The sequence below is a fragment of the Arvicanthis niloticus genome, chromosome 7 (genome assembly GCF_011762505.2).
Source record: "Arvicanthis niloticus isolate mArvNil1 chromosome 7, mArvNil1.pat.X, whole genome shotgun sequence".
Classification (NCBI taxonomy): Eukaryota; Metazoa; Chordata; class Mammalia; order Rodentia; family Muridae; genus Arvicanthis; species Arvicanthis niloticus.
This window is the reverse complement of record NC_047664.1, coordinates 25043288-25153766: the sequence shown is the minus strand read 5'-3', so window position 1 is coordinate 25153766 and position 110479 is coordinate 25043288. Positions and strand designations below refer to the sequence as shown.

At 40.7% G+C, this 110479-nt stretch overlaps 3 protein-coding genes across 3 annotated transcripts; 2 read left to right on the top strand and 1 right to left on the bottom strand.

Annotated features, from left to right (window-relative positions):
- The first annotated feature begins 35903 nt into the window (after window positions 1–35903).
- Window positions 35904–77588, top strand: Ppp3r1 (protein phosphatase 3 regulatory subunit B, alpha). The gene is made up of 6 exons (XM_034508598.2): window positions 35904–36131; window positions 58567–58606; window positions 70353–70529; window positions 71589–71648; window positions 72007–72191; window positions 75490–77588. The coding sequence occupies exons 1-6, from the start codon at window positions 36129–36131 to the stop codon at window positions 75535–75537; spliced, it is 513 nt and encodes a 170-aa protein (XP_034364489.1). The 5' UTR covers window positions 35904–36128; the 3' UTR covers window positions 75538–77588.
- A 2857-nt stretch (window positions 77589–80445) lies between these two features.
- On the bottom strand, window positions 80446–86765 carry Pno1 (partner of NOB1 homolog). Its single transcript, XM_034508597.2, has 7 exons — window positions 86498–86765; window positions 86165–86314; window positions 84298–84381; window positions 84052–84112; window positions 83771–83888; window positions 81557–81627; window positions 80446–81053 (listed from the first exon to the last, which is right to left on the bottom strand). The coding sequence occupies exons 1-7, from the start codon at window positions 86699–86701 to the stop codon at window positions 80986–80988; spliced, it is 756 nt and encodes a 251-aa protein (XP_034364488.1). The 5' UTR covers window positions 86702–86765; the 3' UTR covers window positions 80446–80985.
- Window positions 86766–87058: 293 nt separating this feature from the next.
- On the top strand, window positions 87059–107786 carry Dnaaf10 (dynein axonemal assembly factor 10). Its single transcript, XM_034509075.2, has 8 exons — window positions 87059–87332; window positions 92643–92743; window positions 94484–94614; window positions 96584–96685; window positions 99387–99502; window positions 100327–100461; window positions 102074–102171; window positions 106444–107786. The coding sequence occupies exons 1-8, from the start codon at window positions 87150–87152 to the stop codon at window positions 106649–106651; spliced, it is 1074 nt and encodes a 357-aa protein (XP_034364966.1). The 5' UTR covers window positions 87059–87149; the 3' UTR covers window positions 106652–107786.
- Window positions 107787–110479: the final 2693 nt, after the last annotated feature.

The following is a 110479-nucleotide window of genomic DNA, read 5'->3' as shown; positions in this document are numbered from 1 at the left end:
CTCATTGAGATGAAAAGAAGCAGCCTATGGTTTTAAGATGTTTATTGTCATGGTGGAAAGTAGATGATAAACCGTATCCCAGTTGAACAAAATGAAACTGCAGCTAACAAAGAGGAAAACAGAAATGAAGGAAAGAAAATGTACCTGAAAACAGCAAGCAGCTACAGAGTGCCCCTGCCACATTAGATTTTCAAAGAGAGCGGTATATGATTCTGTCTTTGAAGCCCAATAAAATAAAGCACTGTTTGCCTTTTTTAGACTTGAGGCACCACCCTATTCAAAGGAAACTTAAGCCCGGGCAAAGCTACAGGCATGGATGTTGGGTAGCCCTCCTTCAACAACCTGAAAAAAATGAGTTTCCGTTGCTTTTATAAACTAGAAAAATTACCTTAGCTTCAAAAGAAATAGGCTTCATGTTGAAGTCATAAATTAGCCGGTGTTCCCACATGCAAACAATCAAACTGAATACACAGCTAAAATTTGAACATGACGGAGAGAAAGATGAGAAATGAAGTTCACACTTTAGGTAGACATCATAGAATAACATTGTTACCTGATATGACATTTTATGTACTTTAAGGATCTCACCAAAAACATACTCTCATTTCTTGATATTACTGTGTAGCTTGAGGATATGTGAGGTTCAGAATTAAAGAATTAAAAGAGGAGAAAAGGATAGTTTTAACCCAAAATTTCCTCATTAACTTTAGTGAACATGAATATATATACCTTACTGATGTCACTGTTATTGAAATGCTTTTGCAGGTTATGTTTATGATATGTTACATATTATCACCTCCTATGGTGATTTTGACAATGCCATTCTTTTGTAGAAGAAACTTGTATGTCTTGTTCCACAAGTTTTTTGAGCTTCTAAATATAATCTCTCATTGCTCATTCAGTGATCAAAATAGTTGACTTCCCACAAGAAAAGCATTAAATGCATTCCACTGACAGATTCCTCATCTAACTATGCAATTATGACATAGTTATGTTTGCAACTCGCTTGCCACAGTGGAATATGGATGTGTAAGTCATGGAAATAAAATGCAACTGAGTTTAAAGTGGTCCTTTCTTGCAAAAAGTAGAGGCTTTTAATTCGCCATCTCCAGGGTACCAAGTGCTCAAGAAATGTTTTTCCTGGCTATTTGCTAAAGAAATCTTTGTGGGTCCTCCCACACCTCTTTGATACTGCCAGTGATCATTGTTAGTTCCAAATCAGGCCCCCAAATGGCAGTGCTGCCAACAATTTCCTATGCAGCAGGACTCTGACTAAGTAAGCAGAGAGCTGATACTGGGAAAATGGAAGCCTAAACTGAGCCTTCCTCAGATGGGTTTCTGTTTACCAGGAAAACCACCACCTCACATATCCACCCCAAACGGTCAGCTACCTCAGGCAAGGGCATCTAGTTCCTCATTCATCAAACAGCCTGCATCAGCTCAAAGACTCCCATCCTGCTGACTGTCATATAAAACCTGCTTGCTTTACTGCCAAACTGCTGTACCTCTTTTCTTGAGACAGACCTGCAATTTGCTTGCCCAGTAAATTTTTCTTTTTAACCCATGGAGAAGTCCAGGTTTTTAATTCAGTAGTTTCACTCTGCCCTCACTTACAATCATTAAGGCTACCCTCTCTTGATAATCTGACCTTTTTGTTTCTAGTCAGGCATAATGTGTGAACACAATATGGAATGAATCATCACTGTGCCTTGATTTCATCAGAAAGAACAGGTATCAACCAAAACCGATAACTTTTGAAATGAAATATTTTGAAGACAAAAAACATGACCCACAACACTCAATTAGAAGGAATTCTTTACTGTATTCTTGTCCCATATTACTTTATTTCTTAAAACAAATACATTTTACACTAAACAACTTCATCATATCTGGTGGTTTCAAGACTGTACTCTGAAAATCCAACCTACAATGGAGCCATGGCTTGTTAGTTGGTATTCAGCTTGATGTGCTTTTAGAACAGTCTCCTTCCAAATTCACTATGGTTTTGAAAGATCATATTATACCAGTGAGTCCTAAAGTTATTTTCAACACCAAAGCCACAAATCCAGGTTAGCCTGAGTTGAGCTCCACAGACGTCTAGGGGAATTCTGCAAGTGACTAAAGATTAAAGCATATAACTGTAGAGGTTCACCCCCATCCCCCGACCCCCCACCCAGCTGCAGATTTCCATTTATTCTCCTGGCCCTCTGGCTCTCCTGTCTCTCCTCACACCTGATCCTGATCCCCCCATTCTTCTCCCCCTCCTACCCAACTCCCTCCCTCCCTCTGTCTCCTATGACTATTTTATTCCCACTTCTAAGTAAGATTCAAGAATCCTCACTTGGCCCTTCCTTCTTGTTTAGTTTCTTTGGGTCTGTGGGATGTATCATGGGCATCTTTAACTTCATCCACTTGTGAGTACATACCATGCATGTCCTTTTGGGTCTGGGTTACCTCACTCAGGATGATATTTTCTAGTTCTATCCATTTGTCTGCAGAGATCTGGGATGATGGAGCCTCCCAGGAGTCGATGCAGGTGACCTTAGGCGAGATGCCTAACTGTAGAAATATGAAACCTGAAGAGGCCACCTCCGGTAGATAGGCAAGAACCCTGGTGAAAGAATAAAGACACCCAACCACCCACAAAACTTTTGACCCAAAATCTGTCCTGTCTAAAAGAAATACAGGAACAAAGATGGAGCAGAAACTGAAGGAATGGCTAACCAATAACCGGCCCAGCTTGAGACCATCCAATAGGCAAACACCAATCCCTGACACTACTAATGATACTTTGTTATGAATGCAGATGGGAGCCTAGAATAACTGCCCTCTGAGAGTCTCTACACAGCAGCTGAGCGAAACAGATGCAGATACCCTCAGCCAAGCATTGGATAGAGGCTGGGGACTCTTGTAGAAGAGCTGGGGGAAGGATTGACAGCCCTGAAGGTAAAGGGAACACCACAGGAAGATCAACGGTCAACTCACCTGGACCCTGGGAGCTCTCAGAGACTGAGCCACCAACCAAAGACCATACACTGGCTGGAACAAGGTCCCCTGCACATATGTAGCAGACATGCAGCTCAGTCTCTATATGAGTCCCCAAACAACCGGAGCAGGGACTGTCCCTAAGGCTGTTCCCAGACTGTGGAATCTGTTCACCAACAGGGCTGCCTTGACTGGCTGGCTTCAGTGGGAAAGAATGCAAACCTGAAGAGACTTGATGTGTGTGTGTGTGGGGGGGGGGGCATACGTAATGGAGCTTTGTTTCCGGAAATTCCCTCACTATTAACATTGGAAGGCAGGGGGGCATGTTGAAATCCACCTTAAAGCACTAATTGTAAGTTTGTCTTTCATTTACCTGGTCTGTCCTTACTTTACCTGTTGCCTTAAATTCCTTTGCTTCTGTTTTTCTCTCCAGAGATCCACATAGTGTTTAGGAAGTGCCACTGACACTGAAGATTTAAATAAAAGACAAAAAAAAAAAAAAAAAAAAAAAAAAAAAACCTTCTAGTCCCTTCAATAAAGGCTTCCTAGATTGGATGAAACTTTATTGACTACATTAGGAAGACTGAAGCTTTGTCATCCAATATTTTAAGCTGCCTCAAATTTCTCATGAAATATGTGAGACAAAGCCAAGACACAATGGGAGAGCTGCTCTCCCAAAGCAGTCCATTCTGGATCCAAAATACCTTAGCAATGGCAGCTTCCCACCCTAAAAACTTCAAGTTGCTCTCTGCTCCTTCCCAACACTTCGTGTCTCCTCTGCTTTCTGTAGAGCTAATAGCTTAGACAGGAAAGTTTCATGGACTTTCCTCCTCAAAGTTCATAGCTTGAAAGAAAAAAACTCTGATAACATTTTCCTCAGCACTGTATTGATAGCTAGCCATGAGATACCAATCCCTTCGTATATAGATTCTCACTATGTGTATGAGTGTTCTGACTACATGCCAGTGCCTGTGAAGGCCAGAAGAAGGTTTCAGATCAACTGTAACTGGTGATACAGATGATGTTGAGTCATCATGTGGGTGCTGGTAATCCGTGTGCTCTGCAAGGTCAGCAAGTGTTCTAAACCACTAAGCCATCTCTCTAGTCCCCATCTAGAAAATATGTTTGAAGACACCCCAGTATGTATATAGTATATTTCCATCTATGTTTTTACAAACTATGGAGAGAGAGAGAGAGAGAGAGAGACCGAGAGAGAGAGACCGAGAGAGAGAAGGAGATTGAGAGATTGGGTAGAGGAAAAGTATTAGTTAATAAGGAAGAACAGGGCTGTGAGACAAGAGAACTGAAGAACATTTTACAGTAGACCCTAATTTCTTATACCTTTTTGGTTGTTGCTAGTAGTAAATTTTCATATAATTTGTAACTTTTTAAAATACATTTTAAAAAATGCTTACACATCTTGGCTACCACTAGGTGGTACTAGTGGTAGAACAGAATGGATGGATTTTAAGCCTCCTATGTTCACCCATGATACCTAGATATGGGTCTGGTTTCAGATACATGCACATAGGTCCAAGATTCTAATGTTACAGGGTGAAACAAATGCCCTTGCCAGTTACTACTGGTGCGCATCTTTAAAGCTTGCAGTGGAGCACTGCAGGACATCACATTACTCTCCTACAGATATGAGATGCAGGATTTTAGTATACTTTCTACTTTAATTGACATAGCTCCATTGCATATGTCAAGACGAAGCCCTTCACCTACAAAGATATTCCTATGCCAATTAAATATATGCACAAGAGCAACTGATAGCACCTGTGAGGACTATTCCCAGTTGTCAACTTGACTATATCTTGAATGAACTACAATCCAAAATGGAGGGTGTACCTGAGATTCGGGTCTTGAGGCAAACTGGGCATAAAAAGCTTAGGCTCAGGCAAGGTGGTACACACCTTACACCCAAGGAGACTGAGGTCAGATCTCTGAGTTCAAGACCAATGTGGTGGTTTGAATTCGCTTGGCACAGGGAGTAGCACTATTAGAAGGTGTGGCCTTGTTAGAGTAGGTGTGGCTTTGTTAGAAGAAGTGTGTCATTGTGGGGGTGGGCTTTGAGATCTTTGTCCTAGCTTCCTGTAAGTCAGTCTTCTCCTAGCTGCCTTGGGAACAAGAGCTAGAACTCTCAGCTCCTCCAGCACCATGCTTGCCTGGACACTGGCATGCTTCCCATCATAATAATAATGGACTGAACCTCTGAACCTGTAAGCAAGCCCCAACTAAATGCCATTTATAAGAGTTGACATGGTCATGGTGTCTCTTCACAGCAATGAAACCCTAACTAAGACAGACAGTCTGGGACAGAGCAAGTTCCAAGTAAAGAATAGCTTGGGTCCAGGCATGGTGGTGCACACCTTTAATCTGAGCCATACTTTCTGCTGGAGACCCATATGAAGACAATGGAAGAAGGAAGGCTCACTCTTCTCTGTTTGCTTGCAGTTACTTGCCGGCACATCTCTTGGAACCTACTTCTTCAAGATTCTACTTTATGCAGAAGACCAGCTAAAACATCCAGCCTCATGAGCCTGAGAAACTACTAGACTCTTAGACTTCCATTCACAGCTGCCCATTGTTGGGTTAGTTAGACTGCAGACTGTAAGTCATTCCAATAATTTCTTTTAATGTAGAGAGATAGTCCATGAGTTCTCTGGCCCTAGAGAACCCTGAATAATACAGCACCCTTCACTTGACTCTCCAACTATGACCAGTACATCTTTCATCACCTCGTACAGGTATCCCATCTTTTTGCTTTCTGAATGTACCTATTATCAGGTTGCATGGATGATTTTTCTCCCTAAGCAGAGCCTACTTTCAAATATCAGTTGAGTCGTTTGTTCGGATCAAACCAAAGAAGAGATGACCAGTCTCTTAGAGAGTAGTAATTACATATCCACATGGCCAAGTAAGCCACCAGTAATCTCAGAAAAAAGCCAGGAGCATTCCATCGAAAGAATATTCAATTTTAGATGGACAACTGCTATCTATAGTTGATAACAATGAAGCTACTGTTTATTCAAATTCTTGAAAATTGACGTGCCGAGTGCTTTGCTTCTTTAACGCTTTTGATCACCCTGTGAAGTAGATTATCACTCTAGCTTTACAGATATGGAAGCACAGAGTTAAAAAGATGAAGGTAAACGGCCAGTGGTGGTGCACGCCTTTAATCCCAGCACTTGGGAGGCAGAGGCAGATGATTTTTGAGTTTGAGGCCAGCCTGGTCTACAGAGTGAGTTCTAGGACAGCCAGGGCTACACATAGAAACCCTGTCTTGGGGAAAAAAAAAAAAAGATGGAGGTACCCAGTGCAGATCCAGTGCAGATTTATCTGCTTCCAGATTTGTCTTCTCAATCTAAAGATGATTAAGGGCTCTGAATCTTCAAAGAACTTTGATATAACACTTAATGAACTACTGAGGACATTAACCCTTTCTCTTCCTTACTCTTCGTTTACCGTTTTCAAGGGGGAAGACAAGGTCAAGGCAAGACACAGAGGTAGGAGGGGATAAACCTGATTTTATTTTTAAAAGTTTCTTTTAACCTTAAAATATATATGTATGGATGTTTTGCCTTAATATAAGTATGCGCTAATGCATGTCTGATACCGATGGAGGTTAGAAAAAGGTTTCAAATCCCTTGGAAATGGAGTTACAGAACCATGAACAGTCATGTGTGTGCTGAGAGATGAACTAGGGTCCTACAGAAGAGCACCTGTGCTCTTGAACCATGGGACCATCCCTCCAGCCCCTATTCAGATATTTTCTACTGAAAGTGAATATAAGCCAGTGTCATTTTCCTCATTTTAAAAAATATTTGCCTCAAGATTAATCTTTTCCTCGCTCATTTTTCTCTAGAAATCAAATGAAAATGAATTGAAATATTAATTTGCTAGTTGAGACTAATTTTACTACATGAATTATATTTTATTATTTCAAGAAAAGCTAATCAGGGGCTGGAGAGATGACTCAGCAGCTGAGAGCATAGGCTGCTCTTCCAGAGGCCCCACAGGGCTGATCTTGGCTCACAACTGCCTGTAATCTCCACTCCAGGGTACCCAGCACCCTCTTCTGACCTTTGTGAGCTCCTGTGTACATATGGTGCACAGACACACACTCAAGTATACACACACACATATAAACATAAAATGAGTACTTCCTATAGATAAAGAAAAGCTGACCAACAGTGGCTGGTTGAAAACAGTAAACAAGAATGAATATATCACAAACGTTCTCTGCTAGAAACTTTGAACAAAGATTCCCTTCAGCATATACTTGGGCATGGAGTTCAGTGACAGTTTAAAGGGCTGACTTACAATATGTACATACACCTTTTTTTGTTTTGTTTTGTTTTGTTTTCAAATATTATTTTTCTCTTCTACCTCTGGATGAGCCTGGCTCTGCTACTCCAAATTCAATGGTGTCAGGTCAGCAGGGACCAAACTCAAGACTATAATTTTCATCATCTATTAGCAAGGGACAGATTTTCATCCCCAAGGTCCAAGTTCAGTTCTAAAGGGCATGTTTTCTTTTGTACACGTGTGGTTATCTCTTATTAACAGTAATGGGCAGTATCCATGAACTTACAGAAAACACTGTACCCCTAAGATTGGCTCAAATATAAATTGCATGAGTCCAAAAGAAATACATTTTTCCCTCATGGTGCCATCCTCCTTTATGTTAGGACAAATACTGCTGCAGAATGAGAATTTTAACCAAAGAAATGCCAACAAGTATTGCTTGTGCTCAAGTCATCAGAAACACCTTTAAAATATGTTTTGTTTTTGTTTTTTTCCATGTCCAGTGCTGGACCTGAGATCCATTACAGCCTTGGGAAGGAGATGAAAAGATATTTCTAAATTTTTTTCTGTGCATATTTCACACAATTTGTGTTAGTACTTATACCATATCCAATCCTCTTGTCCTGATCTGAAAACTATACATATAGACCCTACATCACTGACTGAATCTGGATGTTTAAGTCTTAATCTGCCTTCATTTGATTTCATTTCTATCAGATCCTCTGATCATAAAGTGGAATGACAAACAGGTATGAAAAAAAAATCTCTGAACTGTGAATTATAAGCTGTTCAAGACAAAATAGCTAGTTCTAGAAGGCTGGCTACTGTTGCCCAAGAGGTGTGAGCCAAAGCCAAGTCTGCCAGGGTAAGAGGCAATCTTGTTTATACAGGACTTAATAAACCCCAGAGGGACAAAGGACAGCTTAATGAAACAATATCTTGCCCAATTTTTTAAATTAGGTTCTTAATTGCATGTAACTCCTGGTTTAGAAAGATCTGCAAAACATAATGATTAAAAGGATGCTGCCCCGGTAATACTCTCCAGGTATATTTAATGTCATGCCTTTAGCCCTGTCAGAGAGAGCTAGTGGTAGCAGCAGCAGCCAGCATGTTTCTGTTTTCACTGTAGCTGTCCTGGAACTCACTCCATAGACCAGACTGGCCAGGAAGTCACAGAGATCTGCCTGCCTCTGCTACCAGAGTGTTGGGATTAAAGGCATGCATCACCAACACCTGGAACATTTAGCATGCTTTTAAACATTAATCTTTGTGTGTGATGGACATTACTGGGACTGAAGCTGTAGTGCAGTTGTAAAGTGTACGCTAAGTCTGCCTGGCACCCTTGAGTTCAATCTCAGACACCATCCCCCAAGATTATATATATATATATATATATATATATATATATATATATATATATATATATGTTTTATAATACACACACACACACATACACACATATGTATATAAAAAGTTGGAGTTCAGCCCTACTGGAATGTGCAAATTACTCCCCACAAGGGAATAGAAGTTGGAAATACTTCAAGTGTTGTGGCAGTAACAAGGTCTCTCTAACAGACGCTTGCATTTCCCTCTTCAGTGATTTGAGTATTAAGACAATAAAGTCCAAGAAACTGGAATTTCCCTAGACGTCTCCTACAGAGGAAAAAAAAAAAAAAAAAAAAAAAAAGGATGGCCCAGAAGCATCCTCAACCAAAAAGATTTTACATCATTTTGACAACATTCAGACTACCTAGCATGAGAGCCTGGACCTGAGACAACAGTGTCCAGAACCACACCTTTATCAGGATTGGTTAGCTACACATACCTCTTGTCACCCCTATTAAAACCTAATACGGGGTCAGCATCCTAAAAGTGGACTTGGAGGTGTCACTAGGCAGAAACAATATAGACTAGGGACAGTAGTTAACATTTAGAAACTTAAAGGAAACTCTTACACTTGGAACTTTCAGGTCCATGGTCCCAGTGTCTTAGTTTGGGTTTTATTGCTGTGAAGAAACACTATGACCATGGCTAGTCTTATAAAGAAAAACATTTAACTGGGGCTGGCTGACAGTTTCAGAAGTTCAATTCTTTATCATCATGACAAGAAGCATGGCAGCATGCAGGTAGACATAGTGCTGGAGGAAGCTGAGAGTTCTACGTCTTGATCCACAAGCAGCAAGGAAGAGACTGCATCACACTGGGCATAGCTTGAACATATGAGACTTCAAAGTCCACCTTTACAGTGACACACTTCCTCCAAGGAAGGCCACACCTACTCCAACAAGGCCACATCTCCTAATAGGTCCTTTGACCACCACATGTGTGCCCTGACTTGTGTGTGCCTGCACATATACATCATATACACACCAATAATAGTAAATAAAGATAAAACAATAGAATGGACTCTGTCTTAGGGTTCAGTTGCTGTGAAGAGACACCATGATCAAGGCAACTCTTATAAAAGAAAATATTTAATTGGGGCTGGCTCACAGTTTCAGAGGTTCAGTCCATTATCATCTTCATAGGAAGCATAGTATTGTGCAGGCAGACTTGGTGCTGAACCCCAAGAGTTCTACATCTGATTCAAAGGCTGCAGTAGGAGGCTGTCTTCCCAAGGCAACCAGGAGGAAGGTCTGAATCACACTGGTCAGACCTCAAATAGGAGGTGACCTCAGAGCCCCACCTCCACAGTGACACACTCTAACCAGACTAGACCGCCTCCAGTAAGGCCACACCTCTTAATAGGGTCACTTTTCATGGGCCAAGTATATTTAAACCACCACAGACTTGGAACATATCTTAGTGGTAGAGTACTTGCTCAATATGCATGAAGCCCTAGGTTCAATCACCCAAAAAGTCACCACAAAAAGAGGGGAGGGGTGGCAGAGAGATGGCTCAGGAGTGTGCAGTTCTCTTTACAGAGGTCTTAAATTCAGTTCCCAGCACCCACATTAGGCTGTTCACAACCATCTGTATCTCCAGCCCCAGGCTGACCTGACCCTTTTGGCTTCTGCTCAAACCACATATACACACAAACACTTTTAAAGAGTAAAATGTTAGAGAAGTTGTCTGTGTGGTGAGTGAGTGTGTATGCATGTGTAAAGCCATAAATAGGGAAATGACTTGTCTGCAAAGTGTGGAGGTCCGTTTCATTTTTCCATTTCAACCTCAGTTCTTGTTCTTATGAAATCCCATTTTAAAATCCACATTTAGAAACAATTTGAAGCTTACTGAATAAGTTCAGATCTGAAGGATTGAAGCTTTAAGTCTAAATATGTTTGTGACTCTAGGATCATCAGGTGAGCAGGTGACATTGGGAGAGGACTGAGTATACAGACAGTACATTTTCTCTTCAAATACACCATCTAAAGAAAAGCAGAAAGTTTACACATGAGGAATGAACTCTTCTTCAGATTACACACACACACACACACACACACACACACACACTATTATATAATATATATACACCTATAGGTATACAGTCTGCTTCATGCCCTATCCTGCTGGGTCTCCATTTCTGGCTATGCTATTTCTTCAACACATCCCCACCAAGACTGCTTGCTCTTGTAGACTATTTGCCTGTTGAATGGGGAAGTGGGGGGGGGGGGGGTACCACAGGAGTGTTGGTAAATTAATTAGTATTAATTGTATGTTACAGTAAGAACCTTAAGCGATATATAATTTGGAATTTATATGGAAGCTGACCGTTATTTAAAGTTTTGAAAGCAATCCTCTTTCTTTTTTTTTTTTCAACTTAGGAAGTAAATACATCACCCATTTTGTATTTCAAAATACAATGCTCTTCTTTTCTAGCAACAATTGTCTAGCTGCGGTGAAATATTAACAGGTTACAAAGACTTCCTTAGGTTTAGGCTGTAAATTGAGTAGCTTTAGTTTATACTTTGTAACAGGCAAAGGAAAAAAAAGTCTTATTTAAAAGTAAAAAAAAAAAAAACTGATGATATTTGAAATCTATAATCTAAAGGAAATCTCTTGATACATTTTATAATGTTTAATTTTTAGGTGCTGCTGCTGATGATGATGACCGATGAGGGCACACATGTGTCACTGCACACTGAGGAGGTCAGAGGGCAACCCTCAGGAGTTAATTCTTTCTCTCACAGGTCCTGGGGATGGAACTCAGATAGTCAGGCTTGCTCAATTCCCACTGCACCACCACACCAGCCCTGTTTTACAGTTATTTAATTCTAGCATTTAAATCCAGAAGCTATTTGTTCAGTCTCTTTCACCTGCAACTACTGTACTTTACACCTACTTTTTACAGCGGCACTTTAATTAATTAGTTTATTTATTTGTGTGACTGTGCAAATGTGCACCTGCAGTCAGAAGACAGACAACTTGTGGGAATTGGCTCCTTCCTGCCATTGGGCTCGCACGGACTGAGTTCTGACCATCAAGCTTGACTAGTAAGCACCTTACCCACCTGCTGAGCCATCTGGCAAGCACCCAGAACTCACATTTTACAGGTGAGCTTGAGAAACAGAACAAAGAATTAAACCACAGCTCATACATTCTTTTTATACTACCTCAAATAGGCAGCTCTAAGAAGTAGTTATGCTCAAAGCTGCTCAAGGAGCACACGTAAGAATTTCTTCTGCTTATCACTATGACCTTTGAAAACTTGAAAATTAAAGCAAGAGTTTTTAATGAAACCTCAATTATACTTTTGGAAGCTTTAAGAGATTGCCCAAATAATGAGTTTATAGACATTTTGAGGGACACATACATAAAATATTTTTAATTATTTAACTTTTTATTGATTCTTTGTGAATTTCACATCATGCACTCCAATAGTGCCCACGTCCCTGACCCTTCATACCTGCCCTCTGTCCTTGTAACCTTCCATACCTCAAAAGAAAAAATAAATCTCACTGTGAAAGCTGTAGTGTGTCATAGTGTGTCCCATAGTATACCCTTTTAAAATTAATTTTAAAATACACTTTTGTGTATTTTCTTGGAGAAAAAAAAAAGCACATGTTTCTTGCTAGCAATTGACTTTGTGAGCCAATGAAATAATGAGTGTGTTCGCTCTCAAGTCTGATGATCTGAGTTTGATCCATATAAACCACACGGTTAAAGGAGAAAACTGAGTCTTGCAGGTTGTCCTCTGACATCCACATGGATGCTGTGGTATGCATGGTCCCATATATAACTCACCTTAAATTTTATTATATTAAAAATAGATAATTTTAAAACGAAAAAAAAAGAAATCAAGTTAGTTCACTCAGTTTTAGTGATTTTTCAATTAAGTTAACCTATAAGCTATATTGACAGATTCTAAAACTTCATTCTGAAATAGAATAAAATAAAAATGGAAATGCAATGTAGGAACAGGATGTAGGGCAAAGGAAGGGCGTGGGGAAAGGATTAGGCAAAAATAAAGATGGATGAAAAACTTCAATGAGAAACTAGCTATTTTGTAAGCTAATTTAAAAATATTTAAAGACGTGTTCTAGTTTGCTTCCTGTTACTGTGATAAAACACTAAACAACAGGCACTTGGGGAGGCAAGTGTTTTTTACATTTTGTAACCTCCAGTTCATTGTTCATCACTGAGGGAAGGCAAGGCAAGAATAGCAGGAGCCTGAGGCAGGAACCAAGGTATAGACTGTGGAAGAATGCTGCTTCCTAGCTTGCTCTCAGACTCATGCTCAGCCCTTCCTATAGAGCCCAGGCTCACCCATGCAAGGGTAGCAGTGTCTACAGTGAGCTGGGCCTCCCATACCAATTAGCAACTTTACAAATGTACCCAAAAACAAGGCCAATCTGATGGATTCAATTCCTCAATTGAGGTCCCCTTTCCCCAGGTCTGTCAAGTTGACAACTGAAGCAAACCATGGTGAGGAATTTGAACAGAAAAACAGCACATAGGTAGTCAATGCTGGTCTCCAGAAGCCATAGGCTTTAAACAAACACCCCAATGCTAGACACAGGAGACAACCTTATGAATTGTTGGCTAGCTGTCCTTGAGGCTCCCACAGCAATTCAGGTCATTGCTCTCCATTGCCCAAAAGAATTAGATGGTAAGAACCCATTAATGGATACCCCTACACTTTCATTACAAGATACAGAGAAATCAAGCTGGGACTAAAGCTAGAATCCTTCTCCCTGTTGGCCAGATTCCATGGGGCCAGAAGTGGAGAAAATTCATCAACTGTTTTATCCAGAAGTAGACTCTGAATGTTACAATCCAGGCTTTCCAGGCAGAAAGTGCCCACTAGGGCAACAGTAGCATGACTGTTATGGGGTAACACAACACTGTCTTATGGGGTAGCACAACATTGTCTTATGGAGTAATACTATACTGTCTTATGGAGATTTGTATGCTATTTTATGGGATAATATAATACTGTCTTATGGAGTAATGTTTTTTGTTTTATTTTGTATTTGGTTTTCAAGACAGGGTTTCACTGTATAGCCCTGGCTGTCCTGGAACTCACTCTGTAGACCAGGCTGGCCTCAAACTCAGAAATCCACCTGCCTCTGCCTCCCAAGTGCTGGGATTAAAGGCATGCGCCACCACTGCCCGGCCTTATGGAATAATGCAATACTGTCTTATGGGGTAATACAACACTGTCTTATGGAATAATATAGCAAATTTATGGAATGACATAACACCTCTGATTGTATTGGAGGCCCACACAACAGAGAAGAATTTATACCTGACACTACAAACCTGCTCAATAGTTCATGGCTGGAGAGCCACGGGTCATAGGAGGGCACATACTACTGTTTTTTCACTAGATGCGTATTACATTTTTAATAGATAGGCATTGCTCTATACTAGCAGCCATTTTTTTAAGTGTTAGGAATTGAACCTTAGGCCTGACACATAAACTTTGATGGACCTACACTTCCAACTCATGTTTTGTTTTGTTTTGTTTTTAGTATACAGGGTCTCCTGCATCTGGCCTGCAACTACTTATGATATAGACCTGGCTAGCCTCAAACTTGTGATAAGCCTCTGAAGGAATCTCAGGTCTCAGCCCAAACTTAAAAATTAACTTCTCCAGAGACACGTTCTGGGAGAAGCACATTCCACATACATTCCAGGAGAAGGCCCCAAGATAAGAGAATTGAAAGGTTATCAGGAAGCTGGGCCCTTAGCACAATAAACCTGGATAAACAGGAGCTTTGATAAGATAGACTAAGCTAACACTCATTGTCATAAGATAATGATGCCAAGAAACTGGGCATGGGAGCAGCTGTTTGAGGTCAGCCTTTGTGGTTAACATTGTCTAAGAGGTGATTATAAAACTGCCCTTGTGAACCCTATGAGAACTGTATAAAAACTGCTCTTAGCTTTAGCTCGGGGTTCCTCTAGCCTGTGAGCGGGGGGGGGGGGGGGGAACCCCAGTGCACTGGATCAATAAACCTCTTGCTTTGCATTGTACCCCCTGTCTGTGAGTGTTTCTGGGGGAGTGTGTCTTCCCAGTTTGGATCTTAGGGTCCAACACCTCCTCTCTCTGCCTCCAAGGACTGGAACACACTACCAAGCCTAGAAATTATCACTTTTTAAATAAAGATTCTAATCCACAGTATGGATGTATAAGATTTGGTTCACACAATTAACCATCCCCAAAACTGCTTATTTCTAAAACAGTGTGTCTTTAAAGTACAGAGAGATTCAAGAATTTGAAGATCTGACCCAAGCTGATAGATCTCTTTGTCCTTAATATAGACTCCTGATCTTCTGCTTTTCGTTCACTAACTGTTGAGTGGTGAAGATCATTACCTAGCTCGTGACACCAATGTCAAACCTCCCAACACAGTTAGTTGTACATGGTGTTGTTAGACAAGAAGTACACAATTAACTGAGTTTAGTCTTCATGGGCATAGGGCTTTCACTGTACTTACTCTACCCTATTTTTCTCTCTACAGTGAATTAATTCAGCCCTGTCTTTACCTTAGAAAAAGGATATAAGTCCACAAAACACTCTACTTTTTGACAATAACAGAAAACTAAGCTATTCCTTGTGTGCCTTTCAAGATTAGCTTAAAATGTAATCCCTACTCTCAGGGTTGACTAAGGCACAGCAGGTACAAGAGTGAAACAGCCCTCTGGGACTGTGTCCCAGCTGGGAAGCCACTCCTGGTCTTAAGGATCTAGCACCATTAGCAGAAAACACCCTGTGAAGGCTCCCGAGGGACTGAATTCAGTGCTTTTGTCTGCCGGGTGAAAAACATAATAATTCTCTAACAATTCCCTTTGGATCATTCCCTCAGGAGTATCATACACAACACAAAACCGACCCAATTGAATAGCACATTAACAAAGGTACACACTGTCTCTTGAAGTTGCTGGTCTTTCAGCATCAATTTGGGTTTAGTTTGCTAATTATTACCCCAGACCTGGTGTATTTACTGAGGCAAGCCTATATTCCCTGCTAGTTTAAAGGCTGAGACAGGGAAATTGCAAGTTCATGGCTTGCCTGGCTGACTTACTGAGATCCTGTCTCAAAATAGAAGGTAAAAACAAACAAACAAACAAACAAACAAACAAACAAAAAAACAGGATAGTATGTGCCCCAGTGGTAGAATGATTGCCTAGCATGCACAAGGCCCTGGGTTCAACCCTGAATTCAATACTTAGTACTGAAAAGAAAATGAGGGGAGGGAGGGAAAGAAAGGAAACAGAAAGAGAAAAAGATTTGAACTAGTAAACATGCTTGCTGCCGTGCCTGGTGACTTGAATTTGATCCCTGAGACTTGCTTGGTGGGAAGAGAGAAATGACACCTGTCCTGTGACCTCCTTGAACATGTGCTGTGATGTGCAACTCCCTCCATTAAGAAAGTAATGAAAAAAAATAAAGAAAAATGCATTATTATTTCAGACTTTATTATCATTTATATTTTAGGAAAAATATATTAAGACAATATTAAATATAAGTGCAGATAGTAAAAATATCAGAAAGCATTTAAGAGCTTTGTTGAGTAACTGAAACTTAGTGTAGGTCAAGTAATGAATTAATATCTTATTTTCCAGCTTTTTTCCTTTAGAGTGCACACTTTTTAGACACTTACATTATTTTGTGTGTATGGCTGCTTTGCTTGTATGCATATCTGTATATCACATTCGTGCCTGGTGCCCACAGAAGCCAGAAGAGGATCCCATGGAACTGGAGTTACAGAAAGTTGCAAGCCACTGTGTAAATGCTGGAAATCGAGCACTGGTCCTCTCTAAGAGCAGTAAGTGTTCTAACCACTGAACAATCTTTCCAGCCCCCAGAGTTGAAGTTTTTACACTGTGTCTATCTAAAAATATCTCTGGGCCAGGGAGTAAAGACATTGTTAACTTGACACAAACATGGGCATATCTGGGAAGAAGGAACATTAGCTGAAAAGATTCCTCCATACAATTTGCCTAGCTGGGCAGCTGGTGGTTCACACTTTAATCCCAGCATTTAGGAGGCAGAGGCAGGCAGAGTTTAAGGCCAGCATGGTCTACAAATCGAGTCCAGGACAGCCAGGGCTGTTACACAGAGAAACGTTGTCTTCAAAAATCAAAAACAAAAAGAAAGCAAAGTAAAAGGATGGCCTATAGGTAACTCTGTGAAGGCCCAGCACACTGTGGGTATACCTCTGGCAAGTAGCCCTAAATTGTATAAGAAACAGGCTGAGCAAGGCATGAGAGACAAGGCAGTAGGCAGCATTCTGCCATGGTGTCGGCTTCAGGTACTGCTTCCAGGATCCTGCCTTAAGTTCCTATTCTGAATTCCTTCAGTGATGGACAGTGAACTGAGATGTGTAACATGAAGCAGACCCTTCCCCCCAGATTGCTTTTGGTAATGATGTTTTATCACAGCAACAGCATCTCTACTAAGATAGATACTTGCCTTCTTGGCTTGAGTTCCCTCCCTGGGACCACATAAGAGAACTGACTTTGTCAAGTTGTCCTCTGACCTCCACACAAGCACCTTTGCACATGCACAAAACACACATACACACTCACACAAATACAGAGAGATACACAGACACAAACACACAGAGATACACACACAGACACACAGACACACACACACAAACATACACAGACACACTTATACAAATACACACAGAGAGATACACAGTCCCAAACACACACAGACACACACACTCACACACATTCATACAAACACACACAGATATATATACCTACACACACACTTTCACAAAATGGAATATTTTATTGACATATAGATATTTTAATTTTTTTCATTTTGTAAACACAATATGGTTCCAGAGATTAAAACCTTAAATAAATGACCAATAAAAGAAGACTTTGTGGGATAAATAGTGGAGAAGACTTCTTAGAACTGAACCATTAGTTAACAAAACAAGTTCTTTCCTTGCTAAATCAAAGAAATTATAGGATGGCAGATAAAAAGGCTATCCTATATAAGTGCATGTTAATGGAATAACTCCCATCACAAGAGAGCATTTAAGACATCTATTAATAATAATACAGAATGAGGAATTATTATTTACATGCAAACACTATTTTTTTAAATTTTCTAACATTGTATGTGTGTGTACATGCAAATGTATTCACACATATGAAGGTCAAATCAAAGGACACCTCATAGTAGTCAATTCTCGACTTCCGACATATGGGTCCCTAAGACATAATTCAGGTTGTCAGGCTTGGGAGTAAGTGCCTTTACCTGCTGACTCACGTTACAGAACTAGTTTGCAAACAACAGAATAAACCAAAGACTTATATAAACTTACTGCACAGATGAAACCTCTTGACTAATTTGAAAGCATAGGTTCCCCACCCTGAATAAAGTCACTAGATTTCCTTAATTTGCCTAGTTACATAATTGAATCTGTCACTTATAAACAAACAGCTCTATTGCTTCACAGTTCAGGATCTGTGGGTTTGTACTGTTTCCCTGTGGAGGCTGAAAACTTCATGGTGATTTATTCTTTCCCCCAACCCTCTGCCTTCTTTCCTTATTTTTGCCATTCCTCCGTTTTTTTCTTTTTTTGTAAAAGCAGGTTGAAAAACAATTAAAAAGGAATTAAATGTGAAAAGAAATACAGGTTTTAGGACTTATTGTTGGCTCAGTACCAAATAAAGAGAATAGTACCCTATAAAGAGAACATAAACACAATGGCTTTTAGCATTCTCTGTGCTCCTACCCATATGCTTTCTATGCAAAGTAGCTGATTTCCCACACAGGGAACTCTCCCTGGCCTTAAGCAGAGCTCTGCATGCACAGGACACATGGGGGTGTAGTTCAGGAGGAGAATGGGGTAGTAGGCAGAAAGAACGTGGGTGAGTTAACATTCACATGCAGTGTCGATTTCAAGGCCACCTTCTGCTGGTGTGCTGCAGTAATTACTTTGGCTTCTGGCAAACTAGAAGACTTTGTATATTCGTGTTTATGGGAAACGTGTAAGATGTACTGTCTTTTCTTTCAAGGGTGTTAACCTTTCAAAATGTACAATAGAGGCTTCAATAGCCAGGTGCAATCTGCATCTACTTTCTTGGGTTTGCTGTTTTCAGCAAGAGACTGGACACTCATCCCAGGGACTGTGAAGTCTGGACAGGTTCATTAACTAACGTGTCTATAATCAAAGTATGGCTCAAGAGTGTATCTTGTACTCAAAAGTTGATATTACTCATCAACTGTGCCACTTTGAAGGTTTTTGTTTTGGTTTTTGCAGACAACATAAGAAAGTAATACTGAGACCTGAGCATGCAGAATGAGGGACAGAATCCCCTGTGATTTAGGAATAAAAGCCCAGTGGGACTTCTTTTGATGTGTCTGACTCCCTCCATAATCACACTTAAGACATGGCACCCTTAGACAGAGGCAACTTTGCTCTGAATCACGTGATCATTTTCCTGAGAACCCCCACACTCACTTCTAACAGTGATGAAGCCTAATCAGTTACCCACAATTAAAACACCGGAGAGATGGTTCAACAGCTAAGAGCACTTGTTGCTTTTGAAAAAAACCTAGGGGTTCAGTTCCCAGAACCCACACAGTGGCTCCCAACCACCCAGAACTCCAGTTGCAGGAGACCTGACACGTCTGATGAGCTCCTTTGGTGCCAGGCATTGTCACAGTGCAAGAACTTACATAAAGGCAAAACATTCATACACAGAAATAAAATAAATAATCCTAAAATTTAAAAAAATCATTTAATTTCTTCACAGACATCGGTTCGTTAGGTTACATATTTGATTTCTTAAATTTATTTTTCATGGTGTACCATAAGTAAACAACGACGACAAACCTTTAACTACCTCCAGTAATGACATAATGTTTCAGCATGTTCTCTATCTCTTCCATGCTGCTGGTGATCAAATCTATGCACACACGTGTGTACCACTATATACACACATACCAGATTTTTAGTTTTGAACATCTCCAAGTTCCTCCCATACAACCCTACTTCTCTTAACACTCTGGACATGGTAAATAACTTCGATGCCAAAGGATCTCTTAAAACATCCCAGTTTAATCTACTAATGGCTTTTCCTCTTCTAAAACAAAATGCTGCGGGTAGTAATCTAATGGCTACAACATCAGAGTGGAAATAAGGGTCTTTTGAAACTGAAAAAGGCTTCATTGAATGCAGTCTTTGAAGGCTTTATCTGGAATATAAGTAATCTATGAGTAAGGGATACTGGACAAAGATCTTTCTTATAAAATCATTTTGCTCTTGTAATGTTTTAAAATAAAATATCTATTAGTTGACAATTTCATACATATAAATAATGTAATTTGATCGTGTCCACTCACAAACTCATCCCATTCCGCTCCCCTGAGCACATCCTTCTTCCTACTTTATGTCCTTTTTGTTGTTTTGTTTTCTTTTGCTGTTGTTTGTTTTGTGGTTCTGAGGAACCTACAGAGTCCATTAGCAATGCTTACTGGAATATTGTCTCTGGCAAATAACGTATTTCAGTGGTTTAGTAGGGTATAAATGTTGTTAATGAGAATTTGAATGTAAATAAATGGCTTTAAAATAATACGTACAGCTGGGTATAGAGATATGTGTCTGTATCACAACACTTGGGAGGTAGAAGAAGGAGGATCAAGAGTTCAAGGCCATCCTTGGCTACACAGTGAGTCTGAAGATAGCCTGGGCTACAGGAGACACTGTTTCAAAAGAGAAACAGAAAAATACATTATGCAAAACCACAATCCCTTTGTGGGGTACATTTTTCTCATCTATAAAGTTACAGTCTCAGACTAGGTGAAAGTGAAGCATCATACCTTCCTCTCCACCAGTGCTCCTCAGCTGAGGAGACTCTCCAGGCAGAGTCAAGTCCAGCTCTCATCAGCCTCCTAGCTTCTCTCAGAGACTCTTCTTAACCATTCTACTTCAGAACCTCATCTTAATCAGCTAAGTCACATGGTCCAGTGTCCTGGAAGCTGAATCTTCCTTTTCAAATATATTTTTATGAAAATAAAACTTAAAGAGAAATCTAGGAGACCTGTGGACATTAAAATTTCCCCAGGGCTTGCAAAGTGAGTTCAAGAATATGACTATGATCAACTTGAGTTGACTCCAGAAGCTCAGGGATGGCTGCCTACACCTAAATCGATCAATCTTGTAAGTTATCTCAAAAGACTCAAGGACAGAATCACATGGTCATCTCCATACTTGCAGAAAAAGGATTTAGACAGACTCCAGCATCCTTTCACATCAAAAGTTCTGAAGAACCCCAGAGCAGAAGGAAGATGTCCCAGCATAGAAATGCCATATATGACAAACGTTCAGCTAACACCGTGGTGATGCAGAGTTCTACAGATCCCTCTCATAGTCTTATATTCTTTGAGACTGGAACTTTTGCTTGGCCTCTGGGCCAAAGTTAATAATACATCTCAGAGTGGCTCAAGACTTGAGACTGCTATCCTCCTGTGCATTCAGCCTGTTTGTTTAACTTGCTCTTAAGAGAACAACATTACTTGCCTGTCAACCTTACTTGCCTGGGATTTCCCATGCAATCACCCTTTACAACCTAAGATAATGCACTGCTGTCATCATGCTCTTCCATGCCCTGATCCAGATAACGTATGCTTATCATTTGCTGAAAGCAGCAAATACAGGAGCTGGAAGCAACTTCCTAAAAATCTACCATAAGGGATGAAAGAAACCATTTAAGCATTATTAATCGATAAACACTGATGTTTGCTGTCTGAGTCAGTTGGGATCAGTTGGAGTCGATGGCAATCCCTTGTAAAACTCTGTTAGAGATTTCTGTAAAGTATCTCATTCCTTCCCCCATGTGATATGTTCTATGCTGTTCAATAAAGGAAGGGAAAAAGAAACCAGATACGGAGAATACTAGTTCAATCCTATATTGGTAAATGTTTTAGTTAGGGTTTGCATTGCTGTGAAGAGACACCATGACCAAGGTAATTCTTATAAATGACATTTAATTAGGGCTGGTTTACAAGTTCTGAGGTTCAGTCCTTTATCATCATGGTGAGAAGCATGGCAGCATGCAAACAGGCATGGAGCTGGAGGAGCTGAGAGTTCTACATCTTATTCTGAAGGCAACCAGAAAAGGACTGTCTTCCAGGAAGCTAGGAGGAGAGTCTCCAAGCTCATGCCTACAGTGAGACACTTCCTCCAACAAGGCCATACCTCCTAATATTGCTACTCCCTGGGCCAAACATATTCAAATACAGGAGACTATGGGGCCAAACTTATTCAGACCACTACTGTGACCAGTCTTATATTTGTGAATATATGTTCTCTTTCCAAGAATATAGATATCATTAAATGAAAACCTTAGTGTCAGACATTAGATTCCCCCTCAACCAGTTATTAGTCAAGGAGAAATACAGCCTCTTATGTGCTATTTGGGGCAAGAGTTATGGGACAGTCAACGGGAAGCCATCATAAAATGTGATGACATCATAGGGAAGCTAATCAATTAAACAAAGGAACAAAGGATGTCTCAAAGGATGTCTGTGGTCTCTTCAGATAAGGATGGGATGGAGCCAAGTTCCCAAGAACTGAAACTTTTAACTCCTCATGGCTCTGGCCCCAGCCTCAGACTGGACTTTTCCAAGTCTACCCATGGGCAAGGACACAGAACTCAGTTACTTTGGTACTTTCATCAGGGCCTCTGAGAAAATTCTGGGTTAGCCTGGTTCTCAGGAGGCCTCATATAGCCCAGGCTGGTCTCTAGCTAGATATGTAGCTGAGAATAACATTATGCTAGTGATCAGTCTGCTTCCACCCCCAGGGTGTCAGGACTCTAAGTATGCACTGTCATGTGCCCCGTTTCATGTGATGTTGCGAATGGAACCCAAGACTTCATGCTTACTAGGCAAGCACCTGACCCTGTGAGCTACATTCTTAGCCCCTCTATAACTAATTCTGAGGATTCTTTCCATTGAGTAAACTCCTTATAGTAACTCATGCCAGTAAATATATATTAATATTTATAATTATAAGATATGGTAGGTATATTACATTCTATCCTATAGAATCAGGTTCATTCATCACTCAACTTTAATTACACACCACCCAACGATTATCACAGTCTTAACTGTGTGAGTCTTTTATCCTGGGGTGTGGATGAGGTAGCGTCTCACTGTGTAGTATTAACCAGCCTCAATTTGCCATGTCGACCATGCGACTTTGAATTTGCTGTAATTCTGTGGCCTCTGCTCCCCTCCTCCAAGTGCTGGGATTAACATGTAATTCTAAGGACAATATTGGGGTATTTTATTCAATCTATATATAGGAGGCAGAGCAGCATATGCACAAAATGTCACTTTTGAAGATTGGAGAATTTAAGAAATTTAACTCAATTCAAGAACTCAATTGAAACTCAGGCATTCAAGCAGTAGGGATTTAGCTCAGAGGTAGAGAGTTTACCTTACAAACATGAGTAAGACCCTGGGTTCCACCCTCAGTACCAAAAAAGAAAGAAGGAAAGAAAGAAGGAAAGAAAGAAAGAAAGAAAGAGAAAGAAAGAAAGAAAGAAAGAAATGGTAATTTTGAAACACACAAATCAAAATGACATTACATTTTTTGATATCAAGTCTCTGTGGCCAAAATTTGTTCTCCAGGGCTCATAGCCAGGGCCTTTTATTATGACTTTTAGCCTATGTTTAAATGCAGGCAGATCACTAGCACTTGCTGGCCAGACAGCCTACGTTAATTGATAAGCTTCAAGCCACTAGGAGACTCATTTGGAAAAGCAACATGATGGTACCTAAAAAGAAATGACACCTAAGCTTGTCACCCATCTGCACATACGTGTACACATGTGTGCCCACACACCTGAGCTTGTCACCTGTCTGCACATACGTGCACACACGTGTGCCCACGTATTCCTGCCTCAGATTCTTCTTTATACATCTATGCTTCCCCACTTTGTATTTTAATAACTTAGTTCATATAGATCCAATTCCAGTTGAGCAGGGTACTTCATGCCTATAATCCAGCACTTGAGAAATGAAGCAAGAGGATCATGAATTGAAGGTCACATAGCAGGTTCAAAGCTGACAAGGCCTACATGAGACCCTGTTCAAAAGAAAAAAAAAACCTTCCAAGTATTCAGTATAATCACAAAATGACATTTTGAAGAACTAAATGTTCAAACAATAGAACCATAGCATATCTATAGCTAAAATTGTAAAAGATGGTTTTAAAAATTCACTTTCTAAATCAGACATAGCAACACTGTTTGCTATGCCTGTAATCTCATTACGGGTAAACTGGAGGCAGAAGGATACATAGTTCACGGTCATCTTCAGCTGTATAGTGAGTTTGGGGCAGTCCCAGGATTCTATCTTGTACATGAGACTCTGTCTCAAAACTCAAACAAAAATTTACTTCCCTATACATCTGTGACCGGTGTACCTTAGGCTCATGTAAACAAAACTACAGAGAAATGTCTATGTTACAAACTATACATGGTATAATCTAAGGAAGAGGGATATTAGGTTAGGAAACAACAGAGAAGTATATTTTTGCTATTTATGTATATGGCCCAAAACATTCTAAATGAGAAAATGCTGAGTTTGTGACTGAATCTGTTTCAAAGTATGAATCTGTTTCCTTTATATAAAAAGCTAAGGAAACTGTACTATTTGACCTTACTTTGTTCCCTCTCTTCATTTTTGCTTTCTTCCATTCCTTCACTCCTTCCTCACCTTCATCCTCCTGCACCTGCCCCCTCTTCCTTGTTGTGGAAGGTAGGGAAAGGGCATGGCTTTATTCTGTTCATGGGCAAGATGGCATCTTGGTTAGTGCCAAGGCCTTGAGGCTCCTCAAAGTTCATCCTGTTGAGGCCACAAACACCAGAATGTCCACAGATAACGTGGTGTGAAGCCTACTCCACCTAGACCAAGAAGCCCAAATATCTTGATATCCTCAGGCCCAGGCCACCTCCAGAAGGAGTCCTTGCAGATTTAAATTGCTTTATCCTGTGCTTGAAGCTACACAGTGGATTCTGGATTTTTGTCTTCCTAGCATTTCTACAAGAGGACAACTTCTTGTGCTTCCTGTTAGGGTGTCCCCAGGTCACTAATTGCAGCAGAAACCAGGTAGTCAGGGATGTTAGCCAGGTGCATTGTCACCATAGCAAGCTGCAAGGACCGGTCATGGCAAAACAGATGGATGTTGTTAGGTTGACTCCAAAGTATTCCCTTAGCCTCTGCAGCTCCTCTTTGATTTCCTCCAGTCTTGCCTCCCAAGCGGCCTGTTAATGACTGATTGCCTGTTGCCCCTCAGTAATTGCAGACATCTCCTCCATCTTCTCCATCTGGAGGCAAAGCAATCTAGCCTAATTGGTGATCTCCAGGCTAATAAGAGACTCTGTCTCAATGTAAAAAGTGTTCAAGACTAGCACTCAAGGATATCCTCCAGTGTACACACACACACACACACACACACACACGGGGCGGGGGGAGGCATTACCTTATAATGTGCCCTCTTCTTAATCCCCCAACAGCTCTAATAACCTTATGGATAAGAGGCCTTATTCCACATAGAGATTATCCATTAAACCACCTTCAATATTTACAAATTTAAGTGCAACAAATTCTACTATAAAATGGGTTTCATTTTATGCAATCTCTTTTTATACTATACCATTGAGAATGTCTTATGTTGCCACACTATTTAGAAAATGTCAAAATACGAGACATAGTCACATAGTTGTAGGTTTTCCAGACACACAAAAGTTGTTTCTTCTATAACATCAAGAAAGGTGAACAATAAATAGCAGACTTCAATACATCACGGTGAGAACGAGCAGTAAGTATGCTATGCATTGCTGCTCTATTCAAAAGTGTGCAGAAAGAGAAGCATCCCAGATGCCCATCAGTAGACGGATGGAAATTGCAAAAATTCCACATATATACACAATGGAATTTTACTCAACTGCAAAGAAAAACTGAAAAACTCAGGGAAATGGGTGGATCAGGAAATTGTATTAAGTGAGGTAACCCATGCACAGAAGACAAAGAAAACATACATATGTTTTCTCTCATGTGCATATGCTAGATTGTAAAGCACACACACACACACACACACACACACTCACTCACACACCACAGCTGGGGATGAAATGCAGTTATGGGAATTTGAGTGAGAAATGCTCCCCTCCTCCGTAAGCCTATGTATTTAAGTACTTGGCCCCCCAAGCTGGAGTTACTGTTTGAGTGAGATATAGAATAGAACTTTTAGGAGGTGCAGCTTTGCTGGAAGAAGTATGTCACTGGAGGCAGGCTGCAAAGTTAATAGCCTCACCCCACTTTACTTCCTGTTCCCTCTCTCTCTGCTTCCTGGGTATGGATGACAATATTAAGAGCCAGCTCCCTGATCATGCTGCCACGCCATGCCTTTTCCACCGTGATGGACTTTATCATTCTGGAAATATAAGATAAACTCCTTTCTTAAGTTGATTTTGTCAAGGTATCTTAACACACCAACATAAAAGAAGCAATACAATGGGTAAAGGCTAAAATACTAAAACGGAGACTGACTTAGTTACTTTTGTTCTTGCTAAGATGAAATACCTTGACAAAAGTAACTTAAGGAAACAACTCACTTTGGTCCCCATTTTGAGATGCATAAAGTCCATCATTCAGGGGAAATAAAGGAGGAGCTTGAAGCAACTAGTCATATTGTATCCACGATCAAGCAGAAAGCAGCTGCAGGAGAGAAAATACTATGATCAAAATGTAATGCAAAATTAAAAAAAAAAAAAAAACTTTTAAAGAATCAGAGAGCAATGAATGTGTTTTCCTTACATTCTCTTTTTTATGGAATCTTGGACCCCAGCTTAGGGAATGCTACCACCTCCAGTGGGCAGGTCTTTCAGTTTCAGTCAACCTAAAGGAGAAAATTCTCACAGGCATTATCTGGAGGCACATTTCCTAAGAGATTCCAGATTTCCTTGAGTTCACAAATCCACATGATGATACTCAAACTATCATTTTTTATCATTATTATTTTAATTTTTATAATTTATTTTCTTGCTTTTGAGACAGAGCTACAGGCTGGTCTTGAACTTACAGAGAGAGCCATCTGCTTCTGCCTCCTGAGTACTAGAATATTTTAATTTTTAAATGGTTTTGTGTGTGTACATGCTCATGTGTGTTCCCTCCTTCTACCATGTGTGTTTCAGGGATTAAACTCAGGGTGTCAGTCTTGGCAGTAAACACCTTGAGCTGATGAGTTATATCACCATCCCAAACACATCACTTTAAATCATAGCCTTCCAGCCCTTTCTGCTGCAGTCTTATGCTTATTTCATAATATAAAATATAATGCAACTTCAAAAGTCTCCATAGTTTTTTTTAACAGTTCCAGCAGTATGAAAGTCCAAAAGTCTAATCCTGTCCAAAACTCAAAATAGTTTTTGTGAGCTCCTATAAAATAAAGAACAAGCTATAGACTGCTGACAAAAATGGCACAGAATAGACATTCCTGTTCTAAAATTAAACAACTGAGGTACAGCAAGGAAAAAACAGAGTAAAGAAAGACAAAAAATCAACAGGAGAAACACTGAATTCTGCAGCACTGTGATCAGTGTCTGGAGCTCATGATGGAATGAGTTGTGCTCCGAATGGCTTAGGTAGCCTCGACCCTCTAGCTCTCAGGCTATGACACATGAAGTTTCTTTACCAGGCCATCTCCACTTCATACCCACGGCTTCCATCAGTGAATGCTCCCTGCTCATAGTATCTCTAATGTCCTTGGATCTACATTGCTTCTCAGTACTTCACCTTCACAGCTTCACACAATGGCCTCTGTCCCCGCCACACACCGCTTGCCTCAGTTACTTTCTGAAAGTGTTGCATCCTCCCGGACTACAAAGGTGGTATCACAGGATGACACTGTCATATTGTTTCCAGCTCCAGACATGGTTTCTTTGTATCCCTTGGACCACAGCTGTGTGAGCTTTTATAGGTCAATCCTTTGGAAACACGTCCCTAGGCAGTTGTCTCCTAGAAGCAGTGAATACCTGTAGTGCAGGCTTTTTTCCTTCAAATAAAATTTGATCATCACAAGACAGAGCCTCCAAGAGGCTTTGCCTTAGGATGCCTTTCCTATTTCTCAGTGTGAAGCAAGAGTTTTCCCTTCAGTCTGATTTAACAATTACAGTTGCTTTTTCTGCTACCACAGGCTTCTTCCTGTACAGAGTCCCCACTGCCAACATAGACTGTATCTCTTCAATCTGTGAACCAAGAAGATCCACCTTTCCTTAACTTCTTCATCAATAATTTTTATTATAGTAATTAGAGAAGTAACTATACACTTCTAAATCACAAACAAGATCTTTTCTTGGTATTTACTCTTTTGAGACTGTAAGTAAGGGTACAGTAAAGAAACCACAGAAATGACCACTCCATAGTTAGAAGGAAGGTGTTCACAGTGGGTGAGAGAGACAACAACCGGGATCATCTAGAAGAGTCCAGAGCAGAGAGAAAAAGGAACAGACTGACTATGGCCGAGTCAAATTCATACATGTTATTATTTATTTATTTGAGGCAAGGACTCACTATGGCTGGCTTGGAACTCTCTGTGTAGACTAGGCTGGTCTTGAACTCACAGACATTAACCTGCTTTTGCTTCCTGCGTGGATTAAAGGTGTGGGCCACCATGCCCAGTGAATTCATAGATAGATATTTTAAAAGTATCATTTATACTATCAAGTTTCCATTAGCAAATAAATGGAATGTCAGCCACTGTATAGCTTAAATAGTTTTTTTTTGTTTTTTTTTTTTTTGTTTTGTTTTGTTTTGTTTTTGTTTTTGTTTTTTTTGGAAACCCACTGTCTGTGAGACAGGCTCTGTGCAGTGGTTTCTATGGAACAATGAGTTTTGGGTGGAATTTAGAACCCAGTAGAATCTTTTGCTGCTGAGTACAGAGGGAATGCCCCATTTCCTTTGCCACTTCTGGCACGTGAAACACTTCCTTAACCACCCCATGGAGCAAGGAATGAACTTGCAGTCACAGTTTCTCTTCCCTACCGAAAAGAATTTGGGGAAAAAAGGCAAAGACCACTTCCGGCAAAATAAGTACCCATTCTCGAGGGAACTTTATAACCTGATTTTTGGTGACAGAAAGGTACAAAGGTATTATTAAGTCTGGGGTTCTTGGACTGGGACATATGTTTTATTTAGGAGGAGGAGTTGGTGTTTCCTCTAAACCTGTCAACGATACCTGTACCACAGCCAGACATTCCCTCTAAGTGGTTCTAATTGACTCCTGTTTCTCTATATATTACAAGCATATAAAATCAAACATGATTTCTAGTTCAGTAAAATCATGAACAAAGGTGACTATTGGGAGGAATAATATGCCGGAATATCTTAAAGGACAAGAATGCTTGTTTCTTCGTTAACCCAGATATTCCGTGTAGAGATAAATGTCAGTGATGACCCTTTGGGCACCAGGGAAGTTCCAGGCTATCACGACGATGCACAAAGCACTATGATGTATTGTGAAATTTCTAACTATTTAAAGGTAATCATGGAGACACTGAAGCCTGATGTTGCTTATGGTCAAAGATGGCTATAAATATTCCTCCATTTTTCTTTTAAAATTATTTTGATTATTTTTGAATTATGCATCCATGTATGAAGGGGTGGTGCACACGAATACCAGTGCCTTCAGGGGCTGGAGTTACAGTTGGTGAGAGCCTGCCAGTGTGAGGTTAGCAACCTAACTCAGCTCCTCCATAAGAGTAGCATGTGTCCTTTATTACAGCACCTTCTTTTCCAGTATCCTTCTCCCTGTTATTTAAAGATTTTTTTCCTATAATTTTATTCTTCCCTCAGTACTAATCATATCTCTGGATTCCTTTTTCCATCACTGAACAAGGAATAGAAGTGGATGTTGCAGGTCCGACTTATCCCAAGGTTGATTATAACATCTTTACTCTTTCCTAAAATGACTCCCAGCTTCTACTTGGGAGTTTCCACTAACTAAAACTATGCCTCTTTTTCTTTCCAGTGCTGGAGATTAAACCCAGGAGCTTTAGCACTAAAGGTTTATAGTTTGTACTTGCACTGAATGTCCAGCTCAAAACTTTTAATCTTCCTTTACATTCAAACTCACCTCTCTTCAAAAATAACCAAACTTCTGACGTCTTTCTCTTAATGGCATCAGTAGTTTGGGTTCTCTTTACTTATTTTTTTTTATATGTATGAAAATTTTGTCTGCATGTGTATTTGTGTATCACAATATATATCTGGCGTTCATGGAGCCCTAAAGAGGGTGTCAGTTTCCCTGAGAATCAACTGGGTTGTGAGCCATCATGTAAGCTGTGGGACTTGAAACCCCATTCTCCAGAAGAGTGGCAAGTGTCTTGATTGCTGGGTCATCTCTCCAACTCCTTGGAGCTTTAGGCAGCAGGTCATACTGCATTGGAAGCCAAGAAGCAGAGGGAGACGGTGCTGGTGGCAAGCTAGTTCTTTTCTTTATCTAGCAGAGTGCCTGAGCCTAGGGAATGGTGCCTTCCTCTTTTAGAATACATCTTCAGTTAACCTAATGAAGCAAGCCCTCCCAGACATGGCCAGAGGCTAGCCAAATCTTGTCTGTCCCTCACAGATGTACTCAGAGGCTTATTGTTCAGGTGATTCTAGACCCTGTCTAGTTGGTAATTAACACTAACCATCACAACTAAATATTAAAAATGTTTGCTTTTATCGGGAACATTTGATTTCCCTTTGTACTTAGCATCATACCAAAACTTAATGGAAAGACAACAAGAGAGAATGATACTTAACATAGTTCTTTTGGTTTTAGCCATGGAGAGGTTTTTAAATGTGTATTTTGAATTTATGTCTCAGTGGGTTTCAAAACCATTACTTTTGGTGTCAGAGGTTCTTCTGATTACATGCCTGTATTTTATGCAGCGTACCCAAAGCCAACAGAATATAAATTGTGAATATAGGAACACTAGCAGAGACAATAGGAACCAGTAAGCAGGCTATCTTGAGGACCTGACAGAATTGGAACTGATCCTCCAACCCTGCCACTGCTGATAGGACACAGAAAAAATAGCACATAAAGATAATAAAATCCTCATAACAATAATGTTAACAGACTGCCTTTAAAATGTCATTTTATTAAACTGTCACTGGGGAACACACTGTCCTTTTTCATGTTAGTAGTCTTGTAAATAAAAGGATTTTAAAATGGGGCTGGGAAGGTGGCTCATTAGAGAAAGCACTTGCAACACAAGCCTAAAGACTTGAGGTCAAATCTTACCTGTACTCTCTGATCTATAGTGAGGAGGGGGGCAGAGAGAGGGGAATACTAGGAAATGTGTGGGCTCGCCATCCTGGCCTATGCTAGGGAATCAACAAGACAAAAACCCTGTAGCAAACAAGGACTAGTACCCAAGGTTATCTTCTGACATCTACATGTACCCCATGTTGCTTGTGTGCACTCAAGCACACACACACACACACACACAGAGAGAGAGAGAGAGAGAGAGAGAGAGAGAGAGAGAGAGAGGATAAATACACAGTACATTATACACACATATAAAAAAAGATGACAACCCACTACTGTTTTGAAAAAGAGAGAGAATTTAGAAAGAAACTCAAGGGCAACTTTAACAGAGCTTGAAAGAAACAACAGGGTGGACAAGCTGGAGGTAGAATTATGTATGGGTGGTTGTGAGCTTAGTGTGGTTACTGAGAACTGAACCTAGGTTCCCTGAAGGAGCAGTATGTGTTCCTAACCGCTGCCCACTTCAACAACCCTTCCCTCCCATCCTCTTAGTGATCCTGGAAATTCTGGGGAGCCCCACATTACCAAGGAAATTAGTGGTTCCTTTGGGGGTTGTTACTCTTGTTAATAAAATGTAAGGAAACTTGAAGTTGACTTTTTTGAGTTTTGGAGAAAGTAGCAGGACAGTCAAGCTATACACCCCATCAGCTGCAGGGAAGTGTCTAAGTCAGTGTTCTACTACTGTGAAGAGATACCATAACCACCACAACTCATAAAAGAAAGCTGCTGAATGGGGCCCGCCCTTTCAAGTACTTTTGCATCAGATTTCTGTTCTTAGTTTCCTTCACTGCTTGAGTTTTTCCTCTTTACAAACTGGAAGCTTCACTGGGTGGGGTCTTGCCCTGAGCCCACCACTCCCTTTTTTCCATTCAGCACCAGGCTTTTCTTTAAACTTTTCATCCTTTTGAGCTCAGGACTTAACTCCATTCCACTTCCTGGTGCTTCTTTTCTCCTCACACTGTACATTTTGTAGTTTTCCTTGCTCAGCTTGCTCCTTTTCATGTAGATCTGCATAAGAGTGACCAAACCAGATGACAGAGTCAATACTAAGCTGTCTCAAATCTCTTCTGTGAAAGCCTTTTAGGACACTTACTGATATTCTTCTCCTTTGGACCCTCTTGAGTCAGCAGGACATCATAGTCTACACTGTGCTCAGAATCACTCTCTTCCATGCTTCTACGACCCATTGAACCCTGCTTAAAGCATTCAATTGCTTTACTAGTCCAATATCCTAAAGTGCACATTCTCCCGACAAGCATCATCTTCATCAGACCTATCACAGCAATACCCGACTCCAGGTACTAACTTCCCTCTCTTAGTCAGTGACCATGGAAACTCTTATAAAGGAAAGCATTTAATTGGGGCTGGCTGACAGTTTCAGAGGTTTAGTCTATTATCAGCATGGTAAGAAACATGGCAGTTCACAGGCAGAAGTGTTACCAGAAAAGTAGCTGAGAGTTCTATACCTGCAACCACAGGCAGCAGAGAGAGCTGGCTCCAGCTTCTGAAACCTGCCAAGTCCACACCCACTCCAACAAGGCCACACCCACTCCAACAAGGCCACACCCACTCCAACAAGGCCACACCCACTCCAACAAGGCCATACCTACTCCAACACCCTGACCCTTCTAATCTGTGAGCCTATGGGGGCCATTCTTATTCAAACTTCCACCAGAAGAGGGAGTTAGAGAGGAGGAAGAGAGCCCTGCCTTTTGAGTTAGGAATGGAGGTCAGCAAGCAGTCAAGCGGCAAAAGGAGGGTAGCTTCACAGAAAGAAAAGCCCAAGTGCAAGACAAACCATGTGTAGGCTTTGGCCAGTTTCTATAAGACAGAGGTAGAAAAGAAGAACAAGGAAGTTATTATGTTTTTCTGAATTAGTTCTTAGAAAGGCTTAGAGCTGCATGGGGGCAGCTTCATAAGGGACTCTTTGAGGGCAGGGTTTCTGGCAGGGACAAGTACATGATCTCATTAATGAAGTAACTATTATTTCTAGCTCTTTAGCATGAAGTTAAGTGAGACAGCTTTCTGGAGGGATAGCCTCTGGAGGGATAGCCGCTTGGCCAGGTTTGATCTGCCCAGCTTTCTGGAGGGACAGCCTCTGGAGGGATGGCCTCTTGGCCAGGTTTGATCTGCCCAGATGAATTAACTCTTAAGTGAGGAGATAACACTATGAAATGCCCTAATCTTTAGAGCAGATCAGAATGTCTTGTCTCTTGTCAAGGCCTGAGGTGTTCTGTTCTTTTGGTCAGGCCTTGAGGAGTGATGTTTATCTTCCTGGCGTTACCGGAGAAATAGCCAGGGGATCCAAAGCGTCAAATACCTTCAAGGTTACTGGGTCTGCCCCCTACTGGGCATAATCCAAAAATCATTTAGGAATCAGACCATGGATTTGGAGCCAACCAATACTTCTAATATTTCTGGCCTCTGGGTAGGACGGAACCAAGGACATTTCTGAATCCCAACTTAGAAGAAAATTGTTCATTTTGGGGTCCTCTTACTCTAAACAACCTACCCCATTTCTATTTCCTGTCCTTATGATTAACACATTTTCAGGTGTATCACGTTCCTTAAAGCTTCTGAAGCAGACAGCTTCCCATGAAGCAATTGTATGTCCAAGTAATTGGTTAACCTATTTTAATTAACTCTTAAAGAAGAAGATAATAGCTTGGTTTTGTTCGGTACAAGCAAACCTATGCAAGATAGTAATCCCATGAGTGTTCAGACTCATGTCTCTACCCAGGGTCAGAGGTCAATAATTCAGGTCCTATTCTTTTTACAACAGCAACAACAACAATATAATGATAATAAATTTGAAAATCATGTAACAGTAAACTAAAAAGAACTAAAGAATAAAAACCACAGATCTATAAAATACCTGTGCTTTACCAGGAAGAATCTTTCTTTAATGAACCTTGGCAAAACTCTGCTGCCTCCATTTCCCTTTTCATGTGGTATTTTAAATACTAAGCAGAGGCAACTATGATACATTTATGTTCTTGAAATTAGTGTTGCAAGAGCCACTGTGGATGAGGTCCACGTTGATTTTTACTTCCTTAAGTACCCTCATACCTACTAGTGTCTGGATGCTGTGTCATGAATGTACTATACCAGAAACATAGACTGTCTCTCCACGATGTCTTTATTGAATAAAATCCACAAGACTTTGTGGTTTCAATGGCAGCTATCTGCCTAATATTTCTGAGGCAAACAGGCTTCTACTCAGATCATTCAATAAATATATCTGTATATACAGGAACTACAGATCAGCTGCAAAAAGCAAGTGGATACAACAGAGCCCACAGGGGTTTTGTTGGTATGATAGAAATGGGTTTTTGTTTGTTTGTTTGTTTGTTGAGACAGGGATTCTCTGTGTAACGGAGTCCTGGCTGTCCTGGACTCACTTTGCAGACCTCAAACTCACAGAGATCTGCCTGCCTTTCCTTCCGAAGTGCTGGGATTAAAGGCATGCAACACCACTGCCTGACCATCAAAAATGTCGTTTGTTTTGATGCTAAATAAACGCCCGGGCTTTAAGAAAAATGCCGGAGCAGGCTTTTGGGAGTGTCTTTGGTTTAAATGGGAAAGTACAGAGTTGAGTTCAGCTGAAGAGGCCAAAGAGCCAAACCTAGGCCCAGATGAAGGGAGGGATGGGTGGTACAGCTGGAAGAATAAAAAAAAACAGGCAGTCGACCAAACCTCATCAACAATGGCTTAACTGAGTTGAAGACTCAGGGGCAGTCAAGTGTTCTTTGCCTATCAGGATGGTCAGATGACAGACTGGTAAGGGTTGTTGTCATCATAGTGCTGGATGACTATCTCTTTATGGAGTGTAGGTGAGGATATTGCACCCTTTTCTTGGTATGATGTGCCTACCACGTTCTTTTGCCTGGTTTCCCAAACACAATTTTAACAATCCCATGCGCTGTTACAGTTTACCCTGATAAATGCGCAGGGTGCCACCCTTTCTACTCCAAGCCATAGGCATTTATCAGTCAGTGCTGTGAGTGGAGCTGGACACATGGTACCATAGGTATCCCCTCTGGTACAGGCATCCTCCATCCTCAAAATGGAGTCAAAAGCTCAATGTTTCTCAAAAGCTAAAAAAACCTACTTTTACAGAAGACGAAGCAGGTAGAGCAGGACATATCCTGACCTTAACTTTCTAACATTCAAAAACTGACTAAAATAAACAACTAACATAAATGTTATCTTTATCACATCTCTCCTGCCTCTTTAATATAACTTTTCTGCGTAGATTATCTACTGTAGTCTTACTTCTACGGTAAGGATATGCCACCATAACGGACATACCCTTACTACATGGACAAGGGGGCAGTCTGTCTCTCTTCTACTTGTCTTAAAGGCTTCTGCACCGGCTGAAGGGAACTTGGTCTGGTGTGTGAGAACTTGGTCTGGTGGAGTGGGAAGCAACCCTCCACTCTTGCAGTGGCTCCCAGGGCCTAAGCCGCAGCAAGCTTTGCTTCTCCTATTTTTCCAACTGCGCGCTTGACTTGCCCATGCCTCGCCACAGTGACACGGTGTCCCCAAGAGCGAGGCGATTCTGTGGCAGGTCCTGTCATTGGCCCCATTTCCTCCTCCCAGGAGCCTTCCTTCTGCCGGCCCTCCTTCGGTCACATGACAGGAAGCCCGGCTCCCCGACGTCAAGACGTCTGCCCCCCCCTTTCAATGTCCCCCGGCGCACCGTACGCAAAAAGCGCTGGCAGAGCGCGAGCGATGCTCTGCGAGCAATCCGGTTGGAGAGCGTGTGCACCGCCGGGCGCGGGTTCCCGGATGTCGGCCTCCCGCAAGCTCCGCCCCGCCCCGCCCCGCGCTCGCTCCGCCCTCTGCGCGCCCTGTTCCGTGCCTTGAGGTTGCGGTCAGCGCGAGCCGCTGCAGCGAGTCGGGGCCGCCCGTGAGCGTGAGGCTGCAACCCTCTCCTCCCGCCGACGCATCTCCAACCGGGACTCCGCCCGCCTCGCTCCGGGCCCAGGCCCCGCTGCACCCCGCCCAGCACCGGACAGCAAAGCCGCCGCCGTCGCGTCCCGAGGAACCTACAGCCGCCGCCAGCGCCGCCCGCCGAGCAAGATGGTGAGACCTCGGCTCCCGGGTCGGGCGAGGGAGGGCCCGGGGCGTCCTCCCGGGTAGAAAATTCCAGAGGCCTGGCGGGTGCAGGTGCCGGGTTTCAAGTCCTCGGCCACTTGCTCGCCCCCCGGCCCTGCGCGCTCACGGGCCTCTGCAAGCTGCAAGGCCCTTGCAAACCCCCCCAGCCCCTGCGCGCCTCCTCCGGGCCTCCGCGCGCCCCCCGGCCCCCTGCAAACGCCGGACGTCTCCGCGTCCCCGGCAAGCCGCTGGTCCTCCGCGCGCCCCGAGACTCACCGCCCCCGCCCTCCGCACGACCCTGGGCCTCCAGGCGCCCACAGCGCCCCCGCCCCCGGGTTCTTAAGCCAGTGGGCCTCCGCGCAATCCCGGCCCCGCCGCCTGGGTCGCTCGCTCGGCTCTTTCTGAACCCCTGTCCCGAGGGGCTGCGCCCTCGCTACCCTCCTCCACGAGGAACCCACTTTCCGCCCCCAGATGGGTTTCCAGGTTGGGTTTTTCTGAAATCCGGTGGAAATGATAGTGTGCGGCAAATGGCGCTTTATGTAAGACCCACTTCTCCAGAGTTGTGCTTCCTCCCACTCACTCCGCATTTTCCAGCAGCGAGCCTTGGCAGGGATCCTTCCACTTTCTTGCCTTCGCTCGTTCTCGTATTTATCTCGCTGCTGTTTGCAACCTTAGGGGCATTTTTTTTTTTTTTTTTCGTGGCTGCTTTTCTCTGCTTTGGTGATCATGAAAGGGCCAGCGGGTATACTCGTTAAGACATGGGGTAGCTTGGTCCTGAAGAAATGCTTATATTGGTTTGTTAATGTTTCCTTAATATTTTTATTTTTGTTTTCCCCGTGCTTGTGGTAGTTGTTTTTTGAATGATGGCGATTTAAATTTTCCCTTCCTTACTTTCCTATTAATCCCTAGGTGGAATTCATCTTGTAGTGTTTCTGGCTGACGCTAGGGGTGTGCCTCCTGCCTGTCACCATAGCCAAGAAAATCTATGACGCCTTTAGCTTGTTACCTTACTGGTTCTGTAGCTCCACTTGGCCTGTTTCGTCTTAGCACTCAAGGATTGTGTTCACAGAACAGCGTAGCTGCACTGCGCGTTATATGTCAGTTACTCAAACACGATACTGGATTTTTGACATTTGTTGTAAAAAAATCTTTTCAGTATATATCAAAGAATTTCAGGCAGATTTGGGGTACTTAAATCTTTTAATTGTACAATACCTTGCATGTAAGATTTAAATGCTTCAAACGTGGATTATTTATTGCAATTGAAAACTAATTAGGTGGTTGTTGGTCAAAGAAAGGTTAAAAATATTCAAGTAAGTCAGCTTTTATTTAAAATGTCGGGCTTACTGGCATCGTTAAGACCCATTAAAGGAGCAGCTTCATGATTTGAGAATGTAGAGGAATTTTGTTTTCTTAATTTGGGAAGCTGTTCGGAAGTTTGGCTCCTTGAAGGTTCCAGACCATTAAAGAACACTTAGATCATATCCGTTCATAATACAGTTGTAATACTTTGAAGTTAGGGATTGGACTTAAATTTTGTTTGTTTGTTTTTGAGGCTGTTTTTCTCTGTAGCCCAGGCTTACCCTGGAGCTCCTTGGCTGTCCTGCTTCAGTTTCATCTCTGAGATGTATACCATCACTTTGTACCAGAGTAACTGATGAAAAGGCCTAGTTGTTCCTCTGACCTCACACTCATATTTCAAATGGGTACCTGAGGGCAGTTATGTGGTTTATATTTTGTACCATCTACAGACCTGCATAATTGGGTTAGTTTATAGCAACAGTAACTGAAGCTAAGAAATACAACATAATTTGGGGGTTGACAAGATGGTTCACCCTGTGGCTTTGGGGGCTTAACGGAACTTTGTACATGTTTATTTGAAGATTGGTGTCCACCGCAGTAATTTAAAAAAAAAAAAAAAAACTTAAATTTTTAACTGCGTATATGGGGAAGGGGTATGTTTACAAGAGTGCAGCTGTTTTAGAAGACCAGACGAGGGCTACAGCCTCTGGATTCTGAGTTACCGATAGTTGTGGACTTCACACGGGTGCTGGGGACCAAACCTAGTTTCTGCGAGTGTGGTGTGTGCTCTTAACCCACCGAGCCTGCTCCCGAGTGTGCTTGCTCTAGCGCGCTAGCTCGTGCTCTCTGTCTCTCTCCCAATTTTTATTCTAATTTACACTGTTTGTACTAAAAATTAAGTTTAGGCATCTGTGTTGCATGTTGTTTACCTCAGCTGTTTTTTCAGACCATTAACTTTGTTGTTTATTGAAACATGGTTTCTCTGTGTAGCCCTGTCTGTCCCGGACCGGATTGGCCTTGAACTTACATTCATCCGCTTGCCTTTGCCTCCTGAGTGCTGGGACTGAAGGCATGCACCACCACCATTGGGCATCCCATTGACTCTGGGACTGAAGGCATGCACCACCACCATTGGGCATCCCGTTGACTCTTAAGTTCCTTTTTGCGACTGTTTCCTAGTCATTGACAATATTTTAAGATTTGTTTTATAACATCTAACAGATCATTATTTTCTTGGTGTTTTGGTGTGCATGTGTGTGTTTGGTTTGGTTTCTTTCCTCCAGCTTCCTTTAAAACTTTTCCACTTCACATTTGCCTTGTTCTGTGCCTTCCCAGTTCCTCCCTGACATAGGGACAGTTTTGGTGCGATTCGCACCATATTGTTTTGGAAGTATCAGAACCATGTGCATAACTTGATTTGACCATATGGAACATTGATTAACTGAAAATATGTTGGGCTTCAGAGTGATCTGGGTAATTTTCCAAGCTAAGCCTGCATTTCTGGAAAAAAAAAATCATTACCTTCAGAGAAGCTAATTTTTAGTAGGTGCCACAGAATTGTTAGATTTTCATAAAATTGTCATTTTAACTTATTGTCTGATTAGTTTAAATGGGAAAGTCAACAGGATTAAGTTTCTTACAGGTGTGTGTATGTGTGTGTGTGTGTGTGTGTGTATGAATGATCATTCACGGCTTTGTAGAGGTTGGAGGTGGTGGATGTTGGGTGCCTTCCTCGGTGCTCACCACCTTAGTTTGTGTTTGAGACAGGCTCCCTCACTGAACCTGGAACTTTGGATTGATCTATGCTATCCAGTGAACTCCGGGGGCTCTCCTGCCTCTGCGTCCTCAGCACTGACATTACAGGTGTTTTCTGCTCCATCTGGCTTTTTACATGAATTCGAGGGAGATCAGAACTTGGGCCCTGATGTTTGTGTGCTAAGCAATTTATTGGCTGAGCCAGCCCTGTAAAGGCTCATTCTGACAAGTGTTTTTGTTTGTTGCTTTAAAAGCCGATAAATTGAGGCTGGTATGGTGGCGGACAGCTTTATCCCCAGTGCTTGGGTAAACAGAGGCAGTTTAAGGCCAGACTGGTCGACCTAGCATGTTCCAGGCAGTTGGGCTTTAGTTAACTCCACTGGTTTCATGAGTCAAAGTTTATCCTGCCTTTACCCTATTTTAAAACTGTTAAACATCAAGGATGGTGCGGGTTAGTATATTATAAGATCCGTGTACAGAGCACCTAGGACAGAGCACCTCAGTTAGGTGGTTTGTATCTTAGTTGGATTAGATAATATGGATTTGGGCTGTTGAGACATCCCGGCGTTAGGTAAAGGTGCTTTTCTCCCCAAGCTTGACGACCTGAGTTTGATCTCACACTCACATGGGGTGAGAGAATGGATATCTGAAATCCATCTTTGGATTGGCATGAGCCCCTTCACTCCACCATATGTACAAATGAACAAAAAACGGTACCGTGGGTTTTCTTGTGGAAAACCGTTGGTTTTCTTAACTCTTAAGACAATTTTAAACTTCAAAGAGATTTTAGTTGTTAAAGTTTCCATTTTTATGAACTGCGCCAAACTAATTTCATTTCTAACAGAGTTAAAATTTATACACATTTTAAAGAAACAGTTTCTTCTCCCTTTTTTCCCCATTGTGGATGAGAAACTTAAAATGGACCAGGCTGTGAGATACGGAAGCCAGCTAAGAGTCAGTCAGCCGTGAGAGGGATGGGCTGCATGGAAAGACTAAGTGTCTGCTACCAGCCGTGAAGCAGGATGAGTAAGTCAGGAGAATCAAGTAAACAGGCTGTCTGTGGACTTTAGTCTGGGTAAGGCAGTGGGGATTCATTCATACCAACGAATACTTGCAGACTTTGTCTGTTGGTCACTAATTACTGTTCTCTTTGTTGCAGAAGATACTAAAATTGGTTTTCTTGTCTTCACAGTAGTTGTGAAATAGGATGTGATGGATGTTGTGAATGGTATAGACTGAATCTGCCAAAAATAGAGCAGAGAGGCACCATGGGCTGGAAAGCTTTGAGAGTAAAGAGTTGTGCAGGGTCTAAAACTATTATTAGGGCTGCAGAAGAGAGGTGAGGGCATCCCGGAGATGTTTCATAGCCTGAAGGCAGGAAGAGTGTGTGTATTTAGAGTAGTGATTCTCAAATGTGGGTCTGAAATCAGCAGGGTCACTAATTTGGAAGCTTGGTGTGTCCTACCTTCCTACCTTACACAACCTGGCAGTGAGCCCAGCAGCTCAGTTTTTATAGGTCTTCAGGTGATTGTGTGGTAAAACTTGAGAGCCCCTGCTTAAGACTGTTACTTATCTAAATCGTAATTGGGTCTGATAATCTACTTAGCACTAACAATGTAAACATTGAAGGCATGATTATGATCTCTAAGCAGAGTCAAGGTGAGTAAACAAGACAGTGATTATGGAGTACTGTGCCTGCTTTAGCAAACTAAATGTAGGGTGCTTGTAAAAGCAGGTGCGGTGCAGGCAAGTTTAATTCAGATTGGGGTGGGAGTCACAGCCTCCTGGAAGACTCGGAGCTGTTTTCAAAGGATGAGTGGGCAGTTACAGTCATAGAGGCATGAACATAGAAAACTGTCCAGGGACCAGAAGTGCAGGCCTAACACGGTTTTCTTAGGATTTTTTAATTTTATAGGAGTATGTTCAGTTGATTCCATACTTTTATTAACCATATGTTAAATGTTAACTACTTCTGTTAACGATTGTCTCACTCCAATATAGTGTTCAACAAGTTACACTAGGTATTTACTTTATTATAAAATAGATTTGTGGTAAATGGTTTTTGCTTGGCTGTAGGCAGGCTAGGTTGGATCACAGTGTTCACTAGATTGTTAAATGTATTTTTGAGATTTATTATACTTTTCAACTTATGTACAGTGGGGTTTATCAGTCAGTTAACTCCATTGTTTTAAACATTAGCATCATTTTTAAGTAGTAGAATTGCATTTATTTTTGAGAGAGAGTACTTTGTAGTTTGGTTATTTTAATAAGAGGTAAATCTGTATGTGGGAATTAACTGAGAAATAATTACATTAAAAGTGAAGCAGTCACTTTGCAAGACAACCTGGATGTCCTTAGAAGGTAGCAGTGCACAGAGAGTAATGGTGTGCTGCCTCACGATGCAAGCCTGAAGCCAGAGTTGCATTTGGGTGGAAGGAGGAAGCCAACTCTGCAGCATTGTCCTCTGACCTGCACATGTGCATGGCAGCATGTGTGTATACCACACACACACACACACACACACACACACACACACACACAGAGAGAGAGAGAGAGAGAGAGAGAGAGAGAGAGAACATTTAAAGAAAAGAATTACCATATAATATACACTCAAGAACTCAAGAGTATACGAATAACAGAATTTAAGGCAGCATGCTATAAAGATTAAGTTTCTTTCACCATTGTGAATATGCAGTGGTACTATCCTGTGTGTTCATCAGCAGTTGGATGAGTAACGAAAATGTGGCATGTACATTTCATACACTCACAATGAAGTTTGATTCACCAGTCAAGGAGAAGGGAATCGTTATCTGCAGGGAAGTGGATAGAATTGGGGCTTGTCATGTTATACTAACAGCTAGTTTTAGACAAGTATCTTTCATAGGTGGAACAAAGATTTAAATCAGTGGTTATCAGCGTTCCTGTTGACCCTTTAATGTTGTGATGATCCCAGCCATAAAAATGCTACTTTAGGACTATAATTTTGGTACTGTTATGAATTGTAGTGTAAATACCTGATGTGCATGATATCTGATATTTGACTCCTGTGAAAGGATTATGTGACCCCAAGGGGTCATGACCTAAGAGTTGCGAAACACTGGTTTAAATGACTTCATACAATATGTGCCATGAAAATAGAAGGGAGACAGTTTGGGAGGGGGAGGGGATCAGCAAGAAAGGAAAGAGAATTGGCTAAGATGAGAGAAATACATGAGCAAGTATTACAGGATTCTTCATGCAACCGAAATGAGTAATACATGTAAAGTGACATAAAAGCAATTATAGTAGTACATTTGAGAGTGCCTTTGTTAGGGTCACTACAGTTATGATGGCCACCATGATACTAATTTAGGGAAAGGTTTTATTTTGAGTGTACTTCCACATCACTATATTGTTGAGGGACGTCAAGACAGGAGCTCAAGCAGGGCAGAATCCTGGGGGCAGGAGCTGATGACAGAGGCCATGGAGTCGTGCTGCTTACTGACTTGTTCCTCATGGCTTTGCTACAGCACCCAGGACCTCCTGCCCAGAAGTGGCAGTACTCAAAATGCGCTGTGCCCTCCCACATTTAAATGTCCTACAGTCTTGCTTGCCTACAGCCCCAACTTATGGAGACATTTTTCTCATTTGAGGCGCTCTCCTCTCAGATGACTCCAGCTTGTGTCAAATTGTCATAAAATTAGCCTAGCCAGCATAGGTAAGGACCTGAAGGAATGCACTAACAGTGCAGATGGAGGAGGAGGACTGGATGTGTTTGTGTTTAGGCAGGTGAAAGGGACAGAGTACTTGTTGCAGTGTTGGAGAGGAGTGGATCCTGCTTTGGTGACTGGGTAGGTGTTTGTGTAACTCAGGCACAGGCGGAATATGTTTTTTGTCCTGGTTACTCTGAACTGCTTACAGATGTTCAGGGAGAGATGGAGCTTCATATGGTGTTTGGTTGGTGGTTGTTTGTGTTTTTTGTTTTGTTTTTGTTTTGTTGGTTTTATTTGTTTTGTTTTTGTTTTTTTCTTGCAGCACAATCATTAATAAAGATGAAAAACTGGGCATGTTGACACATACCTTTAATCCCAGTAGTCATGAGGCAGAGGCAGGCAGATGTCTGAATTCAAGGCCAGCTTGATTTACATAGTGCTAGGCCAGAGAGGGCTATGTAGAGACCTTGTCTCAAAAAAGGGGGTATAGTGAAAAATTATTTACAGTGGATGATATGTAAATTTTATGTGTGCATGTAAGTTTTCTTTTATAACAACAGTAGAAATGTATCTCCAGTTCAGAGTGACGTTATCAGACGCTGGTGTACAGTAGCTGGCCACAGCTCTGCCTTTACCACTCTTCTTACTATTCTCTTATCTCATTTTCTTGTTTTTTTCAGTCTACTGCATCTCTGTGAAGTCTAATTCAGAGGTGGTAGCTATAATGTGGCTGAATTCTAGTTAAAATTAGACTCTGATTTGAGCTCAGTAGCACAATGTGTCTAATTTTATGAAGAAAAGCCTGCTACAGTCTTGCTTTTGGTATGATAGAAGGCATCTCAAGCCAGGCAGTGGTGGCGCATGCCTTTAATCCCAGCACTGGGGATGCAGAGGCAGGCGGATTTCTGAGTTCGAGGCCAGCCTGGTCTACAGAGTGAGTTCCAGGACAGCCAGGGCTATGCAGAGAAACCCTGTCTCGAAAAACAAACAAACAAACAAGCAAACAAACAAACAAAAAAAACCAAAAAAACAAAAAAAAAGGCATCTCAAGAGGGAGTAGAGTATGCCGGCTTAGACCTGCTCCTCCTATGAAGTCACCAGCCCCAGTACAGGGTCCTGCTCTCATGACTTCTCACAGGCTATACTTTCAAATCTTATCAGCATACTAATTTGCTGGTTAAGTTTCAACATAAGAACCTTCTCGAGGACATTTGCACCCTAACATCCTGCTCCCCTTCCCTCAGATTACCTTCTGATCCTAGAAGTCTAATTGATTAGCATCAAAGTTCGAGTCTGAGTTTCATTAGAACCAAGTAGAAGTGCAGTTGAGCATGTCAGTTATCCCAAGGCAGGTTCTTGACATTCTGAACTTGGACATTGAGTTACTCTATTCTAAAACAGACATCCCCATTTCAAGCTTTGTGGCTTTGATATTTCTTTCAATTACATTTCAGTTCTGCTCAAATTCTATGAAATCCTAGAACATTTATGTGTTCTTTGTAACACGGGTGACTATTTTCTCTGGTTTCTAGTAACTTTTCATTTGTCTTTCAGACCTCACCAGGATGGTTTTAACTGGGTGCATTTCTTTCTTAAGACTTACATTTTTTATTGTAAGGCCAGAAGACAGCCTCAGCTCTGATGTGATTGCTGGGAACTGAACCTGTGTCTGTCATCAAGCATGCTGAGCCATCTCTCCAGCCTAGCTGCATCTTTCTACCAGCCTTCTGGTTAGGACCACTTAATCACTGAGAAGTGTTAGCTTTCCTTACAGCTCTGAGCCTTCACCTACAGTAATGAGGTTAATCTATTCCGGAAGACAGGCTTCTTATCTAATGTCTTTTTAAGGTCTTTTGTAATACTGCAGTGACAGTTTCAGCCAGGTTAGGGAGGGGAAATCAAAGCATAGGATTGCGTTCTATACTGTAGAAGTTTCTCTTAGGTAGTGCTGGTCTAAAATGTGTTATGCATCTCTGGTGGCAATACTCTTAATTACTAGCATGGGGTGGGAGTTGGAAAAGATGTGAATTTGGATTCTGGCTCTGGCTTTTGAGTGTGTGTGTGTGTGTGTGTGTGTGTGTGTGACACACACACAGAGAGGGGGGAGGGAGGGGGGATCCTGAATAAATGTCATAAGCAGGTTATACTTTATCTAAAATAGGAAGAACTCCACTTCCACTACATTGTCTGGAAATCTAGTAGGCAGTCATTTAATGTATTTGGCTCTTTATTCTCTGTAGTATTGAACCTTGCTGGAAGCTCTTAAGAGTCCTGTCCTCCTGGCTTCTGTGACTGTGCTACCACCCTGACCACCGTCAGTATTTGTTTCTAGATTTTCATCTGTCGTTTGGTCCAGAATTCTTTTGTATCTCTTTGCCATTTTTAAATCCCATATATTATAAAGAGACAAATCTTTAACAAAAAGACTCCAGAATTACTGGTGGTGCTTGTTACTATTATCATTATTAGAGATGATCACTCTTAATGTGAAATGGTCTGGTCAAGGCTTTTTCTCCATGTTATTCTAAGCTATTAGGCAGTCGTGCTGTGCAGTTCATATCGTACTTATGTCTGCGACATAGATTGGCTCAGTAGTGTCTATAGAGAAGGAAATGAATGATATTGTAAGTGTATTAACTTTTTCCCCACCAAGTAATGGCAGCTGAATCCAGGGTACGCCAATACACCTGAAAACAACCAACGACAAGAGAATGTGCTACTGCGTCCAGGACAGAAGAACACAGTGTACTATTTGTTTAGTTTACTTTCTTCCTTGTGACTCGGCTTTTGTGTCAGAAGAATTTATGTCACCATTTTCCCTTAGACATTGTGATCTACTCCATGTTTCCATACGTAGCTCCAGCTTTCCCTCACCCCCTTCAGTTATTTATGTGTGCCTTTACAACGCTGTGCATTGATTTATTATCCAGCACTACTGTAACTGTTAGGATTTGGGTTTTTATTAGTACTTTAGCTATAGAATGCAAGATTTTGAGTGTATACTTTACTCAAGACCAGTCCCCCTACCTCCCCAGGCGCTAGAAACTGAACAAGGTGCTGCTGCTGCACACGCTCAGCAGGGACTCTGAGCTGCGCGTTTTAAGAACATGAAGGCTAGGGCTCTGGGGGTGGGGTGTGGGGTGAGGAGTATATGTTAATAACAAAATCCTATAATTTAGATCTGTTCTTAAATCTTTTATCCACTGTCTCTGTCACAGTTGGACTGTTCTGAAACCAATGCTTAGATTCTTTCTTCACTGTTTATCATGTTGCCACGGTTGTGCTGGAAAAGAGGGCCGATGTCCTTCTACGTTCAATTAAACGTTCCTGCCTCCCTTCCAGATCTAAACTTCAGACTTCTTTCTATTGTATGTATGTTCTGACCCTTAGTTTCTTGACATTCTGATCCTTAACCAAATCAGGATGTTTCTTAAACACCTCATCCCTTTTCACTTTTTGGTGCTTTGCTTGCCCTCTATTTTCCCTGTGTGGTTTGCCTTCCTCTTTGACAGAATCCGTGCCAGTGACATTGTATGAAAGCTACTCAATTCCCCTGGACAATTAATAATCAGCTGTATGTAAGTAACTTTCTCAGTAGCCTGTCATGTTTTACATACAGTATGTTTATCTGCCTTTCCTAAGTTCGGGGTTCTTCTAGGGCAAAGAGCTTTTTTTTTTTTTAATTGGATATTTTATTTACATTTCAGATGTTATCCCCTTACCCCATCTTCCCCCCCAACCCCCTGTTCCATCCCCCTTCTGCTTCTATGAGGATGTGCCCCCCCCCACTCCTACCTCCCCACCCTCGTATTCCCCCCACACTCAGTGTTCAGCCTTCATGGGGCCAAGGATCTCCTCTCCCACCTATGCCGAACAAGGCCATCCTCCCCTACATATACAGCTGGAGCCATGGGTCCCTCCCTATGTGCTCCCAGGCTGGTGGTTTAGACCCTGGGAGCTCTGGTTGGTTGGTATTGTTGCTCTCCTCATGGGGCTGCAAACCCTTTCAGCTCCTTCAGTCTTCTCTCTAACTCCTCCATTGGGAACCCCATGATAGTTAGCTCTGAGCATCCACCTCTGAATATATCAGACTCTGGCAGACCTCTAAGGACACAGCTATATCAGGCTCCTGTCAGCATGCACTTCCTGACATCCACATTAGCGTCTACCTTTGGTGACTGCACATGGGGTGGATAGCAAAGGGCATTTTTATAAATCTAGTCCCATGTAATATTTTCTTCTCATGTAAAGCAGAAATGCAAGGGAGCAGATTACACTTTTGTCTCTGGTTAGGCTGGCTAGTGCAGCTGCTGTATGGAAATGCCCCCATGGCCTTCAGGCTGCTGGTTTGTCACAGAGGGAAGTGCTGTTGATTCTGAAAGTTAAAGAAGTGTTTTGCTTAACGATTATTATGTATTTGAATAGGGAGTTATATATAAAGTGTTATATTTATTTTAAGTATTAAACTTTTCACAGTTTTTAGGAAACTCAAAATATCAGTACTTTTCATTTAAGCTGCTTTTGCATTTTCTACATAGTCTCGGAACAACTGACAAACTAAGTATAATTCTAAATCTTTGATTCCATTAAACAAACATGTAATATTCACCTACAACATAGGGCAAGCATTGCTGAGTACAAAGATGGAAAATAAGAGATGACAATGCTAGAGAATCATAGCACTTAGCAGTCAAAGCATACTAGAAGGAAAGTATTAATAAAGAAAAAAACCACTGCTGCAGCAGATCTATCCTAAGATAGTGTCTCTGCTTACCTAGTTTGAACTTGATATGTTGTAATTTGTGAATTTTGCTACATTGATTCTAGTCACATTACTCATCTAGTGTATAAAGTCAAGTAATCCTTTAAGTGCTGAAAAAACACTTGACTCTGTTACATAGCCTCATTCAGTTTCAAGTGATACTCTGTAATGTACCTATGCTACCAGCCTTGGGCTTGTTTTGCTTTATTTTTCTCCTTCCCTTTATAGCTGTAAAATAACTACTAGGTGATTTAGAGAGGGGTGTTTTGGGCGGGGCCTGAGTGTGTGTGTTGTGTTATCTTGTGTATTTGATAAACTGCAAAACTTTTTACATTTTTCTTAAGAGAACCCAACTACTGAAAAGCAGTATATAACACTGCACTGTCAGGTTTAGTTTCCATAATCTGGTTTTCTGTCTGTATTTGTGTGTCTGTTTGTCTGTCTATCTGTCTGTCTCCCTGTCTCCCTCCCTCCCCCGCCTCTTTACATTTTTTTAACTATCTTTTTTTATTATCAAATCATAATTTTTACTTTTTAACACAGGGGTTATAAACACAAAAATGCAGGATGTGGGGAAAGGGACACGGGAGCATAGGTGTTCAGGGGGAGTACAGATATCTTTCAGAACAGGCTATCAGCTGGGTAAAGGTTCAGGGGACAGGCCACTATGACTCTGCCTATGATTCACTTGTCCTTATCTAAGTTGGTACTATCTGCCAAGGCTGCCTGTTTACAAGGTCTATGACTACTCAGGCTGGTAGATTTCCACAAAAGCTGCCTGTTTACAATAGCTTATAGCCATCTGTTTCAGGGTTTTTCCACAGGGACCCAAGACTTTGTGTTAGCAGGCATGTATGTCAGGCCTATTGCTGATTCTAGGCTTATGGCTGATTTCAGGCCTTCAGTGTATAAGCAGGGCTGCCCCTGACATCTCCTCTCTTCTCCAAGTATAGAAGGGCTGTGGTGATTCTAATCTTGCCAAGGTGGGGATAGAGGCCTGACCTCCAGTAATTAAAGGGGACCTGTAATGGCTCCGGTCCTCCTGTCATTGTCCAGTGAGGCATGAGAGCCATACCCATCCTGATGTCTTTTTCCTGGAGAGGGGATACTTTTGATATCAACCTGTATGCAGTCAGACTTGTCCCTTGGGAACCCAGAAACATATTTTTAACTTTTATTTATATTCCCTTGCAGTGCTTAGCCTCACAGCCTAAGCAAGAATTCAGATAGCCAGTCAGAGGGGGTTCTGGGTGGCCCCTCTCTGCTTGGTCTAGGGGCAGAAGTCCCCTCTTTTAGGTTGGGTGGAGATGGGATTTTTGAACACCCTGGATAGAGTAACAACCTCATCTTGAGTCTCGTGGTCCTCCATAACTAACTTATAATAATGTATCTGAATAGATTTTGCTATCAGATTATCTATCTGTTGTTTCACAAAGTTAGTCAGCCTATTTAAGGCCCAAGGACCAAAGGAAATAAGCAAAAATAACCCACTTAATGGTCCCAAGATGGAAGGAAGTAGGGTTGACAATCATGGAGAGGTTGAAGACCAATTCTTGTACCAGCTCTCATCTTTCTCTTTCTCTCTCTGTCTTTTCTCAAGACCTTCTCTGTCCTTTTTCATGCTCTCTTTAATCATCCCTGTCTCTTTATATTTTTATGTTAACATTTACATGTATCTTAATTACTTTTCCTGTTGCTGATAAAATTCCTCAACAAAAGCATCATAAGAGAGACTGAGTTATTCTTGGCTCACAAGTAGAGTTCATCTTTCTAGAAGTCAAGGCACAGGAGTCTGCTCAGAAGTGATGGTGCTTGAGCACAGCCAACTTTTCCTTTTATCCAACCTGGTACCTAAGCCTAGGAAGTAATGGCCCATACCTTTAAGCCATCTTCCTTACTCAGTCAACGGGTTGTCAGCATTAGCATTTCACAATGTGTGTGCCGGAAGAGCGGACGTCTGGGTATATGTGCACTTCTGGAGGCCAGAGGTTGACATTGAGTTTTTGCCTGGATTGCTCTGCACCTTAGATGTTGGGGCTTGGGGTCTCTCCATTGAACATCGAGCCCTCCCTACTAGGCTAGTCTAGCTAGCCACCTTAATCCAGGGATCTCCTGTCTCTGCCTTAAAAGCAATGAGATTGCATGCTCACTGTTCTGCCCACCAGGTACATGGGCATTAGGAATCTGAACTTCAGTCCTCACTCTGGAGCAGCAAGAGCCTTTACCCACAGAGGCATCTCTTCAGCCTGTATAATCTGATGATCTAAATGGAGCTCACTGATTACTGCTGAGCTTAGAGTGAAAACTGCATCTGCCTTTCATTGTCTTAGTGTTTTATCCTCTTCTGGCATAGCGCTGTCCATCCCCCTATGGCCACCCTCATCGTTAAAATGCTGGATCAGTAAGACCAGCATGACAAGCATATGAAAAATTTGGTGATGAAGTGTAAATGTTACAATTATTATGGAAACAGCTTGTCAGTTGATAAACATACAATCACTATGTGGTCTATGAATTCCAGTTTATATTTATTATTCTTTTGTCTCTCTGCAGCTGGCTTTAACAAAGTATTCTTATGATGTATTGTGTTAAATGAACCAGAATGATAGCTGGGCATGGCTGTAATAATATAAGCATTTCAGAGGCTGGACAGGTTTGTGAATTTGAAGCCAAGTTGGTCAAGACTGTCTCAGAAAACCAAAAAAGAATCAGTATTTTTTTTAAATTGTTGAACAGTTTTGTTACTGGATATGCCACTTTATTTGTTCATTGGTCAGGCCTTTCCTCCTCCTCTCCCTAAGAATAATAAAGAAGAAAATTTGTTCATGAATGTTTGTAATAACATTATTCGGTGTAGGCAAGAAATAGAAACAGTTCAAATGTCTATTTTGATAGATAAGTGGATAAATACAATGTGATATAGCCATATAATGAAATATTAATAAACATTAAAAAGACATATACTGTCTTAGTTAGGGTTTTACTGTTCTGAACAGACACCATGACCAAGGCAACTTTTACAAGGGCAACATTTAATTGGAGCTGGCTTACAGGTTCAGAGGTTCAATTCACTATCATCAAGGCAGGAACATGGCAGTGTTCAGGTAGGCATGGTGCTGGAGGAGCTGAGAGTTCTACATCTTCATCTGAAGGCTGCTAGCTGAATACTGGCTCCCAGGCAGCTAGGATGAGGGTCTTAAAGCCATACTTTCTCCAACAAGGCCACACCTACCCCAAGGCCATATCTCCTAATAGTGCCACTCCTTGGGCCAAGCGTATTCAACCCACTACACATACTGATGGTTTTACTGTATAGCTGAGGCTGGCCTCAGACTGGCAATCCTCCTGACTCAGCTCCCAAATTCTAGGATTACAAGGGTGAGCCACCATGCTTGGATATTGTATTGGTTTCATGTAGCCATTTTGAACTAATCTTGGACATACTATGCTGAGTAAAAGCCAGTTACTTACTGTGTGTTTTCATTTATATGTCATAGTCAGTATGTGTCCAGAGCCAGGAGGTAAATCCGTGCTTCCCAAGGGTGGCATGAATGGCATTTGGAGGACTACTGATGGATAAGCACCTTTCTGATCCTTTGATTTTTCCTGAAAATTTTCGGATTTCTTAATATACTAAATATAAATATACTCATGTATATCACATTTTTATTACCCATTTATCTGTGTAGGATACTTTTAGCCTGGCCCCATTTCCTTGCTATTAAGAATATAGCACCAAAGAGCATGAATTTACAAGCATATCTGTGATAGTTTCAGAAAACCAGGAGTGGTTTTCTGGGTTATCTGATAGTTTTTGAGATGCCTGGTTTCCACCCTACCAGCAGTAGGTGCCTACATTTATTGTTAGACTTCTTGGTGCTAGCCATTCTTAACAAGGTGAGGTAATACTCTCTTGGCATTGTTTTGGCTACTCATGGTTCCATGAGTTCTTGAATTTTATTCCCCTAGTTCTCTGAAGAATGACAGTGGCATTTCGATGGGCATTGCGTTGTGGTTGGATTGCTGTTCTTCCTGTGGCCATTTACAGTATCGATTCTGTCAGTCCAGGAGCAAACAAGTGCATTCTGCTGTCTAGTGTCTCGGGTTTTTTTCTTTTCAGTGTTTTGAAGTTTTCATTGTAGACGTCTTTCACTTCCTTGGTTATGTTTATTTTATGTACTTTATTTTTGGGGGAGAACTATTATGTAATACATCTATTTTCTAACTTCTGTCCTGGTGAGTTCATTGTATATTTGAAGGCCGCTTGCTGACTTTTATATATTGATTTTGTATTCTATAGCTTTACTAAAAAGTGTTTATTCAGAGCTTTTTGTTCGCTCTCTATGGTCTATTAAACAGAATCACGTTGTCTACAAACAACTAGGGTCATTTTGATTTCTTCTGTTATTTTCCCTTTTCTGTCTTTCTCCTTCATGTTGTTATAGTTAAGATTTTGGGCACTAGTAAGAGAGGAGAGGGAACATCTCTGTTCCTGATTTTGGAGGAAATGCTCTTAATTCTTCTCTATTTAATATGGTATTGGTTACTGGCTTGTTCTACAGGTCTTTTATTATTTTGAGGTATGTTCCTTCTATTCTTAATGTGTCTAAGACTTTTACCATGAGAGTTTGTTGAACTCTTGTCAACTGACCTTTTCTGCATCCATTGTGATTTCATGATATCTGTTCTAACTTTATTTGTATAATATATTATATATCAATTTGCATGTGTTGAACCAACCTTGTATTTCAGGGATGAAGTCCACTTGATCATGATATATGATCATCTTAATGTGTCCCTGAGTTCAGTTTGCAAATATCTTGTTGAGGATATTTGCATCTCTGTTCTTCAGGCAAATGGATCTGTGGTTTTCTGGTTTTGTTCTGTTTATTTCAGTGGTTCTCAACCTTCTCAGTATGTTGCAACCTTCTAATACAACTCTTATATTGTGGTGATCCTCTCAACCATAAAATTATTATTGTTTCTACTTCATAACTGTCATTTTGCTACTGTAATGAATTGTAGTATAAATATCAGTGTCTTCTAATGATCTTAGGCAACCTCTATGTAAGGTTTTTCTGACGCCCTAAAGGAGCTGGCAACCCACAGGTTGAGAACAACTCGGTTTTGATGTTATAATGATACTGGTTTTGTGAAATTAATTTGAAAGTGTTCCTTCCTTTTGTATTACTTAAAAGTATTCGTATTGGGGTTTTATTAGCTTCAAAATTAGAGCACATTTTGTCTCTATCATTGGATGCTTGCTGCTTACCCTTGTTACCCCTCCCTGTCTGAAGGATAGCTTGAATAGTAAGTGAGAATACGAGTCTGAGGGCCAGCAGCGTAAACAGCATTTCACTTCTTTCATCTAGTAAGTGTAGTGTTTCCCTTTCCATCCATCATTTTCCTCAAAGATTTCTACATCTATTAGCTCATTGTTTCACTTTTAAAATACCTTCATTTGGTTTTAACTTAAAGGTAATTAATTAATACATCTGGGACATCTGAAGGATCTTAGGACTTGGGTTTTCTTTGAAGAACACCATCATCGTGGGGAGAGCCATCGTGGGGTTGTGTCTCTGTGAACTTTCTTATGTAGAAGCTTTTGCTGCATCTGACAAATTCAACACGTAGCTTATATATTTGGATCCTGTTCTTAAATCCTGACACTTAAAGTCTTGTGTAGCAATTACCTGTAGCATACCAGTTGCTTTGTAAAATACCATTTTGGATATGGTGCCCTTCCCCTTTCATTTTTATTTATAACTTTTCTGAGTTTATTTAGTGTTGAGGCCATGTTTCTGGACAGATTGGTGGTTGGCATGTACAGGAAAGACTGTTTGTGAATGGGCTGTTGGAAGTTCATCCATAGTGGTTTGGTAGTCAACATTTTTCATCAGAATAAAGCTTGACCTCACTTATGAAAGCATGTTTCACTGATAAGAATATTCAAGTGTTTGCTACTCAGGAGCTTGAAGTGTACTAATATAAAATATTCTCTAAGAGGAGGAATCAGAATGATGTCATCTTATTTTGTATAGCTGATAAATAAGGAAGTATGTGAGGGCTGGAAGCGAGATGCTTAGTGGTTAGGGCTCTTACAGCTTTTCCAGAGGACCTAGATATGATTCCTAGCACCCACACTTGGGAGACAGAGGCAGCTTGATCTCTGAGATCAAGGAGAGCCAGGACTACACATGGAGAGAAACTGTCTCAACCCAACCAAAGGAAACCAAACCTGACCAACCAAACAAAGACAATTGACGGGTGGTGGGAAATGTGGGTCATTTCTTGTTGTCTGGCAACATAGTTTACAGTTACTGATCAAAAGCAGTTTGTGCTGGTCTCGTAGTATGTATGAGTCATGGAAAATCCACAATGAGAAGAAATTGGGATTTATCCATATTTTTACTTTTAACCTCTTCCTACTTAAACTTTTTCCTTAATTTGTTTATAATCCTATTATATGAATCCTAGTAGTAGATGATATATTAATAGACTTATATACTTATTCTAAGAAAATATAGAATAATGCAGAGTTGATACCGTATTCAAAACTCTGCCATTGGACCATGTTCAATTGGATTAGGATTTTTTTGTTGTTTTTGTTTGCTTTGATATAGTCTGATATAAGTGGGGCTGGCCTTGATCTCCTGTTCTTCTGGGTTGGCCTCCCACTTGGGTATGCTGGGATTATAGACCTAAACCACAGCCCTTGTCTCCCCACCTCCCTTCTTCTTCCCATTTAGTTGATTGGCAATTGACAAATTTCTTCTCTTTTTCAAATCTTTAAATTTTGTATGTTATTCTTTTTGATTGATGTTTTACTTTAACTTTACTGTAATTGTTTTGAGATAGGGTCCCACTGTGCAGCCCTGGCTGTCCTGACCCTTGGTATGTAGATGAGGCTGGACATAGACTCACAGAGTCTATGTCTACTCACAGCTGCTTCTGCCACGTGGTTGTTGGCATTAAAAGGGTGTGCCACTGTGCTGACTCCTTTTTAGTTTTGAAAAACTCTCAGCCGTGCTTCAAAGGTCAGGTTAAACAACAGGTTCAAGTGATGCTCTTGCCTCAGCCTCGGGAGCACTAAACTACAGGCAGGTTCCCTGCCCACTGTGCCTGGGTTCATGGTAGTGTTTGTTTTAATGAACTCTAGGTGGTAGTAACATATACGTTACTGTGTATATGTTAATAATTTCAATTATCAATGTTGTATCTTTACTGAAAGTCTCCCACACACACAACCCCCCCCCCAAGCCTAGGTTCTATAAGTTCTTAACAGACAGACAAAAAAAAAAAAAAAACAAAAAAACAAAAAAAACATGGCTATCCATAGCCATGTTGGAAACATAGCCATGTTGGAACTAGCTTTCCGAAGAGCTAGTTCCTTGGAGTAAATCATTGATTCCTGGCCCTAGGATAGGAAAATGTAATGTGGTCAACATGTTCTGAATGATGTGTACATATTGGAAGGAAAAGGGAGGGACCAACCCAACAAGAAGGAATAAATGCTGCCCAGATTTGAAGTGGATCAAGCATCAGATTAGATGATATTGCTGAGTTAGTATAACTCAGTGTCCTAAAATCCCTGAGTCTGTGCCAAGCACAGTTTTGCACACCTTGAATCCCAGCACTTGGCAGCAGAGGCAGGAGGCTACTTGAGTTCAAAGCTAACCTGAACTGCTGTATGGGTACCAGACCAGCTAGGACCCTATCTCAAGAAAGGAAAGGAAAGGAAAAAGGAAAGGAAAGGAAAAAACCCTTAATACCAAACAAGTCACATTGGAAGAATCATCAACTTACAAAAGTGAACATTTTTTTAAGTGCTTCTCAGACATTTGAGATTTCTCTGGCTAAGTCTGTACCCCATTTTAAAAATTGGGTTATTTGGGCTGTTGATGGCTAACTTCTTGGGTTCTTTATAAACTTTGGATATTAGCCCTCTGTCAGATGTAGTGTTAATGAAGGTCCTTTCTCAATCTGTAGGGTGTGGTTTTGTCCTATTGGCAGTGGTTTTTTGCCTTACAGAAGCTTTGCTGTTTCATGAGGTCCTGTTTATCAATTGTTGATCTTAGAGCCTGAGCCATTGATACTCTGTTCAAGAACTTTTCCCCTGGACCAATTTGTTCAAGGGTATTTCTCCTCTATGAGATTTAGTGTATCCGATTTTTCTTATGTTGAGCTCCTTGATCGACTTGGACCTGAGTTTTGTGCAGGGTGATAAATATGGATCTATTTTCATTCTTCTACATTTAGACATACAGTTAGACCATCACCATTTATGGAAGATGCGTTCTCTTTTCCATTGTATGGTTTTGGCTTCATTATCAAAAATCAAGTGTACATAGGTGTGTGAGTTTATTTCTGGGTCTTTGATTAGATTTCATTGATTTGTTTCTATACCAATACCAATGAAGTTTTTTTTAATCAATGTGGCTCTGTGGTACAGCTTGAGGTCAGGGATGGTGATTGCTCCAAAGTTCTTTTATTGTTCATGATTGTATTGGCTATTCTGGATTCTTTTTAGTTTTCCATATATAGTTGAAAATTGCCCTTTCAAGGTCTGTCTATAAAAAACTGTATTGGAATTTTGACTGGGATTACATTGAATCTGTAAATTGCTTTTGGTAAAATGGCTATTTTTACTATGTTAATCCTACCTATCCAGGAGCATGGGAGATCTTTCCAGCTTCGATCTTTTACTTGCTTGGTTAAAATTACACCAAGATATTTTATATTATTTGTAGCTATTATGAAGGGTGTGGTTTCTTTAATTCCTTTATGGGCCAGTTTATCGTTTGAATAAAAGAGGGCTACTGATTTCTTGAAGTTAATTTTGTATGACACTTTTTGTATGATGAAGTTTGAGCTACCTTGTCTATCCTCAGTGAGAGAGGATGTGCATAGCCTCCCAGAGACTTGATGTGCCAGGGTGGGTGGATACCCAGGTGGGCCCCCAGGTTGACAAAACCACCAACAACGATAAAACAGGACAGATCCTATTGGGACACCCCTTCCTCCCAAAAAAAGAGTTTTGTGTAATCCAGGCTAGCCTTGACCTCACAGAGTCAATGAAGATTACTCACTTGTTCTTCCTTTATCTCCTGACTCTTGGGTCACAGATATGCACCACTGTGCCTGGTGTATTCTTGTTGAGACATATTTATGATATGTATTATAGGAGAAGAAAGACTATTAAAGGAGAATAGGATACGGATTTACTTTATGAATTTTATTTTTATAAATTAGGTGGTAGGATATAACGGTCTTTTCTGCGCGCCTTTTTTTTAATGTACTCAAATTATAATTCTTTTTTTTTTTCACTGTCAGACGTTGGATTTTGTGCTGTTTTGCTGGATTTTGCTTTGTTCCTTTAGAGTGCTTGCTTGTTTTGTCTTCCCCTCAAATCACTTGGACTTAGCTTACTGAGTTTAAGGTTTTTTTTTCTTTCTTTCTTTTTAATTTTTCTCCAGGGTGAGCTCAGAACGGCCTTTTAATTTAAGCTAATGCAGGCCTTCTGAGGACTGTATCCCAGTGCCTTGTGTATTGAGGTCTGCACACAAAGTTCCCAGCTCTGTAAGCATCAGAGATAGTTTTAGCCCACTTACTAGTTCTACCTTGGCTTTGGGGATGTCCTAATGCTACTGAAGACAGAAGGAGTTCTCTATAGATCCCAGGTTGCTACAGATTTTAGGTCTCTGTATCTTCTTCCTTTTCTAGGGTGCTGTTTCCCACAAATACAACCTTCTCGTACTTCTCAGTTCTCCAGGGACAGACCCTGGGCTCCTTTTTATATCAGTGATTGCAAGTCATTTCTGAAAAGGGCTGCTGCATGCAACTTTCTGATTTACTGTTCTATACTAGTCACACAATTGATGTAACATTACTCCTAATTGGCAGATATTGGGGTTTTTTTGTTTTTTTGTTTTTTTGTTTTTTTGTTTTTTGTTGTGGTTGGTTGGTGGTGCATGTTAGGCAGAGGCAGGCATAGTTTTATGAGTTCAGTGCTTACCTGCTATACATAGTAAGTTCTGTGCCACAGTTGCATAATAAGACTGTCCAACATGATAAATACATAGTTTATCTTGAACACCAAGCAAATGGGCTTATTTGAGGATTTCATCATCAAATGATCTTGTGAATTACTTGGTCATATTGTACAATGCTTGAATTCTGCAGGCTTTCTTATGTTTAAAACCTGTTAGCTTTAGGAAACCTAGGCCTGTATTTTTTCTAGAATACCCTTTCCCTCCTCTAATGGGGAAAATACATGGCAACAGGATGACTTCTTATGAAAAGAAATACTTAGAAGCAAATTTTAAATAGTTGTTTTATATTGAGCTTATTAACGTTCCTGTTAACATCTTACAGGGTTTTCAAAGTTGTGTTTTACTGAATGAGTATAATTGGTAACAAGGAGTTTCTTCTTAACAGTTCATATTGCAGTCTCATTAACCTGTAAGCAGAAATGATCAGAATGTTCTTACTCTGAGCTTTTTACCAAAATAAGTTCTTTAGCCTGGTGTGTTGGCGCAAGCTTATAACCCGGGTCTAAGGCAGGAGATTCAGAAGTTCAAAGTCAGCCTTACCTACACTGGGAGTTTAAGCCAGCCTGGGCTTTGAAACAGTTCTCAAAAAAGAAATAAAGAAAACAGCTTATCCAGCAAGACAAGCGAGTGCACTGGCAGTCTCTAATATGTGGGATTTGTGTTAGCCTGTTTATGGTGTTACAAATACTTGACATGTTTTCTGACTAGTTAAAAAGGAAGTATTGTTTATAATTCTGAACATGAATTGATGTTTACAATTTATGGCTCATTTGCCTGTTTTGTCCGATAAAATAGTTGCTGTTATTCTAAAGGTATTTAGGTGTAACTTGTAACTAATTGATTCTTTCTTCTTTCCCCAGGGAAATGAGGCGAGTTACCCTTTGGAAATGTGCTCACACTGTAAGTTGAATGTAATGGCAACAAGCATTTGTTTTGCTTATGAATCTGTGGGGGGCAGGCATACATCTGTATGATGCATACTTGTTTTTGTATCAAATGTGGCCTACATTTAAAACTGAGAAGGCATGGAACACACACTCTTGAAGTTACTGAAGTAGGGAATGTTTAAAAAGTAGATTTTATTATTAATATATGTACAATGTTGTAGTTTCAGAGTAAACCCCCAAATCTCTGTGAATTAAGAGGGTTCTTTTCTAAATGAATTTGTAATAATGTTTTTTGATCTGTTTTTTCTGTTTGTTGATCCATGGATCTGGACTTCTTTGTCTTGTAATGTTAATAGCTGTACCCAAGAATTCCCCAAATCATTGGGGAAATGGAATTGCAAGACCATGAATGCTGTGTTTCATGGACTATAACTTGTCACATAACCAAGTCAACTGCCACCTGGACTAGAGGGAGGAGAACCAGATATGTGAAATTTGTATTTTGCCATTTGAAAGTTGAGATTTTTGGATCTTGATGGAATGGGGCAGGGAGATTTTCTGAAGACCAGCAGGTTTCTAGAGTGAAAGTCAGTTGCCAAAGACTTCTTCAGCTACTGTTTTTTTTTATAACCTTGGGGATGACTTTTTAAAATTGCATTTTACTTGTCTGTACGCGCGCGTGTGTGTGTGTGTGTGTGTGTGTGTGTGTGTGTGTGTGTGTAATCTGAGTGTTCTACATTCAGATCCCCAGGCAGCAGGAATAGAGAACCTGGCTTAGGTTTCACCCCCAGTAACACACTTCCTTTAACAAAGCCATGCCTACTAATCCTTTCAAAAGTGCCACTCCCTGGTGGCCAGCCATTCACATCTGTGTGACTGTGGGGGCCATTCTTATTTGTACCACTGCATCATGACTGGCTTTTTTAGTCTTACTATTGTGTGTGTTTGTATATGGCATGCCTTTGTGGACACATGTGCCATGGCATGCATGGAAGTTAGAAGACAACGGTGGAGTTTGTTCCTTCTATGTGAGGTCCAGGGATTGAATTCAGGTCACCTCAATCCCCTTTACTCTCTGCGTCATTGTTGCCAGTCCAGGTCTTAACTTTATATGTACATTAGATGGATACTTAATATTTGAAAGCCTGGATGTTAATTTAGAATTTGTGCAGTTACAAAGTTATAGAGCCAGAAGCTTAACATTCACTTTGTAGCTTTCTAATTTTAGGATAGGCAGTTTCATAATGTGGCTTATAAATGTCCTTACAAGTTTAATGCAGGACTGGAGAGATGCCTCAGTGGTTAAGAGTACTGACTGCTCTTCCAGAGGTCCTGAGTTCAATTCCCAGCAACTACATGCTGGCTCACAACCATCTATAATGGGATCTGATGCCTTCTGGTGTGTCTGAAGACAGCTACAGTGTACTCACATATATAAAATAAATAAATTTTTTTTTAAAAATTAAATGCAGTCTGCCTTCCCTCCCTCTACTCTTCTCTCTTTCCTACCCTCTCTCTCTTCTTCCCTTTTGTCTTCTCTTGTTAAAAATCAATGCCTACACCCAGGTATGGTAGCATACAGCTGTAATTTCAGCCTTTGGATGCTGTGGAGGAGGACTGTTGGAGGGAATACTAAAATATGTAGTGAAACTGTGTCTCAAAAGACTATGGTTTGTCAGCTAACACTTTGGATTTAGTTGTCTGTAGTAGACTCTTAGATAGCACAGTAGTTTTAGGGAACGTGTGTGTACACTCACAGGGGATGGACCAGTGACTGCCTGATCTGGTCTAGTTGAGGAGTAAGGAAGGACCCAGTATAGAGCAGTCACTGTGTAGTGTGTTTCTCTTGGCGCATAAATAAAGTGTTTTTTAAGAGAAAACCTTAATAATACCAAGTAGCTATTTCAGAACACTTGAGCATCAAAAGTTAAGACAACGAATGTGGATAGTCTAAGGACTTGTTTGTTAATCAGGGAACCAAAAGAAAGAAATGAAGTCTTAGTCAATTTTCTTTTAAGGACTGGTGCTGACCAGGTGGCTGATATCTTCTTAGAAATAAGTCAGGTTTCATGTGAAAGGGCATTTATTAGGAAAGGGTGGAGTCTTTGGAATTGGAATGGAGACTGTGGTAGGTTAAGACAGTTTGAAGTTTCCAAGGTTCCAGGTCATGCTATTCTCAGGAACAGCCCCATTGGCCCATTTACTGTGGCTGGTTCTGCTTGCTCTGAATCCTCTTACCTTGCAGTGAGTTGTTGCTTGGGTTTGGTAGTGTCAAAACAACTCTTCTCCATTTGAATTCATTTGCACTGCTGTGCTTTTGCAATGTTCTGGAGCCAGTTTGTGCTTTTGCTTTGTATTAGCCCAGATTGACCTGTGGCTCTGTAGATTGGCTCAGCCTCCCATTGGCTCATAGACATGTGCCACCACATCTAGCTCAGTAATGCTTGGCTTTTTTGAGACAGGATCCTGTGTGTATCAGGCTGGCCTTGAACTTTCTCTGTAACCAGAGTTAATCGTCAGCTTCTGATCTTCCTGCCTTAACATTTCAAGTACTGGAATCACAGGCATCTGTCAGTATCCAGTTCATGAGATGTTGGTGATGTCTGGCTTTTATCCATTTGACTGTTACTTGATAATTTTATCTAAGAATTTAAAGTATGGAAGAATTTTAATATAGAAGTACTGAAAGCCCACATGACTTCTCGCTTTTTAAATTTATGATACATATCTAAAATCTGGCCATTTTATTTTTGTTTTTAATTTCGTTTATGCCTAGGTCTCTACGTACAAGTGTTTGGGAGGTCAGAAGAGGCTGGTCCCCTGAACCTGGAGTTTGAAGCAGTTATTAGCTACCTGGGTGTGGGTACTGGAATCTGGCCAGGTACTCTGTATGAGCAGGGAGTGTGCTGAGCCATCTCTCAGGCCCTAAAGAGTCTTAAAACTACCAAGGTTTCATGTTTAAGAAAATAGACAGCTGAAGTGTCAGTGACTATCCATATTATAATAATAAACCAATTTAATCTTTCACATATTGGTAGTAACTTTCTTTTCTTCTATACATTTGATAGTTGATCTATTTTGTGCAGAATATTAAACTGCTGGTCTGTAAGGAATTTGTTTTTATTGATGTATGTACACTCACTGTGTGTAAACAGTGACAGGTTGCAGACATCCATTTCGTTCCAGTGTATAATGTGCTGTAGTCTTATTCGCTCCATTCTCTTCTCCCTCGGCCTATCTTGCTTATACTTTCCTATCACACATAAATTCAAAACTGAGAGGAAACATGCCACTTTTCTCTGAGTTTCAGTTACTTTGCTTACTATTGTAATTCCATTCTTTCATAAGAGTCTTATGTGGCTATGCTTGGGTGACATAGCTGGGTCACATTAGTATCCACAGTGGCTTTACTAACAGTCATTGCCGTGAGCAGTGTAGAAGAGCCCCACCCCCACCCCAAGTCGTTACCAGCATTTGATTTGTTTTTATGACAGTCATTCTGAGTGGTGTCAGTTGGAGTCCCCTCGTCGTTAAGGATGTTGAACAACTTTTTTCCTGTGTGTGTGTGTGTGTGTGTGTGTGTGTGTGTGTGTTTTGAGTTTTACTTTATCTTTTGAAATGTTTTTATTTCATTTGCCCACTTACTGATTAGTTGTTTGATATTTGTATTTGGCGTTTTGTTTTTTGAGGTCTTCATTTTAGATATTTATTTTCTTTCAGGTAAATATATCTAAAGTTATCTATCTATAGATATATATGTAGCAAAGCTTTTTATCCATGTTTGCTGTTTAGAGTGTTTGAATTTGTTTTTGTTTTTGTTTGTTTGTTTGTTTGTATAGCCCTGATGTCCTGGAACTCAAGATTCTGCCTTCCTCTGCCTCCTGAGTGATGAGATAAAAGGCTTGTACCACCTCCTGGCCTTGAAATAATTTTTTAGTTCTAGTTTTTTTCCGACCATTGTATGTCATACCTGTAACCTCAAATGAAATAGCTGGTTTGAGGAAAACTGGTATTTATTGCCTAAATTGTAACTTACTTTTGGGTAAATTTGAGATATCTTACTGTTTTAGTATCACACCAGATTCCACTTTGGAGAATTAAATGCTTATAACTACAGAATAGCAGTAGCATTTTGAATTCCTTCTCACCAAACTCATCCAGATATCATTAGTGACTAGAGAAAAGACAAGTCTCATTGGTTTTCCATTTGTTTACTTCATGTGTGGGTGTGTCTGCATGCTCCAGCCAGTGTCTCTGCCTGTGTGCCTACAGGTCAGGATCAGTTCAGGTAATCATTTTTCTCCTTCCATGTGTGTTCCGGGGATAGAACTCAGCCTTTGTCTTTACCTGCCAAACCATCTTTATTTCAGTCAGAAAGACGGATTCCAATAGAACTTATTTTTTAATGTTGCCTTTACATTTTATTGGCAAAAATACACATTTTGTATTTTTCTAAATTTTCTAGACCTGACTTAACTGTTAGATAGCATGAAGATTCATTTAATCAAGAAAGTGCTTTAAAAGAAAGGTTTCTTAGGTTGTGAATTTCTTTTTTGAGGTAGTTTTCTGTATGTCCTATTTTTGAACATGCAGCCTTTTTTTTTTTTTTTTTTTTTTTTTTTGGTATGCCTTTATTCTGTTTAGGTAATTCCAGAATACAGTACCCCCAGAAACGCCTCTTGGGGCAGCACGGGGACAGTTCTGATAATGTACCACGAATGCTGTTGCCCTTGGAGACGTGGTTGTTTTGGTATACTTGGGACAAAAAGGCAACCCAAAGGTTTTGGGTATTCCTCACAAGATAATAGGGTGACAGTGATTGGGGAAGGCAGAAGTGTGAGCATGTCTAAGGCTGAAAATTTGAGTGCCTCTGCTTACTCCTGTCAGAGTTGATGTAGTTGAGGGATGTGCTTCTGGTCATAGCACAGGATAACTAGTCAGATTTACAAGACCATTCACAGTGGTCTTCAGAATAGTTTGTACTTTAACTGGATCAGATTGACTACCACATCTAAGAATTTGTTATACCTCAACATTTCTAATATCAGTACAATGTGTGTTCACTATGTTAGGCTCTATTGATACTCTTTTTTTTTTTTTAACATAGCAAGTTTTTTTTGTTGTTGTTATTGTTTTGTTTCTTTAGCCATGGTGGTTTGGGATCTAAAGTAGAGATATTTCCTCAAATAGAGTTCTTCTTAGAAGACTTATGTTCCTGGCGTTTTAAATTCCTTACAAGTTTCATACAATATCTTGATTACCCTTCCAACTCCTTCATGTTCCCTAACACATCTCACTCCCAACTTCACATCTTCCTTTTAAAATGAATATTTTTAACTTACCAAGTCCATTTATAACACCCATATGTATGTAGGTATTGGTTTATCACAAGCCATCGACAGCTTCAGCTAGGGGCAGGGCTTCACAAGTCCGGCCTCCCCCCAAACCCATGCTGGAAATTTTAACTGGCTTGATCTTGAAGTTGGATTTTTTTCAAAATCCAAATTATGTTGAATAGTAAGAATTCTTTTGAGAGTGGAGAGAACTTTGAATTGAACATTTGGCTAATGTACAAGGTCATGTCTACCAGCCATTACAAAGCGTGGTAACAAGAACAGCCTCCTGTATTCCCTTGAAAGCCAAGACCAGGTCTGTTCCTATCACTAAGTAAGCACAATTTTGAAAGATTTAGATATAAGGAATCATGAAGGAATCAGAGTAGACATGCAATCTGGACGTTCTGGGGCTTTGTGGATACAGTGAATAGTCAGTATACCCAGTTTTGACATCCCCTGAAGTGCCCACACAGGGGTTGACAGATTTGAGTCAAGACATGGGAAGGTACAAATTATCCCCACATCGTAGTTGCTCAAGTGTGTGTAGAAACCCAAGGAAAACATGTATGAGTCAGTTCTCAACCACGTGGGTTCTGGGGATCAAACTTAAGGCTTGGCTGCAGACATGCCCACCACTGAGCCATTTTGCCAGCCCAAACCTGAAGTTTTATAATGCAAAAAGTGGGTCGGAATACCTGATAGGGTCCTTGTTGGAGAAGTCAGGGGACTCCTTGGTGTGGTGTCTTTTCTAATTGATGATATCACCTGCTTCAGGCTCTCTTACATTTTGTCTCCTAGGAATTCGCATAGAAAGACTAACCAAGTACTTATGGTGTCTCCATTTATGTCCATCTTCTCAGGATGCTTATTAAGTTTTATTTTAATTTTATGTAACTTTGGCTAGCCTGGAACCTACTATGCAAACCAGGCTGGCCTCGGACTTACAGAGATCACCGTACCTGGTACCTGTTAATTATTTTTATGAGGACAGAACTGTAGCTTTATACATAGAAAAATTAATGGAAGAATTAAGCTTAAAGCTCCAGTTTTGAAAATTGATCTCATACTGAGCTATTCATTCTTTTAGCCATTAATCAAGAGATTTAAAGATCATAAACACAATGAAAATTCTATGTAATTAGAACAAATTTTGCAAATAATTTAAATATTTGTTATATAAAATTATTCTGTGGTTACTATGAAATTAGCAGGAATGCACTAAGTAGGAGTAATTATTTCTAATAGAATTTTCTTCCTCTAAGGCAGCAGCTTTCTTTCAGTTGCAACAACCCAAGAGAAGGCTGCAAGGGGGAAACAACATTTTAGGACACATTATTAGCTGTAGGAACGTAGCTTAAAAACTCATGAACTCATGGAGTTCAGTGGAACACTGAGTGCAGAGGCGGAGCTGCAAACATAGAAGAGTTGTTCCAAATTGAAAATAGACAGGAATGAAACTTATGGCTAAAGTGTGTTGCAGATAGGTTTGTGAAAAATAAAACTAAAGATACACCTAGGACAGTTTACTGAGCCCTTAAGCATCCTCAATGCTAATGTAAAACAACTGGTGTATGCCTTTAATCCCAGCATTTTGGAGGCAGAGGCCGCCCTATTTCCTGAGTTCAAGGCCAGCTAGGGGTATGTACCGAGAACCTATCTAAAAAAATAAAGAAGACAGTGACTGGAAAGATGGCTGAGCATGTAAGATCACATATTGTTCCTGTGGAAGTCTGGAGCTGATGCCCAGCATCCAGACCTGGCAGGTCACAACTGCCTTTAATTCCAGATCCAAGGGCTGTAACCCCTTACCTCTGACCTCCTAGAGAAGGAAAGGAAAGAGAGTTAAGAAAAGATGTTACCAATTTTTAAGTCTAAACCTTGGTCTTAAACAAAGTTGTTAAATACACCAAAGAAAGGGCAGCAATAATAGACTCCCTAAGATACAGTGTATCAAAAGAAAGGCGCCCAGGACAGAAACAGTATAATGGTGATCTGAGGATGCTGGAGCCTTAAGGGAAAGAGAGTTTCTCTTTAAAACCCTAAGAGGAACTTGATAGAGTGAGGGAGGGTGGAAAGAAGGAGTAGAGGGAGAAGGGGACAGAGGACAAAGCTAAGATGCAAAAGTGGTTGTCTGAGTAATCTGGACAGCCTAGAGGAGCTAGGGCCTGGTTAGGACCATAAATGGGGGTTGCTGCTGCAGGGAGGTGTGGCCTGATCTCAGGCTGTGGGATTTGGACTTCTACAAATGACTACTGTGTTTTAGGAGCAGGCCTATGTTCTAACAAAAGTAAAATCAAAATCGACCATTTATTATGTATTATCCTGCCAAGCCAAACTTTTGTGTTCTGTCGTAAGCCTTACTGCTGCATACTTAAGTCCTTCTCTTGCACTTTTTTCTATAGTTCCTAGTTCAGTAGTCAGCTTGCAAGTCTGTACTTTGATTAGGATGGGATTGAACAACCAGTTTCTTTGAATCGTAGGTGAGGAAAAAGAAAACAAGGCCAGGTAGACTGAGGCAAAGCTGTATCGTACTCACACGTAAATGCGCGCACACACACACCAAGTCACCGACATAGGCTCACAGCTACACTGGGAGACAATGGAATTAAATGAAATCAACAGTGTTAGGGGAGTAAATTATCAGGAAACTAAAAACAGGACACCATCTTATTAAAGTTGGTGTGCTCTGAGGTAATAAAATCATAACGTAAACAGTGTCCAGTGCAAGCCAGAGATCAGAAGGTGAAGTATGTGTGCACTTGGGCTCGTATTTGTCTTGATTCAGGGCTAATGATTAGAGAGGGAAATGCCATTGCAGATGGGCGTTAATGCCATTGCAGATGGGCGTTAATGCCATTGCAGATGGGCATTTCTTATTTCTAACTAATAAAACTAGAGAACCCTGAAGTTTTTTTGCAGATCAGAAGTCCAGATCCAATTGAGGAAGTTTCCAGCAGGGTTTTTGTTGAGGGAATAGGGGTGGCATCAGATCTCATCTCCCTGTAAGCTCCCCTAAGACAGTGTAATGCTGTCTGTCTTTGAGAATTTGTCTTTTCCTGGAGGTTCCTAGAGAAGAAAGCGAGGAGAGAGTGAGGGGGCAAAGCGAGAGAACAGAGGCTGAGCAGAGCTGGAGTCCTCAGAACGCACTTTCAGTTCCTGCAGTGTCTAAGATTCACTTCCTGTTCATCAGTATTTCTTTCCTCCTCAAGTTTGAAACTTGGCTGACAGCATGAATTGCGTTTAAATTCGTTATGTATTTCTTAGGTTCCTTTTAAAGTCCTGTTAGACTGGCCGTTTTCCATTTTTCGATTGCCTACAGTCGAAACTTGTAGTATATAAAAAAGTAAATGAATGAACCATACAGGGATATCAGCTATTCTCGATTTCCCTAAATGCTTGCAACTTTCCAGTTAGAATGATAACTTTAAAATATAAAATCAGCTACTAATTAGCTTTTCCCCAGCAAATGCTTCCTCTCCTGGGGTTTTGGTTCCCATTTTAGTCTTTTTTTTTCCCTCTCTTTCCTGAAGATTGTAGCCTTTTAAGTAGCTGATGGGATTTGTTTGGATTAGATTTCTTTGCTGTAGTAGTTTCCTTGCCTTCACCCTGGGATATTTTGATTCTCCACGCTGTAGTGAAAGTTTTATCTCATAATTTTGGGATATCGTGAGACAGCCCAGTACTCTTAAGATTGCCCATAAGTGTGCCTTCCTGGCACACATGAAGTTTTTTTACAATTTAGGAGGGAAATATATCACTTTGGGGCTTCCTTTGAGGCCATTCTATATCTTAAAAGTTCCCCTTGATACCTACCCTATAGGACTAGAAAGATACGCCTCTCCAATGTTTCTATGATTAGCTGTTCAGAGAATTTCTATACTAAAAGTAGCCAAGTCATAGGAAACAGAAGAGACAGACAAATGCTAAGCTAGAGAGTAGTAAAGAAAAAGACAACAATGGCAAACTAAGGCTTTGACAAACTCTCAAATGAGTATCATGTTTAAAAACATAAACAACAACAAAAACCCTGTTTAGAACGACACAGGGGACTGTTGACCATAGAGGAAGTCCAAGCCACAGGGAGAACTCTGCGACTACCTTTGAAGGCAGTGAGACGGCTGGGTGCACGGTATTTGGTGCTGACTAGTGAATGACTTCTTGAAAGTAGATAATTCTTTGAGTCATATGTTGGGTTTCAAAAACAACCATGTAGGGCCGGTCGGTGGAGATGCACAACTTTAGTCCCAGCACTTGGGAGGCAGAGGCAGGTGGCTCTGAGGTTGAAATCAACCTGATCTACAGAGTGAGTTCTAGGATAGCCAGGAATACACAGAGAAACCCTGTTTTTTGTCTTGTGTGGGGTTTGTTGTTATTGATGTTGTTTTGGGGAATGAATGGGACAACAAATGAGCCCTTTATATCTTCCTCCTTTCCTTCCCTCCCTTTCTCTATGTATATAAATCCCAGGGAATATAGTTTATTCTCTATTCTCTTTACCAACACAACTGACTGTAGTTCAGGAACAGAGAATTAGGTTATACCGAGTAACACATTCACTGTTGAATTCATCATAGCTGCAAAGCAAAAGAAAGTTAGAAAATGAATGTATTTTACCCAATATATTGATGAGGATCTGTGGTAGATGGGGTACAGTAGATCTCAGATGCTGTCTGTTGACATGCCTAGCTTTTGGGGTTACTGGAAGCCAATGGTCTACTGAGTTCATATACCCCAATGCTGAGTTAATATGAACCAAACCTGATCATCAGTAGGGTGTTAGGTCAGGGACAGAGATAGACGTTAGGTGGTTATTAAGGAAATGTCAGGTCTAAGATAATTTAGACCGTATCTGGAATATACTAAAAATATATAATCATGAAGGTTTAATCATTCAGTTCCTTTTAAGACATCTTTAGCATAAGTGTGGCGTTTCTTTAGGTCACTTCAGTTCACCATAATTTATATTTAATGGGTAAGCTATTTAAAAACAAACAAACAAATCTGCACTCAGGAGGCAGAGCCAAGCAGATCTCTGAGCTCAAGTGAAACCTTGTCTCAGAAGAATATCCTTTTTTGAAAGAAAATTTAATTTTTTTATAACTATTCTTTTTAAAGGTGGCAGAATTACATGCCCACAGTTGTTGAAACACTGAGAAGCACAATAGATTGAAGATTGTTTTTCTTAAATTTTTTAAAGGAGGAATGGTAGTGTCAGATGTGGAAATACATGCTTCAGTGCTTATCTTATGCAAAGTAGTGTTCTGTGACTGCTAAGTACTGAAGGTAGTAACAGGATTGAGTTTAATCTGTCACAGAGCCATCTGCATGGAAGGTAGATTTGTAAAACTAGCATTTCAAAAAGTGAACTTGTGTTTGCTGTGTTACCTTGCAGCATGTTTCATCCGCTGGGGCGGTAGGAGGCAGTGCTTGGATGCCTGCTGCTGTGGAGGTGGTAGTCACACTCCCTTGCACAGTGCATTAAGAGAACTAACTATATTTCCTGTTTTGCTTTTCAAGTGTGTGTTCTTTTCTTCTAATGCTCCTTTTCTCTTTTTGTCCTCCACCCCTGGGCACTGTCGATGGTTGTGCCTTCCAAACTGGCTTTAAATATTCTAGGTAATTAGGGCAGGTGCCATGCTTTTGAAATCAGAGTTTTCCATCTTCCCTTAGATAAGTAGTATATATATCAACACTCAGTTAATACTTTGAAGAATGCTAGACAATGCAGTATGCTGTAATTCCCAGCTGCCATTGTGAACACCCTGTTCTGCAGTGTGCTCTGGTGTAGGGGCCTTGGGAGTAATTGGCCAGATTACATGATGTGTTCCACTGTCACAAAACAAGCTTGGAGAGTTAGGTGATTTTACTCAGCTATTGACAATGTATTCGTGTTCTGAGCATTTGTTTTTTAAGGTACATGTGGCTAATCTGTGATGGCTGGTAGACATGTTGTGCTGTGTCCATTCCCATGGGGTTGGTTGGGGTTTATCCCATCTGTAAGTCTTAGAGTATCAGTACTGGGAGAAAGCTCCATAAACCCACAAATTGGCATGTTTTCCTGCCATCACTCCGTCCCTTTTGAGTTACAGTAGACGTCAGTGCCATCCTGTGATTGTGTGGTCTGTACTTTAGTATTGTAGATAATTTTTGCAGTATCCATTTGAATGTTTTTATATTTTAAATGTACACTGTAATGAATATGTAAATAAAGGTGCCATGGGACAGAACAGAGTGACTCAGCCTCTGTCAAGGTCTCCATGATCAGCTTGGTAAAGCAGTGTCACCCTGGGATAGTTGTCTGCCCAGCATCCCATTGATATGTGATGGGAAGACCAAACAAAAGCAGTGCAGGGAAAATAGTTGTCATTTGTAGCTTCTTAGATCAAATTGAAAATTAAAGGTTTGCTACTTTCTTTGTTTTAGTTGATGCTGATGAAATTAAAAGGCTAGGAAAGAGATTCAAGAAGCTTGATTTGGACAATTCTGGTTCTTTGAGCGTGGAAGAGTTCATGTCTCTGCCTGAGTTACAACAGAATCCTTTAGTACAGCGGGTAATAGATATATTCGACACAGATGGGAATGGAGAAGTAGACTTCAAAGGTAATGGCTATTTTGTTTTTAAATCTTAAAGTACTCTTCATCAGAATGGAACTAGAATTTTTAAAGTGTCTCTATTTTTGGTGATCTTATAAAGATTATGCTAAAACTTGAAAATCAGGGTTACCTAGATTTTAATTATTCTTTACTTTTGCTTCATAAGTTATCTGGGTATCTGTTATAGTGTCATCTACCACAAGAAGGAACATTGAGTATTGCCTCCATTTAAAAAAAAAATTACTCTCACTGAAGGACAGCTTAACAATATTAAAAGCTGTATTTTTCTTGTTTCTTACATTTTTCTTAAACACTGAGACCTGTACTGGTCACTTTTGGTAACCTATGCCTGGCCTGACACCAAGGAATCTTTTGTGCAAATATTTATTAAATTATATATCATTTTACATTTGGTATTATACTTGTAAATCATGTGTAGGTAGTATTTTCAATGTTCTTGTTTTTTCTTTATTTATGAATCATTATTTGCCAGTAGTAAGAATTTACCAACAGTGTATTTACATAATTTAGAAATTTGGAATGAAAACAAAATGATTTTTGTTTTGGTAAAATAATGTACAGTCTTTCTTAGTCTAAAGAAATTAGTTAAATAAATATCCTTAAAGAATGTTTTTGAGTAGTAATGGCTCACAGGCCTTAACACATAATTCAAATTGGTTAATCTTGACGACTCAAATAAAATTAAACATTCAAATAAAATGAAATCTTGTATTTGGAGCCTTAAAAATTGACAATATTTGGAGCTGGAGAGATGGTTCAGCAGTTAAGAGCACTGGCTTCTTTTCCAGAGGTCCTTAGTTCAGTTCCCACCATCCACATGGTGGTTCACAACCATCTGTAATAGGATCTGATGCCCTCTTCTGGTATGTCTGTAGACAGCTACAGTATATTCACACACATAAAATAAATACTTTTTAAAAATTGACATTAATGATTTTTTAGTACTGCTTTTAATATTTTGTACAAGAAATAACCTTTTGAATGTTGCTTTTCTTTATAAAAATTAAAAGTTGTGATTTGTAAACATTTTCAACTTTTATTTAGAATTCATTGAAGGAGTCTCTCAGTTCAGTGTCAAAGGCGATAAGGAGCAGAAGTTGAGGTGTAAGTATTTTCCTTCTTAAACTACCATTCCATGTTGGAAGTTAGACTTCTAAAAACATTTTAAGACTTTTCAGTCATAATAGAAGTCATCTATGATGTTGCAGCTAGTATATTTGAATGATGTGTCATCTTTAGTGGTGTAGTGGGAAAGATGTTTCTGAGACCAGGCATAACACATGCTTGGCCTTGGTAGTCTTTACTCCATAGCTCAGCCTTGTAGTCAATTGAACTGTGTGTGGTGTCTGTATTTTAAAAAATGCATCTTCTTAGTTGGATAATACTGGTTTTCATTTTAAGTATTTGTTGTTTGCCTTTTAATAGCAGTGGTTTTCTGCTCCCCCCCCCCTTTTTTTTCTAGTTGCTTTCCGTATCTATGACATGGATAAAGATGGTTATATTTCCAATGGAGAACTCTTCCAGGTGTTGAAGATGATGGTGGGCAACAACCTGAAAGATACACAGTTACAGCAGATTGTAGACAAAACCATAATAAATGCAGATAAGGATGGAGATGGAAGAATATCCTTTGAGGAATTCTGTGCTGTAAGTGAATTCGTCTTTTAACTCTTTTAACACTCTTTTTAAGGCCAGTGTCCTAGACAGTTTTATAAGCATATTTTGCTTTTACACTCTTTTAATTTTTATCTAATTGCCCCACATTCAAGTTTTGGAATATGTTTTAAGTGCTGATAATTAAAAGCTACTAATCTCAAGAGTTAGTGTACATAAACAGTCTAGTAACATGCTACAGAAATGGTTCCAGCAGTTGTGGGTGAGTGAATAGCTGTGTGTGTGGAGGCTGGCGGTCAACATCAGCTTTCTGCCTTGTGCAGGTGAGTATTTTGAACTCTCTCCCTGTGAACCTAAAGCTCACCATTTCTGCTGTACTAGCTGGCCAGCAAGCCTCATGGACCTCATGACCGTCTCATCAGTGCCAGCCGTATGAGTAGATGCTGCCACACCTAGCTTTTTGTATGAATTCTAACTTAGGTCCTCATACCTGCATAGCAGACTTTTTACCAGCATAGCTGTCTTCTCACAGGACTAGTAACGTACTTGTGGTTGCTCTTAAAATTACAAGTAAGACATGCTTTAAGGTTTGCATAAAACTATGCCTGCTGCCCTGCTGCTCTGACGATAGCCTTGGAGAGCACTTGCCTACAACCATGCATGAAGCCTGGGCCAGTACACACCCAGTACTGTAAATAACAACAACCAAAAAACCAAAACAGGTTTGAAAATGCTTTGGTGATGGGGCTGGAGAGATGGCTCAGTGGTGAAAAGCACAGAGATGGTCTTCCAGAGGAGAGGATCTGGGTTCAGTTCCCAGCACCCACATGGCAGCTCACATCTGTCTCTAACTGCAGTTCTAGGGCTTCTGACACCCTCATACATTCAGGCAAAATACTTATGAACATAAAATAAAAATAAATTACATATTTAAAAAAGTACTTTTGTGAAAAAGAGCCGTGTGTTCATGAATTTTAGTTGGCAACACTAGAAACTGTCATGGGGATCAGAAATCGTCTTCTAGAGTAGAGGCAAAGAAACACATTTTTGAGAATTTTGTTAGTCATCAGCGGATACTTACCTAGGAAAGTCTTTTTCTACTCCAGTTTTAAATTTAAATCTCAAAAAGAACAGCTGACAATGGTTCAGTGGGTAAAAATGTTGGCAGAGAAGCCTGCAACCTGACCGTTTGGTTACCTACTTGGTGGGAGAACCAACCCTCTCAGGTTGTCCTTTGACCCTGAGTTTTGGGAGCGGTGCACATACACAGAAAGAAACAAATGTAAGTTATACAACAGACCAATGAGATAGTTGTGTAACCCATAGTGGACTGGGCCCTTCCACATCAGTCAAGAAAATACCTTCCCTCATAGTTTTGCCCACGGGCTGACATTTTCTCAGTTGAGGTTACTCCTCCTTGATGACTCTAGCTTGTGTCAAATTGATAAAAAAAAAAAAACCTAGCCAGCACTGTCTATGATTGGAATAGAATGTTTTGTGTTTAAAATTGAGTTTCGTGTTGGAGTAAAATAACAGAAGTAACTCAAGGGCAGAATTTACTCTGGCTTAGAGTTCAAGACTAGAATCTACCATGGCAGAGTAGGTAGGGTGGCGTGATCTTGAAGCATCTGTCCCATCTCACCCACAGTTAGGAAGTAGACAGAGATGAATGTAGTTGCTGTTCCACTCCCCTTTCCTTACAGTCTAGGATCCAAGCCAGAGAAGGTGCTGCCCACAGTGGGCCGGGTCTTCTCAATTTATTAGTGGTAACAAGATAGTCTGTCAGAAGCATGCCCAGAGATTGTCAGGTTATCAGCTTCTGTCCAGCTTGACTCTCAAACACACTGTTCTAAGCCATAACTTTCCACTCCAGTTCCCCATAAAGTTCACGACTATGTTATAATATAAAATGTGTTGAGTGTAGCATTACAAGTCAGAAGGAAAAGTGGATAAGGATGAAGGGTAGGTCTTTGTGAGGGAGTTGTGCGTAGCAGGTTTCTGTAAGAACCAGAGTCTACCACCCTCGTCGAAGCTGGAGTAGTTTTCTAGCTTGTTCCCTGTTGCTCATAAAACATTTGACCGAAAGCAACTTGGGGAGGAAATAGTCTAGTTAATCATCGAGGGGAGCAGGTCTTGTTTTAGTTTGGTTTCTCCTGTGATAAAACATGAAACAGATAGTGAGCGAGCTTGGAGAAGAATAGGTTTATTTGTTTTACACTTCCACACTTTGGTCCATCATTAAAGGAAGCCAGGGCAGGGGCTCCAGTCTGGAATTTTGACGCAGGAACTGAAACAGACGGTGGAAAGCACTGCTTCCTGACTTGTTCCCCAAGGCTTGCTGAGCTCGCTCTTATACAACCAGGAGGACCACCTACTGTGGTGTGGGGATGGCACTGCTGGTCAGCATCAATCGTGAAGCAAGAAAGTGCCCACAGGCCAGGGTGATGAGGCTTACTTCCTGAGCTGAGGTTCCTTCTCGGGTATCTTTATCTAAGGAGCACAGAAGCCAAGGCTGGAAGTGGAGCACAGATCTCGGAGGATCACTGCCTATTGACTGCTTCCATGCTCATTTCCAGCTCCTTGCCTAGCCAGCTCAGGCCCATCTGCCAGCATAGAGCCCTTCTCTCAGCCACATTCACTCCATCCCTCCAGCTCTGAGAGACCCTGCCCCACAGAGTAATTGGGGAGAGATGGACAAAGAACTTGCTTGCAGCATTTGGCCTCCACACCATGTTCTGGTCTTCGTATGCATGGGCATGCACATGCAAGTGTGTGTACCTCAAAATGCAGGTGTGCATGTACTTGTGCATCTTTTGTTATACAGGGAGGACAGGGCATGAAAAGTTAACTGGGAGACTCAAACACCCCCCCCCCCTTCATCTAGCTTCTGGGCTATCTGAAAACAGGTAATATTTTTTTATAATGAATATTTTTAATTACACTTTTTGGTAAAGAAGTATCCTACTTTGCTTTCCATTGACTGTGATAAAACACAATGATCAAAGGCTGAGTTGTAATCCACCATGAAGAGAAATCGGGGCTGGAGCTGAAGGCAGGAACTGATTCAGCAGCTTGGGAGGAATACTGCTAACTGGTTTGTTTCCCATGGCTTGCTCCAGTACCCCCACTGCCTAGGAGTGGCACCATTCACAATGGGTTGGACCCTCTCACAATAGTCTTTAATCAGAAGTGCTCCATAGACTGACCCATGGCCAATCTGACAAGAGGCATTTTCTCAATTAAGGTTCTTTCCAGGTGATTCTAGCCTGAGTCAAGTTGACAAAAGAGGGATGTGATTTCCTTACTAAAAACCTGTTTGTGTCTGCTGCAGGTTGTAGGTGGCCTAGATATCCACAAAAAGATGGTGGTGGATGTGTGACTCTTTGAAGAATACCACCCAACACTTTTGCTTTCTTCTCCATCTCTGAAGATCTGCTCAAGACGTCCAGCAATGCTCTCTGTGTATTTAAATGGAAGTATTTTTCTCTGTGAAGCCACATTTTCCAACATGAGCCTCATGAAGCCAACTAAGTGTTATTGAACTCCTACTCTCTCAATAACTCAGTGTAGCACCTTAAAGTTTGACGGGCGGGCAGCAGCACGAAAGAGCACATCAGTATGGTGGAGAAAGGGAAGGGTTGGCTCTTTAATTTATTTTTCTTCATCTTTTATAACAAGAAAGTATCTATATATACATATGTAAATATTTATATATAGATATATGTAGCTTTCTATATATTTAGTAGGTTGGCTTTAATTTAATATACTTGATTCAGAAACAAAATGTTAGAGTACAAAAGTGCCAAGCAGAACATAAACCATCCTGACTTTTATTTCACACAGTTTTATATGTAGATAGAAGATTGTACAATTTGCGCCAGGTATTAGGCCAGCTACTTTCCTTTCTCTGTGCTTTCTCCTTTGAGAGATTGATAAAGCATTTGTTAATGCCCTATTATTTACCTTAATTACACTTTTGTAAGGAGTCTGTAACTTTATTTATATTTCTGAGTATCTTTCCAGGGACTGTCTTACTGCTGAGCAGCATTTAATCCATCCGTGTTGGAGGTCTAGTTCAGTACTGTTGCCAAGAGTGGGTTCTTGTGTCCATAGAACTGCATATACTATGGCTGCTTCAGGCTGATACTTTTTAAGTAGTTGCTGTTATTTTTATTAAGTGTCCCTGAGAAAATGTAATTAGCAGTTGTGATTTTATAAAGGTCAGAAGTTTTCTGAGGCAGTCATGACTTTTTTAAATGTATTATTTAGTGAAGAAAACCCAAAGTCATCATGTAATGACTTAAAATATTCTTGTATCATTATACACAAGGAAATACTTGTCACTAAACTGTAAATCATGGATTCGTTTTTTCCTTCTGCATTTCAAAAGACATACAATTAATCTAAAAAAAATCAACATACTGAATGAGCACATATTTATGTAAAATCCTGTTTGTGGTTAAAATGGGTGAATATCTTGCTAATCTATATGCCATAGGAGAGTAGATTTTGTCCACTATTTTTTTTTAATTTCTTTGCCAGAAGGCAAGATAGCACATGATAGATTTTTGTTGTTTTGCCCGCACAACTAGTGATGGATGATGATTTAATAGATTTGTGTGACATAAAAGTACATCATGTTCTACCATTTGACATTATCCCTTCCCTTTTCTGCAAAGGTACTATTGACTGGAAGTAAGACATTCTGAAGAGTTTTGTATGGCAGTCTTCCCTATACAGTTTTTCTATATAAATTGGTTTTATAATCATGAATGGTAAAGGGCGGGTTGAATCAAGGTGAGAGAATATTAAATTGAGTACACCTGCCTGCCACCGCTGTCCCTTCAACTGAGTGCTGCACATCATGGGCTCTGTCTGTGAGAGAAAAATCCCGGTGCTTGGTGTCTTTGCATGACATGGAGTTTTGCATGTAGATCAATTTAAAATGTACCTCTTGTTTACATAATTTGCATAATTTAAAAAGATGATGTTGCCAAACTTTGGAAATGTTAATACTCAAAACGAAAATCTCCACTCCATGTAACTACTTTCTCCCTCTGGATCAGTACATGGCTTGCAATCCCAGCCAGTGGTTTGATCTGTCCCAGTGTCAACCGCCATGTGCTCTGCTTCAAGGGGGACTAGTCTTTTGTGAATTTTTTTGTACATAATTATTTGTTACAAATATTTTAGCAAATGCTTTCTATATCTCTTGCTTGTGCATATCTTGGCTGGCGTTGAAAAAAATAGTGCAAACTATTTCCTTACTGGGGAATGAGGGGTTTTCTTTTTTAGTTTGTGTGAGGGAGGTGGGGAGGGCATGGTTTATGTTGAATGTTTAAATTTTCTTCTGCATGATACATGTCATGTTGTGAAATCTTTAGAGAACTTCATACTGTATGAGTAAGAAAATAAAATATTTGAAACTTGGCTTTAATGTATTCTGTCAGCGTACTGCTACAGTTAATAATCCTGTCCATGCTTTTAGGATTTCTAAAACTTGGATAATAAACTACAGGTGAAATAAGTTGTTTTATCTGGAACAAAGAAGGCTAAATGTTGCAAAGCCCTGAGGCTCCACTCCCCTGCCCTGAGCCTATTACAATTGTCTTGAGGGTTTGGCTGGCTTCTCACACATGTACATCAACCCCATTCTCGGTAACTAGTGCCTGTAGTAGGTTTGTTCACTTGTGTATGTGCAGGCTCTTGAGTTTGCTTTATCCAGTCTCACTTCCTTTATTCAATGGCATTCATCCCTTCTTCCCTGCCGTTGTCTTCCCTGGTATAAAGACGCTTTACATAGTGATTTGCTTGTTTTGCACAAATCCAGGTTTTTCAGAGTATCACTTGAGTGTTCATTAAAGTATTTAGTAAGTACGTATTCTCATTTATTTCTTTTTCTTGGGAACATCTCAGTAAACAAACTGGTCTTGAAGTTTTGTAATCCCACTTCAGCTTTCTGCTTGCTGGGATTTTTTATAACTGTAACATGAAAATTTTGAGACTTTTCTTTTCCCCCAAACAGGGTTTTTCGGTATAGCTCTGGCTGTCCTGGAACTTGTTTTGTTAGACTAGAATAGCCTGGAAGTCAAGAGATTCCTCCTGCATTTGCCTCCCCAATGCTAGGATGGATTAAAAGCATGTACCACCATGCCCAACCTACTTTTGACACTTTACTACAAAATCCTTGTGTGTTCAGCACTTTTAACAGGGTTGAGATCCTAATGCCAGGCAAATGAGATCCCTCGCCCAAGTAAGCTTTAGGATGTGGGTCTGTGTACACCAAGATGACAGGTATTGAGGTTTCAAGATCATGTGCATTAAGTGAGAGCTCCACTTCCATGTTGATGGAATAATAACATTTCTAGAGACAAACACGGAACAGTTTGTGCCAAGGGCAACAGAAATGGAATTAGTGTTAAAATCTTGTCCAGAGCTTTACAAGGCGGCACAGTCACAATGGTTGTACACTACAGTTAAGCTGTACTAAAATCTACCAATTACAAGAGTTAACGGGGAAAGCTATATTTAAGAAAGCATTTTTAATGTGCAAAATGTCTCAGGTGTGTAGACAAGGGGGTAAAGATTTAGTTCCTTGACTTACCGTTTTCAGGGTGTACAAACAGATGTAGAGGATCCAAAAGACCATGTGGCTTTACAGTTAGCGATTCCAACAGCAGGCTGTGCCACAGAAAGCACTCAGCTTTCAGGCTGGCTACACTGTGCTGACACAAGATATGAAGGGAGTTATTTGGTCCAGGTTAAGATTAACTACCAGTGCCAGGCAGTGGTGGCGCACGCCTGTAATCCCAGCACTTGGGAGGCAGAGGCAGGCAGATTTCTGAGTTCGAGGCCAGCCTGGTCTACAGAGTGAGTTCCAGGATAGCCAGGGCTACACAGAGAAACCCTGTCTCAAAAAAACAACAAATAAAGATTAACCACCAGCAAGACTCACTCATTGATACTCCAAGAGTTTCTCTCTAGCACGGTTATTCCTTTTGAATGCAGAGTAGCAATAGGAGGGAGGACTACAAACACACGGCAATTTAACACAGAATCTAAACCTCAGGCAAAAATTACAATCTTAACTCTTGCCTCAACTCACTAGCCTTGAACCCACTTACCTAGCCATGGATCACTTCAGACACTTGGAATGGTATTAAAGACACAGACCTCGCTTCCCAGAAAGCACGTGGTAGCAGTCCTAGTCATCACAATTTTGAATTTCTCACAGCACGGTGAGAGTAGGTCTTAAATACTCTACAGATTAAGACGTCGTCCCAGTATACCCGTACTTTCAGTGAGGTCTGATAATATTAAACATTCTCCTTTGGTGAGACACTCCAGCAATGTCCTGTTGGTTTATCGAAGGAACAGAGCAGTCTGGACAGTAGTGCTTTCCACTGACAAGAGGGAAACAAAGCTTAACAAAACTACTACTAAACGGCGTGACAGCACACATTTGTAACCCTGGCACATGCCAAACTGAGGCAGCAGACTGACCCAAGTTTGAGGCAAGCTAGCCTATCACGTGATTATATGCCAGCCTGGACTACACATTCTGTCTCAAAAAACAGGAGCAGGAGAGATGTCTCAGTGTTTACAAGCACTTGCTGCTCTTCCAGAGGACTGACTGCAGTTGAATTCCCACTGCCCACACCAGGGTGTCAACCATCTGTAACTACAGCTCCAGGGGAACATCTGCACACAGGGTAGGCATAATACACACATGTCCACATAATACAAACAAAACCTATGCCGGCTGTGGAGGCGTATAACCTTGAATCCCAGAACTCAGGAGGCAGAAACAGGATTTCTGTGGATTCAAAGCTAGCCAGGGCTACACAGCAATACCTTATCTTCAAACACATACACACATACACCGTCTTTATTAGAGCTGGTTCAGTGATTAAGAGCACTTAAGTGACCTTTCAGAGGACCTGGGTTTAGTTCCCTGAAAACATGGGGAGTCACAACCTTAACTGTAATTCCAGTTTGAGGATTCTGATGAACTATTCTGGCCTCTGGGAAATGCCAGGTACATACATGGAACACATACCTAAATGCAGGCAAAACACTCAAAATGTTAATTAAAAAAAAGTATTAATTCTTTTAGGTATTACATGAATTTCCTGACCTCCAATCATTACATATTTTGGTTAGAAACAAGGGAGTGTAGTATCTAAGTCACATGTTTCATGAAGTGTGTTCTAAAACAATGTAAGAAACAAGCATCAAATTCACATACACAGACACTAGTTACAAGAATACGCTGTTTGGAGAACAGTTTTCTTGGGAGAATTGCTTTACAGTTTTACCTTTATTGTACAAGAGAAATATGCCCAATATCAGTAATTCTTGACATTACTTACTTTAAAAATAACATTTATTAGCCTTGTGAAGCAGGGCTTTCATTTTATTTATAAATTGTACAGGAAGTGCAAAGATGAGCACATACACTCCAATAGTACAAGTTACTGCCATGACCTAACCCTGAAATAGTCACAGTGCCCAGTACCAAGAACTGTGATTCATTTTTAATTAAAAATTTCAGTTTTATATAAGTTTATAAAATTATCTGCAAATCTATAACCAAAAAGTTGCAACTTAGCCTCTAAATGACAGGCAGTGTAGTTTACTTATACATTAAGTATAAATTGCTGTATTTTTCAGTATTACATCATATTTAAATTATCCTAGAAGCAGTTGAGTGTAAGTCCTGTTTAACCTTCCTTTTCTGCGTTTGCTCTGGTGAGAGCTGAGAAGGAACCTGAGCTTTAGGTGTCTGGGAACTCCTCCCATGGTTTCATCAAGGGTCCAGGGAAACTCAGAACCGATCTGCTGATCTGCTGGCCACAGCTCGGATATTGCCATACACCTTTGATGGAGGGTTTCCTGTTTAAGAAAAAAGGCAGCTTATATATACAAATATATTCAAACACATAGAAACACATACACAGAAGACAGATACCTTACATTCCTAAGGAAAAGAAACAAGAGTTGTAAAAAGACCATTACAAAACCAAGCCAGACAGACAGACGAGAACACTAGAGAAAACCTGGCAGATCCTCTGAGCAAGTTGCTATGACTTCAGATCTAGATTAACTGGATCAATCAAGTTAACTGGCTGTGTTCAGCAGCCCTCATTTTATAGAACCTAATATGTAATGTTTTCAGTTATTCTGGAATGGCTTTTCAGTGTACTTCCTTAGGAACACAAGAGATTTAGTGATATTCCCAATATAGCCTTTCTCTTCTCTAACAAACAGAATCTAAGTAAAGTAGTCCTGGTTTTCCCTCTGCCAACTCTTCTGCTTCTATTTGGTATCTTTAACTATATGAAAGCTACTGTTTCCCATCTTTCCAGAGAAAATGCCAAAGAAATAAACTGCTTTACCTAGGATGAGGTTGCAAATGGCTGTTCTTGCCATCTTGATGTTTTGGAAAGAGCCAAGTATGTGAACTTTCCTGAAAGAAGTAAAGTGAGTCAGGTTAGTCACAAAAGGCATGTCCATTATCAAATCCTGGGAAACTAAAAACTACGGAAAATCACAATAGATCCAGCCCCTGAACTGATGGTGGGGGGAATGGCACATTCTAAAACCACTTCTAGAATGGGTGGTTTGTGGTATAAAAATTATATATCCCCACCCCCCCCAAAAAAATTAACAAAAAAATATAAGTAATTAAGAACAAAATAATTTCTCTTTTCTTTCTCGGCAGGTTCTTGCAATGCTGCTCAGGCTGTCCTCAAACATGCAGTGATCCTGCAGTCTGCCTCCTGAGGGCTGAGATTACAGGTGTGAACCACCACTCCCAGATTACTTAGTTACAGGCAGGGAGAGATGGCTCAGTGTATGAAGGTACTTGTCGCCCATCCTGACAACCTGTGTTTGTTCCCAGAGGCTCACTTGGTAGAAGGAGAGAACTAATTCTCCTCTTTCAGGCTGTCCACTGGCTGCCACACAGGTATTATAACATACAGGTTCACTCGTCCAAACACAGATTAAACAAAACAACAGACTCCTGGTCAGTAGTTGCTCCCATCAAGCCCTCCTCCATGTCTGCTCATATACTTCTCAAAGGAGTTTTACTTAGTACGTATTATTCCCACTGTACACCAAGAAAGGCACTTCAAGTAATCAGGAGAATTAGGGGTAGGGATGTAGCTCAGATGTACACATCCTTGCCTAGTGTGAGGCCCTGGATTTCATCCTGAGGCATAAGGATAAAGATAACATATACCCAGTAGAACAAAGAAACTCAAAGCAATATGCTGAATACATACTGGGCATCTATTTACATGAGTTTCTGGAAATCAGTGATAGGAAGTAGAGCAATGGCCACTGGGGGAGAGTGGGGAAGAGCTGATTAAATGATGTACTCACAGGGGACTGATGGTGAGCGCTGTGGGCAGGGCATGGCTACAGCATTGGGCAGAGCTCAGCAACCCACTAGACTGACCCTGCACAGCACTGAGCTACGTTGAGAAACCCATTGTATTCTGTAAGCTGAGTCCAAATACCCTCTTTAAATCACCTTTCATAGTAAATTCTAAGACATTGAAATCCGTGGACTACAAAGTTAATGACAAGTTAGCCAAGTCTATTACAAGTGGGTTCTAGCTTTGGATTTCTCATCGAAGACTTTTAGGCTCTGTTCAGCCATTTTAAATATTGTATTTCCATGTCTTTGAAATTTATAGTGGAAAAAAAAGCTCATGTTTCAGACTCTGAAGGCCCAGTCCATAAACGAGCAGAACTATGATAATACATTTGCTTTCAAGAAGGGGCACCAATGTAATACAAGTTACTCTTAAGTATAAAGAATGTCTACATTACTACAGCCTCAATAATGATCATTTCAGCAAAACGGTATTAAGTGAAAGCCTCATACCTTCTGTCAACTGCTATTGGCCAACCTCGTATTATATCAGCTCTAGGCTACTGTCTGTTTGACACCAACCTCCGAACAGTTTGACCTCAGAGAGGTTCTCCCAGCTCTGCATCCAGTACCTCCTCCTCACCGTAAGCCTGTACCATCTTATTTATATATTCATGTGTAACTAAAAGGTCGTTCTTACCCAGCATGCAATACTCCCTTCCTATAATGAAGGTGTGGGTGTACCCCTACCTGAAATATGGATATGTATTCAAAAGGAAAGCTTCATGGTGGCATTTCAAACACCCACTTCTTGTACGTCCCAAAATGATTTATCAGATATCTAAAATTAAAATCTTCCCTTGTAATCAATTATTTCAAGAGTGATTCTAAATATTTCTTTTATTGCTGAGAAAAAAAACTTACAATTACTGAAATTCCCTTGACTAAGTCATCAGCCTTTCAAGGTTGGCGTGTATTCACCTAGAACCACATGCCCACAAAGCTCCAATCACAAGAACATGAGTTACAGGCAACATTATAAAACAGGGGTGGTTCTTTACCGGAACATAAAAGGCTCCACATTCAATCCCAACAGAGAGAAAGAACAATAGAATTCAACAAATAACAGCTATGACTTTTTGCAAATAAGATCAAATATAAATTATGACACTTATATTAATAAGATCAAATATAAATTATGACACTTCCCTCAAGAACAGATACTTACACATCTGCCAAAACAATCCGTGTCCGTGTTACATTCTCTATGGTAAATTTGGTTTTTCCTCCTTTACCAGCAATTCTTCCTATTGCCCTTGACAGGTGGTCTCCTTTTAGGGGTTTGACTAAAGAAGAAAGACAAGCCATCAGGTGGCGTTTCCTACTAAACCACACTAAATATACATTTTCTGAAGTGTTAGTACTACAGCTCAATTGAAGCTATCAGACAACAGTCAGAACACAACACAAAGAGAAACACAAAGGCTGACTGTTCACACATGTTCTCACCGTCAGTTATTTCAAAAGACTCTAGGAAGAGGTCATCCAGCCGGATAAGGGCAAGCGCATCCTACAAGACAAAAATAAGCTCTATGAAGGCCTTTCCAGGTACACACCACACCCAACAGAGACAAGGAGAGCAGTTTTGAAACTGAACTTCTCAGATGCTACAACGAAAAGACTCAAAATTTGGAAAATGACCCAGCTACTGAAGTGGCCACACTGTGTATTTGGAAGTTTCTTAAGATCACTCACCTCCACCTGAAAGCCAAGAACAAAGGCTTTCACAAAGTCAGCGGCTTTTGTCAGGGCACTGACATCCTTGGTGTCTTTACATGTCTGAAAACAGAAGTGAAGATATGGAGGGATGAAAAGAAGAGCACTCTTCTATTATAATTTCCTTTACCATCAATCACCCTCCCTCAATATTGTAAGACCCCCTTTATAAGTTGTACAAGAGAATATTCCTGCTCCAAAGCTGGGCAATTCCAAGCACACCCTCTCAAGTGACTAATCATATTCTGACTGGTCCAGGTGAGTGGCAACATTCCTCTAGCACATCCCAAGGGCTCACACTCATTGTGCCCTCTTTTACATTTCCAGATGGGTCCTTTCTCCTCCTCTCCAACAGTCCTGACACACTCTGCTGTAAAGGACTATTTATATGCTCTTGTTTCCCAAACCAACAAGTCTAGTTCTGACTACCTGCATGCCTAATACTGAGGAAATCAAGAATAGCTTAAGTAGGCATCTTGTCTACAAGTAATTATTTGAACTGCAGAAATTACTGTTATTCATAGAATGCCCACCCCTGTACTAACATGCTGTACACATCTAGCTCTCACCTTCACTTTGACAATCTTGAATATTATAGAATAGAAACACATAAGAGGAAATTAAGGTACTAAAAACTCAAACACAAATCTAATTTCTAAAATATTCCTTTGGATCTCCCACACAAATTTACAATCCAATTGAAGAGACTACACGTTTGACAAATTCAGAAGCATACAGGATTGTGTTTAGGTTTTCAACCTTAAAAACAGAACCCCCAGCAGGGCGTGGCAGCACACACCTTTAGTCCCACACACTTCAGATCTGAGTTCCAGACTAACTAGGGCTACACAGTAAAACCTAGTCTCAACGAGAGAGAGAGAGAGAGAGAGAGAGAGAGAGAGAGAGAGAGAGAGAGAGAGAGAGAGAGAACAAAAATAAAACAACAACAAAGCCCCAGACTCTGGTTCTCACCCTAAATGTGACTCCTGGCAAGTCTCATGGATATCTAGAATTTAACGTTTTTTCACCTATGTTAAGCTCCCACTGTGCATCTGATATACGGTATTAGCAACTACTAGGAATACAAACTAATGACCGTGCAGTAAACATGGCAGCTAGGTACAGCAGAAGTTTATTAACTTCTAATGAGAGCTTGAGCTAAACCTGGAAAGCTGACTAGAACTGAAGTAAAAAGACAGCAGAGAGTGCAGCCTTCTCCAGAGATCAAAGGCACCAAAAATACTGGCAGGGAAAAAAAAGGGGGGGCGCGCGCGCGCACACACGGGGGGGGGGGGAGCGGGAGACAAACACAACTGGGTCTCCTACTTGAAAGGCAGGTTTAGTCACTTTTATCCCTTAGAAGTGCTGAGGATGCTAGAATGTCATAATAGAAATATTGTGATACGGGAAAAATATGGGAAAATTTGGCACTGACACAGATCTACTGAAGAAAAAAAAAAAAGACTTAATATATATTTCCTCTAAGTAGCATACACTCCCTCCAAAAGAGCACTTATATTGAAGTAGGTACCTGCAGTTACCACTTATTGATGTACACCCGTGTACCATTTTCTACTTTTATCAAGTGAACATACAGGGAAGAAACTCAGGGGACAGACAGTATTTTGGAGTGATCTTACAAGCGACTGAGGAATGCAGTCAATACCTGTTTTGAATGTAGTTTCGAAGGTATTTAGTTAATTTCAAATTCACTATACTAAAACCCTTTAAAAAAAAAAATAGGCCACTTACTAGAATAAACTCTACAAAGGAAAATGCATTCATGTATTTTCAGTTCTGAAGGCGAAAACTCGAAAAGCTACGAAAGGTCCACCCTTTTCCTTACCCTAATTTCTACATCCCTTGATTTCAGGTTAAAGCGTATCTGAAGTCCCAAATGTTCTACAATCGGAGTAAATATCTTCATCCAGTTTTCTTTCAACGGTGTGTATCTGTTAGCTGGGACGGGAATTTTTCGCGTTTCTTCTTTCCCACTCTGCAATAAACACACACACATACACACAGTCAGGAGGCGACTGGAGAGATGCGAGCCTAGACGGGAAAACAAACAAACAAACAAAATACAAAAAAAAAAAACAAAAAACAAACAAAAAACCGAGAACCGACCCCTCACCTAGACGCCCGGCCCGGCCCCGCCCCGGCCCGTCCAGATCCCCACCAGGAGCTGATCGCCCGAGAGCGGTGGGAAAACCGGCCTCTTCTCCGGCCGCGCCTCCTCCGTGTCCATACGTCCGGCGTCGCCATCCGGTCCCGCCGCTGACGACTGCTCAGCCTGTCGCTTCTTCGCCCGGCGGCCTCCTCTGCGCGTGACTGGGGTAAAGCCGTCCTCCGCCCCAATGTTTTGCGTCTCCATCTCGGCCATGTTCAACCCCGGTATGAACAACTAGCTAAACACGCGCGAGGTCGTACGGTATTTATGCCACCAGCCACCAATCAATTTGAAGATACCGCCCCTTTTCCGAGGCGGGGGTCCATGCCGGGGACCTAAGGCAGGATTGGTCCGCGTTTCCCAATGGCTGCCCTAGGGTATGCCTGATTGCTAATGTCTCCGTGCCTTCACGCGTTCGCAGCCGAAGCATTCACAGTCTCTGATGTATCTATGTGAAATCGTTGTGGTAAATGCAGTAAATCATCTTGTGCCGTGTGTGGAGAAGCATCTGGTGCGGTGTCAGCAGTTCACCAGGCATTTTCGGAGGCAGCCAAGCCCAACTTGCTAAGGCGTCCGGGTAGAGTGCGGCTAGGGAGGGAGAAACTGACCCAGATATGTTTGCAGTCTGGTTGCCAGGTTAGCGTTTGGTTGTATCTGCACTATGTCCACCTTCGAGAAGCCTCAGATTATTGTTCATATTCAAAAGGGCCTCAACTACACAGTGTTCGACTGCAAATGGGTGCCCTGCAGTGCCAAATTCGTGACGATGGGCAACTTCGCCCGGGGCACCGGCGTTATCCAGGTGTACGAGATTCAACGCGGGGACCTCAAGCTGCTGCGGGAGGTGGGTGCAGGCCTGGACTGTTTGGGTTTGCGTGTTCTAGGGTCTGCATTCCTCTTTGACACAGCTTTGCTCCCGCAGAAACAAAAAAGGAGATTACAGATTGAGAAATACTTCAAAGCCGGGAGGTGGTGGCGCACGCCTTTAATCCCAGCACTTGGGAGGCAGAGGCAGGCGGATTTCTGAGTTCAAGGCCAGCTTGGTCTACAAAGTAAGTCCCAGGACAGCCAGGACTACACAGAGAAACCCTGTCTCAAACCAAAAAAAAAAAAAAAAAAAGAAAAGAAAAGAAAAGAAATACTTCAAACTTAAAATTTTGATGTCCCAAAATCTCCCCGGGGAAACTAGTACTTTGGTTCACTGCCAGCCTCTTCCTTTCGCCATCCTCGGTGCAGTCCATTGCAAGGTTTCTGGGAAGTGAATTTAACATTTCATGGCAACGTTCAAGGACATTTTAGGCTGTTTGCAGTTGTTGTAGTCAACTAGTAAGTATGTGCAATAAACCCACGTTTCATACAAGCTAAACCAAAGGAGGCACTACCGGGAGACCTACAACGAAGTTGGTGAAGACTAGTAAATACCCCTTCCTTTCATGAAGTGTCAGTTCAATGCCTGATAGTCCCAGGCATGGGGATTGCAATGCCAACGATCTCATGGAGTTTGTTTTCTGTTGGGGGGAGACAGTCAAACAGACCAAGGATGCATACATGTAAATGAAGATGAGTTTTTTTATTAATGAAAAACTTTATGAAAGTAAAAACAGGTTTATGAAAGTAAAAACAGATGTAGAATGAGTAGAAACTAAGGCAAATTCAGAGTCGAGTATGAAGTTTCTTAAGAGAAGCAGCATGTGAGAAAAGCTCAGTGATGGTGGTAGAAGATAGTTTATTATCTTTAAAAAAAAAAACAAACATGAGCTGGAAGTGGCATTGCACACCTTTAATCACAGCGTTCAGGAGGTAGAAGCAGGAGAATTTCAGTTTGAAATGCTGTCTGCAACAATCACAACCCCCCCCCCCCAAAACAAACAAGCAAACAAAACATATACATACATACATACATACATACATACATACATACAAAGGGGGTAAGTAGGGACCACTTCAAGATCTGTTAAGACGTTTAACAGATTTGTCCTTTTTCCTTCAAGGAAAACAGGACACCACTGAAGGACTTTTAGGAGGATAATGCAAGACCGTATTACAGGTTTTGTAATTATAGGCTACCAGTGAGCCAATTACAGAATGATGATAATTGACATTTCCTTCCTTCCTTCCTTCCTTCCTTCCTTCCTTCCTTCCTTCCTTCCTTTGTTCTTCCCTCCCTCCCTTCCTTCTTTCTTTCCTTCCTTCCTTTGTTCCTGAGATGAGTGTTTTCTGTTACTCAGCTGGCCTCAAACCGATAATCCTCAAACCAGTGTCCCAGTGGGCTGGGATTCAGGTCATGTGCCACAGTGCTGAGGTGTGGCTAAGTAACAGTTTTATAGTTACAGCTTTTAAAATCTTTCTATTTGGGTTGACTGAAACAAATAGCAGTCACGTCGAGGTGTTGAGGGTTGATAAAGAGGTTAGGGCAGGTAGAGGACACATGAACTTGCATGGCAAGGTATGTGGAGGACAGTCGTTCCCTGAGCTTTTTTTTTTTTTTTTTTTTTTTCAGACAGGGTTTCTCTGTGTAGCCCTGGCTGTCCTGGAACTCACTCTGTAGACCAGGCTGGCCTTGAACTCAGAAATCCGCCTGCCTCTGCCTCCCAAGTGCTGGGATTAAAGGCATGCGCCACCACCACCCAGTGGACAATTACTTCTAAAAATTAAGCAAAGTATTAGAAACAAAGCACCTTCCAGAACTTAGTGTTGTATTTTTTGGGTTTCAGTAGAAAAGCATGCGGGTTAAATACATAGTCGGTGGTTCTCACTGCATCAAAGTTTGTGTTTGGTTGCTAATGATGATTGTGTATAGGGTTTAAAATACCAGTGCCTTGCTCCCTGGAAATGTGACCTTCTGCTAGTTGATTTTAGTGAGTACCAGAGTTGAGAACTATTGGGCCAGGTGGAGGACTTACCTAAATATTAGGTACCATACTCGTTTGATGAATTACATCAAGACTTGCTCCAAAGCCTATGCACCTAAGATGACATATAAAAGGAGTAGGTCAGCTATTCCCCGTGTTGTGCTTTATCTTATTGCTAAAGAAATAGATAGAAACAGAGGGCAGAAGGCTGGGCAGTTTGATATGCACTTTTAATACCAGCACTCAGGCAGCAGAGGCGGGACGGTCTCTGTGAGGTTGATATCAGCTTGGTTTACACAGTGAGGTCCATAATAGCCAAAGCTACATAGTGAGATCTTATCTCAAAAAACAAATAAACAAACAAATGAAAATGGAGGGTAGGGAGCTGGAGAGATGGCTCCCTGGTTAAGCACACCAGCTTCTCTTCCCAGTGACCCAGGTTTGATTCCCAGCACCTAGACAGCAGCTCTCACAACTGTCTGTTACTGCAGTTCTAGGGGCTTTGATGCTCTTTGCAGGCAAGCTGCCGATAAACATAAAAATTAAAAAGAAAAGCAGGAAGGATGGATGGATGGAAGGCAGGGCATCCTTTCCTAGTTGTACAGTTTGTTGGGCCACATGACCAGTGTCTAGCCAAGTGTCATTTCATCATCCTTGTCTGAAAATTCGACATATAAGACAACTCTTTTTTTCCCTAATGAATTTAAAGGTGCCATGTGATAAAGAGAGCCCTGAAAAATGAAATTTTGGTTGAAAATTGGTGGTAAGCTAGTATGGTGTTCTAGCTCTTGTGCCAGGGAAGGCACTGCTTGTTAGCATTTGCCTAACTAACCCGTCTAATGTTAATTAAGTAGTGCCAGGATGTGGAGGAGGAAACACTGACGAGCTGCAGTAGACCCGCCCACAGACAGAACAAAAATAGCCCTCATGGCAATTATTGATCATGGCTTCTTTAGTCATGCTGACATACACTCCTGGCAAAGAATATAAAAAACTAGGTCAAGTAAACCATCATGATGACCATACTCAATATTTATCAATTTCATATGCTAACTTTATGTGAAATAATTTTAACCAAGTAGTTACTTTACTTTTAACCAATTAGTTTTCTACCAAAGTAACCACTGGATTCTACTCTTTCCACAGAAAAAAGAGAGTTCTTTTGTATGCTGTACAAATCAAGATTTTTTTTTTTTTTTGTAGTGTCTTCTCAGTTACTAGTTTCTGTGAATGTCTGAGAGCAGAGGAAACATGGCTGCTTTCAGAAGTCCATGAACAACTGAGCCAGCCTTTCTGAGTTAAGTGGAGTCAGGCTGCAGGCGGGTGACACAATCTAACATTTTAAATTGGTTTTACCAAATATGTTTTGAGTTTGATTGTTGAACAGTAAAGTAGTAATATCTAAGTTTCTGCTTCTTTGATATAAAACAGAAACCCTGAGGGAAACATGATACTCTATATTTTGCAAAAGATACTCTATATCTTGCAAAAAAATATGAATGAGGGTTAAAACCAAAAGGGAAATCTGAAATTAGCTTTAATTCATTCCTGCACTGATTTCTGCCCCCACTTTCTCAGGTTTAGGATTTTTTTTTTTTTTTTTTTTTTTTAATGTTTCTATTGACTCAGGCTTGCAGAATAGGACTGTGTAATAAAATGTTTCTTGGACTCTCCTACTGTCTTGGAAGCAGCTTCCCTTAGTAGAAAGAGCTGGAAATCTGCCTAACAATTGGGATATATGTAAGAGACATCACTTCTCATTTTGAAAATGGTATCCATGGGACTGCGGGCGTGGTCAAGGGACTGCTTGTTGTGTAAGTGTGAGGACTGAGTTGTACTTTGTGGCTGCCATATAAAAACTGCTCACCTCTAACTCATGTGCTTGAGGACAGACAAGAAGGTTCCTGGGGTTTGCTGTCAACTAGCTTAACGGAGAACCCTGTCTCAGAGGAATAAAGGAAAGAGTGATAGATTAGGAGACCTAAAGTCCTCTTTTGACTTCTGCATGGATGTGCATGCCTCTACACACACACACACACACACACACACACACACACACACACACACACGGGGGGGCGGGGGAGGGGGAAATGGGAGGTGAGGGAGAGGAACCTAACAGTTTGCAGCAATGTACATGTTAAGAAAAATGATGCTCATTTCTGGAAAAACATGTGGAATGATGCTACCTGTTATCATATGCTCAGTATATGTAAACAATTCCCATGATCTTTAGCAAATTGGCACCAAACACCATCTTAGACACACAGCGCATACAATCCAGAAGACAGGGAGAGTGTTGTGGTGCTGGTTTCGCTATTTCAATATTTAGTGCTGAAGGGCTAATGGGGGCTTTCTTATGCCCTCATTCAGAGAGCATTGAACACCTACCAGATTCAAGACTCCAAGAGACTCATGGACATCTTTGTTCCTGTAGCCTTCAGAAAATAATGTCTCATTGTATTTGCATTTCTGCTGAGAGGTTAACACATTATGTACCGTACCTGCACATCAACAGAGATGGGAGAGCTTTTGGGATTGTGAAAGGGAAGGTTAAAGATCTCTGTGTAGCTTAGTGTGGCCTACAATTCATTGTGTAGCCTTACCTGACCTGGAACTCACAACTAACCTGCTTCCATATCTGGAGTTCTGGGTCTGCAGAAGTGAGCCACCACATGGGGTTCCAGATGGCAGCATTTGGAAACTTCAATGACACCATTTTCTCTCTCTCTTCTGCCCTCACCCCATCTCTCTCCTTCCCTCTCTTGTAATCCTATGATCTCTGGGTTTTAGATCAGTTTGAATCATGTCTGATTTGGGCAACAAAGTGAGAACCCTTGTCTCAGAAACTGGAGAGATAGCTCTGAGGTCACTGGCTGCTCTCCAGAAAGCCTGGGTTTTATTCCTGCCACACACATGACAACCAGTAGTTCCAGAGGCTCCAATGCCCTCTTCTAGCTTATGTGGGTACTGCATGCACCTAAATGAAGGCAAAACACCCATACACATGAAATAAAAATACATAAACTCTACCCACACTTAGACAGTGACCTAGGAGCTCAGAGTTTAAGGACAACCAAGGCTATATAGTAAGACCCTGTCTCAAAATAAAAACCTTTCTTTTGACAGTGTTATGCTTTTTAAATTATACAAAATTGACTAAAGAAAGAGTAAAATTTTTATAGAAAATGTTTTAACTGCTTTTATGTATAATGTATTTATAACCCTCCACAGCAAAGCTGTCAACGTTGTGATTATAAATAGCTGTTTACATGAGTAAAGTATCCTCTCTCCTCTCTATCCAGATTGAAAAGGCTAAGCCTATTAAATGTGGAACATTTGGTGCCGCATCTTTGCAGCAGAGATTCTTGGCTACCGGAGATTTTGATGGAAATCTTCATATATGGTAAGGTTATTAAACAGTTCTCCAAGGCGATACGTACTTACTCTGATAGGCTTATTAGTCTTCTAAAAGAGAATTCTGATTTTAAAATACTTACTTCAAATATTTTAATTCCTTCCAAAAGTAACTGAAGCCATGAGGACTGTGTTATATCTCTGTCACATTCAAAGTCCACTTAAAATCCTAAACTTTATATTACGTTTAAGAATGTGTATGTATAACATTATATGTATGTGTATGTATATGCATGTAATAGCAGTGAACAAACAGGCCGAATGTGAAAGATTAAGGCGCCATCTGTGGGAGGGTTGGAGAGGGAGGGGAATGATACAATTACATTATGACCTCAAAAGTTAAAGGACAAAGATTTTAAAAGATGCTAAGCTTTTTGGTTTAGAACTTGAAACCTGCCCAAGGCTATTTGGGACTAGTAATTAATTAATGCCATTTTAGCAAGAGGATTGGCTTTATAGCGCAATACACTGATACTAATTTTTTCCATGCAGAACTCCCAGTTTAAGTTTTGGTTAGTATTTAATACTTTAAGATCTAGATATGACTTTTAAGAAAATGTCTATTGAACAACTCAATAAAGGCCAGCTTTGAATGAACAAAATCACAGAATTGTCTGCTGCCTTTATATAAATCTTACTTAGAATTATTTTTTAATATTTAAAGTTAAATGAATTCAAATTTCTCTTTAATAACTTTTTAGGAAAATCTATTTTTAGCGTTTAAAGAGTAGTGGATGTTCATTATTTCAGATGTATGTGTGTATTTATACACACACACACACATATATATGCATATGTATGTATTAATACACTTTGGTCTTACTCATTTCCCTCTCCGACTGTTTGCCCTTGTATGTCTGCTCCCTGATTGCTGGTTCTCTTGTTTGTTTGGTTGTTTGGTTGTTTGGTTGGTTTGTTGGTTTGTTTTGAGACAATATCTCTCTTTATAGCCCTGGATGCCCTGGAGCTTACAATGTAGATGAAGCTGGCCTGTAACTCACAGATCTCTCTGCCCTTCCTCCTGAATGCTGAGGTTAAAAGCATTCCCCAACACTCAGACCAGATACATTCTTACTGTGTTTATTCCAGTGTCCACTCCCTCCCTTCTGATTCCCTTTTAAGTTTTGTTTTGTTGTTGTTTAAATTATTTTCACATTGTATTCAGCGTGCATGTCCCTCTGTGTGTGTCTGTATCTGCTTCTGTGGGTGCACATGGACATGAACAAGTGGAGAGCAGAAGACGACTTCTGAGACTCTGTTTTCACTTCACACTTTGTATGATCTGACAGTCAGTGCAGGCTGTCATGCTTGGTAGCAAGTGCATTTACCTCCCTGGCCAATCTTTCAGGTTTTATGACCTATATACAAACATACACGTGTATAATTTTAAATTTATTTTCCATTTTTATTTTATTTTTGGGCTTACTGGCTTAACCTAACAACTCCCACTTCCGTCCGCTTTCTTACAAATACCATGAATTCATCTTTCATCATGGCTGACTAACATCTCATTGTGTATAACCTTACCCACTCCTGTCTTGATGGGTCCATTTCCTGTGGTGTGAAGTCTGTTTCAGAGATTCCTCACTGTGCTTCTATCACCCAGGGTCTTACTTGTGTTTTCCTCTAGCATTTTCAGAGTCTCTGTCTTAGTAACCTAAGTCTTCCATCCATTTTAAGTTTAATTGATTTTAAGGCTATGTGCTAAGTAGTTATGTTTTTTGCTTAGGAATTTGGAAGCTCCTGAGACGCCAGTGTATTCTGTAAAGGGCCACAAAGAAATCATAAATACCATAGATGGTATAGGTGGACTTGGAATTGGGGAAGGAGCCCCTGAAATTGTGACGGGCAGCCGAGATGGTGAGTCAGTTTTAAGTACTGAACAAACGTTTACTGGGACCCTCTGTGCGCCACCATGCGCTCTGCACACGGAATCCTCTTGTTGTCTTGACTCTGCGTGTACCACTTGTGCATCTGCATTGTAACAGACAAGTTGTATTGTGCATTTCTCATTCATTTCAGGCTTCGGTGTATTTTCAGGCAGAGACCCAGCACTGAATATTTTAGTGTGGACTTCAACAACTAACAATGAGCTAACTTTGAAGTGCTTACAAGTCTTCACAGGTTTCTGAAGCAGCCAGTGATGTGATATGTGTGGCAGCTTCTCATCCTCTTTCTAAAAAGCAGAGTTACTACTTAGCAGAATGTCAGGTTGACAGGTACCTAAAGACATGTTCTGGGGTGTATCCATGAGCTCCCCAGCACTGGCCTCAATGACCAACAGACCCGGCCTGAATGACTACATGGGCCCATTGTGGTTTTATTGTCTCCATGGAATGCATTAGTTGCTTTCAAAAGGTTACTGTAAAAGAAAAATGAGATGTCATTTTCTTACTGGAGAGCAGAGGTGTATTAGAATTACTTTTTATGGGAGCCACATGGGACACAAGATGGCGAGCAGTTCATTATGCTGCCCCTGCCATTGTGCTTATCCATTGTACTTTATAGTCCGTCAGATGCTCATGCATCTGCTCCCATAACTCTTTTTCACGGGCTGTACCATTCTATCATGTGGCTATAACAGCATAATTAACTATGCTTCTATAATAGCCATTCAGTGTTTTCTGGGTATTCTTAGGACAGTGGTTTGAAGTGTTAAAGAATTGATTGTAGTTATGTATGTAACTCCTTGGGAAATATTTTTTGATTTATAAAATGTATTTCTAACTAACCCATAGTACCCATTTCCCTGGCCAGCCATAGTGGATGAGGGACTACAAGAGGCTGGCATTGTTTTTTCCTCCTGGAAGTTTGTAGATTAGAGACTGTCCTCTATTTCCACTTACACTAGTGTCAATGCCTGGGTATTGAATTGTCTTTATGTTCTTTGCGAATTCAAGTGTAGAAAACTTACTAAGATCTTAATGACTTGTATAAACCCGTAGCTGAGGTGGTAATCTCTATCAGATTTGTAGGAATCCCCTGCACATAGGATTATAGCCTTTCTGATGACCAGCTCTATCCCTGGTATCTTTCAGGGATAATTTTTCCCTTCCCTGTTCTTGCTCAGATGTAGGCCTTTTAGCCATCTCATTACATGCAGTCATGTTGATTGTAGGCTGTGACACTAGTTACTAACTAGCTTACTAACTACACACTAGTTAGTAATCCTACAATATGAGTTGATATAAGAGGGTTGAAACTTAATTTAAGCTAATTTTATTAATATTCCCTCCTCATTAACTTATGCAGGAAAATTAAGCTTAATTATATTTAAAACAGGTGGGGTTGTTTCTTCTGTGTCAACAAGTGAAACAGGATCTCATGCATGCTGATCATTCTGCCATGAGCTGCCTCCCTAGCAGTTGAAATGACGTTTTAAAATCCCATATAAAAATGTAGTGACAACACTCATTCTTCTGTATAAGAAAAGAACCAAGGATTATATATGTCGTAAGAAAAACAAAGTTAAATTGATACCCCCGCTATTCTAAATGTGTTTGTATGTATTGCGCTAACCCAGACAATAAGGCATATTTTGAGTTGTGCACTTGTCTTTGACATGTCAACCATAACTTACAGATAGTCTAGGAATGCTTTTCGGGTTTTCTCTGTGTACCTATTAATTTAGGAATCATTTGTAATACTAACATGGAGTTATGTCTGGTATCAAGTACAACTTAACCACTTTGAAGTCAGAAAAACATGAATAGTTTTCAGCTGTTATAACACTTATTGTCGAGTGTACACATAACTGTGTAAAGAGAATGGAAACAGGCAGTGGGATCAGTCGCTATGAATTTTGCCAGCTCCCTTTTATGCATGACAGGAACTGTAAAGGTGTGGGACCCAAGGCAAAAAGGGGATCCTGTAGCGAATATGGAACCTGCACAAGGAGAAAACAAGAGAGACTGTTGGACAGTGGCATTTGGTAAGTTACCAACAAGTTACTGCATTTCAGATTCATCATGGTTCAGGAAATTACAGGTAGTCTCTGATAGCCTGTTCTGTAGACTGTTCTGAGATTTGTGCGGGCAGGTATCATAGTCTTAATGTCAGTCTCAGGCTAGGGTTTGCATCTTCACTGTGCTATTTATTGTGTGGCTTGGGGAAGTTACTGTATGTACAGTGTTGCTAATAGAATTTGCTTAATAGTGTTGAGGAGCCAATGAAGTGATGTCACTAAAGCTCTTAGAATGAGCATAGATTACTGAGTGTTGAAAATATTTACTATTATTATAATAGTTTTTTGTTTAATTAATAATATTGACCTAGTTTAGTAACAAATGTCATTAATAGGCCTAAGTGAAGCATCAAATGCAAATGTAACAAAAATCTCACATTGCATTTTACATAGTGTTTATTCTCTAGAAAGTGGTTGTACCATTACATAATTATTTCTTACAAATCTGATAATTGCGACCCTGTATTAATATACTTACAATGCATACTGATCTTGTCAGTGTTACTGCTTATCTTTGACTATAAACGATGCAGACCAAAGCCCAGGCTAGCCACACCTCCCCAAGTAGCTACAATTACAGGAATGTACCGCTGGATGCAACTCCCTACTTAGTTTTAAGCCTGTGTTTTCTCTTTGATAAGGCTGGCCTCAAACTGGCCGAGATCTTCCTGCCTCTGCCATTCAAGTGCTAGGATTATGGCATGTGCACCACACCTGGCTTTTGTGATTTGTTTGTTTGTTTTATTGTTTTGAAATGAGATCTTGCTATGTGCTCAGGCTGGCCTCAAACTCCTAGGTTCAAGTAATACTGCTGCCTCAGCCTTCTGAGGCACTGGAACTGCAGATGTGCACCTCCGTGCCCGGCTTGGGATTTTTTTTTTTTTTTTTAAGTTACTATACTGTGAACATGCAGCTGTGAACCTGGGTCCTCATGGAGTCCTGAAGCATGGTTTAGTGAAGAAAGGCTGACATCTGCTTTACTTACAGTATAAAACATAAGCAATAAAACATGGCAAGAGGCATCTGTCATACAGAGAGACACAGAGGAAGATTGATTTGATCTCAGAACAAGGATTCTGAGGATTTCTGTCTCTGAAATTGGGAAAACTTTGCAACATAGGGAATAACTCCAGAGTGCCCTCGAGGGAGATGGTGGAGCAACTGGCCACAGAGATGACTCTAGCCACGGTTGTTTGTGGGGCCTGGAGGTAGTGGTCTGCCTTGGACAGTCTGTGCTGTCAGGATGTTATTGGTGCTCAGTAGTGGGGGTGGGGAAGGAAGGCCTAATTGTGATGAGTTGAGAAGTTTTAGGCAGGGTTCCAGGCAATGAAAATGATTCATAACACAGATACAGAATAAATAGTATTTATAATTTTGTCTACATCAAATGGAGAACAAAGTAAAGAATTCTGCCCAAGATGATCATGAGACTGATCATGGAGGGAAAGATGTTGTTCACTGAAAAGTTCCACAAGCAGTGGGGCATTGTTAAGCTGAGGTCAACTTGAGACCTAGAAGGGCAAGATACTGGTACCATCAAGAGCTCACAGTAGAAATGCAAGCCTGGAGTTGGTGAGGAGGAAGTTGGAGGCAGTTGAGAATGAAGACATTGGAGTCAGGTATCCCAGGTAATGTCACACACTAATAGGACCACCTTCTTCCCTCACATTTCTCATTCAGTAAGAGCTATGCAGGAAAACCATCCTGGAGCTAAGCATGCTGAAATTAACATCACATTCTAAACTTCAGGTACACCACTAAAAATCTGCACCACTAAAAATGCATTCCAACTCCTTACAAAGGTGGAATAACCAGAAAAATATTCTGCAAAATAATTTTAAAACGTATTTGCATTCATATATTGTCACTGCCAAGGAATAATGTAACTATTATTATATTTCCATCAATTCTATTTCCATCCTCAGAACGCATAATTAGCAACTGTCTCCATTCATTCCAACATTGACTAATTAAACTTATTATTAAACAAATAATGCTAATCCACAGACCAAAAGAACAAACCTGAGCTTTAATAATTGTGTCCTTAATTATATTTGTTGGATCTACAAACTTACTAAGACTTCTACCACACATTTTTATCCCTACCACCCAATCATCTATAAATTTAAGCATAGGAATTCCATTGTGAGCCGGAGCTGTAATTCTAGGGTTTCGACATAAATTTAAAAACTTGCTAGCCCATTTCCTTTCATAAGGGACTCCTATTTCCCTAATTTCTATATTAATTATTATTGAAACAATCAGTCTATTTATTCAACCTATAGCATTAGCAGTCAGACTAGCAGCTAATATCACAGCATATTTCTCTTCTCAGGTCCTATTAAATGTGAATTGTAGATGGTCTGTCTTTGCAGGTGTTATTCTGGATTATAGAGTTTCGTACTTGCCAAAGAAGTCCTAAGCCATATCTGAGCCTGAGAGAACATTTCCTTTCTGTTTAGAATCCATTAAATAATTTCAAGTAGACTTTTGTCATACAGTTTCTAGTAAGCATTAAAAAAAAAAAAGAAAAAAGTTGGTACTCCTCATCTCCTGGTAGGACTGATGGCTGGGGTTATCCCCAGTATAATTTTTAAAAATTAGATTATTTTTCCTAGCAGGCTTTACCTTGGGTTTATGAAGACCTGAAATGTATCTTGATTTTCAGGCAATGCTTATAATCAAGAAGAACGTGTTGTCTGTGCTGGCTATGACAATGGGGACATCAAGCTGTTTGATCTCAGAAACATGTCACTGCGGTGGGAGACAAACATTAAAAATGGGGTAATGTGCATTTGTGTCCCCTCTCCCAACTTCGTTGAGCATGTTTGTGCTGCTCTCCACCACCACACACAACAGAGGTCTCAGGTTCCTTCTAAACCCACGGCTTCCAGTCTTCTACCAAAAGTTAACCATTTAGGGCCAAAGCATCTTGAATCTAATGGTGACCATGCATCCTTTTTTAAAATAGTAAACTCATAGGCTAGAGGGAGAGCTCAGCCATTAAAGGCTAAACTTACAACCACAGTATAAGAAAGTAAGCATGTATTCAGATGTGGTTTGTACGGAGTTCGTGGAGCCTCCAGTCCATCCGAGGACCACACAGATGATATCGCATTGAGTAAATAAGGCCTTTTCCTGCTGGAATAGGAAAACTTTTACCAAATATCTTTGGACTTTTGGTTCTGAGGTTTGTTCCTTCCTGATTTCTGAAGGCAGTGCTAAATTATGAAAGCATTGGGTCATGACCTTCTACTGAGCATGGTAACCCAAGATGGTTTTGTTGATCAAATTAGTTCAAAAGGTTTAATGATTATTCAAGCAGTTCTCCATGCTCTTCTCCCATTCCTATAACTTAAAAGAGCCAACAAAGGCTGGAGAGACAGCTCAGTGGTTAAGAGCATTGAATGCTCTTTCAGAGGACCAGGGGTTTGATTCCTAGCATAACTCCAGTTCTAGGGAATATGACTCCCTCGTCTGGTCCCCTGCGCATCAAGTGCACACCTGATGTTCATATATGAAAGCACATAAAACCCATAAACCCATACACATTATTTAAAAGTAAAGAGAATTACAGCCTATCAATAACAGATGCTCTCTGCTTTTAGGTATGCAGCTTGGAGTTTGACAGAAAGGACATAAGTATGAATAAGTTAGTAGCTACATCTCTGGAAGGGAAGTTCCATGTCTTCGACATGAGAACACAGCATCCTACCAAAGGCTTTGCTTCTGTTACAGAAAAGGTAAACATGAAGGACTCTCTTTCTATGGAGAGGGGTTATGTTTGTTTTAGATAGTACATAGAATGTGTCTCCAGGCTTCCTCTGTCTTCCTCGTGTGGGATCCTAAGTGTTTTTGTGTATATTACTTTTCCAAGAGTTGCCAGCTTTATAATTCCTGACTATTATAACTATCTTGGTTAGCCTGGAATCTTATTTTATTGTTAAAAAACAAAAACAAAACCAAACAAAAAACCTTGCTGATGCCAAGAATTTGATCAGGAAATTCTAAAATTCTAGCCTGGTGTTTTCTAATAAATAAATATTATTTCTGTTAATAACTAACAACGTACTTTCCAGAAATAACATTTTCACTGTATCATTTTATCCCATTTTATTTTATATTAACATTTACTGTAGTAAGTGAACTTCTTTTAAAACAGTGGATTGGAAAGTGATAGATGAAAGAATGTTCTGTTTGCTTATACTTTGGCCTCTACTCAAGATAGCTTTAGTGGGGAAGATTTTTGGTTTGTATGATTAGAAAAATAGGTAAGGAAAGAAAAACAAACAAACAAAATAACTCACAAAAAAGAGAAGATAACTTGAATAAAGTAGCTATAAAAAAATTCATGTTGAAATATCCTGTCTTACAAGAGACAGGCAAGGAGTGTGACCCTCTTTCCCAAACATGAAAAAGAGAGCAGCTACGGGTTAGTGTCCATACGATTCAAATATACAGGTTACATCCCTTCCTTTCCCTTCCCTTCCCTGCTGCTGATGCTATGGGATTTCTTTCAATTCTTGCTACCCTTCATGGTGGGGAATTTCATTCGAGCTATCCTGGAACTCTGTAAACTAGGCTGGCCCCAAACTCAGAGATCAGCCTTTCTCTAACTCCCAGGTGCTGGGATTAAAGGTATGCACCACCACCACTCAGTTGGGGGTTTTGGTTTTTGGGTTTTTTTTTTGTTTTGTTTTGTTTTTTTTTTTTTTTTTTTTTTTTTTAGCAAAACCGTTATTAGAAATTAAAAAGACGCTGGATTTTGTGTGTTGATTTTATATCCTGATACTTTGCTGGAAGTATTTATTAAGTTTAGTAATTTTCTGATAGAGTCTTTAGGGTCTTTTAAGTCTAAGGTTCACATATATAATATAAGGGCACTCTTCGACACCGTGAAAAAAACCCAGTCATGGAATTAAGGATTATGGGAGTAGAAGAAAGTAAAACTATACCAAAAGCACATTTTCACTGAAATCATAGGCAGTTTTCTGAGTCTAGAAAAGGGATGCCCAGACATGTGTAAGGAGCCTGAAGAATAGCAAACAGAATGAGAAGAAAGACTCCCATAGCATGCTACAGTGAGAACACACAAGGAAAGAGTGCAAGACACTTACAAAGGTAGGCCGTAGTACCTGCTAATTTGATAAAACATTTTGAGTCTGTCAGAAAGGCTCCAACAGGCCCTCCTGCCAACCCAGACTATACTCCTCAGCAAAACTGCGTGCTAAAATTAAAGCAGCAATAAAATGTGCTTTAGTAACAGCTGAAGAAAAGGCGGTTACAGTTCTTTGTTTAGAGTCTACTCTTCACGGCTTCCATGTAGTATTTAACCATTACGTATTGTCTGACTAGGCCCATAAATCCACCGTATGGCAAGTCCGGCACCTGCCTCAAAACAGGGAGCTCTTTCTGACAACGGGAGGCACTGGGAGTCTTCACCTCTGGAAGTAGTAAGTCTTTTTAAGTTATTTGTGGGTGTAAAGTAGGAGTTGATGAATTTTTCTTTTTTTCTTTAATATTTGATTAATTCATTTTGCTGGGATGTTTACTTTCTGGGTGTTATATAACTAGTTTTCAAAATATTCTTTTTACTGATTTTATATTTAATGAAAATTTGCCCTTATCTGTCAATAATGTATTTGTCATAGTTAGGTCTCACTATATGAGAACTAGTTAGAAACATTTGGGATTTTCCACCCCATCCCGCCCCGCATAAATTTGAAATTCTAGATGGGCATGTTCACACCATTAATACCAGCACAGAGAAAATAGGGCCAAGAGGATTGCGTTTATTTGAAGCTAGCATGGACTGCATAATAAGTTCCAGGTGAGCCTAGGCTGCAGGATATGACCCTGTCTCAAAAAATAAACAATAAATAAAAATAGGAGGGATCAAGGGATAGAGGGGAAGAAGGGGGATAGCTTTTCCTAGCTGTTTTTTGATTTGATCTAAGACTTTAGTTTAATACTATGTTCTAGTCGTTAGAACATTGCCTCTGGAGTTGGGGAGAGGGTCAGAATGCTGAGGTCTGGGTAATGAGTTTGCTAAGTTCATTGTGGTAGAACTAAAGTAGCCTGAGGCTTCTGGTTGGCCTCCAGATGAAGCCTCACCACCCCTGACTCCTTCCTGTACACCTAGGCAGGATGAGTTACTGTGGAAGCTGTAACCATGTGCCGTGGTCCATGTTTCCTGGGGACACTGAAGTGCTGCTAGGTTCAGTTCAGCAGGTTTTAAACAAATTGAATGTTTGAAAACTTTATTAGCAACCACCACCACAACAACAACCATAAAACTTTAAGCATTATTCAAAAAATGACAAGCTTACAATTGAAGGATATGTTAAAATTAAAGTTGGTTACTTGTATACAAAACCAAACAACAGCATTTACAGTATGGCTTGGGGTTATAAGTTTACAAACCCTTACCTGAGCTCCTTTTAAAAGCTGAACCAGGGCTGCAGTCACATAGTTCTTGTTAGAGAGCTGGAGCTGTTGACTGACAAACTTGTGATTGCCTTTGATTGAAACAACATTTTAATACACTCCATCCAGCCTTGTCTCATTGTAAATTGTGCTGTCAGCAGGAGCAGTAGAAATGTTTTAGGTGTTCTAGGAGGCGGTTGGGTACATAGATCATTTGATCCTGCAACCTTTGCCCTTTATTCTTTCATGGTTCTGACCCAGTCTCACTGCAGTTTTACGGGCTCCTTGGCTAAGCTGTGCCTGTTCTTTGATTCTTTAATTCTTTTTTTAATTTTTTATTGGTTATTTTATTTATTTACATTCCAAATGTTATCCCCTTTCTCTGTTTCCCCTCTGAAAACCCTCCATCCCACCTCCCCCCACTCCCGCCTCCATGAGGATGCGCCCCCCCCCCCCCCCCCCCCCCCCCCGCTTACCCACTTACTCCTGCCCCACCTCTGCTGGGGCATTGAGCCTTCACAGGACATGCCTTTGATGCCCAACAAGGCTATCCTCTGCTACATATGCAGCTGCAGCTGGAGCCATGGGTCCTTCCATGTGTACTCTTTGGTTGGTAGTTTAGTCCCTGGGAGCTCTAGGGGGTCTGGTTGGCTGATATTGTTGTTCTTCCTATGGGTTGAAAACCCCATCAGCTCTTTTAGTCCTTTTCCTAACTCCTCCACTGGGGACCCCGTGCTCAGTCCTATGGTTAGCTGCAAGCATCCACATCTGTATTTGTCAGGCTCTGGCAGAGCCTCTCAGGAGACAGCCATATCAGGGTCCTGTCAGCAAGCACTTTTTGGCATCCACAATAGTGTCTGAGTTTGGTGGCTGCATATGGGATGAATCCTCAGGTGGGGCAGTCTCTGGATGGCCTTTTTCCTTCAGTCTCTGCTCCACTCTTTATTCCTGTATTTTCTTTAGACGGGAGCAATTCTGGGTTAAAATTTTGAGAAGGGTGGGTGTCCCCATCCCTCAGCCTAGGGCCATTCCTAACCTCTGGATATGGCTTCTACAGGTTCTCTCTTCCCTTTGTTGAGGATTTCAGCTAATGCAATCCCCACTAGGTCCTGGGAGCCTCCTGCTTTCCCGGCATCTGGGACTCTCTACCCCTAGTTTCCCCATCCCCATTGCTACACACCTCTGTTCAATTTCCTGGTCCTCTCTACACCTCCCCCAACTCCTCACACATCTGATCCTGCCCCCCCCCTTTTCCTCTCCCCCTCCTTTCTTCCTCCCATGTCCCACCCTCTAATTCCCATGATTATTTTGTTCCCCTTTCTAATTAAGACTGAAGCATCCACACTTTGGTTTTCCTTTTTCTTGACCTTCATATGGTCTGTAAGTTGTGTCATGGGTATTCCGAGCTTTTTTCTTAATATCCACTTATCAGTGAGTACTTACCATGTGTATTCTTTTGTGACTATGTTACTTCACTAAGGATGATATTTTCTAGTTCTATCCATTTGCCTAAGGATTTCATGAATTCATTGTTTTTAATAGCTGAGTAGTACTCCATTGTGTAAATGTACCACATTTTCTGTATCCATTCCTCTGTTGAAGGACATCTGTGTTCTTTCCAGCTTCTGGCCATGGGCTGGAGAGATGGTTCAGCCATTAAAGGCTAGGCTCACAACCAAAAGTAGATTCCCCAATTCTTGAGACTGCTAAAGGAAGCAAGTACCAATTTTCCACATATGGGCTTTATCCAGGGAGGGGTCAGCTCCACTCCTGGAGGTCACCTTAGGGTGAGCATCAAGCATTATCACAGCAGGTGACTTGTGGACTTTGTAAATGCTGCTTTGGAGCTTTGCTGGGAAGCTTCCTGTGCCAGCAAAGAGGAGTGGCTGAAATAAAACGCACTTGAGCTTCAATTGTGCTTATGGCTCTGCCCTGAGAGTACAGTCCGGGTGTCAGCATTCACAGGATGCCTCCCCTTTCGAGAGAGGATGCTGATGAGTTCTCAGACCTTAAAAACACACAAACAAAAACTCTTGCATAGGTAGAAGCAATCACTTATGTTTTGTTGTTATTGTTCTGTGTTTTTTTTTTTTTTTTTTTTTTTTTTTTGAGATGAGGTCTCACTATCTAGCCTTGACTGGCCAGCAGCAGCTTTACAAACAAGACTGGCCTCAGGGTAGAGGTGGAGCCTCTACTTCCTGAGTGCTGGGATTAAAGATGTGCACAAACATACATGGCCTTTATGTTTTAATACTAAGTAACTAGTAACTTCGCTAACAGATGTGAGTAAAGTATCAGATGTGTACCACCACGGGGAGGGGAAGAGACAGACAGAGAGACACAGAGACAGACAGACAGACAGACAGACAGACAGACAGACATTTTATTTCTTTTAAGTAAAATGGTTTGTTGGCTCTAAAAGGAAGAGAATGTGTTTTCTACCTCTGGTTTCTCCTCCATTTCTACTGTGTCTGATTGCTTTGTGCCTCTTAGCCTCTGGGTCTGGCTTATGTTTTGTTGGTTGGTTGGTTTCAGGGTTTTTGCATTCACAAAATGTCATAATTGATGAGCAGTGGGTTCTAAAGGGCCTTGTGAAGAGGTATTCCTTAGAGCCTTAAACCATGTCTGAGAGAAGATTGTTTCTTTTTTCTTATCTTTCAGATCTATATCAGGTATTATTTAGTTGCTGAACTTTCCCTCTTATTGGCTGAAATTTTTATACTTTTAGCTGAAAAAAAAAATCAGATGTTCTTAGCATTGCTTTCTCTTTGGTGAAAGCAGTAGTTTTTAAAATGTCTCCCCAGTGACACTCCCACAGTGATAGTACAAAGAAGGTCCTCAGGCCAGGTCTGAATGGTGGACTCTGGGTTGGAGAATGGTACCAGTTCTCTTGTGTATATGTTAAATGACGTTTTGTAAATGTTACTTACAGCCTTTTCTGTTGTACACTCATTACCCATGGTGTCTAGCCATCCAAATTTAGGAAAGAATTACAACAAAAGATTATGGAGAGCCCCAAATCAGACCAACCTATAGCATTCATATTTTTAAAAAAGGAAAAAAAAAAAGAAGAAGAAGAAGAAGCACAGGCAGATGCTGAACAGAGGTGCTGTGTAGAAGTTTGCAGGAAAAGTCACCATTGCCTGAGGTCTGTTGGACTAGGGCTGAGGGTGAAATTCTGTCTTTACTCATGTAAGGTCAATATTGGAAAGTCCTAAGTGCTGCTTCAGTAATCAGCTGAGAAATAAAAAGTCAGTGAATGCCAGGCTTTCCCTCTTACACTCTCTCTTGTTTTTTAGTGAATACCCTACTCGTCGGTCAAAGAAAGATTCAGAGGGCTTAGAGATGGGAGTCGCAGGCTCCATCAGCCTTCTGCAGAACGTGACTGTGTCTACTCAACCCATCTCGAGTTTGGACTGGAGTCCTGACAAAAGGGGGCTCTGCATCTGTAGTTCCTTTGATCAGATGGTGCGAGTGCTGATAGTTACAAAGCTCCAGACCATTTAACCCAAGGCTTTGAACTTGAAATTGTCCAGAGGGTTACTCACAGAATTTGAGTTGTGTTCTGCATCCTCTGGCCACATTGAAGATGGTTGGATTTGAGTGATGAATGACAGCCACAGGCACAAAGCCAGCCAGCCTCTAGCTTCTTTGGGTTTTTGGTGGCCTGACCAGCATGCTGCTAGCATGTGAAGGTACCACACACCAGGACCAGCTTTGTTCCTTGTTCCCATGTTTCTACTCAAAAAAATTAGAGCCAGGAGCTGTGGTATTTACTTGTGATGCCAGCTACTTAACAGGTTGATACAGGTGGATCAGTATAGCCCATAAGATCAAGACCAGCCTGGGCAGCATATAGAGACCCTGCCTTTAAATACAGTTGGTCACTGGCACTGAAGAGATGGCTCACTGAGGAGAGTGCTGGATGTTCTTGCTGAGGACCCAAATTTGGTCCCCAGTATCCATATCAGGTGGCTTACAACCCCTATAACTTCAGTTGCAGGGCATCTTATGCCATTTTCTGGCTGTATTGGGCAGTGGTACTCACAGACACATGTACATTCTTAGATTTCTTTTTTTTTTTTTTTTTTTTTTTTTTTTTTTTGTTTTTCGAGACAGGGTTTCTCTGTGTAGCCCTGGCTGTCCTAGAACTCACTCTGTAGACCAGGCTGGCCTAGAACTCAGAAATCCACCTGCCTCTGCCTCCCAAGTGCTGGGATTAAAGGCGTGCGCCACCACCGCCCGGCTCATTCTTATAAATTTTAAAAAAATTGTATTTAAATTTTGTAAAATTTTTTTTAAAAAGACAAAGTCAGTAGTTATTTAACTGTATTTTAAGTTTGTTCTTTATCTGCAAGGCTCTATGCTTTCTCTGTACATTTGTGCTTCCACTAAGAATCACTTCACTTGGTCTGTAAAGTACCAGAAAGAACACGGTTCAATTGGCCAGCCTGGAGAACTGTTTTTAGCAGTGTAACTGGTAAAATACTGTGACTTCTAACCATCTCTCTTTTACTCACATATAAGCCTTGGTTGTCTTTTGACTGTGGTAAGTGATGATTGAAGACTGGAATGATTTTTTTTTAAACCTTTTTGTCAAACCTTTAAAATGTATTTTTAAAATAAACAGGTTTTTAAAATATGTGGAAGGTTTGATTCTTTTGCTTTGTTTTTCTCTCTCCTCCTTGTTAAGTACACCTTAGTTCACTGCTCTTGACTCTGGCCCACATCATAAGCTGAGCCTCCTGACTGGATTAATCACACTTACATTAAACCTTGTGTCTCCCAGCTTCATTCAAAAGTACAAAGACACCTAGAATATTCATAATTTACAAATCCAATGAAGTCTTTATTCCCAAAATGCTTTTATAGAACAGAGCTGTGGGGAGTTAAGTGCTTGCTGAGTTCTGAGGACTCTCGTCTCAGTGAATAAAGTAGAATGAGACAGACACTCAACCCTAACTACTGGCATAGGCACCGCATGCACACACAGGAATACAAAGCACATTTTAAAAGGAACGAGGTTGTAGGTATAATATCACAAGAAAAATAAAACAGACCTTTAAAAAGGCTGCTTGAAATTTTCCCCCAGTGTTCTAAAAAAAAATAAAATAGAGAATATATGAAAATCTGGCTTAGAGTATTTGTTATTGATGATATAGAACAATTAATTTATTTCATTAAATCTAAGATGTCATCACTTGCAGAATTATCTTGTACCATAGAGGAAAAACTGCCACCAGTGACACAGCTGCCATGCCTTCTTAGCAGTTGGTATTTGGTTTGTACGATTTTATTTCAGTACCAGGCACTGTTTCCAAGGCTTCATACATGCTCAGCACACACTGTAATACTTGGATATTAATTTTATTATAATTTGTATATTTTATTTTTAGACCATTTTAAGGAAAATGCAGAAAAATAACTTAGTATAGTTATTATTTTCCTCATATTTCTTTTTATTTTGTTTATGTTTTGAACCCAGACTGGTCTTGAACTCTGTCACCTTTTCTCTACCGCAGGTGTGTGCTGCTATACTCGGCTTCCTCAGATTTCTTTCTCTCTAGCCCCTGACTATTCTAGAACTTGCCCTATACATCTGGCTGACCTTAACTGGCAGAAACCTGTTTGCCTCTGTCTCTTTAGTGCTAGGATTAAAGATGTATGCCACCACACCTGACTTTGGCTTCCTATTTCTTAATATCCATAGTCTGACCCTTTAACTCATTTTAAAATTTTTGCTTATTTCTTTTAAAAATATTTCTTAGTGTTTTCTAAATTTCTTTTAAACTCGGAGTCATTAGTATCCAATGCTTACAGTATTGTTTTCTCTAAATAGCATGTTGGTGATGGGGCTGGAGAATCCATGTAGTTCCTCCAGAGGACCAATTTGGATTCCCATCATATACATCCTGTAACTCTAGCTGCAGGGAGGCCTTTGCAAGCGTACACACACATGACATACCCTCACTCTCTCTCTCTCACACACACACACACACACACTACTGAAAATTAAAAACAAATAGATTGTGTTAGTGTGGTGGCTTGAATGACAACAACCCCCATAGGCTTCTATATTTGAGTCGCGAACAGCTGTTTGAAAAAAGTAGGCGTGGCTTTGTTGGAATAGGTGTGCCCTGTTAGAGGAAGGTTGGGCTTTGAAGTTTTCAAAAGCACATCCTAGGCCCAGCCTCTTTCTCCCTCTCTGTCTCTTAGTCTACCTGTTGCTTGTGAATCAGGATGGAACTCTCAACTACTTTTCCAGCAGGATGCATGTCTCCGTGCTCCCTGCCATGATGGCAATGGACTAAGCCTCTGAAACTGAGCAAGCTCCCGATTAAATGCTTTCCTTTACGACTTGCCATGGTTATGCCATCTCTTCACAGCTGTAGACCGGTGACTAAGACAATTAATGATGCCCTTCCTCCACTGTTTCACTTATTTCAGGGATTTCTTTTAATAAATTGTCACTTCATCTATAGACTTGGGAATACAGATCTAAGGATGACAATTATGACAGCTACCTGGCAGACATAATTACATCCATTGTCCAGTGTATCACATACCATTGCATAACTTGGTACTCTATAATAATAACCATCATTCACTTTGTTTAGGTGTCTTTGATGGGGGCAGGCCACCAGGGAAACTCATCTACGTTCTCTGCAGTAGCAGCTCTACCCAAGGCTGGTGCTTCTAATAAGGTGTGCATATAACTTAGAGGCTCATACTTGCTGTCAGCTTGGGACCTCAGGCAGACCTGAAGTACAGGCCAAGACTATGATGACAAGATATTCCAAGGTGAATATCCAAGAGAAATGTGTGGAAGCTATGTGTTTCTTTATGGCCAAATTCATAATTCACTGGCTTTGGCCACACTATTATTTGAGGTGATCATGACCACCCTTCCTAAAAACCTCAAGGATGGCAGCTGGAACATGTGGAAAGAGGCTGTTCCCATGGAAGCAGTCCAGGAACCAATGGAACTGGAACAACTGGCCAGGTATAATCTTCAAAGGCCCACTGCTGCTTTAACAAGCTCAGAGAGTGCATATTGAAATGGTAGGCAACACATGGAAGTTCTGGTGTGGAGGAAGAGGGGATCGGAGATATCAGGAGGTGCAAAGAGATCCTGCTACAGTAAGCCAGACAGTCAAGCATGGTCTTCTGGCTAAGTTCACCCAGGGGCCAAAACTTGGGATGTTATCAGCTTATGCTTTTTTTTTTTTTTTAAGATTTATTTATTTTATGTATATGAGTACACTGCGGCTGTCTTCAGACACACCAGAAGAGGGCATTAGATCCTATTACAGATGGTTGTGAGCCACCATTTGG

Coding starts and splice junctions, on each gene's coding strand:
- Dnaaf10 (XM_034509075.2), top strand. CDS start 87,150: ATGTCCACCTTCGAGAAGCCTCAGATTATTGTTCATATTCAAAAGGGC. Junction 92,744..94,483: donor GATGGAAATCTTCATATATG/GTAAGGTTATTA, acceptor TTTTTTGCTTAG/GAATTTGGAAGCTCCTGAGA. Junction 94,615..96,583: donor TGTGACGGGCAGCCGAGATG/GTGAGTCAGTTT, acceptor TATGCATGACAG/GAACTGTAAAGGTGTGGGAC.
- Pno1 (XM_034508597.2), bottom strand. CDS start 86,701: ATGGCCGAGATGGAGACGCAAAACATTGGGGCGGAGGACGGCTTTACC. Junction 84,382..86,164: donor CAAGGGATGTAGAAATTAGG/GTAAGGAAAAGG, acceptor TTCTGTTTTCAG/ACATGTAAAGACACCAAGGA. Junction 83,889..84,051: donor GTCTTTTGAAATAACTGACG/GTGAGAACATGT, acceptor TTTCTTCTTTAG/TCAAACCCCTAAAAGGAGAC.
- Ppp3r1 (XM_034508598.2), top strand. Junction 70,530..71,588: donor TGGAGAAGTAGACTTCAAAG/GTAATGGCTATT, acceptor ACTTTTATTTAG/AATTCATTGAAGGAGTCTCT. Junction 71,649..72,006: donor TAAGGAGCAGAAGTTGAGGT/GTAAGTATTTTC, acceptor TTTTTTTTCTAG/TTGCTTTCCGTATCTATGAC.